This window comes from Drosophila willistoni (genome assembly GCF_018902025.1).
Source record: "Drosophila willistoni isolate 14030-0811.24 chromosome 2R unlocalized genomic scaffold, UCI_dwil_1.1 Seg167, whole genome shotgun sequence".
Taxonomy (NCBI): domain Eukaryota; kingdom Metazoa; phylum Arthropoda; class Insecta; order Diptera; family Drosophilidae; genus Drosophila; species Drosophila willistoni.
This window is the reverse complement of record NW_025814050.1, coordinates 18,869,544-18,996,117: the sequence shown is the minus strand read 5'-3', so window position 1 is coordinate 18,996,117 and position 126,574 is coordinate 18,869,544. Positions and strand designations below refer to the sequence as shown.

At 34.8% G+C, this 126,574-nt stretch overlaps 6 protein-coding genes and 1 long non-coding RNA gene across 14 annotated transcripts in view; 3 read left to right on the top strand and 4 right to left on the bottom strand.

The window, feature by feature from the left end:
- Nucleotides 1–5,153: 5,153 nt before the first annotated feature.
- On the bottom strand, nucleotides 5,154–8,642 carry LOC6641805. The gene is made up of 3 exons (XM_002065366.4): nucleotides 8,508–8,642; nucleotides 6,365–6,465; nucleotides 5,154–6,302 (listed from the first exon to the last, which is right to left on the bottom strand). The coding sequence occupies exon 3, from the start codon at nucleotides 6,259–6,261 to the stop codon at nucleotides 5,263–5,265; it is 999 nt and encodes a 332-aa protein (XP_002065402.1). The 5' UTR covers nucleotides 6,262–6,302; nucleotides 6,365–6,465; nucleotides 8,508–8,642; the 3' UTR covers nucleotides 5,154–5,262.
- A 7,771-nt stretch (nucleotides 8,643–16,413) lies between these two features.
- LOC6641804 (DNA ligase 1) lies at nucleotides 16,414–21,468 on the top strand. 2 transcript variants are annotated; one of them, XM_002065365.4, is made up of 3 exons: nucleotides 16,414–16,523; nucleotides 19,714–20,829; nucleotides 20,893–21,468. In XM_002065365.4, exons 2-3 carry the CDS (start codon nucleotides 19,728–19,730, stop codon nucleotides 21,288–21,290), a joined length of 1,500 nt encoding a protein of 499 aa, XP_002065401.1. In that variant the 5' UTR covers nucleotides 16,414–16,523; nucleotides 19,714–19,727; the 3' UTR covers nucleotides 21,291–21,468. The 2 variants fall into 2 exon arrangements, with proteins under 2 accessions (XP_002065401.1, XP_046866760.1); XM_047010804.1 differs by lacking the exon at nucleotides 16,414–16,523 and having other exon boundaries at nucleotides 19,638–20,829.
- A 6,541-nt stretch (nucleotides 21,469–28,009) lies between these two features.
- On the bottom strand, nucleotides 28,010–42,893 carry LOC26529300 (limbic system-associated membrane protein). Of its 5 annotated transcripts, XM_047010881.1 has the most exons (12): nucleotides 42,698–42,892; nucleotides 41,883–41,980; nucleotides 39,271–39,416; nucleotides 39,121–39,182; nucleotides 36,799–36,957; nucleotides 33,585–33,713; nucleotides 32,765–32,902; nucleotides 31,439–31,591; nucleotides 31,325–31,378; nucleotides 30,044–30,133; nucleotides 29,779–29,918; nucleotides 29,604–29,713 (listed from the first exon to the last, which is right to left on the bottom strand). In XM_047010881.1, exons 1-11 carry the CDS (start codon nucleotides 42,831–42,833, stop codon nucleotides 29,827–29,829), a joined length of 1,257 nt encoding a protein of 418 aa, XP_046866837.1. In that variant the 5' UTR covers nucleotides 42,834–42,892; the 3' UTR covers nucleotides 29,604–29,713; nucleotides 29,779–29,826. The 5 variants fall into 5 exon arrangements, with proteins under 5 accessions (XP_015033929.2, XP_046866836.1, XP_046866838.1 ...); XM_015178443.3 differs by lacking the exons at nucleotides 29,604–29,713; nucleotides 29,779–29,918 and adding an exon at nucleotides 28,010–28,709 and having other exon boundaries at nucleotides 42,698–42,893; XM_047010880.1 differs by lacking the exons at nucleotides 29,604–29,713; nucleotides 29,779–29,918; nucleotides 30,044–30,133 and adding an exon at nucleotides 28,010–28,709.
- Nucleotides 35,982–95,514, top strand: LOC124460328. Of its 2 annotated transcripts, none has more exons than XR_006954262.1 (3): nucleotides 35,982–36,481; nucleotides 56,511–56,643; nucleotides 61,628–61,683. It is a non-coding gene; the product is annotated as an uncharacterized LOC124460328 (long non-coding RNA). The 2 variants fall into 2 exon arrangements; XR_006954261.1 differs by lacking the exons at nucleotides 35,982–36,481; nucleotides 61,628–61,683 and adding exons at nucleotides 54,274–54,371; nucleotides 95,455–95,514.
- Nucleotides 61,140–94,826, bottom strand: LOC6641803 (cell adhesion molecule 2). Its single transcript, XM_023176015.2, has 12 exons — nucleotides 94,526–94,826; nucleotides 88,357–88,431; nucleotides 82,887–82,984; nucleotides 81,438–81,583; nucleotides 80,467–80,528; nucleotides 75,220–75,378; nucleotides 73,417–73,545; nucleotides 72,415–72,549; nucleotides 70,116–70,265; nucleotides 69,666–69,752; nucleotides 69,300–69,596; nucleotides 61,140–61,829 (listed from the first exon to the last, which is right to left on the bottom strand). Exons 1-12 carry the CDS (start codon nucleotides 94,818–94,820, stop codon nucleotides 61,630–61,632), a joined length of 1,833 nt encoding a protein of 610 aa, XP_023031783.1. The 5' UTR covers nucleotides 94,821–94,826; the 3' UTR covers nucleotides 61,140–61,629.
- An 8,820-nt stretch (nucleotides 95,515–104,334) lies between the features above and the next one.
- LOC6641802 (GTP-binding nuclear protein Ran) lies at nucleotides 104,335–105,483 on the bottom strand. The gene has a single exon (XM_002065363.3). The coding sequence runs from the start codon at nucleotides 105,385–105,387 to the stop codon at nucleotides 104,848–104,850; it is 540 nt and encodes a 179-aa protein (XP_002065399.1). The 5' UTR covers nucleotides 105,388–105,483; the 3' UTR covers nucleotides 104,335–104,847.
- Nucleotides 105,484–126,450: 20,967 nt separating this feature from the next.
- The window catches only part of LOC6641801 (60 kDa heat shock protein homolog 2, mitochondrial), a 2,366-nt gene continuing 2,242 nt past the window's right edge, over nucleotides 126,451–126,574 (top strand). For both annotated transcript variants that reach the window (XM_047010878.1, XM_047010879.1), the window contains exon 1: nucleotides 126,451–126,574. This exon is cut by the window's right edge and continues 3 nt beyond it. The gene's annotated coding sequence lies outside the window, so the exon portion shown is untranslated.

Below are 126,574 nucleotides of genomic sequence, written 5' to 3'. Positions count from 1 at the left end.
TGCCCTGTACGGCTTTAAATAAATTGAATAAGTATGCCAGGTCAGAGGGAAACAAGTTTGAAACATTTCTTAATTAGGTTTATGAGTTTTATTATGCCAAGCACCTGACAAAATTCCCACAGAAGCGGTCAGCCAGGTGTCCGGCCTAGGCCAAAAGCGAGAAAAACTTTTCTTTTTTGCGCCTGAGAAAATATTAAATATGCCCAAAAAAAAAAACCAAAAAAATCTCCAACACAAAAACTTTTTAGCTTTTGTTCAAGTTTTGTTGAATTTTTATGGTTCAATTGTAAGAGTGGAGTAGAAGTAGAAGAACAGCCAACTATCAATGACATTGACAACAATGGCCAATTTGTAGTTGAGATTGTTGAGGAGCATAAATTATACCTTGCCCTCTAATTGGATGATGGTGGAAAAGAAGACGATGACTACAACCAAGACGAGGTCGGATGGCGACACTTGAAATCAAAATTCATGAGGAAATGGGGAAGGTTTCTAAGGTAGAGAAATTACTTGGTGACATTCCTTCGGCGTAAATGCGAAGAGGCAGCAAGGCGTAACATGCGATAAAATTCAGTTGAAAACGTGTTTCAAATCTGAAATTAACTGACTGACGTATCACACTTATCCATTCCAATTTACAGCTAAAACTTCTAATTGCACTCAATTGGGTATTTTAGTTAATTTCAAAGTACAAAATGTATACAAATTTAAGAAGTTTTAATTCTACTCTACTATGAAATAATGTTATATAGACTACCTAAAGTTATATGAACAATAGGAGCCTGTTAATTGACTTAAGTAAGTTCCAGAGATTCTTTAATGAACGATTTGCAAGTGCCAAGTAGATTCCACAAACGTATCATGGGGTTCTTTTATACTCTTCAAGCCGAGCCAGTTTTATTATAAAAACATTTTTGCATATCAATCGTCATCGGTGTGAATGCTGCCAACTGCTTGGTCCCCAGACACAGTCCATTTTGGGTCGCTAAACCAAACCAAAAAAGAAGACAAGATAAATTGCAACGTGTTTAGTTCTAAAAACAATGAAAAGGCCTCTCTGCCATTTCAAAACAATACCGCCCGTTGGGTCCATAAATAATGCAATGGCAGAAAGGAAAAAAAAAGGAAAAATGAAGAAAACTCTCTCTCTTTTTGTAGAAGACAAAGGTGCATGCTAGGTCTGTATGGTAGTTGGGTTTGTTCTTGTTGTTGTTCACACAATGGGCCACATATTTATCACGGTGATGTCAGGTGATCAATAACTGACGGGCGGTAGGAGTCGTGTAAAGAGCAATGATGATGAGTGATGTGCGAACATTGAACAATTGCTGAAGAGGTGATTGAAAATAAACTAATGGATATGACACATAATACATAAGCCATCACATATATTGCCATCGAGATTTAAAAGAGGTTTCACTGAAATATCGGGCAATATACTGTTTTATATAACTATTTTTTCCAGGTAAACCCCATTCCTTTGCTTTGAATTTCTTAACTTTATTTTCGAGGTCAATCAGGCAACTGATATCAAACAAAATCATGTGCATGACTTAAATACAAATATTGATTTCAAGAAAAACTTCTAACAGAGAACTCCCATAAATAAAGCTTTAACTCTTGCACATCTTAAATCCTTTTTAAATATAAAATTAAATTACAGTGACTTCAAGTGGACATGGCCTTAGACATCATTGCAAAGAATCGAAAAACTCGACAAAAAGTGTAAAAATTTTAAACTTGGAACTTCCACAAATAAGAAATATAAAGCTTTATTATAAGATTTAGGATTTTTCAAAATTTACTCTGTCCTTTTTTTCAAATGGATACTTCTGGGTAACATACACGACACTATTTCCACTACAGTTTTTCGTAGAGTTACATATACAATTAAAACATAAGAAAGAGATATTTATAAGATGTAAATAACAAATTTAAACGACAAATTTGGTTGTGAAGCTCTAGTTTTGGAGAATTTTAAAGGTGTTCAATGTTTTAATGAAATAAGCCTAATATAATACGTACAAAGGGCATAATAAATACAACCTTAAATTCGATTTTAACTATTTTTTACATACGAATTCTTCACTCGATTTCTTGCCAAAAATATATTGTGGGATCAAACCACTGGATCCCTTTGTGAAAATGTCCGTTTATGTGGAAATGTCCATATAGTAGGCTGAGGAAGAGTTTATATGAAAACACAGTCGATATTGCATAGTCTACTCCCAACTTAAGAAAAACGTTTCTTTAATTCTATTCTATATCCTTTAAAATGTACGTATATGAACATAAAATTTGATATTAGAAAATTTGACGTTTAATATATTTCAAGCTTAGGGCTTAAGGGGAGACTGCAAAACATATTATAAACACTTTACTTAACAATACTTGTACTAACCAATGATTTATTTACTTTGGATATCCATTTACTTTATTGAAAATCGAACGATTGTATGACTTAAAGGTCTGAAGGATTTAATTTCCTTGTAGTGGATTGACACGCAATAATCTACATAGATTGTCCTACGAGGGTGAAGGGGAAACCAAAATTTAATGGAATATTCCCTGGTCAAATTCTGTGGACTTCTATTTCTAAGTTATCTCTGTCTTGCAAGCTGAAATGAACACTACAATAATATCAAAGCGAAAGTGCGTAAACAATGCAAACAACATGGATATTCAACTCTACCAATTTCAATTTGACTCTCCCCATGCTCCAATAGCAAATGCAACAGAAGCAACACAACACCAACAACAACAACAATAAATTCGGCAAGATGCAAACAAAGAACAACAAGTACAAGTTGCACTAACAAGAACAACACAAACTAGTTAGTGCAAACTACATTGATGACGAATAACATGCTTCAATACCTTCCAAATTTAATCCTGCCAATGCTCAAGCAACCAGTACTGACCGCTTTTCACCACCATCCTCATCATTTCAGTGTCTATCTAACCCACACACATGCGTTAACCCACACACATACACAGATATATGTACACTTGAGTAAACATTGACCTGGCTAATGCACAGTGGCCATAGATCATTGGAAACTAAACGCATTTTAAAGTTTGGTTAAGAAGTCAATCAATTGTTTCAACAATTATTTTCAACTGTAATTCATATTGAATTGAATTTGATCTTATGAAGACTGTAACAAAGTTTAATGAAATATATATAACTCATTCGTATAGTTGGAACAATAATTAATAATAAAGCTACCCGAAGAATTATATAAATATATATATTTTTTAAAAGGTAGTAGATATTAAAAGAACTATAAAAAGAAACACTTTGAGATTGAGTCTTAGCTTGACTAAAGATAGATAATAGTAAGTAAAGTAAAGTAAATTATTGTTCATCTTTTAACTTTAACTTTTTTAATCAGTGGAAAAGATTTGATTGTGTTATTTGAAAATGGTGGACTTACTTGTCATATCCTTAAAACTGTTTAAGCATACAGATAAGTCATATTATAAGAGACTCGACTTTTCGACTAAAGATTTCCTTTAGGAGTGTATCAACTTAATGTTTAGAATTACGAGACAGCAATGTCCTATCATCCCCTAAGATCCCCATTTTAAATTTAATATATTCATTATTTTAATATTATTACTCTGTATTTAGAAGACACATTTTAGAAATATAGAAATTTATATTGCTGTTCTGGTAATTGGGTTAGAGATTCAAATTATTCAAAATTTGTGATAAATTAAAAAATGTATAAATATTTTTAAAACATTTTACAATATAGCGGCTAAGGGTATGTTTTTTCGCTTCATTTAGTTGCAGTTCCCAACTAATTTTAGCGTTGAAGACATAGTATGGCAATTGCAATTCTGGAGTTCTTCAGCAAAGTCGGCTGATGATAGAACTTGGTGGTTCTTGAAATAGCTATACAGACAACCTGCTCACATTTTTGTGCTATCTTTGAAATAATCTTCTTTTGGAAGATTGACACCGAGCCAGCTAAATTTGATTTAAATTTTACAATATATGTAAAGTTTTTTGACCACAGTACACAGTGCAAACGGCATATGCAGAAGCTTTGTTTGTGCGTGTGTGTGTGTTTGTGTATGTGCGTGTGTGGGTGGTGTGTGGAGTATAGTAACCAGACCAACGTTGACCTCATCAAAAGGATGGCCAACGTCTTTTTGGTCTTTTTGTTTGCCCAGCTTTGCACGGCCTTTGACTTTGCCGAAGGGTCGGTGATGAGGCGAGGGCCAGAAGAGCAGTAAAATTGTGCAAATGAACTTTAGGCCTTTGGTTGAGTTTTGTTTGCATTTTGGTTTTTCCCTTTACCATGAAGCGTCCACCAACTACCACCTCCTCCTCCTCCTCCTCTCCACATGATGTTCACCTCATGATGTGCCTAAAAACATGTTTTATTTTATTTTGAACAATATAATTTTGTGACTTTACACACACAGTGCTGCAAAACTAATGAAAATGGGCTGAAGTTTTATTATCCCTCGTCCCCCCCTTTTTTCGGGTAAACCACCTTCCAACGCCCATGCACATATGTATATATAGCATGTCGAACAACAATTGAAATCCTATTGAATGTCCTGCCGTTTCCTGTCCAGTGCAGTCATCTCTTCGATTTTTGCTTAACATTGTTTTTATCGATAAAAACCTTTTCTCAATGAGGAATCACATGGCATGGAGTGGATGAGTGTATGGATATGGGGGATATCTTGGTTATCTTGTTGACATCGGGTATTGGTTTACAAAATTGGTTAAATTCTGTTGGCACACAATTGTATAAATTGACTTTTGCAAAATAATGTTTTGAGTGTTGTGCAAAAAGGGAAAAATATGTAAATATTTAAATCGAAAGACATTTACAGGCTAAAATGCAATCAAATGGAAAGTAATAAAAAGCACAAAATTTAAGAATTTAAGATTAACAAAAAAGTTGTACAATTTTTTAATTTATTATTGTCTATGTTTTACTCTACTGATTGATAACTTTGGCATATTACAATTGGAACATTATTAAGGTGAAATATAGTAGAATATCAGTACATTATTCTGTGATTAGCTTTACCTGATATTAACTACAACTAGACTTTAACTGGATCCAGTATTTGAAATTTGTTTTCAACTTATTTGAAAACATTTATTTAGAAAAAAACGCGTCTCCTTTTATCTTCAAACATATATTTTCGATACAATTTTTTTAGAATGGCCAAACAATTTCATACATAACAATTCTTAATGTATTCGATTAACGATCGCGTAGCTTATTTCTCCTAATATTTATGCGGACCCTGACGAATAATTGTACCCTGCCAATGCTGGGGATTGATATACAGTTGAGAGATAGTGCCACGTAGCGAGTCCATGCCTTGATTCATGGGCACTGGCTTGGGTTTGCTGGACACTTTGCTCATCCACTTTTCCCAGGCCATTTCTGCTTCTTTTCGACGACTCTGCTCATCTAAGGCCTTTAGCAATTCGGCTCGTTTTATAGCCTCACGTTGACGTTGTCTTTGCTCTTGTTTCTTTAGCCACCATCCTTGGACCACTTCCCGAATCTTATCGGGTGATATATCACGATTGGATTTTCCATTATCGGACTTAATGGCACAAGCCGCTTTGAATCGAGCGATCTGAAGATGACGATCCGAACGTTGATCTGATGCCTGACGGGCCTTATTCCTAAGCCATTCGTCGTAACAAGATTGGGCCAAGCGTTTACGTTCCTCTATCTTATTCTGCTCCTGATCACGTACAGCCTTGATGAGCAGTTGCTTCTTCTGTCGTTGCTGCTCCTTTGCGGAATACCAATTGTCAAATGCCGCATCTGGTTCACGTCCGACCTTCATGGATTGGATCTGAGCCCGATAGCTCATGGAGCTGGCCTTTGAGCCAAGGGCCAGAGATGGTACCATGCTTTGGCTGCCCGACTGCTTCAGTCCACCATACATTTCGGACCAACTGCACAGGGATTCGGCGGACATTGAATGATTCCCATTTACTGGCGGTGGTGTATACGAAGAAGAGTCGTCGCCACTGGCATTTTGTGTAACACTTTGATTGTCAGTTAGAATATATGTACGCGAACTGCCACCGCCTTCTATCACGGCTTTATTGTCAATGGCGTTTGATGCCTGTTCCGATGATTCTGAGACAGGAGATTCGAATTCACCCGATGAGGATCGTCCAAGATTTATACGTGTACGTCCAGTATAGACTTCGTCGCGTAGGACAATGTGTCCCGAGGGGCTAACATGACCACAGAATGCCATAATGATTATAGTTGTGTGTTGATAGGTTTTTTGTGTAACGACTTAGCGAAAAAAGAAAAAAGTTAATAAATGTTATATACTAATTATATAATTCTTTACTTACTTGCTTGATGTGCCTACCAACGACTGAGAAACTAATTCCAAGATTCTAACTTGCAGAAAATTGACTTACAGCTCAAAACTAACTATGATAAGTAAGCAGATCTATTGACAAAATAAAATAGGATATTAGTTAAGTTCAAAATTGTCACAACTAGCTTGGTTTTTAACAAGTTTTTATGTTTAAATCTGTTATAAACTTTAAATTGGATGTATCTGTAAAGGTTATTTCAAGATATTTTCCTGAATGCAACTAACTTTTTTTCATTAGAGGGGGAGTAATAAATAACTCTATCTCCGATCCTTTTGGAATAATGACTATCGCAGATGCACAATCAATCAGTGCTCTATTTTTTTCCCCCAATTCCTTGTTCGATTTTCTGGGTTCGCTGTCAATAGATATTAACCGCTTATCAATGCGGATGTATAAAATATTTGTCATCACACTCCTGTGCACACAATTAAACCCGCACTTTGACAATCGCCTCCTTCCCCTCTCTCTCTCTACCCATGACCAGAGCAAGGAACAATTTTAATTACAATGCAGCGAGGACAACAACAGCAACAGGAACAACAACAAAAAATCGGAGGAGAAAAAAATATAATAAAGAATACCTTGACGCTGATGTGTGTCCCATGTAAACCTCAGTTGCCGACACATCAGCAAATGGCGGCGGCTCATTGACATTTCCGCTGATTACTTTATGGCCACACACACACACACACACACACAAACACACGCACACTCGCTATACAGGTTCATATAACGCACCGACGCCTGTCGCGACATGACATGACATTTCAACAACCCATTCTTCCGCCGTGTTTACCCCTTTGGCTCATAAAGCGACCAGCTTGACCGTCCGGTCTCGCGCACATATTTTTGTAGGGTATAATTACTTTTTAATGCTGCTGGGCTTTAGCTGAACTGAAACAATTTACATACTACATATGGTATCCTTTAGATCGTATTAAATGGTATGCTTTAAATGTATATATTCTTAAGTTTAATATACTTTTGAAGCCTTTACAACAGCCCGAGCCACATTTTTCTTGGATTTTGAAAAGGAATAATAACTCATGAACACATTTTTCAAGTGTTTAATAGTAATCCCTCTCTCAATACCCTGTTTTTACTTTCATATTTTGTTCTGAAAGTGTGTTTTAAGCTAAGATTTCTTTTATATTAAGTGACAATTGACACAAGTTTATTTATATAAGTCTAAAACTGTATTAACAGATTATTTAAGCTACTTAAATCGACGTATCAAACACTGGATTATTTATTGAATAATTGATAGCTGAGCTTATTTAAATGGAATTAAAGACAGTAAGTAAGTGGCTTGAAAGTAATTATCTAAGGTAAGACAAGGCAATTTATATAGAGTACTTAAACTTTCTGTATATTCTTTTAGCAAATTGAGTCCCATTGTCTTTGGCAATATTCCTGTTCACAACAGTCTGCACTGACAGTAGTATAATTTTAAGCGCACCTACCGGGCACATAGTAGTCACACACACACACTCACACACACACATACAAGTTTGTGGAAACACCGAAAATCTCAAAATTTAATGACAGACTAATTATGCGTGCAAATGGTTTATAAATATTTTATAACGCCAGCGTTGACCGTGACTGCTGGAGCGGAGTCGAGCGAATGGGTAAGCGAGAGTTGTGGCCACAAATACTCCATCCATTCTTTACTTTTCCCCCCCTCCCCCAATTCTCTACTCTCTTCACAACACCCTCACACTCTGTAGTTCTATATGCTTTTCGGCTTTTCGACTGTATATACATATATATAAACGAATAAGTGAGTTTGTATATGATTGTGCTTGTGTTTTTGCGCATCGCTGATTGCATTGCGGTTTTACGACTTCATTATTGTTAATTATACGCCGTGTTGCCTGTCCCAGTATGACCTCAACTGCATTCACTCTCTCCTTTAAAACGTATAGCAAATTTTTGCATGCAACTGTCAAAAATGTTATTGCACATGCGAAAACAAATGATAGAGAGAGAGAGAAAAAATTACTAATTCATTGTGCATACGACAAGGACACACACTGTCACACATTCAGGAATTAATACTAGATATAAACAATCGATATTCAAATACATCAGAAAACATATAAATACTTACTTGATAATATTGAAATTTCACAACAAAAGCGTAAATGTCGTTTAATTGGACACAATAAAAAAAGTATCGAAACACTTTCCTCTCAAGGAATAACTTTTTCCAGAACAAGGAAAAAAAAATTTAAATTTTTCAATTCTTTTATATTTTTTTTTGTATATAATTTTAATATGTTTGTGTTTCAGCACTAGATGCTTTCTATTTGAAACTAAAATCAATGTATGTATATTTTCTTTGAATTTGTTACCCGAGCGAAAGAAATATATTTATTTAATTTGCTTTACTTTATTTTAGTTAATTAACTAACTGTAATGTAATTTCTATATTGTCAAATTGAACAAAAAGGCTTTCAATTAAATTTATTTGTATGAAATTAAAATGAAATGCAGTTGAAAATGTAAATTATAATTCTGTTTAAGGCAACGACTTTGGAATACCCAGTACAATAATGACCTTGTTACCAAATATATTAAGGTTTTGTCTGATGTTTATATAGAGAAGCCATCTCGATTTATTCACTAATCCAATGGTAGTTCTGATTCTGACTTCTTCGAATTGACTAAAAGAGAAAACACTCCATAAAGATTTTCCCTTTTACTCTTTTTTGTTGCATCCCCTGCATAAATATACCCATTTTTCAAGCGATTACCAGGTATATAAAGGACCTGTTGATTGATTTTGCATTGGCATTTCATGAATGAATTAAATTTGCGAATTGCAATCAGAAAGTTATTTTTTTCTTTCTTAAAATTCCACAATAGGAATAAATTTCACAATGCAATCCAGTGTGAATATCCAAACCATTCAGCATGGTGTCTGGTATTCCAGAGTACACATAAGAAGCCTTCAATGTCATCAGCTTGAAATGCTAATGCATAAATGTTAACAAATTTCGTATCAGAAGAGGCGTACTTAAGTTAAAATACTCGTACAATAGATTGCCTGGCCTGCTCCCACCCTCCCCCTTTTTGGGCAAATGTCTTGGGCAATTCCCCTTACAGATTTCACATGCATACCAAGAAGATAGACATTGGGGGCGTGCCCACCACACACTTTAGTCCTTTGAATTTGATTTGGAATTTGTAAATATGGTCACGTATGTTATTATAACAAATATCTTTCATGGTTATGTTTATATGTTTCTGCTCTCGCACATTTGCTGTGAATTCAGCCTGCTTACAACAAATTGACTTTTGTCTTACGCATTTGAAATTGTCGCCCACACACACACACACACACACAGACACATCCACACATAGTCGTTTCTATGACTATTGTAAAATTTGAATTTATATTGAATTTATGCCGTGCTTGGAGATTCTAATTAAATCATTTTACGCAATTTGCTTTGGTTAAAAGCTAATCGTAAAAGAGAAAGCTTATTTGGTATTTGGTTTATGATATTAAAGTCAATTTTTATATAATATTTATATAGAACGAGAAATTTATCTTCAGTGTTAAATGAGATTTATCTAACCTTTACTATATGTCTCTAGACTCTCAGATTTGAATCAATATGTAATTTTTTGCAAATTTTTTTTATTCTTTTAGTGTAAAGAATTAGTCTTATCAATATTTAAATTTTTAATGTTGTCTTCTACCTTGTATAAGGTATTCTTTGTGTTTAATGTAAACCACTTCAAGTTCTTTTAATCTCATTAAAAAGTTTGAAGTTTTTTATACCTTGACGTTTCTAGAATTCGTCATTTTGGAGTTATCACATGAAATATTTTAGCCATGTACCATTTGAGAATATAGTCGTATATGTTCCTGTTAGAAACCATTTTGTTCAAAACCAGAGGATGAAGATTAGCATATTGAGGGGTTCTTTTTGAACTGATTTAATACTTCAATTCATTACAAGACATGGTCCTCTTCTTCTTTCTAGAAGAAAAAAGGGGGTAAAATAGAAAAGAAAAAGAGATAACATTCAAAAATAAGTAATTTTTTGGTATGTTATAAGCAGTAAGTGTTGTTTTTTCACAGATTACATTTATGGCTTGAATCTAGACTCGCAAGGTATAACTGGCATATAAAAAAATGAATATGTAAAGTTTAATTTTAATCAAAACTTGTAATAAATTATGCTTGACTATACCATAACCAAGGATCTTTTGATGGGTAAACTAATTCTTAATTGGTATTGTAATATTTGAACAGTTGGCTAACAACTCTTCGTTCATAGGCAGTGAAAAATAAAGAGTACTTGTTTTAGTATAATGGTGGAATATAAAACTTGGCATTTGATTTAATTGAAGCTGTAGTTGGAGTAACAATCGGTTGTAAAACAATTCTTAACTAACTTAAACAGTCTGCAAATACAGTTCCATCACTTCTCTGCCCTCAATTGCACTTGAGCATGGCATACAAACAATTTCAGAGCACTTCACACTATCTTTCCTCTATGGCTCTAACTAAGCCTTGTTCAAGAAACTTTCTTTTCAACTTGCATAGAGTGAAAAAAAAATGAAGGGGCAAAACAAAAACTTAATTAAGCATAATAGAGCTCTCATTTCTCTCACGGCATTTCATTGCTAGGTTCATTTTTTTCGCCCTCTCTCTTCTCCTCGTTTAGTGCCTAAGTAGCTGTTGGTAATTTGCGCTTAGCCACACTTACAGACCAACGCCCCCCAAAGAGCAAAACTGAAGTAAGAAACGGAGATAAAAAAAGAAAGAAGGAAAGAGAGAGAGAGACAAAAAGTGTAAACGGGAGTCCGTTGCACATTTTAATTGCATTTCCGCTATTTTTGATGCCTTTTGCATTTATAATGCGATGGGAGACAGCGGTCGACTTATCTCTAGGGGGCACGTCCTGAGAAAAATAATTCAATTAATTACAAAGCGGACAGGTGCAAGGTAGAGCTATGCTTAATATTAATCATACGCCGTGTGAACATTGCGCGCTCAAAAAACAAGAAAAAAATCCAAAGCGTTCGAGAAAAAAATACGTGAAAAACATGAAGTCGAGTAGAAGGACCCTTGATGATACGCATTTGTATCTAATAAACATGTTTATTTCATTAGCCATGCCCATGCGGACATTTCTTCATTTCGACTACTTTCTCTCTGTGTTTTTTTTTAGGTCACTCCCCCAGGACATCATTTGCCATGCCACGATTTTCGACATGAAAAATGCGTTCGCGAAAAAGTCGTGCCACATTCGCTCTTTATGATTGGGATTTGCGGGCACTAATGTGCCGTTTCTGCGTGTTTTTTTCTGCTTTTTCGTTGGCCTAGTAACATTATTTTTTTTCCACTGAGTTCTGCTTCCGACATAAGGCTGTCGACATCATTACAAATAAATTGAGCGTGAAAGATACATTTCACCTACATCCATTGACATGACTCAATGGCAGATAGGCAGTATCTCTTCCTCTAACTTTTCTTATTCTCAAGAGGTTTTCAGGGCCAACATAGAAGCTGGCAAAATATGTGTGTGCTGGATGAAATGGTGCGTCGGTGTTTTATTTGACTTTCAATTTTTTAGTGTTGACTTGTGAGAAAGTTTTGCTGTCAGAGAATGTTAGAAACGGATATGGCAAAGACCTTGAAAATTAAATTCTTATGTGGAATCTACATCTTTATACTTAAGTTATATATAATTCATTGCAAAGTATTTTCATGTAAAGCATTTAAGGGGGAAGTTCTATTATTAAAATATAGATATAGTTAGCAGCGAAAATCATTTGAATTAGTCGTAGGAATATATCGAATATTAAGAATAATCAGAAAGTTGGTGGAAGAATAAGAAGCTTTCAAGTGAGAATCAGTAGCGTTCACAAGGACATTCTTTTAAAGTGAATACATTCGAATTGCATTAAATTGAATATGGGTATGGGCATTGTGGCAGCGTCGAAACTAATGAATAAAATGAATTGTGTTTAGTTTTATTTTATTTTAAGGTTAGTCACATACAGAAATCTTTTTACATTTTATTGTATTACTTATTCATCCCGATTTATTACACATGAAAAGATTTATTAGCTGGTAAAATTATAGCAAACTTTAATAAATATTATTCAAATTCAAATAATAGGCTAATATCAATGAACTTGGTTAATTTGTAAAATATAAAACCACAAAATTCTTATTTCATTAGCCATAATAGGAAACAGTTAAAATTTGTATTATAATTGAACTTATTCTATGCTTATCCCAAATGACAACCAGTCAATTAGATTAAGTTAATAAAACTAATCCATTAAAAAAATAAAATGTCGATTTCAAACCTTTCGCTGACTACGATAAACGTGTGTATATATCTAAATATTCAGTAACTGAAATGCTAATGAGGTTAATGTTTGCATTGAACTCAAAATGGCGGCCAAAAGCCATCCTCCATCATAAGCGCATCCGTGAGATGGTAAAAAGAAGTAGTAAAAAACATTTTGCCAGCAAACAAATAGCCAGTCAGTCATAGACAGAACAGGACAGACCTGAGACCTGAGAAGACCAACTAATCAAGGTAATGAAATCAGTTTTATTTCAGCTTATACTCGTATTTTTTCCCTCTGGACTTGCCATGGCCAATGCAAGTCCTGAATTCGCTGTTCAGGAAGGCGAAATGAGGGTTTGCAAATAGAAGGGCAGTTCAAAGTGTTTGCTAAGCAGTTGAAGGAGGGGGAGGGGTTTAGAGAAGGGTAACCTGGGTCTCACTTTTTTGAACTTGTACAGTTGTCGGAAATTTCTCTTTCTTTTTATTCTTATTTTTTTTGGCTTATGTGGCGAGTACTTACCGCGCTGACTGTCTGGTCTAATGTGTGGGTTTCGGTTTGCAGTTAAAGAGTTTTTTTTTTATTCTATTTTATAAACATGCAAAATTAAAAGTATTAAAATGGCCTCAACCGTGGAAAGTATACAAAAGATGAGATTAATGGCGAGGTTAAAAGATTAAAGGTAAAATCATTTGCCAAATTGCCAGTGGGAAAAGAAAAAATATATTTTGCTAATTAATATAATCAACAAATTATCTTAATTTGTGAAGCCGCAGGAAGTTTATTTTGACGCGGTGCTATGAAGTCATTTTGATTAGAATTAAAAGTTCTTGAGACATAAAATAGAGGAAGTTATATTTTCTTTGCTTTTAACTTGCTATTGAAATAATATTCATCTCTCTCGCAACAGTAAAAGGACTGCTTGAAAAACGTGTATATTATTTTATTTATTTAAAATCTTCCGGAGTGTTATGTGGAGTTAGCTTTAACAACTCTGTTGCACAGTGGTAAAAACGCCGAGAACTTTGGCAGAAATTTTTTGCAAACTTTATTTCGTGTTTATTAATTTAACGATCAGAAAGTTAGAAATTAAAGATTATGGTATGTAGTTTATAATAAATATCTTCATTCTTCGGTAGTCGGAGGATTTCAGCGTTGTGCATCTGAATTTTCATATCAGTCTTCTAAACGTGACTTTTAAAATGCAATTCTCGAACATTTCAATGGTAGTTTAAGCCATAAAAATTGACTTTGGAACCACTGCATTGTGTAGATAAATTAGAATGGTTCAACAAAGTTCAAACCACTAAAACTTTAAAGCGACACAAAACTAACTCAGTTGACAACTCAACTAACAACGACTAGACACAAAAACAGAGAAAGTTTAGTCAACCAGATAGCTAGTTAAATAAACTTATGTTGGCTGCATGTTGTCACATTTCCGCTTACGTGAAAATATTAATTACCAAAATTTCATTCGCCTATACAGGTTGGCATACACACGCAAACACACACACAAACACGCATACATAGATGTGTGTGCATGAAACAAATCTTGTCAGCAATTCAATTAGTGGGCGCTTGCATTTATCTTATTTAAATGCAGCATACTTTCAGGCTGGAGGGTGTGACTGCCTCTGTATGTCGTTATGGCAACGACAACAACCAAGGCAAGGACTTGAAACGAACTTGTGACTTATGCACTGACGCAACCAATTATGGCTTAAGGGCCAAACTGTAACTGCCAACCATCCAACCCCTAACTCACATCCTTCCCTTTTTGTAAGAAACCCATTGGGCTCTATGTGTGTGTGTGTGTGTGGTTAACTCTTCTGTCTGTGTCCTGTGCTGGTGTGTGCGTGTATATGTCTGCTCTGTGTCTGCAATCTAAGCTGATTCAAAACTATGTCAAATTAAATTTATGCCACTCCTCTTACCTCTCTTACCCTTTTACAACCAGGCCAAAATCCAAGGCAGTATCAAAAGCAAAGCAAAAAACCAAAATAAAAACGACAATGAAAATTCAAAAATTTGTTGGAGCTTCACTCATTGATAAGGCGCCAACAGCGTCGCGTTGTCGGCAATATTTCATGAGCAATTGTTGAAAAGTTTCTTAATTAAATATGACAAGTTACCTGCCAGTGGCTTGGACTAATTGAAGCTAAAAGTTATGTTCTGCTTCTGACACGGATATTGAGCTTAAAATCTGCGTAGAGCAGTTACTTACATCTCAGAAGAAAGGCGAGGACCACAGAGCCCCGTTGCTTTTGTGAACGAATGAGCTCAAGGACTTGTGTATCTCAATTAAGAAACATTCGTAATGCAATATTGAAGCCAAAGTGCTAATCCTAGGGTAAATATTGTTAATCGCAATAATATATTAATATTAGGTATATTTGATTGTACCTAAATAAGAAAGGCGTGGACCACAATACACAGTTGATATGCCTGCAAAATATATAAGTAATATTTTCTATATATCGAATAATCTGTACTTACAAATAAAAAACAACATATTGATAAATACATATCCTCTCCGTTTAAAAAGATTACAGAAACCTTTAATCCACATTAAATAAGAATAAATGAGTTCTTTTTTAAGCAATATAATTACAAGTATCTATCTAAAACAATTCGAAAAAATTAGACCCTAGATTTTCTAATGGCTTCATATAAATTATTTCCAAACATTTCCTTTAATAGATTTCATATTCATTTTTTTACTTTTGAAAGCATATAAGCAAAAGTAAAGATAATAATTACAGAAAAGATTTTAAAAAATTGTAATGCTTCTAAACATTTTATTTTTCTGATTTCATTCTTATATCTTTGCTGTCATGTTATTTATATTTTGTTGGAACCCAAAGCAACATAATTTATATCACTTCTATAAACTTTAAAAATGTATTTAAATTACTAGTACAATTACAAATAATACAACTGTTGATAATGTTATTTAGAAAGTTCCCAAAACCTTTTCTGTTTTTGGCTTGAGCATTGCAGGATTCTAAATTTATTCAAAAAAGTAAAAACACTATTATTAAACATTTATAAACATTTCTTTACTTAATAAGGTAATTTTATAATTACAAGTTAAGTTAAGCCATAAATTAAATGAAAAATTATTGATATTCTGTCGAGAACGAAGAATTTTAAAGTGATGAAAACCAAAGCTACATACATTGACCCCTAATTGTCAAATTCATTGCCCTTAAAAGCCAAATTTATAGCATCATTTCACAAATTAAAGCACAGCTAATTTAATAGACATTTATTCATTCATTGAAATGAAACTGTCGAAACTTTGTCGTCCTTTGGCTCATAAGTCAATTAGGTAAATTGATTTACTTACTTAGCCTTTCCCTCTGGCTAGAGGTTGTCGCGTTTTATATTATTTTTTTTTTTTTGTTTGCCGTATTTTCTTCCTTTAGGTTGGTTACTTTACTGATTTGTTTGTGGTCTGAAGACTGAAGTTGTTGAAGTTCTGTCTGGTTTGGCCAGGTCTTGAGGTGCGTGAGGTGTCAAATGTTTTCAATGAATTAATCTCTGAGATGGCCAAGAGAGATGGGGGAATGGATTTCATTTTGGTTTTGTATCTAAATGTAAATTCAATATAATAATTACTTAGTAGGTCTTCAATTTTCCATTAAAAACCTGTCAGATTAAACACGCTTTTACATTTACAGCAACAACAAATAAAACGTAAAAGTATATATATATTTTTTTTTGGGTTTTACCACGCATTTGGGCACTACTCCTTTGAAGGGACCAATCAGAGTGTTTTAGGAACGTTTTAGGATTAATGGTAAGTTCTTGTATAGACCGCCATTTACTCTGAAATCACGCCTTTTGCATAAATAATTAAAACGATTTAAATTAATCAGCTCAATTTACCGCTTCATTGAATAAAAACACAATTCAACTAGCCCCCCAATCGACTTTTTACCCATCCTTGCCTATGTATATATATGAGTTAATTAAATTCTGTGGATAATGAAAGTGAAATGTAATACAACACGAAAATGTTTCGAAATGTAAATAACACGCTAGATGCGTTGGCATTTCCCTTTTTTAAATATTTAAACAAAAAATTATTGGAATTGGTCAAACACATGGCGTATGAAATATGTGCCACATTGGCCACAGGTAAAATTGTCACGTTTTTAATTAAACGTGTTGCCCCGCTCCTGTTGCTGACGACCCACGAGAAACAAACGCATCATAATCAATGGGCATTGGTCATGCCGGGCAAATGCCAAAGTGAGAAATAAAAACAATGAAATTATAATTAAACAAAAAAGCCAACAAAAGCGAAAAAATGAAAAGTTATTTGAGTGCGTGCTGAAAATTTGTAATTGGCCCATATATATACACATAAATGTGTGTGTGTGTATGTGTGTGTGTGTGAGTGTGTATGTGTGGCAACCTGTTGGTTTTCCTTACTTTCAATTTTTAATTTTTCATAGTTTTTCTTTGCAATTTAATTGATTGTTTATGATTTTATTACTTTAGGCTATTCAACAGTTATGCAAATATTGACAAAAAAGCTTTTTCTATAAATAATTTTTAATTAAATTTGGCAAATATTTAAATGTAAATAAAAGTCTCACAAAAATATATAGCTTTAAGCCCAATTTCGGGTAATTGAACTGTATTTTTTCCTTTCTGAAATGAGTTTCCCCATCTCTATCTATGTCTGTAACTTGATGTAATCTGAATTATTAATACACTTTATACTCTTTTCAGTTTTAACAGTATTTGTGTCTAAAATAGAAATTGTTTTCTAAAGAGTATCAAAAACATCTGTAGGAGTTCACAGACTACACGGAGCTCCACCTTTAACCTTACATAGGACAATCTATACCAAACTATACCTACATATTATATTCTCTTTTACCTTTGTGAATTGTTTAATGGAAATTGAAATCAAAGAGGAAAGTAAATTTAACAATCATTCTTTGCTTAGAAATACGTAGAAAATATATAAAAAACTTAAATTCTTTGTTATAAAGTACATGATTTGCTTCTTGTTATATGAGATAAAACCTGATACACATTAATAAGAGTTATTATTGATTTCAATAGTCGCTGCTTTTTAATTTAGCTCAAGTGTGAGTACCAAAAAAATCTTTCCCTATAAGTTGGTTCAAAGTGATGTTAGGGGCAGTAATTTCATTGATTTAGTCCCCTTCTTAGGTTTCATTTAAATTTCAATATTTCAATTATATCAATTTTCCATGTTTAATGTCTACCTTTGTCTAAGCTTTTGATGGTTCTACTTTTTTCATTTTTAAGGCTAACCACTATGTGTTTTTATCAAATTCGACTGACCCAAATTCCCTCAAAAAAGAAAAAAAAACAGAACAAAGAAAGGAAGACATATAACATTTTAACTGACATCCAGAAATAGCTCACACACGCAAGCCCCCCCACACCTAGAGACACGCCCCCTTTTTGACAAGTCATTTGGCAGCTCGTAGAAAAGGCCACCAACATTAATTGTTTTTGTTTTAATTTAAAGGCTGTCCTTTCCAAGGCCTTTCCACCAGGCATCAAGATGTTGGCAGACGATACAACAATTAAGGAACATAAAAAATCATTTCATTATGTCTATCAAATGTTGTGTGTGAGTCTGAGAAAAACGATAAGTATTTTTTATTACACCTGAGCTCGTGTGGTTCTCATTAAAAATGAAAAGGGCCCGCTCATTACACACACCCTCACACACATACATATACACACTAGCACAAGGAAAGCGAAGAACAAACGATTTTTGAGTCGACAACTTTCCGCTTAAACACCCAAACGAAAAGATTGTCCTGAAGTTTACTCCTTGTGTGGGTGGTGTGTCTGTGTGTTGGTGTATAGTTTTAATTACCTTTTTTGCTGTTGTCCTCATCGTTGTCGTCCTTGTTGCCCATTTTCCACTCGTTGCTACACTGTGAGCCATTCGCCGTTTTCCGTTCACCGTTCGACTTGTTGTTTAAGTAATTGTTTGTCATTAGTTAAAATGTTTTCATTTTTACTTTGGCTAGTGGTGTAGGTGCATGTATGTATGTGTGTATGTGTTTATGTTGACGACATAGTAACTGCTAGGCGTTTTTACACTGCGAGAGATAGAAATCTCAAGTAATTGAAACTGATCGCTGACCAACTATTCTAAAGGTAATTGCAATTTAACAAGGCAAATTTTACTAGTGACTAAATGAGATTATTATTAGGTGAACGACTGGAAATATGTTAATACATATGCTTGGGCTATGTAGGTCATCAGATAACGAGTGTTAGACAATTGATAATGTATTGGTATTCACAAAAATCCAACTGGTTTTTAAATTCAACAGATTCTTCTTTACATGGTGCAAAAATTGGCAAGTCTACTAAAAAAATCTCTCCTCTGTTTCTTCTTTAGATACTTACAGATAGTTTCTTATTTTTTGCGTTCGTCTTTGCCGTTTTGTTTCTGTATGATCGCCTTCTCTATTTGATTACTATATTACTGTTAATTAAAAAAAAGCTTTCTCATCCTGCATCCTTTTGCTCTACATTTCTCTAAATTTTGCATCTCTTTCCTTTTGTTGCTATTTGGATGCAAACAAAAACGTTTTTCCTTGGACAAATGCAGCACTGAATCATTCCTATATAAATTGTTACAATATAAGCCATTGATTCTTCACTAGGGAACCATCCCCAAACACGGTCGCGATTCCTGACAAGCCCCAAATTCTTTTGATTAATTTTGGCTTCAGTTCACCTGGATTAATCCACAGTTTCAGCTAATGCCCTGGTCGTCAACACTGCGGTTAAATCGTCAAATTCCTTCAAAATTATCTCACGAGGGCAATACGATTTTAGTTTTCATAGTAGTAAGCTCTGCTTTGATTGTTTGAACTTTCCGTTAAGAGAAATTTAGAGAATATGTTAGTCTATACGAAACAGTCAACACAGAATAAACTATAGTATTATCATTCTCACATTTTCCAACTCTTCGGCAGAAATATCTAAGAAAATGGCTTTTGTAGCGCGCCGTTCTACTGGGGGCAAGTTAGTTGAGCGCCAGCAATTGTCCGGTCGTGGTTCGAGTACAATGAACAGACCCATGACAGATATAAGCGATGATGATGACACAGATACGATGATGGGTTACACTAATCGAACTTTCAATTCGCCACCCACTGTGCGTTATGTGGGAGAGGACACGAAAAATGACATCGACGACGACGATGATGATGATGTTGATGTTGATGATGTTGAGGAAGAAAAGGACATTTATGAGTTGGACGACGATCCAGACACTGATGCAGAAACAAGTTATACCTTTGCGCCCCAGAAGATGGGAAGTGTCAGCAGTCTAGACACCAATGTGGATACCATAATGGATTTTTGCAATGAGTTGGATGAATGCGAAAGGGAAGACGAGGAGCGAGAAAGAAAGCAAAATCTTAAAGATAGCATCGAATCAGAACTGGCTAACTTGGATGATGATGTTGATGATGAAGATGATTCGGAATGGCAAACCTACAAAAGTCCAACACCAAGAGCCGTGCCCGCTGAAGAGCATTCAATGCCAACTGATACAGAAACCGATACCATATGGAACAACAATCAGGACAATCAGAGTCTCAGTTCATTCGAGAGTCTTCAGGTACCGGAGACTCCAGCAATTCCAATTGATGCCCAGAGTGCCAAGACTTATTTTGTGGGAAAAGTGGAGAGCAACAATGACCCTCTGTTGACCAATCGCACTTATGACTTGAGCAGTGCTTCTTCTGTGCGCAAAACTGACGCTTCTTCGGTATCAGGTTCGAGCTGGACAGAAAATCGTAGTAATATGGTGCCTTCTCTAAGTCTTGGTAGCTGCAGTTCCGATGCCTCTACTTACTATAAAACCCTCGATGGGAAGAAGGAGCGTGTCTCTCAGTCGTCCTATGAGGATTGGATTGCCCGCAAGGAACGCCAGAAGCAAGAAAAGATACAAGCAGCCAAAATGGAGAAGGAGAAAAAAGAATCCGAAGCTGCACTACGTCAACGTCTCTCGAAAGAACGTTTCGAGCAATGGTGCAAGCGCAAGGAGGAACAAAAAAAATCTAAACCAACGAGTTTGGTTAATGGTAGGCACTAGAAATTTGCAGCATTTAATTGAACCATTCATTAATGTACAATTCCCCCCCTAGCTAAAGGTAGCGTCTCGTCCCGAGTGGGAATGGGTGGTGGTACCTCGTCTTTTGCTAGCACACAGTCTTTGAGAACTGTTAAGCCTCCACCGATCAGAGAAACACCCGAGATGATGAAGAAACGTCTCAAGGAGTGGGAACGTGTCAAGGTTGAAAAACAACAGCAAGAACGTGAGCGTCTACGTCAGCAGGAGGAGCGTAAGGAAAAGTTGGAGCAAGAGCGACTGCAAAAGACTAAAGGAGCTTGGAACAAGTGGATGAAAAAAGTGAGCAATCGTCCGAAGCCAGTGCCTCTTAATCAGGGCATTGATACATTGCGAGGCACAGTATCCAATATCTACATCAATCCCATTCCTTGGGTCTCCAATATCGAGCCTAAAGATTCCCGCGGACGTTAAGTTCTCAACCTTCACTCTCAATCCCTTTCCCTGTATAACCTTTAGATAGTTGTCCATCAAAAAAAAAAAAGAGGAAGTAAAGCGGTTTAATACAAATGAATATGCAGGATAATTGTTTGTTGACGATATATTTTGAGCTACGACTCACCCAATAAACATCAGAATGCATGAACATAAATAGATGTCGATTCCTTTGTGTTTTTTCCGCAGTGTATTTACCATTCACATGCTCAACATTGGCAATTATAATTGTTTTAATTACAAAGCATGGACAGTTCATATAAGTGGATGTGGAAGTGTATATATCCGGTTGACCGAAGCAAACCAAACCCACCCCACTCCGCCCACCAACATGGCATATTAATAAAGGTCTACACCAAGCCAATACGATAACCTTTAGCCTTGCTTTGTAATGACTTTTTGCCGCATTTCCCTGCCTCCCGTGTCTCCTGTGTCCATCTACAAACAGCGTTTTCAACTATCGTAGAACTAACTTCTTGCATTTCCTTGTTTACCAGTTTGTTGCCCCTTTTTATTTTTCTACATATGCAAACAGGAGGGGATTTCAAATATATAAAGGTTTGCAAAAAATGTATCATTACATTTTAAAATTTATAAATTTTCTAGATCATCTATTTATGTACCATAGTCCGGAACGTATTTAGAGGTTGATTTTGGTGAATAAATTTTATTCTTTCATATAGTCAAATTGTTCTTAAATCTTGTGCGCTTTACAAATTATTAGCATTATAATAGAAAATTGGAAAAGAAAGATCATAAAGAATATATTAATGTTATTCTCTCATTTTATCATGGCAAAAGTAGTTGGAAACACTTTTGTTATGTTATGTATTGAACATAAGAGTAATGCCTAAGAGTCTTTAGCTAAATTCATACATATTTCAGATTGGAAAACAGCTCAATTTGGATACTGATCATATAGTAGGTTAACCACACATAAAAATTTTCTCGATGTCAGCAAATAAAAGTCCTGAAAGTATTAGAAAGTTAAGCGAAATTGATTTCTTGTTTATTTCGAATCGTATCCTAAAAGTATTTACATACCTATTGCCAAATAGTTATTCTCTACATGTGGCCAATTTATGGCCCTTTTTGTCATATGTTCCTCAATTCACCCCTGCATACATACATATACATATCTATTGCCTTTATTTCTGTGTATGTGTGTCAATTTGTGTTTTTATTATTTATTTGCCGACTCCATGGGGAGCATGAGTTTGGGTGGAGGATTAATTAAGCCAGTTATTGCTGTTGTTGTTGCTGTTGTTGTCTCCATCATCCCAAAACATTAGAGTTTTATTTATGCAATTAACCAAAGCTGCGTGTAATAAAGTCCCGTTAGGTAAAATCTTTGATTAATTGTAGTTTTGTTTACACGATGAGAGCGAATGAGCGACACACACGAGTCCCCCTGACAGCCTGATTATTACACACACACACACAAAAACACACATGAAAGTGTGTGTGAATATTCTTTTTGATATCTCCTCTTTTTTTCAGGTGATTAGTGTCCCGGTCGTTGTCCTGGTGGTTCTTCGTGTTCTTGTTGTTGTTGACTAAGCTGTGGCAATTTGTTTATAGGCTTGTTGTACTGTTAATCGCTTTTTGGGTCTCATCATTATCATTATCGTTCTCTTAGTTAGGCTTGGGCTAATGATTTTTTGTCCTTTTTTGTTTGTTGTTTTCGTAAATGATTTGGGAAATAGTATTACAAATTAGTTCCTTATATAGCTCAGTAAAACTCTTGTTTTACTGAAATTGTTTAGCTTATTCAAATTTTGTTTTATGGCATCATTAGTATCCGACCATAATTAGATGTTTATCGCTAAGAATATCTTTATTTAAAAGGTGCAAATCTCTTTTGGGGTAATTGCTGCTCAAGTATCTTATATTGAAATCCTTAGTACTAAAGGCTAATAGAAACTTCTTTATCTTTCATAGCGGTGAAATTGGCAATATGTCTACCATAAGATTCATATAGTAAATAATTATAAATAAGGTTAAATTTCTACAATATTCAAATTTTTGTCTGATGATTTTATTCTTTTATATAAAAGACTTTGTTATTTAAGTTCTAAGATACTTCTGTAGAATTTCATAACACAATTCTATCTGGTACAGGGTACAACAACAAAGATGCTAGACAACTTAACATACCGTCTACTTTACTTAGTATTTCCTGTCTTTTTTTTGGTTTGTAAACTGCCTTTCCTAGGGTTATAAACTTTAATGTGAAATCGTAAAATGTAAGCACGAAGCCTAAATGGCCTTTTTTTGGCTTTGGACTTTCCTCATATGACGAAGAGGAAGATGATGATGATGATGATGGCATAATCACAGCAATGACAATGGCAAAATGTTAATGTGACTTCTGAGGCACTGTGATTTTATGGTTAGTCATAAATTAAATAACAATTTGACAAACGATTCAAGTGAAATGCCCCTCAGCCGTAGAACATTTAAAATAATTTTCAAGCATTTAAATAGCAATTAAGAACATACACACACACTCATAAAATGACTAAAATATGTATATTTGCAAGAAATTTATGCAGATTAGCACAAAAATTTGCAAGAAGAACTGCAAATAGTTATAATAAATAATTTGTTTTGGAACCAAAACGAATGCAAAAAAAAACACAAAACAAAACGTACAAGAACAAAAGAAATGGAAAAATGAAAAAGTGAAAGAAATAATGTGAAGAAAAATTAATAATAAATCTCAAAATGCTCATTAACTTAATTACTGTGTTTATTTTCATTGCCCTTCCGTTTCGTCGTTGTTCCTCTGATTGTGATTTCTCTGACTGGTTTCCTTCTGGCAGTTCTCCTTACCACCTCCATTTCTTTCATTTGTTTTGTTGTGTTGAAATGTGCTTTCTTTTGGGTGCGTCACGCAATTTTTATAGCTGCCCTTCATCCAAACTTCCACATCATCGAAGTCTCCCCCAAAACCTAAAAAAAAATAGCCCCAAAACATGAAAAAATTGCGCGTCTTTAACCTTAATGTGTATTTAAGTAATGTTAATTGTGTGTAGAGGCCGCCAGGTGGCGCCATTTGTGCCTGTTCTTTTTGTAATTATGTTAATATACACTACAAATACATATACATACATAGCCATACATATATATGTATAGAGGCAGGTATCTAAAGTTTTGTTATATAATTGTTGATTCGGTGTTAATTGAATTTCATTTGAATTTGCGACAAGGTAGCAATTAGATATGCTGCCCACAGGCGGCTCGGAAATTTCAAACAGCTGGACAAATAAAATTCAAACAAAAAATCTAGAAAAATAAACAAAAGAACCAGAGAGAGAGAGAAAGAACCTTGGAGTAAAATTCATTAAAAATTGGCCAAAGCGAAGTTAGAGTGCAGCATAAAAGTAGGCTATATAAAATTTAATAATTTCTACAAAATTTATTTGAATGTATAAGCATTTTAAAGGAGGAGCCTCTTGAATCTTTTTCCAAGTTTTATTCGGATTTTTATTGGACCTTTTTAGAAAGGTTTATTTGTTGTAAACCTATATATTTGGATTTCATTATCTTTGCCTAAAATAGTTGCAGAAGTCGCTTAAAACAGTCCCAGATAAATATGGTTTAAGACTTTAATACAAGAATCGAATGGAATATCTAAACCTACATGAAATCTTATATTAAGACGATTGCACAGACCCAGAAAAAAATTTATACATGTTGCAAATATTTATGTAAGGGTTGCATTCTCGGGCTAGGAAATAAGGAAAGTTTCCCCCACTAAAACAAAGATTTTGCCTATGAAATTTGACCCTTTAAAATGTCCGATTTAATTTTTAATTTCCTATATTTACCATCTTTCTGATTTCTACTTTCTGTTATACATATGTTGAACTTATCATACTCTGGTTGTTATTTTTAAGATTAAATAAAGAAATGTAAGTGGTTCCATTAATGACTCGAAGGGAAGTTAAATTGGCGTTGAAAATGAGCAGGCGATTTTTATCGACCATATACATATTTTGACATTAACTTTGAAGTTAAATATGCTATAACAATCTCTGTTATTCGCTCTTAATTGGACAGTAAAATGGGTTTTTCTTTTATTGAAATTTTATCTTTTCAATAGGTCTGCATTTTGATTCTGCACCATGCAACAATTTGGGGTAATCAGTTGAACAACAAAAGCCCGAAATGAATTAAAATGTTTCTTTTGAAGTTAATACGAGTTTTAAACTGCCTTTTCTGCACTGCAGAGCCTCTTAACTTTAGTATTTTAATGAAAATATGTGAAACATTAATCCTTCTCGACTTTGGGCAATATTTTTGTAGTACTGTGTAAGAGAACTTTCAACAGCATATTATAATGATCCTTTTGAATGATTTTCATTATGCGGTTCAGCTTGCCAGTGAACAACGAATGCATTTTAAGGCCTCAATATCTCTCATTAATATGTCCATCATGTAAGGAGTCAAACACTTTATTGGCATGAATGATGCATATTTACAACAACAGTTAACCTTGATATTAATGGGTAAAGTATGCAAAAAAAATATCCTTTTACGAGATGAAAAACGCATTGGTCAGTAAACTATATTTTCAACGAAAACAAACTTCAGGAAATTGCAGTGCGGAATAACGGAAAAAGAGCGGCAAGAAAATGGTACCAAAAAAAAAAAAAAAGAATAAAGGCAGCTCACGTAAACCAGGCTAAAAGTTGGTTTGTGGTTGCACCTGTTTTGGCATGTTTGAAAATTCCTGGAAACAAATGTAATAAAAACTACTCATACTGGTAATACATTCGCATACATACATACCGGCATACTCACACACACATACACAGGCACACTAGGGCAAAGTTGATGAGAGCTTTTTATTAGCCCCTGCCTTTTTGAAGAGTTCTATGTATTTTTCTGGTTTTGGTTTTTTGCGTGCTGGCCGGCACTTAAAGTACCCTTAATGAAAGAATTCTGTTTTTCTTCTTTCTTTTTCGTTTTTTTATTTTGTTTTGTTTTTTTTTTCTGTTGCTGTGTGTGTTCCCTTTTTTTATTTTTGTATTTTGTGTTTTGTTTTATTTTGGAATTTGTAGCTGGTTTTAATTTGATTTTTTTAGTGTTCAGTTGGGTATTAGTTGTAATTTATGCGATTTTTTTTTGGCTCGGCATTTTGATGGTTCAAATCATAGCAACTCATTTTGTCGTAATACACCCCACACGAGATATTACAGAGAAGGCATAAGAAATAATTTTGCTTAAAGGATTTATAGAGAAGTCTGAAGCGGATTTGTAGGTGTGTTGAAGTTTCCATTTCACTAATATTTGATATCTTGTTAGTTAATGCTTTAGATTGGAGTTTAAAAGACAAATATTCCATAAATATAATTTCATATTTCAAATTTTATCTTGGCATTGAATGTTTGTAGCTGGCAGTTTTAGTTTTTGTTTGTGATGAGTTTTAAAGTTCATTGCCAAGTCTAACAAGTTTAAGCAAAGTTTTTTTCCTAGGTAACTGAAAAATTGGGCTTAAATTTGAAAGAGTTAATCTCACAAAAAACATAGTTATGTACATAAAATACCTGACTTTGCAGCTTTTTTTATTTAACCAATTTTACCTTGTATTGCATTTCAATTGGAGTCCTTCTAAAATCTTTCATCTAAAACTTAAAAATCCAAAAACCATATATAATTTGAACTCGAAGGGTATAAAATCTTCGGTGAACTACACAAAGCTTCCCCAGCTATGAATATTGCTATGCTTTTGCTTTGAATGAAAAAAAAGAAAATGAAATAAGAAGTTTGTTTATTTCACTTAACGCTTTAATATTTATTTTATAAATATTCCTGTCGATTTTTGCCAAGTTGCTTACATTGCCATTTACAAGTGATGCTTATACGGTAGATATATATATATATATATATACGTATGCATATACATATAAATAGATATTTATAATTGTTTAATGGTTAATCAACTTATATATTTTTTTTGGTCTACATTTCATAGACCTTTTTGTCGTTTAAATAACAATGTAGTTTTTTATACACTCGTTTTTAAATATTAATTAATAATATATATGATTAATGCATATTCTTTAAGCTATTTAGCATGGATTTTCTTTTTTTTTTTGGTTTTGTTTTAGTTTAATTTTTATTTGATATAAGAATAGCTTTGTAAATAACATAACTTTACAATTCAATTTTTTGTTTTTTTCGATTGTTTATTAAACAAATTTATTTGCTTAATGTGTTTAGTAAATGATATGTATGATGGTTTTATTTTTTAACATCTCTTTCTATAATTTTTTAATTTCTGCAATTTCGAGTTCGATTAAAGTATTTTGGGAGAGCTCACGGGAAATGAATGATTTATTGGTATTTTCTTTCTTTTTTTAGCTTGTTATTTATGGTTTAGATTAATTTTTGTTTGGTTTTTGTACACAGCCAATTGCTGAGCATTTCATTATTTTTTTATTGCAATTTTTCGGCATTAATTTTGAGTTTTATATTCAGGGTTTTCACACTATTATTTTGAAAATTTGTTCTATAATCAATTTTCAATTTCCATGTCTAAAAACGGATCTTATATGTAGTCGTCAAATGGCATTAGCCTTAATTGTGTCTGGTTGATTTATTTTTTGCGTTTTTGTCCTCACTTCTCTCCCTTTTTTTCTTTTTTCATTAAATTTTTTAACTTATTGACTAGTTTTGGTTTTGTTTGAATTAATTTCAAATTAAACATTACTTTGCACACATACAGTCTCTTTAATATTATCCACATTCTGGTTTATACAATTCTATATAATACATAATCCTTCAACATTTTAACTACCAACGAATCATTTTCATCGTTTCTTAATTGCTTTTTTCTATAAATATAAAAAAAGGTTTTACTTTTTTCTGTTGTTGCTGTACTCGTATGTACATGTGCTGATGAGTTTTTTTGAAATATTAAAACTAAACTTAATACTAGAGAGTATTTAACAGCTCAACATGCACGCATTTTGGGGGGGATTAGGAAGCCTGGTTTGACTTATTAGCTACAAAGAATCGACTTGCATGATATATAGTGTCTGTATATTTTAACTAAACCATCGAAGCACATAAATCAGCACCAAGCAACGTTTGGCTTTGACAAACTCAATCATCATCATCATCATCGTCATCATCCAGAGCATCATCATCATCGCAATTCGAACTCCTTTAGCACCATCACGGCTTGGCGTCTATGTCAAACATGTGTCAGTGTTTGTGGCAACAATGTCAGCTGAATTTTTCGCATCATCCTCGTCAATGTTGTCAACAGCAACAGAAACAGTGGCATGAGGAGTGGCAGACAATTCTGTTTGGTTTGGGTCCCAGCTGCCGACCCCATGCCACCATACATGCTGTCAATACTTTCCGCACTGAGACTCAAATCAGCTGTGAAAGAGATAGATAGAGAGCCAAAGAGATGGATAGAGAGAGAGCGAGCAAAATCGTGGAGAAAGTGCACGAGAAATGTTAATAGCAATCTGCGGAAATTGGCTAAGCTTTTGGATGGGCAACTGATGTGATTAGCCAGCACTGGTGCAGTGATTTTTGGTTGCCCAAAAGGTTGAAGACTATCTCGATGCAAAGGCTCTCAAGCAAAGAACGTTCAACAATGTGAAGGATTTTGACTGGTAGCTGGGAAATGCCTAAAGGAACTTATCTAGTCAACAGCTTTCAAGTTTGCTTAAAATTTAGTTAAGTCACAAGTTGATCTGTTAATATTGTCCTTATGTCCTTATGCCTATGTTTTCTACTCTTATGTAGGTCATTCTATATTACATTCCGATTATTAGTTGGTTTTATCTTCAACTAAGTCAAATCATAACTTGTATCAATTATTAATATCAACATTGACAGTTTTTTATAGCGCTTTTACTTTGTCTTATATAATTGGAATTTTACGAAATATCCATATTTAAATAAACAAAGTAAAACATGATTTTTAATTTAAAACATTCAATTTTGAATACTGTGGTTAAGGAATTGAATTTGATTCAAAAAGTCTCAAACTATGAACACTTTTAAAGTCAATGGGAATGACTCAAACCAAAAATATCTATATAATATTTGTAAGTTCATTTAAAATTTCCCTAATTTGGCTTTTAAAATTCTAAATGATACCTCAATCGCCAATTCAAATAACTTTTCATTTTATACTACACAATTAAGCTATAAAAAAAAGGAAAACGAAACAAATTTTCAACAAAATTCTTCCCACCTTAAAAAAGAAAAACCTCAAACGATATCCCACACGAAATCAAATAAATTTCAACCACAAAAGAATTTATTTGATTGTAGCCAAGTATTTACAAATCATTAAATTGCCATAAAGCCAACCGGAGCGTGTTTATTGATATACAATTATGCGAAATGAACCAAAATGCCGACCCCAACTGCCAGGCACAAAAAAAAGAAGAGGAATGGTCACAAAGAAGTGGAAAAGAAACGAAACTTTTACCTCCACCTGCTTGGTTTGGTCGACCAACTTTTTCCTGAACCTGGCAAATTAGTGTGAAAATCTGTTAAACAACCGGGACAAACTCCGTGGACGCAATCCCATGATTCTTTTTATGGCTTTTGCATACCGTCTCAAGTGGCCTGTTAAGCCATCAACCACCCCACCAAAAAAGAAAAAAAAAGGGAAAAATAAACAGAAACCCCTCCCGTAAATGCTTGAAAAATGGCTCATAACCCTAATCGGTGTGCCGCACTCTTGGACTCACCTTTTCGTTTGCCCGGATTCTCCATATCCTCGCCGCTGTGCTCCTGCGCCCTGGCCGGATGATACATTTCGCTTTTCGTACGCTTTTTTCCTGTGTCCAACAAAGAAATGGAAAATTATTGAATTTGCGGTCGAGTAAATTGCTAAATGAATCTTTAAGTTACTTTTTTGTTTGCAAACGAACAAACCTAAGCCAAAGAGAGAGAGAGCCATAATGCATATTCATGTTGTTGTTTTTCAATTTCATTTCCATTCTCTGACCTCAACCACAAAACAGAGCTAAAGCACCTGGAACTCCTTCTACCGCAAAATCCACTTTCCCCTATGCTGCTAAAAACGAATTCTGTGCCATCATTCAACTGATTCGTGGCGTTGACGATTTGAAACGGATTTGCATGCCAAATGAATTATTTATGCGTTTTTCTCTGTCTCTTCCCCCTGACTCTTTTATCTGTCGCTTCTTTTTCAAATCTTGCAGCTTTTATGCCTGGTTTGGTAAACAAAAACAAAAATAAGTGAAATATTTGCCGCCTCTTTTTAAATTTATGCCAAGTGGCTATTAAATCTACAATTTTTGTCTTACGACTTCTCAACTGGGCTGCAATTTAACAAACAAGGGTCATACAATAGGTAAGGATAAGAAATATGAATTCTGTTTAACCGCAAAATTTGTCGCCTTCATGTTGAGTTATAGACACTTAGACTATTAAATTAAGAGTCTAAGTCAAGGCTAGACTGGTAAGTATTAAAAAATTAAGTAAATAAATAAGTAATTTCGCAAGTAAAAATGAATACGTAATAATAAATGTTGAAGCTTATCAATAATATTTATTAATTCATTCAGTTTGTCATCATATGTATGTATTCATTGTCAGTGGCAGATCGTTTTTGATAAAATTTTTTTATTTTAGGATGATAATTATCATCGTCTAAAACTGTGAAAAATATCGTTTAGAGGGAAATGTTTTCTCTGTTCTTCTTACGAGGATACGAAATTATTCATAGTAAAAGTTTTCTCTATAACTTTTGAACAGAAACGCCTAAAAGTATGCATCCAAAGTTCCCCTAATATTCACGCCGAGACTCCGAAATAGGCAATGAAAGACCTACAAGTTTTCTTTTAAACTTTAAAGTTAAAAGCGCTACAAAAACTGTCATGAAGTTTCGATATATAGATTCAAAATTATATAAATTTAGTCCCAAATTGAACTCATGGCTTTACTCAACAATTTTGAGATTCTTAATATGATCTTCAATAGTATAAAATTTAAGTTAAGCTTACCTTTATGTCTGGCTTCAAAGTTTTCCACATAATTTACTGCATTGGGTGGTATTCCTGATGGATTTTCCAAGTATTAATTGTGGCTATTATCGTTTCTCAATCTTATATACTTACTATACAGTTTAATGGTGCCATCTGTATCGCCCAATGAATTCTTGGCCACACAACGATAAGCCCCGAATTCCGCTTGAGATAATGGATTGATGTGAAGTTTCATTGAATTACGATAGCCTCCTATTTCGGTGACATTTGCTGCATACTTTCCGCCTGTTTGCGAATGTAATGTGTTTGTATTGGAGTTAATAATTGATTAAAATAATAAACTAATTAATATTTAATTGAAAATTTCACATTATTCAATAATGAAATGCATGTCATGTGCAAAAACTTTCTTCTTCACAAACCACAGAGAAAAAAAAGTAACTACACACAATGTCGCTGACAGGCATAAAATTTATGCCTGAACGCTTGACATTGCCTGCGGATAGATTGTTGCAATTGTCAACGAAAAGTTGTAAATGAAATTTATTTAGCTAGCCTGTTCTCGTTTGCGACTAATTATTGAAAGTAAATTGATTTTTCGAAATACAAATTTCAGGACTGACATGAATCAGAGAGCCATAAAATTGTGGCCAAAATAACAAACTATTCTTTCATTTTTATACAGTTCCTGAATGAATTGTTCTCCAGTTTGACACTAAAAATCCTAGCCTACATATATGAGTTTTATTTCTAATATGATTGAAAGCCTGTTTAAAAATATCAAAAACCCTAATTCAAAGAAGATTTTTAATTCATTTTCCTTACAGACGAAATATTTAATATTCGTTTTTCAGAATGCCATTAAATACTGGCTCCATTTCCGATTTATTTTTGTGACAACATGTTTGATTTACTTTCATATTCTGTGCCTGCAATTTTATGCAAATTTAATGATGAACCGAACAACTGAATAAGTGTATTCTAGACAGGCGAGAAACCACAGAACTGTGACAGACAACCGTCATTAGTTTTAGCCTGGTCTGGTTTATTCCACACTCTGTCTCAATCTCTTTAACAAAATCAGCTAATTAAAAACTTTTTTTCTCTCTCGTTTCGAGTTTGGCACTGAGCGGTCATCAGTTAGTTAGTTAGACAGTCAGTCGGGGCTAAAAAAGTTGTCAACTTGCATACTAATATATAGTCTAGCCCTCCCCCCCATTAGGGACTTACATACTACACTTGGCGTGTGAGTGTGTGTGTGTGTGTGTGTGTGGGTTGGCTAACTTGCTTGTCACTAGGCAATGAATTCATATTTGTATTTCTGCAAATTTCACTTTGAATTATTTTAATGCCATAAACAGTTTGACTAAATAAATTGACACAAAAAGTGACATTCACAATTAAATCTATTTACTTTACTAACAAAAAGAGTTTTGATTTTAATTATATTACTCTTACCCGGCGGCACAATCTCTCCACGTTCTCTGGTCCAATAGTTTATGGACTTGGGATAGGCCTCTGATTCGCATTCCAAAGTCACATCTTTACCCTCCACAGCGCCAATTAATTGATTCTGTACAGTTATCATAGGTGGAACTGAAATTTCAAACAAACAGAACCAATTAGATATAGAAAAACAAAAATAAATTGTTAAACCAGCCTCTTCTAATTAGTTAAATAGACAAACTTTTTGAATTATGGCAAAATGCAAATGTCTGTATATTTATTTGGTTTATAATGCAAAAATAAAAACAATAATTATGTCATTTAAGATTTCCCCTTTGATTTTATATTCAGTATTCAGATTACATTGAAATAATTTGCTTCCATAATCGGAAAATTTAAGTTTCTTCTGATCTTCGGAAAAAACTTGGTTCTTTATTTTCATAGCTTGACTCTGAATAGCTCTGTTCTTTAAATTGAACATTACAAGTGTCAAAAATTTTAACTAAACTTTAACTAAACAAAAAGATTATAATTTAATTGAATGTCTTGAAAAAAAATCTTGGGATTTTTTTTAGTCTATATGTAAGTACATAAACTTTTATAGAAGAGAATGAGGAAAAAGGACTAAGTGATTTAAAATCGTTTAGTCCACATAATATTCTACTTTTTTTTATTCTTTATTAACAAACTTTATATACATTGAGTAGTATATATTTCTCGATATGTTGCATTAGGTTGCCATTTTCTGAATTCCCCATAAATAATCTATTTCTAGTGAAAATTAAACTCTGTCAAAACATTTCAAACAAAGAGATTTTGATCCTATACTTACAGTGTACAATTAGTGTTATCCTTTTGCTAACTGATGGCGGGACTCCATTCGAGGCAATACATAGATAGGCGCCCATATGTTGACGCTTTACATTTGGTATTATCAAATCGGTGCCTTCGATATTTGGAACTGAAATGAAAAGGGGAATTTACAATTAGATGTAGCTTAATGGACAAATAAGAAAAAGTGTAAAACTTAATAACTCTTTTACAAAATTCTCTTTCTAAAGTAACGTAGCCGACATTACTCTCATTTGAAGTGAAATCTAGTCATGTAATAGCATCATAACTACAAATGCATTTACAAAATGTTTTGCAACCATGTAATAACTATCATTACAGTTGCCTAAGCCATTCGCCTCCATTCGCATTGTGTGAAGGGTTGTGTCGCCAACAAAAGCGCACAAAACTTTTACTAACCATGACTTTTTATGGCAGGATGATGATGCTGCTGCTGCTGCTGCTCCTGCAGTTGTTTGTTCCACCATAATTCGGACTGGGCCAGGATCAGGGCCGACTGTCCGCAAACATCCTGTTCAGATAGTCGAACAGGACTTTTTATAATATAAATTGCATAGTGGCTGAGTTAAGCCGGCAGCACCACAGACATATATGTATGTATATGTATATTGTAGCCCTTTCTATATTTGCAGCAGTGTGTGTTTGAGCGTGTGTTTGGGATTTTTTGGAGGCCAAAACGGAAGCGGAAGTTTGGTGCTAGTTTGCGCTTGATATTGTTAGGTATAATAAGCAGCTGATTTGCGTTTCGTTTATTGATTTGCCACGAGGCCCATGGGTTGTGCTTTAATATGGCCAGGGAGCTGACTGTCCGGTGAATTGGCTTATTAGCCGCCCTTTTGTTTTTTGGCATTAAATGTAATAGCCAAAATATCCAATGCAACGGCTATTGGAAGAAGCAAGAAGGCCTGTAATTTTATTTGCCAATGCAAAACTCACCAACCAACAAAATGCCATAAAAACTTTACCTTTGTTCTCTAATTGCATTACATTCCCAAGCCACAGCTAATAATCGAATTTCAAAGCGAAGGTAATTGGAATGGAATGTTTTTCGAGTTTGGTCAAATATTGAAAAGCAAATGTTGGTAAAGAAAAAGCCGCATGTACTTAATATTGTTGTGTGTTAAAGCCGAAATGTGTATACCCTTTAAAAACGTGATATGTATGTATGTATACATTTGGTATTTGTTATACAACAAAACCTAGTGAATTCTATTCCAAATTCGTTGGAAATAATTTGAAATGGCACTTTTAAAAATATTCACAAAGAATTTAACTTAAGTTCAATTTGAATAACTTATTATCTCATATCAAAGTTTAAGTTAGTTAAATAATCTAAAAAGTAGCTAAACAATGGCTGAAACTGTTTGAATATGAATGATATTTTTTCTGTGATAATGAATATTGAATACAGGTGTGAACCATTTGAATAAGAACAAGCCAAATTCATATACATATCTCTTAAATAAACACCTTTGCAATACCAATGCAGGGTATCTATACATCCTCCTAACTTACATTCTGATCCTTTTTATATTTATTAGTTGTTTCTTTTTCTTTTTTAAACATTTTAAATTTTACATACTAAAATGGCGGCGAGAGCACTCAATGGCCCAGTTGAACAGCAAGCAGACTGTTTGGAAATCATGGTGAAATGGTCGGCAGACATTTAAGCCAGTGCCGAAAAGGTCATATTGCCAACTTTTGTTCTATTTATGGCGAACTTTTTTTTTGTTGTTGTTGTTTTTACTGCTTGTTGGGCCTTTCTCATATTCATGGTGTTTTTTTTTTTGGTTTTTGTGTTGGGTAGCCCACCTTTGATTAAGCTTTTTTTCAACGGGTTTCGTGTGGGTTTCAAGGGAGTTTGTATTTTTGATGATCCGAATGAAGTACTTATAGCTCATGCGATGCATTAAGCGACACTGTAAGAATAATTGGTATTAAATATACCTTTAGAATATCCATAAAAGAAACGTTCAACAAAAAATGGCAATACAGCTGTTAATTAGTTGCAGCCCTGGACTATCGTATCGAATCGATGACCTAATAATTTTTATAAAATATTTGGATTATAGCGAAATCTTATATTAAGCTTTGTCGGTTCTCTGTCCCTGCTTTACGTTTGGTAAAGTCCAAAATCATTTTTTAACTTATTAAAATTTGAATAAGAAACGCTGCAGACATGATTCTTGGGGTTGCCATATCGTCAGTTATGGAACGATAACAACGCTTGCTATCGATATTCGCACGAAAAGTGCAATTCATGACGATAAGCTTTCTCCACTTGGCAGTCAATTGGTAAGTAGAATTAATTTTGTGAAAACCACAGCAGATTTGCTTTTAAATCAAATTTCTAAGCTAGTTGCCACTCATTGGCACTTCAACATCAATTAGTAAATCTCGCCTGATCCTCTGGCCATCCTCATTGCGTCTCTCCTTCTCTCTATCTCTCTCCATCGGATTGCTAATTCTGCCAGTGCAGACATCAAACGTCATCATCCAGCGGCGAAGCAACCCAAACACATCCGTATCGAGCAGGAACTAGAACAGGAGCAAAGGACGACGAATAAAAAAGGAAAAACGACTCGCATGCAGGTGCCATGACCACGTACATACATACAGTCAGTCAGTTAGTGTGAGTGAGAGCGTCGGTCCACCATTTGTGCATTTGTCTGCTGGGTCCTGGCCCAAAGGCTGGCTTTGGGTTCTACCACCGCCACACCATCAACATCACCACCAGCGGCAGCGGCAGCTCAGCTCAGCTACTACAGCTGCCTTTTTGTGTAAAAGTACTCCAAATTGTTGGCTGGAAAACCACCTTATGGAGGCAACCAGGGCGATACCAACAGCAAAAAGTACTTACGAATCGACACGGACAAGGTGAGTGATAAAGAGAGAAAGAGCTATGCTGTAAGCGAGACGAAAGACTTATGCACTGGCCAAAATGTGTGATTGCATAAAATATGAACAACGCAATGTCCTTTGGTTTTTATCATATTAGAATGAAATCAAAGAGAAATCAATCATCGTTAGTTAAGGCTTTCCCGTAAATTGTTAAATTCTATATTCGAAAAGCATAAGTATTCAATATTTGTCCGAGTATATTCAGTTGCTAGTGTACAACTTAAAATTTACAGTGAATTTTCGTATTCGAATCGCAGTTTTGCGTATAAATTCCTGTGAATGCATTGACTTACCCTCTTCGCCGTTGGCCAACTCGATTGGTACTCCACTTTCACGACGCCATGTAATTGTCGGCTCTGGTGAACCGGTAGCAGCGCATTTGAGCGTCACGTTACTGCCCTCGCGAACGACCATGTCCGTGCTTGTAGGATAATCTAGGATATCCGGCGGTACTGCAGCCAGCAGCGCGACCCCAGCAACAATGAGAGCAATTGAGGTTGCCAGACATTCGACAACGTTGTCAGATAATGTTTATGCCACATATATATTCATATTCCACATCGAAAAAAACACACAAGAGAAAGAGAGAAAAAAAAAAGTAAAACAATGAGTTGTATATCATATTAAATCATTTAAATTTTACTTAACAATTTTCATGCTATGGCTCTAATGGCTGATGGCACTGATTCGTATGCATGTACTGTATATTTACTATATATATATGTATATGTTGTATATATCTTTCTGTATATGTTGTGGTTTGTTTTCACATATGTGTTGTTGCATCCCCCAGCAGGTATGCATTCGGCTCTGTACCGACAAAACTCTCGAACCCCACCCAGAACCCAAGTGAATCGCATAAATGAGTGTCCTTGTTGGTTGCTTTTGTTTTAAAGGACAAACTTTTCATACGTCCTGACATGGGAGCCAGAAAATACAAATTATTACCCACGATGGCGGCGAATGTTTGCGCCCACAGCGGAAAACCTATGAACCATGAAAACGTAATAATGCTACCAGAACGAGCTAAAAGAAACGTTGGGGTTCAGGCCAGCGGGAATTGAGGGGCTTTCCTTCTTTTTTTTTGTTTTTTTGTATGCATATAATATGCCGCAATTATGTGGTTCGTAAATGACCAAAAAATTGTGTGCTGGTGTTGACAAACAGCTTGTTATACTCGGCAGGAGTCCACACGAGTGGGGGAGGCAGCGGTATGGACCGGGACTGACGACATGAATGAGTGACTGAATGACTCAGAGACAGAAGAGAAGTGGTTGCCAGGAGTACTGGCGGCTAGACCACTGAATGGTCATTAAGTGACCAAGGTTATAGAGGGAGAAAACAGTGCAAAAATTAAAATTATCCAAGGCGATATAAAGGTGACGCGTTGGAGAGAGTTATCCACCCGTTTTGAATATAAATTCTGTGCAAATATCTGAAATAGTCTCATATCTGAAATACTAGTGCATATAAATATCTCATCAGTTTAAATGCCGGGAATGTCTGGATAGTTTTCATACATATCCTGTATCTATATAGGTATATGAAAGATAGTTGAATTGCGTGGGGGATGGTAGAGGCTTTTGCCGTTTGTCGGTGACTATTTAACTGCACTTGGTCACGAAAATCATCAGGAATGGCCAGTTGTCCGAATGTCCAACTCGGCTCGAAACTCGAACGTTTCCCGTTTGCCGTTTTTCCGCTCACTGGCGTCACCTATGTACACACACAGAACAAGGACTATTTGTACAGTGGTTTAACTTTCAATTCAATAAGAAAGAATTCTTAGTTAAACCAGATAAATGTAAAGATAAAGAAATCTTTTCTAACTACACACATTTGAGGATATTGTCCACCTATTCTATACTAGTTCATTCAAGTAGTTTTAACTATTTTTGTACCACTGTAGCAGTGGTCGACCCGCTGATTATCCAGTGCAAATACCCACAGTTGATTATACTTTTTCGTGTTTGCCACTGAACGCTATGCCAACTGAAATGGTGGCTAAAATATTTAGCGCGTTGATTTAGATTTTTCGCCAGGCAAAAGGTATTTAGGCAGCTAAGAGAATGAAGAGTCGGGTGAATGGATGGTGGATATAGTGGAATGGGGTTTCTAGGTGGTGCAGACCACAAATGGACAAACCGAAATGCTGCACCGCGTCGACCACTTCGTAGGCCCGTTCACCTGGTCACCCGGTTTGTTCGTTGATTTCATTTCTTACGCTTTCTACCCGCCCATTTCGCGTCGTTTTAATTCAAAATCAACAATTTCTGCGGTTCAGTGGACGGTTAAACATGTTTAAGTAGTCACAATAGACCGGAGCTACCGTCCATGGGCCAGTGGAATTCTCATAAACCACAACTCTCCACTGGAGCTTGCTTCTGCTTGTTTCTACATCCCAACCGAAAAACGTTTTGTTCGAGTTTGTATTTTTGTTTAAAATTTTGTTTGTTTTTTTTTTGTTCTCTAGAATACAAATCGAACAATAGCTCGGGACCAGGCAAGTCCTGGCAACCAGGCGTATGATTGTTTGACAAACCAAATGGAAAAGGCAAAACGGGAGAACACAAAAGAACAAAAAAAAAAAAAAGAGTTTATTTCCGCCAACTTACCCACAACATCCAGGTAGCCCATTTGACTTTTCATTGGATCCGTGTTGATTTGGCACATGTACCTAATGTGACGAGTTGGAAGAGAAGACGGGGGAGTAGGGAATAATTCATAAACTCTTAAACAACTGTGGGAACTTCTGAAGGGCTTACCATCCTTTATCCGACTCCTTGATATCTCGTATACGCATTGTCCATGTCTTGTGCTCGGAATTGGCAATGCCAATGCGTTGATTTTTAGTTATTACATGATTTTGTATAGTCAATATAGTTTGTGTATCGACACGCAGCCACGCCACCTACGAGAAAACAAGAAAGAAGAAAAGTTTCGATTAGAACTAGGATTTAAGAACTCTTCTCAGCAGTTTGGTTAATGACCTCTGATCCACTGGACTGTATGAATTTTTCATTTAGAACTATCAAAAGCTCAAAAGGTTTCATAAAAACGCTTCAAGTCTAGTCGTGCCTAACTTAGAATACTTTTGAATACAATTTATCATACATTTTTTGTCGAAATGAATAATTGCATACGTCGCCATTCTCTCGACATTTTAATATGTTGTATTTTTCTTTTAGCTATTTTCAAACGACAACAAAAACTTGGAAATATGTGAGATTTTTAGAAATGATAAAAATGTAAATTGATAATTGAGTTTCCAGATTTTCAATGCCCTTTGATATAATTTATTTCCATTAGAGCAAAGGAATGACGGTTTGAAATAAGCTACAAAATGATTAAGTTAAGTCTACTAGTCCGGAAAATGTAAATCTTGGTATTTTTGTTTGTAATCATTGTTATGAAGTACTAAATATTTCAACTTGAAGTAAACATTTAATAAGACCGTTTGGTTTTAAAAAGTCGGAGCAAATGAAGTATGGACTACATGTTGATGATCATAATTGATATCCAATAAAAATAAATATCACCTTGGTTAACTAACAGTTGTGTAATCGTGTTGTCAGATCTGAATACTTTAAGTATTTGTATGTGTAGACCTAATGACTCTACCAAAACCTTTTTAAGAATATCATTCTTACGCGACCACGGCCATTTTAGTTATGTATTGCAAATGTATACGAAGTTTAGTAGGTCTATTCATGTTAAACGATAAAATAAAATTTTTAAACCAATTCTGGTTTGTAAACTTTTAAAAGTCAGTTGGGCAACAATTTGTCGTTATGATAAATCAGAGGTTTTAGTGTTTATGTTTTGATTCTGATTATTATAGAGCCAAGTCAAATGAATGTCAAAAATGCTTCTACGCTATCAGAGTTCATAGAAAAGTCTTGGTGCCCTTTTCCATTTTAGTGGTTTGAGATAAATAAATGTTAGTTAAACAGAATGCTAATAATTATTATTAAATTATATACCTATAGTAAATATATTGATATTCCACTTCATTGCTTAACTTTCTATCAGATTCAAGTGCAATTAAAGCATTCCGGGAGAGGAGGGAAAATGAATCATAAATTAAATTTATCATAACTAGCATGCAAAGGACTTCAATTATAAAAAATGGAAAAAACGAAACCAATTCCACGAACTGTTTAACTGAAAATTTCTTTTCACTCACACATATAAAAGTTCATATATGTATATGTATGTGTGGTAAGGTAATTGTACAATTACCTTAGTAAATTATTATGCGATAAAACACGCAGTTGAATTATTTTGTAAGCGTAATGGTCAAGGAACCTAAAGGGGAATCTAGCAAACCCTTTTTAAGCCATGCCTTTGCATGTGTAAATGTGACATTTGATGGCTATGGTAAGGGGGGGTGGAAGAGCACATGAAAGGATATATATCCAGTTTGACATGTCAACACGTAAATAATTTCATTTTATAAATAAATTTCAATGTTTCAACTAATTTATAAACATTTTCCCTCAGCTCGGGCTAATGAATTATTTTACGTTTAAATTGAATGTGATTTTTCAATATTTCACCAATGGAGAGAGACACAAAGAGAGAGATTTAAAAGGGGGGAATTCGGTTGATATGGAAAATCCCATTACAGGTGTCAGAATAAAATAAGTAATTATGCCCAAGTGCCTGCTCAATTATCTCATCGTACAGAAAATCGCTTAATTGTACAGGGTAGCTAGCTACTTTGTTGGGGGTGGCATTAGACTGTCCACCCCTCGTCGAATCAGACTAAATCTAAAGTCAGCATAAAGCTTTGCACTTCAATGGAGTTTGCTTTGCATGAAGTTGTTGTTTTATTCACAGTTAAAATGGCAGATGGTGGGAGTTGGGCGGGAGCTCATCTTCCTGGTAGACAACACCAAACAAATACTCATCTAAAGAGCAGACCAAAAGGACCCCCTGCCCTCCTAAATGCTTTTCCATTCTCTCGTCTCTCATCCGTGTTTAACACATTCTCTCTCTCATTCATATTTCAATTACTTTTTATGTGATTTTCACCATTGTTATCGCTGTCTGGCATATTCCTATTTATGTTTTTATTTTCACTTTCATTTCCATTCAATTTTTGTTGTCTACTTTTTGGGTGTCGAGATTTGCTCTTTGAGATTACCAACATTGGGCGAAGGTGGGTAAAAATACTAATGAATATTAATGCGACTGGTCTGATGGGTTGGGGCGTTAAAAGAGACAGTGGGGGGGTCTTTTGAGGGCAACGGTTTGAGGTTTTTGTGGCTGTTTATTGAGTGTGTAATTGAGCCAGGAGCTTGACTCTCCATCCTGATTTGTTGTATGCTGAAAGAGGGCGAATGCGGGAAGCGAAAGTGTGTTTTTGGCTCACCTTATACGGGCCCAAGTCCTGGACAACACATGTGAGAAAAGCATCACGTCCCACTGGGGCTGTCATATTTACAATTGGCGAACTAAATTTGGGATCAACTGGAATGAGAAAAAGTTATTTGGGGTTTTTATTTCATGTTGTGTAGAGTGTTGACATTAATAGTTTCGGTTATGGTTGATTGGCAAATAATTGGATATGGAAAAATAATAGCCCACTAAGGGTTGCGCGACTATTACTTATGTATTCAAGATAATCAAAGTGTTTAGGGTTAAATAAAACTATGTTAACATAAACTTTATCTTTAATAACAGAATTGGATAAATGGGTTTATGGTTTAAGCTTGTTTAATATTTTACAGAAATGTTTTATGAAACATTCGAATCAAAATATGAAAGAAAGTAATCTTATTGGAAGGCTTTACATAAAGAATTAGTTTGAGGGATTTTGAAAAGCATTTAGACCTGATCTAAGAAGCATTTAGTGAATTTTAAGATTCTCATTGGGAAGCAGTGATTGCACTTTAGAAAACTAATTCCTTTTATCAATTACATTATTCTAAATAAATAAATATTGGTGTGGTTTAGTTCTCCATCTATTTGCTCCAAAAACTAAATAACTTTCATAAATAAGAAATTTAAAATTTATTAATAAAAAACAAATGATTAAAAAAAAAAACTAAAATAGTCGAGGTTGATAACAAACAAATATCTCTTCGAGTCATTATAAAAATCCTGTTTAGTTAGTATATAAAAATTTCAATCAACCATTTTAGAAACTTCAAAAAGTAATTGATTTATTCATGTATTGTTACTTACCTATTGCTTCCGCTGGCACCTCGACTCTCTGTAGATGACATTTCTGGCACATTAATATGATAGCCAATGTGACTTTTATGGCATAACACAATGTATTAGCCAGATTATTGAATGTTGGCAAATATATCGCTGGCATGTTTTTATATTTAGACTTCACCTTCCTTTTGGTAATTAACAATTTTGGTCTTTTTAATTACATAATTGTCGCTATTTGATCGAATTGAAAAATATAATTGTTAAGCCTAAATCAACAAAACCGGATGAATGGAAATTACAAACTTGAACCTTCTATATAAATTTTCACACACAGTGCCAACACCACCAACACCACCAAAAGTGGAGGGCAACTCGATTCAGTGAGCAATGTTAACGTCTGCCTGGTAGGTAATTGGCAGTCATTAGCAGGTCTGAAAATGGCATAAAGTTACACTCATTCGCATGGTTGTTGCTTTTCCTGTTCCTGTTGCTGTTGCTGTTGTTGGTTATTTATTCGTTGAAAGTTCAACAGAAAGTACTTGAATAAGCGGAATCTCAAATAATGGCAAACAATGCCAACAACAACAACAGCAATAATAGTAATAATAATAATAATGCAAAATACACCAAATTAAAAAGTTTCAAGTTTAAAACGCGCCCACAGGATGCCTCTCGGCAAGTATTAAGTATTTTTGCGTGTTTGGCCAACGTAAATTAGCTAGAAGAGCTACGGCTTACGGAGCACGGATTACGGGAAAAATGGAGAGGCTAAGAACCCAACAACAACAACAACTGGCTGACCGAAACGAACGGGGAAACGGGCAAACGAGGTGTTGCATGTGTCTGCTCATTTCATTTCGAAAAAATAGAGTTTATGGAACGGAAATGAAATTCGTTTTCAGGTGTGTGGGCTCTCGTTGTCGTAAATAAGGCATAAAACTGTCCGGATGAGTTGCAGTTACTATTGCCTGCTTTTGGGCGTAGTACAAATGTCTAATGTGACATGCGGGGGAAATTGATAGTGGGCTATAACTGCAATGCAGTTGTAATCAGCATTTTCTAAACGTTGCTACTCAAAAGCAGAAAAGCTTAAATTTATTATATCTCTAACCTATCTCTAAGACAAATTAAAGCCACGTCTCTGACTTGTGTGCAAAAACTTAACTGACAGCAACAATTTTACAATGACATTTCATTAAAATTTCTTGCATTTACCTTTTCACTTTTTTTTTTTCATTTTTTTTGTATACTATTGTTGTATTGATTTTTACATAATTTAGTGCAATTGAAAGCAAAGTTACCAGTTTGTATGTCCTTTTTATTGTCAGACATTCAAATATCCCATTCCTCTCCATTTGCATTCACATTGCATGCCCTGAAAATTCAACTACAAAAGACAACCGACACAACACGTCGTGGCGATGGGAGGTCAGGCGCCAGGCAAATAGGCTCCGGAAAAAAAGTCTAGCAAATGGGTATGAGTAATATTATTAATAATTTAGAGCATGCGGGCCATGTCAGTAAACCCACAGACATGAGACACATAAGGAGAGAGACAGAAAGAGAGAGAGAGGGGGACAGGTAGATGGGAAGACAGAGGCTTCTGCATGGAAATCTTGTTTGGTTTGTAACTGAAGCCATATCGGTTTTTATTGTGTCAATGACGATTATTTAGTTAGCATAGCTAATTGACCAAAAAGAAAAACACACAACAATGATTCAGACGAATTTTTGATTAGTGAAATCCAGATTAACTTCCGTCTTAAATTTCATTTGAATTTTTAAAACGTTTAAATTGATTTTTTTTTTACCAAAAGTGAAGAATGTGGTTTTGGTTGATGCAATGCAAACAAGGAAGGAAGGAAGTATTTAGTTTAAGCTTAGAGAATCTGCATACACATTCAACTAAACTCAAAGCTTAGATAATGCTTTAAACTAACAATTTGCCAGCTATTTACGAAACCTAATAATCTACATATATATTAATATTTGTTGCCTGTTTGTCAAATCGATTTTTATTACTTTTTTGCTTTTTGTTACTTAAATTAAGAAATGGAACTTAAATTGCCTTAAAACATAGTGCCCAAGCTCTAGTCAACAACTGGCCATTGCAATTCTATGGGTTTTTAGGAAAGTCTCCTCATTATAGTAATTAATATGTAGTTCTTAAAAAGCTCTAAAAACTGCTAACTTCTCACCATTTTTATACCATACACCCATAGGGTGAAATGGTATATTAAAGTCGCCAAAATGTATGTAACAGGCAGAAGGAAGCATCTCCGACCCCACAAAGTATATATATTCTTGATCAGGATCAACAACCGAGTCGATCTAGCCATGTCCGTCTGTCCGTCCGTCCGTCTGTCCGTATGAACACCTAGATCTCGGAGACTGTAAGAGCTAGAGCCACCAAATTTGGTATGTAGACTCGTGTAGTATGTAGAGTGATCAAGTTTATTTCAAATTTTTGCCACGCCCCTTTCCGCCCCCGCAATTTAAAAAAAGCGTTTATCTCAAAAACTATTCCAGCTAGAGACACCATATTTGGTATGTATATTCGCTTAGTAAATGCACACATTTTGTATGCATAAAAATTTTGCCACGCCCTTTTCCGCCCCCGTAATTTGAAAAACTTGATTATCTCCCGTATTTTTTTTTCCTTATGCAATCACACTTGGCACACTTAAATTTAATACTAATATCTAGCAAAATACCAAATTTGATCAAAATCGGACAAAAAACAGTCGAGTTATGCATATAAACGTTTTTCCATAAGGCCGGAGTTGGCCGTTGGCTGGTGGGGGCGCTAGGGTGCTCGTATGATTGAGTGAGCGAGATACTAAGATATTTATATCTTATATATATATTTATATACTATAGCATTTGTTTAATAAAGTTGAAATATTTGCTTTACTGGTGTATGGTATACCTAAGTCGGCGAGACGACTTACTTACTTCATTTTTGAAATAATTGTCTTCTGAAGAGTCAATTTGAAACGGCTTAAGGACAAGGTTTGATTTAAATTTCAGAGAATTTATAATCTATCAACATTTCTCACTATTCCTTTAATAATACTTTGTAAGACTGTAGCTACAAAACATTCCAAAATTTTACGGGGTTCGATAATCATAAGGTTTGATATCAATCAAAAAGATCACGAAGTCAGACAAGATCCTCGAGATTTCCAATATATAATGCTTGTAGCACACTCAAGAGTCAACTCTAAGAAGCATTAGTTTGGACTATGTTTGGACATAATTATGACTTTTTTGTTTCCATAGACCCCAGACTAGATATATAGTTTTCGAAACTTAAATTTAGGTTGTCACAAACGAATTTAGAATGTTATGTGCTCCAAACTGACTAGAGATTGTTTATTACAGCTAAGGTATTAAGTCATGTTTCAAGTAAATCAGTAATAAAACTTGTGGAATGCAGCTGATTCGAATATTAGCTACAATTGCTATGGCATATCTTAAAGAGTTTGCCGCATAAAGTACTTCTTTCCCTATTTCAACCTTTAAAGCTGCTCACCTGTCTACTTAAGAGAGCAGCCGATCCCAAATTAAAAGTCCCAAGTATTCATAGCACACATAGACCCGCAATATTTGAGTATAAATAATATTTACGACATGTAATGAAACTCATGAAACTTTGTAAGTAGACCCAGACAAAACAAAACAAACCAAGGGGGGGAAAAAGAGATGGAAAATATATTTGTGAAAAAGAGTCCCTCTAAAAAATATATCGTATATTATTTTTATGGTTTCGGACATGCAAAGGTATGTGCTTTATGTTTCATACAATTTGTATAATCAGCTGTTAAATTATGTGCAAAATGAGGTCCTTAAAAAAACAAGTTAAGCCACAATTTCGCACAAGGTCAACTCCCTCTGCCGACGTCGAGTGCTTGTGTGTGGTGACCCCCAAAGCTGTGCAACAAAACTAAAAACGAGAGACATAGTCGAAACGAAAGGGAGAGAAAGTCACAATGTTTTCGCAAAGCAAATAAACAAATTTTTCTCCCATAATTTAGGTAAATTTTCAATTTTCAACACAAACGTTAATTAACACGTGATATATTTCACAGCTTATCTGTGATCTAACTTCGACATTTTTCAAAAATTATTCTTATATTATAACTCTCTCTCTCTCTCTGTTTTTCAGTGTTGTTGCTGTTGCAAATGTTTCCACTAAGTTGGCTAGAATTGCATAATATTAGCATAAATCAAAAGAATTTTCCAGTGCTGTGCCGGCACCTTGAAGTATGCAATGTTTTGCTTTTCTGTTTTCTCCCAGTTTTCCTTCCTATTCCTACCTATCCGCGTCCCTCTCTTGCATTCCTCCTCCCAGAACTACCCCAAGGCACGGAAGTTGATTATTATCGCTTGTTATTAACAACAACAGTAACAACAATAAGAGGAAGAAGGGCGACAGTGACGGGGGCGGCATATACAAGAGGCAGAAGAGTGTGTGGGAGTGGCAGCAACTGCACTCACATGTCGGCTATTATGTCACAGGAGTTTTCTGATTCACCCCGCCAGCCGCCACCCTCTCGTTCTGTTTTCATTCTTTTCTTCTTTTTGCTTTGTTGACTTTGCAACTTACGACTTTAGCCAGGAATTTTGCTTTTGTTTGTCTCCTTCATAGTAATTGGTCTTTGGCAATTTGCAATTGATATGCAATTGTGTGGGTAGCTTCATGTGGCTGTTTGTGTGTGTGTGTCAAGAACTGTGTACGGGTGTGTGTAAATGAAATTCATTGAACGAATTGAGTTTCGGTTGGAAGGACCATTGACTTTGGTTCAATAGTCTTAGGGCTAATGAGAATGTGGTCTGGAATTGAATTCTTTGGGGAGATAAAATGTAAGTCTTGCATTGCGAACAATGCAAATCGAATCTTCACATAGATATTTCCATTATGAAGGGAAATTTCTTTAAGTAAGTCAATGCTTTATTAACTTAATCTATATTCTGTTTTCTTTCGATATGAATAAATTAATTAACTATAATGGAATATAGTTAATTTAATGGTCCAGTTCATTTGTATTGTGTTAATTTTCAATTAGGTGCATCTGTTTTAATGCTAGTTCATTTATTTACAACTACACATATTTAATGCTTACTATGTAACAACTTTAAATCAAGCTTTAGTTAAAAACTAGTAATCGTAACTAATTTATCTAAAGCTTTGCAATCAAGGGAACTATGCCCTCTAAAATATGCAATAAACAGTCCTAGAATCCGCTTTTTGAAATGTCCTGTGAATGGAAAATAAATTGTCAAAGCAAATTGTGGTTATATATATATTTGAAAACTACAAAGAAGACAAAAAGTTATAACTTTGTTGAAAACAATGAATGTTGCATACTTTAAGGGTAATCATATGCAAAATTCTGAACTATATTGACTACAATAATCAATATTTCATCAAAAATAATGATATTCAGTTATAAAAATCCTTCGAGCTTGTCTAATACAATTGACTTAGCAATGCAAATGGAATATTCACATAGATATTTCGATTATGAAAGGAAATTTCTTAAAGTATTAAGTATTCTAGACTTGTAAACTGATGTAACTTGAAAATCTCTAAGGCACATTTTATCTAATGTATTGGAAATCGCCCTTTTAAATTGGTCAATAAGATTCTTCTAATACTAAATGAATTTAAATCACACAGGTAAACCTTTGGGTGTTTCTAAATGTTTGCCATTTCCATTTCCAAAATCGATGTTGATAACAGAACAACTCCACAGAAAAGTGTACATTGTTTTATGTAAAATGCAAATGACACAGAAATCGCATAAAGCGTAAACACATCTTCTTTCTGCTATTGTTTCTCTTTTACCCCGTAACTCCATTGCTCTATCACTCTATACCCTTGGGACGCTATTTAATCACATCGACACATTCGAAAAATTGCATGGCAACATATTTGCAACAAATAATAATCAGGCGATGGATTTACATATGTAACAGGGCAGGCATAGTCCCGGACCCGTTCCCAGTTCCAGTCCCTGTCCGGACTGGTCTGGTCTGTAGTGTCCATCTCATGTTGGGCGGCATTTCAGTTTGTTGCTGGTTATTATGCGGTTTATGGATATCAATGAACTTTAAATTGCAGCCAGCCCAAAAACCGCCATTTGCCATTCGCCATGAAACATGAAATATGCAATTGTTTGGCGCGCCTAAAACACTGCAATACACATGCTGGCACACATCTACATAATCATTTGGCGGGCAATAAACATCAGAGAGCCAGACACATTTGTAGGCAAATTTCAAAATATACATCAAAAACACGCGTCACGGCTTAAAAAGACGGCAAAACATCTGACGAGTGGTTCATTGAGGCTTTCCCAGTGTGGCATAAATACGTATATGGCACGGGAGGGGCAACACTCTGGCGGTAGATCGGTCTAAAGGTATAAATAACTTGGCTTTAGTTTTTCCCCTTATTTTAAATATAATTACACTAAACACGCAGTAGAGGCAAAAACAAAAAAGTCGCTAAAACTTGCCACTAAATTGCCAACAAGCGACAAAAAAATGCCCACAACAAAACACGCAAGCATTTTGAGATTTTTTTTTCTAACCATGTTGTTGTCGCATTTGTTGTTGTTGTTGCTGTTATTGTCGTTGTGGTAATGCATTTTTGCAGTTTGTTGTTAATTACTTATTAATGCTGAATGAGGAAACAATCAAAATATTTATATATAATATAATAGACCATAGAATTAGTGGAGGGTTTCTCTAGTTTGTAGCCTAATAGTATGCAGCAGATATTTTCATAAAAAAAGATTTTATTTAAAAAGTTACATTTCAGAATTACAAAAAATACATTCAATCGAGTTTTGCAAATTTGTAAAATAACTCTTGATAACTTTTAAATTTTGTATTCAATTCCTACCTAACTGAAACAAACAAGCCAAAACAAGCATCAAATTCCCAATAGATTACAATTCCAACAATGATAATAAAAATTAAATCTAAACAAACTTTTAAAAATTGAAATAAACTAATCGATTCTCTATCTTATTTCTCTATCTTATTATATATATTTAAATATAAGTTAGTATATTTCGATATTCCAAATAGATAGATACGTACAAATACATTTGTTTGAAGATATTTAAAGAAATTCTTAAGAAAAAGGTCTCAAATATTTTAAATTAGCAAATTATAAATTATACTTTTCCTGCCTAATCACTTTAAATTGAGTTTTTATTGAAAGGAAATAACATTTTTTATTTGAACTTTATTGGAAGTATTTTTATTTGAATTATTATTATTATTTGAACTTTATTAGTTGAATTAAGTTTTGATTTTATAAGGATTACTAAATACTATGTGAGAATGGAAAGACATTTCGTAAGAGGTTTCCAAGTACCAATTGAGAAGTCAATGATTACCAAAATACTTTGTAGATCAGTCAAAGATATATTTTTCGACTTATCAAAAAAAATTTATTTGTTTTATATTTTACCCATTTTATTAACTATTATAATTTATAGAGTAAACTATTTTGAATGTTGATTTTAGTTTGATTTCAATAGTTTTTTATAGTCTCTAAACATTTTGATGGTTTAGTCTTTGGAATCTTATATTTCAAGTAGCTTGGTTTATTTTTGGTTTATACTTTTGTGAAATATTTAAAACATTTTCGCATTGAATTGGGTTTTATTTTGAATCTCTATTTGATTAGTTTGCAAGTTTTGAATTATTCACTGAATGCACATGCAACACTTGGCGGCAAAATTGATCTCGAATGTGGCACGAAACACTTTTTGATTTTTCACAAGGATTTCCCGCTCGTTAGGAAAAACACAACCGCTCGGCCCGAAGGTTGTCGTTAGACTAAAAATCCAAACGCGACACCTGCAAAAGTGCGACACGAAGTGACATGGAGCCGAAGATGATGGCAAATCGTCGTCGGCTGGTGGTTGGGTGGTTTAACCTTGATGGGCAGAGAGAGACGTACTGTGTTATCTGTGTGAGTGTGTGTGTGTGTGTGTGTGTGCGGGGGGCTTTGCTGCCGGTGGCAGCTGCGTCGCGAACGAATCAGACAACTGTGATTTTTGTTGTACTTGTTGTTGGTGTTGTTGCTGGGCCACATTTTATTTTGCGTTTTGTTGTTCTTGTTCTTGTTGTTGGTGGGAAGCATTTCACTTCGTTTTTTTTTTCTAACTTTTGCTTTATTTGTGTGTGAGTGTGCGTGAGTATTGCCCAATGGGGGGTGTGCTCAGGAAACTCACCACAGTTGAAATGCTCTCAGCTGGATTGAAAGACAAACACAATTCCATTGAATGTGTGCCAGTCAATCGGGGGAAATTTTCTCTGCATACTTTTTGGCGCTGTTGTTGGTTGGGCTGGTAGGATTGGATTTATGAATGAATTTTTGTTTGTGTATCGTAAAAAGGGTTGAGGCGGGATTTGGTGCGTGTTAAGCAAAAATTGATTGTCATTGGTCATGGCATTGGGTCTTTTTTTTATTTTTTTTATACATACATATATTGTTTGTCGAGGTGTTTGCAATAAATACTACTTTGGTAAATGGCACACTGACGTGTTTTTCTCTTCTTCTTTTTTATATTTTTTTATTTTTATTATGCAAATTTGTTGTTTTTAAAAGGGGTCTTCAGGTATGGGAGGGGGGTTTAATGGTCGAAAATGTTAAAGTTGAACACAAGTTCAATTAATTAACTTTATGAATGGGAAAAAGCGGAAAGAATCGGATGGTTGTCAAAAGTTAACCAACTGTTTTGTTTGGTCAATAGTAAATTGAACACAGTAATAGTTGTAAGACAACAAAAAAAGTGTCCAATGAAAATGGAATAATGAAAAACACCTAATAAATCTTATTCAAACTGAAATGAATATTTAAACCTGTTGATGCTTTAACACAGATATTGGTACTTGGACTCATAAGTAGTGATACCAATATGGTTAGTCGAAAAAATCGAATGTTTTATATGTATCTATATGAGCCTTTAGTTCGCAGAGATACTCTATATATATTTTTTTGGCTTGTTTGTGTGTATCAAGAAACATACTTACATTCTCAGAGATGCTCTATAGTTCTATAGTTTTCATAGGCTTAATAATAAAGATATTGATCGAGAAAAGCTTCGTTTATGTTTTTTAAGCTGCTTAATCCTTAGTCATTTTCGTGAGGATAATATTAATCTTGTTTGAATTAAGTCAATATGGATCATTGGACTGATAATGGAAATATCTTTAGTACAAAACTGCAATACAAGAAAACAAGAACGATGTTTAAAGATTCTAGAAATTGGTTTATGGTTTCAAAGAGTCACCTTCTAGTTTTCCATTAATGAATGTAAAAAGAGAAATAAAAGTCAAGTATTATAGCTAAGTATTAATCAAAGGTTTTTCTAAATTTTATCTAATATTAACAGCTGAAGTAATAATACATTTGGTATGTGACTTTAATTTTTAACAGAGCAACTAATTCTTGATTAACTTTGAAGTTAAATTTAAATTTATTGTCTTTAAAGAAAAGGGTTGGAATCGAATTGTTTTCCCTCCACCTAATAAATTAAAATTGTTGTTGTTGTTTTCCCTTTCTTTAATAAATTCTTTTTATATTTAAAAATATTTATCATCCATGTGGTTGTAGTTGTCATATTTGTTTGTAGTTTTATTTACTTTCAATTGACAGTGTCAATGCAAATTGCCCTTAAAGCATTTGTTTGAAATTTTATATTCTTTAGAAATTGCCATCATCATATTTGCTTTTCAATTAATTCGATGAAGAAGCTCTGCGGTGATATCTATAAACTGTTAAGTGCATCAGACGAGACATGGAGACATCAGGTGACGCCCACTGACGTCGCATTACGTAGACTTTCCACCCAATATAAGTTAGTTTTCAATAATCGTGCCAGATTGTGTCAGGTACGCGATTGCCCCTGTCCCGTTGGCTGTTCCCTGGTCCCTGCTCGAATTCCCGCTGTGGCGTCAACTTAATTGCTCACATATATCAGTTTCAGTTCTCTATCCCCTGCCTTCGGGACTCTTCCAATTTAACTAATCTCCCTCCATGCCGCTGACATGGAGCCTATCATTTTCACACAACTCACGCACACACGGGTCATAAATAATAGAAGAAGACTCTTAACAACAACAGCAACAACAGTAATGGCAAAGTTCGGGCTAAAAAACAAAAACAAAAAAGAAAAGTAGGAGATTGTTGTTAGAGCGCAAAATGTTGAAAAGGATATCCGCGTCCTGACGCCGGGATTCACCTCATTCGCTTGCCTGCTACGTCTCTCGTTTGCATTGCGTGCCAATGCACTTGCGCCACAAATCAAACCAAACCAAAAAACAATAACAAAAAAAACTCTCCAACAACAACAACAACAACAACTACTAGTCTGCGAAAGGGTTAAGGGTCGCAACTTTATTTTTCAAGTTTCTTTTGCTTCCTTGGCAACTTTTCCTATACGTCTTTTTGTTATTTTGTTCGTCCTTTTTTTAGGTTGGGGCTGGGGGGATTCCCCTAATATAAATTTTGACACCTGATAATTGCTTTTCACTCGCTTCCGCGTTTTGTGTGCCACGATGCGACGACGACAGCTGCCGCCACCCCCTGACTAGGGCGAATCCTTTCCTCAATTACCTCCTGCCTCCTTCTTATTGTGTCAGAACATGCAAGTTTTGGGCTTCTAGTTCGAGGTGTCTTCAGGATAGATTTACCCACCGCCTCGTTTCATAGAAACTGCTATAAATTATGACTAAATTTTCGTCATTTTTTTATGGCTTTGTTTAATGCATAAAAGTTTCATATGGTGAGTTATGGGACACAACCTTGATGGCAGTTAGACGGGAAATTGGTAATTAAAACACCATAAAACTAGATAATTATAAGGGAGTGAGTACCATCTAGGTTGTATTTTCGTTTTTGCTTTTTAAATGTTAACTTTGAACACATAGCTGTGCAGCTAGAAAAGTCTAACACAGATTTTTCTATGACGATTTGAATCAGTAATAAATTATATAACAATTTTGGGAACGTTTTCAGAAGTTTGAGAAGTAAAATATTGTTCTAGAGAGGCTAGAATTCCCCTAGGTTTTTTATATTGCGACCTCACTTAAATCTTTTTCTCAGAAGAAACTAAATAAAAGGTTTCCTTTTTGATCTTTAACTCAGAGACAGCTTTGTAGCCTTACTCGGTATATTTATTTGATGGATGGATGGGTGGATGGAGATGGATTTATAAAAGGACAGTTTTGGGTAAATCCCATGAAAAGCACTACCCTAGTTGTTCGCCTTTTCCCTTTAAAATTTATCTCTTTAGTATTCTTAGTATTACATTTTGTTGTTATTTAAATAAACAAAGGTGAAGAAAAAACGTTAGGGTAATCATTAAAAGTGAGTAGGGTAATCATTAAAGATAAACTCAATAAATTGCTCATTTAAAAACTCTCTTAAAAGCTTTCTCACTCTTTCTTACTCTGTATCTCCTTCCAGTTCTCTCAATCTTTTGTTCTCGCTTATTATTTGTGGGCAGTTGAGCCGAGTTTGTCAGTCATGTTAGCGATCAGTTCCTATCCTCACCTCAGATTGTCAAGTTTGTTTCGCATAATTATTTTTATCATTAAGTGAAAGATTTATTTATTGAATTTGTGAAATGAAGTGTTTAAAAGATCATGAGATACAAGTTCATAGAAGGTAGGATAAAAGTTTATAAAGTTTGGTATTTTTAGGATGTATGCGTTGAGTTTAAAATATTGAACTACAAACTTTTAATTGTATTAAAAAAAATTGAAATTTATAAGAAATTTATAACAAATGATGAACTCTTTGAAAATTTTTGAATTGATTTTATTAATCAGCTTCTTTTGTTTTAGTGAAATCTTGATTTTTTCAAATATAAGTAAAACTCTTTAAATTAGCGTTTGACGTTATCAAACTAGTGAATATATTTTTGAATTTAATATTTAATTTATGTTTTTAAGAAAGTAACTTTTTATGCCATTTTTATTTTTATAAAATTAATTGACACTGTTATTGGTGACTCCTTTTTAACTGGCTAATCAAATTTTAATATTTTAATAGATGTCCTTAAATATTTAGAAAAAAAGAATTAATGTTTAAGTCAAATTTCTGGTAGACTTTGATACTTTACCCAATTGGTTTGTGGGAGTAAATTCGCTTGATTGATTAATATAGGACATTATTCCAGCTCGTTTCCCCATTTGATGAAACTAATCACAGAAATCAGGAAAATGTTGAGTCTATGTTGCCTGTCAGCTCCTTTTCAGCTACCTTTGCTCCTCTGTCTGTCCAACTTTCCGTTCGGTCAGTCGGTCGGTCTGTCTGTTCATTTTGTGGGCAGTTCTAGTCATAAATTTTATATGACACCTACAGGAGCCAACAAATTCGATGCCTGCGTTTCGTCCTCTCTCTCTCTCTCTCTCCCTCTCTCTATTTCGCCCTCTCTAAGTTGATCTCATACTCTACTCTACCCCCTTTTGTCACATTCATTATTCACACATATTTTGCTAATTAGCAAAATATTGTAAATGTTTGGATTTATGCTAGCAGCATACCAGTGGCATGAGATGTGTAGAAAGGTGTGTGTTGGGTGTGTTTGGGGAATGGGGGGGCGGTGAGCCGATGGAGCAGTGCATCAAAGCTGCACCACAATGGTTTCTGGTCAGCTCACATGGCTAGTCATTCGTGCGCTACCCTTCCTATGCAACTCCCTCACGCATGTCTCTCATTTCTGTTGATTTAATGCCCGTGGTGTCGGCTTTGGGACTGGGGTAGAGACGATGGGGTTGAGCATTGGGTGGACCAGGTTGGATACCTCAGACGCCTGGCAATGAGACTCAACCGTTGCTTTGCGGCTGCCATAAATTTTCGTTTTGGCTTTCAATCGACCGCCAAACTGGAGTCAATTTAATTGAATTTTCTGCTGACACTTCTCACTTGTCAACGAATTCACTGTGAGTGTTTATTCAATTTTGGCCTGTTTACAATTGTCGCGCCGCAACTCAAATCCTCTATACGAATCATTTGTATAGTTTATTCCTTCCTCCAATTTCAAGGGAGAATTATTGTCGATTAGCATTAAAAACAAATGACTTTTAGATTGCAACTTAATTATGCACAAGATGGTCAACACCCAACTCAATCAGAGCCTAGAAGTTGTATTTAATCATAATTTTTCCAATTGATACTTCATTTTTGTATAGTTTAATTTGAGAATTGTAGATAAAGAAACTAATATATTGGTTAAGAAATAATTAGGAAAACCATGCTTTAGTTTAAACTTGGCATCTCATTTCTATGAATGAAGGCTACGAACCCATTAATTAGAAACGCGTTTTTGGTCATTTCAAATATGTATACCATATCATTACATATTTTTTGATAATTTTCTCTTAAAATGAATTAGATGGTCATATAGAAAATTTGGTCCTACCTTCTTCTTGGCTTAAAAAAAACTTCAGCAATTTTAAAGTCAAAAATCGAGGGTCTGAAAATTAGCAATCGAAAGTAATTTAATTGTGATTAAAATCATACTCAAGTGATTAACATTGTTTTTTTTGTGGTGATAATAATAGCAACTTCAAGAATTTCGGTTTGAAAAAAAGGTCGGAATGTCGAATCTTTATAATTATTGTGTAACTTAGAAAATTGTTAAAATTCAAAGATTAAATTTTTAAAAAAGAACAAGGAAAGCATTCCTGATGCTCTAACGATAAAAAAAGGATATATTTTAAAGTTTGACTTTTTAATTTCTGTTAATATTTCTTTTTACTAGTTTTATCAAAAATATAATGCTTGATTATTGTTTTTCAGAATCCTTTGTGCTGGCATCCACAACTCCTGTTAGTTTACAGTTAAGGTTAATACTTTACTGTTAAATATCTTTAAAAGCTTTTCAGGTTTGTGAATTGGCAAAGAAAAGCTTCTGCACCGTTAACTTATACCGGTAAGTTCGTCCTGTAAGAAAACTTTTCGTGAGTTGTGCTTTCCTTAAAAGCTTTTACGTTAGATTTAAAATAGAAGTTTCTCGTTATTTTCAATTTTAACAATATATTTTTAAAACAAAAGTTTAAAATAAATTGGTAAGGACTAATTTTGTGTATTTTCAATTCTATTCGAAATAACCAAAAATGAATATTTTTCGTCAATCTAAATTGATTAAATTTCAGTTTAGTAGCATTTTAACCTTAATCTTTAAATGTGTTAATAGAAATTATAGAAACGGTTATTACATTAAGCTTGAAAAACTTGTTCTTCAGATTTAATTTTACATTATGACTTCAGCATAAAATCACATCCCATGCATCGATTGTTATAGAAAAGACGTTGTTCCGATTATGATTAATTTACAGATTCTTATGTTTTAAAAATATATTGTTAAAATAATGGCAAATGTTTGACTATAGAGTTGCTTTATATATAATAGAAAATGTATTTTATTTCGTAAAAATTAAAGTAATTTTATTATTTCGGCTTCGATTTAAGATGTATTATCTAACAACCTAAATATATTGGAGAGCTTCGAAATTTAACATTAGACTAGCAAAGTTGTTGAAAAAGAACACAAGTTGCTTTTTTTTGAGAATTTTACTTATAATTAGCTCAAACATTAAAATTGCTTTTGGTTCAATAAATTAATTATATGCCCTTGAAATTTCCATCATTATATCATTTTGCTTAACCCTAGTATATCGTAATTTTCGTATTTTCTCACCTTTTCCCTTGCAATAGAATTTGCAAAAGATTACTTCATATTTTACTTCTTACTTACGTGTTACTTATTAATTAGTAAAAGTAAATAAAGAAATCGCATTTTCATTTAAGTGCTAAGCAAATATAAAATATTTTACAAGCTAATATTTAGTCTACCTCATAAGCAGTGGCAATGTCGGTGGTGAAGCGAAAGTTCGCTCAATTATGGCGCCGCCGCAAGGACAACTGCAACAGGAACAAAAAGATGGTAGAATTTCAACAGAAAATGAAGGAGAGTAAAAAAGGAGCAAAATGCATTGCATACGCAAGTGGGTGAGCAAAAAGCATAGTATATCAAAGGGAGCAAATTCAAGAAAGAACACGTATAACGTAAAAAAAGAAACAAACTGTTTGTTAAAGCTTAAATTATCTGAATTCAGGCAAATGAAAAATCATTTTTAAGACACTTTATATTAATTATTAATATGGATATTAGTTTTTCCATTGTTGTGGTTTGAACTCATTAATCTGTTCAATATATCAGGCGCAGAAAAAATTGACAATTTGATGATGTTTGATTACAACGGACTTTGGCCATTGTCAATTACCTGATTAAATAATAAAAACTTGCCATGAAACCAAAATAAATAATGCATTAGTTGTTAAATGTTGCAACATGAGCTAAATTTCTGTGGCCTACTTTTAGGTGCCGGCATTGAACTCCATGTATTTTCGATAAATCGACACATGTATTGTATCCATTTTAGCCGCCATTGCGGTTTGTTCTCTGCTGTCTGCTTTTCTAGGATATTCACATTTTCCTTTTGGCAATTTCATTTTGGACATGCAGCACATGGTCGGTTGGCTTTATTAACTTGGCGGGTTGGTTAGCTGGTTGGTTGGTTACCTCGGTGTACAACAAAGTGCTTATATTCCAATTTTGATACCCTTCAATAAGGCAAAGTTGTGTCAACTTTGCAGCGATAGAAGGTATATAAATTTTAATCTTTTTGACCCATAATTGGATCCGTTCTTCGATTGTACTCCATTATATACTCTTGGCATTCTTTAGTTTTGTAAGAGTATACAAAATTCCAAACCATAAAATTCTTTCAATCTCTTCATGTTAGTTTTATTTTACATGTTTTCTGTGCAAAAATTCTCAGTCAAATGCACCAGAAAGCCATTTTTTTTTACTTTCATTGTACCGCTTAACTCTTCAATCCTTAGCAGATATAAAATAAAAACTAAAGAGGGCAAAAAAACGCGAACTAGCCATTTAATTGCCCACTCGCTGAAGTTTATGAGGGCAGCCGGCAGACATTTAATTCATTTTAATAATTATTTCATCTTTTTTTTTTTGGTTTTACTTTACTTTTAGTTTTTTAGTTAGTTTAGTTCGCTTTTTCTTGTTTTGCTTCTCTGCAGTTGCTCTGCGCATTTTTAAATTAAATTATAAAGTCGCTAACGATATATACATATATATGTATACCTATACATTTATGTGCAGGATATGTATGTGTATATGAACATCTACCCACTTTTTTAATGAAAAATGTTACCATGTGGGACGATGGCGTAAAATTGTTTGGCTGGCAAAGTAAACAATACGATGAGAGGTGGCTAAATTGCGGGGGAGCACCACCGACCAACCAACTTGGGTGTACATTTTGTGGCTCAGTAAATATTCGCTTCAGGCTGCTATTAAAAACCAGAAAAAACGAAAGAATAAAAGAGAAAAGGGGGGAAAAATGTGTCCGAGTCAGCTGCAAAAGCAAACAAATGAGAATTCAAAGAAAAGTTTATAAAATTCTTCAATATTCCCCGAAATAGCTATGGCTGCATCTAAATTATTAAAATCATTGCATATTTGCATATCAGCACCGAAAGAGGTGAAAGGAAGTCGTTATTTCTCAAGATGCATTCACCTTTTTTATACCCTTGCAGAGGGTATTATAAAATTGGTCAGATGTTTGTAACGCACAGAAGGAGACGTTTCCGACCCCATAAAGTATATATATTCTTGATCAGCATGAGAAGCTAAGTCGATATAGCCATGTCCGTCTGACCGTCTGTCCGTCGGTGCGTACGCGTTTTACTCAGCCATCTTAAGAGCTATCGGGATGAATTTTTTTTTGGGAGCTTTTTTTTACCCGGGTGAGATAAAGTATGAAAATCTTTGGGATCGGACCACTATATCATATAGCTCTAGAAGAAACATTTTTGCAAAAATTGGAGTATCTCCATGAAATTTACCAATATGATAGTAATAGATATAAAATCTCAGATCCCAAAATTTGAATCTGATCCGATAAATAGAACACAAGTTACAGTCAATATAAATCGGTTCAAACGCTGCCGGCAGCGCTGCTTGCTGCCTACTACTGCCATCATCAAATCAACAGAGCACACGCATACACACACAGACGCAACGCTACATGAACTGTATGTGTATGCGTGCCGTGCTTTGCTTAGAAAATGATGGAAGAAGAAAAACTTGTGGTAAAAAGAGAAATAATATTTTGTTTGTGTATTGATGAATTGAGTTGCAGGGAAAGAAATTTCAAAAAGGAAAAATATTATTGCCAAGTATACTGCAAGGGTATATAAACTTCGGCATAGCCGAAGTTAGCTTCTTTGATATTTTAAGAGTAAAACAGAAACTCGATTTCAAAGTTGAATTCAAATTTCAAAGGTAAAAGTAGTCAATCTTAGGTAGCTTGTTCCACAATAACTATTGAATTTCACTTACTTACTATTACTTCACTGAATCGATTTCATGACTGATTATTTCTTCCTATATTTTGAATTCAAAAAATCTCTTTAACTAGTAGTAGTTAATTAGAATCGGCTACAAAGATGAATACTTCTTAATCATGATATATACTTGGCAAGCCCATTCGATTGGTACATTAAAACATATGTCGGTTATCTAAATCGGCGCTTATAGAATTCCCCTGAAGGATTTTCCAGATTTAGATTTGTACAATTGGGAGAATGTTTCTCCATTGCGATTTGTATGTCTTGTGGGTACAAAAAAAGTTCTTTGTCATATTTCCGATCATTTATAGAGTTTAGCTATAGCTATAGATGCATCATAAGCGGATCTAGCGTTGTAAAATAAGGGAATTTTGCAATAAGTTAGAAAAGAACTGATTGTGTTTAACAAATTTTAAACCCTTCCTAGTGCTTGCAACTTAAAATTTCTCTATAAACAATTTTAGCCTCTTTGATTATTGCTTATTTCCACTATATATGGAAATTAGGTTACCTCTTTCATTGCTTTGACTGCTTATTGCATACTTTAATGGGCAAACTTATTCCATTTTGCAGCCTCAGATCCGCCCGAGAATATATTGTATTAATCTGTTTAAGATCATGAATTTTTATAGGTAATTGTGAACAACATTAAAAAATCTGAATCAAGTTAGATCACGTAAGTTCTGTATTTCATTAAATAAAGTACAAAATTAAATAGATAGAATCCAAGAAACCTAAATCAATTTTAATTAACAAAATTTTCTATTAACAAATTGGAATATAAGTATTCAACTTACCCTTTTATTATAGAAGACTTCATAGAATGTGCATTAGAATTCGACGGCATTTTATTTGTTATTTATTTGAATTCATTTAAACCAAAATTACAGTGTAAATACATGTATGCATATGTATAGGTATATACATAGATATAAATACATATGTATATATACATATGTATATACTATATCATAGTCATTTATAATCCAGTTTGCAGTGCATAGAAACTAAGCTTAAATGAATCTAAAACTAAAAGTGATGGCAACATTTTTGTGGTATTTTCGTTTTCGTCCTTACAAACTACATATGAGAAATCCTTTTTAATTTCCTTTGGTTTAGTTGATTTACAAACTTTTTGTTTTTTTGTTTTTGGTTTTATTTTTGCAATATTTAAATAATTATGCCTTATAGTTTACATGCTAATACTTTGTATTTCCGTTGTATCTGACAGAACTTTTCTCGCTTTCAATTTATCCTTGCTTCAACTTAGATTCTAGTATGGACTTAAACAACAACAAACTTTTTACATTAAGCAAGTCTTAGCTTCAAGCTTCACAAAATCAGAATAATGGAATCAATGCCTATATATATTATTATTAAGTTTTATTACCGATCAACTTGAGTTTCATTAAATTATTGCTTATTAATTAATCTTTGGGTTTGTACACTTATTGAGAAGTTATTTTTTTGGATTTTAGATTTATACATGCCACGCCTTCAAATGGAAAAGAAGGATAACTAACATTGAGAATGCAATGGGTTGCGACGAATTCTTTAGTTGATTTGATGAGCTCTTGAGGTCCTGCATGCGATCTAGCTCATCGGTTAGGGATCCAGCATCATGTTTAATCAAATGCGGACTTTTGCCATCAGCTCTGTATGCAGTACTGTGATCGAGATCTAGAATGGAGAAAGGGAAATGGAAAAGTTCAAATACAAATACAAACAGAAACAATGACGATTATATTGATTGATTGAGGTTTTGTTGTTGTTGTTGTTGTATGTATTGTTTTTATGCCAGCAAGTTAATCAAATGTCATATGACATGCCCTTTTCATAACAGCCAAGGACCCCCGAGGTCGTCAATTTTGGAATGTCCTTTTTCAATTATGCGCTTGCCACACACCAACGAGCATAAACAATAGACACAGGATGCGTTTATGGCCAACCATTTGTAGCAGGCGACAATGCGAAAGAGATAAAAACCAACGATAAGCGAGACACAAAGTGAGAGAGAAAGAGAGAGAGAGAGAGAATACGAGAGGCTAAGCAGAGTACGGGGAGGCTCTTATCTCTCTCACAGGATATAGAAAAACCAAACTCTGTTTCTCAGAAAGTATTGCATATAAAAAGGACACAAAGTACTAGTCCTGCCTCTGTGTCTCTGCCCCACTTATTTATAACATTCTCACTTATACAGTATTTCCCATTTGGCAAAATCGAAAGTATTTTACTACTCTGCCATACCTCTGCCCCCCCACCCCGCACAATCATTCCTTTTGCCACCAGTCGTCCTGGTCGTCCTGCTGGTATTTTGTTTCAATTTCAACTTGGCAGCATCGAAAATTGTTTCGATTTTTATTGCTTAAGTGCGTTAAACCCTTGCGCCGTAACACCATACCAGGCATTCCCCAGAAAACCTTCCAGCTAACCGAAAAAAAACAAAAAAAATTGTGGGGGAGTTGTTGTTCGGTTCTGCCATCAATTTATCCTGCAGTTCTTTTTTTTTTGTGTTTTTTGTTTTTTTGGTTGTTTGTTTGCCTGGCAATCTGTTTCATTGGACATTTGTTTGCGTGTTGGTCTGGGCTGGGTTTTTTTTCGGTCCTCTCGTTTTTTCTCTTGCTGAATATTTTTTTTTGGTTTTTTGTTTTTTAGTGAGGCACATTGGTCATTAGGTCGATTGCTAGCAAATTGTGTGGCGGAGAGATGTGGCAACAAAATTTCAAATAATTGTAGTTGAAATGAAGTTTATAGAAATTGATGAACATATGCAAATCAAGTGCAATCAAATCAATTTTTGTGTTCTTCAAAAATCATATTTATTAGCACAAGTCAAATAAAATGCGAAATACAAATTAAAGGGCTTTTCATTTTTGTATTAAGCAAATTTGTACACGATTGCCAATAAACTGGATCGATTTCTGTATAATTTTTATTAACTGAGATTGAAAAGTGTTTATAATGACCATTGACCCTTTGCCTATAATGTTTATAATCCACAATTATTATTCATTTTAATTTACATTTCACACCCTTTTCAGTCTTTGTTTTTGTTAAACCGAAGCATCGCCTAAGATAAAATTGAAATCTTTTCGAAAGATATAAACCACATAGATATAAAAAATGTGAATTTATTTAGCTTTGTCTTAAATTGAGAGACTAGTTTCCCCAATTTGCTTCATTTTATCTGGTAAAGCAGACTACCTTAGTTAAGCCTCTTTACATTTAAGTAATATTTCTTTGTTTGATTGGGCACTGTTTCTAAATAGTTTAGCTGGTAGTACCATCTTCCATTTCTGAGATTTATTCCAAGAAACTGGTAAAATTTCAATATCCAAGAATGATTTTCCCTACAAACTGCACTATTTCTCTCATCCTTCCACCCACAAAAGACCGATTTTCCCCACCTAACAAAACATTTGTTTTCGAAAGCAAAAACTAAAAGACTAAATGTTTGTACTAGATATAATAGAAATAGTTTTTGTTTCTGTTTAGACGAAAAAAGTGGGTAGATGAGCTTATTGGTAAATGCTTAACGTTTGAAATAAACCTTTTCAGACTAGTTTTCACTCTGATTTACTCCCTGATGTAGCATTTCTGTTCCTCGTACATGTTATGTGGTCATTGTCGAGTGATGCCATCTATCAGTCCCATGACAGAGTAAGCTCTTGGCATGTTGGAGTCACCTTTTTGTATTGATCATTAATTATATTATGGATTTGGAATTGACTGTAGTGTCTCTGATTAGAATGCAAACTCAACACTACGATTGGTATTCAGTTTACACACTAGTTTATATGGAAATGAAGATGATAATGTGACACTAAGGTATTTTGGCTCATTTATCATATTAAATTAAAACAATACGTGTATCATAAACATATGCAATTTATTTCTATTAACCTGATTAGGTCATAACTTCTCACTTGATTGTGCCCAGGGGCTTATGAGCAGAATTATGCAGAAATTACTTAAAGTTTTGTCTCAAGTAGAGTTTAGCCAAAGAGCCTATAAAACCAGTGTGTGTATATATATTGCCAGGAGCCGGGAGCTAAAACCGTTTACCCACAACAGTTTGTTTTTTGTGCCTGTGTGTGTGTGTGTGTGTGAGTGAGAGAGTTTTGCCCTCTTTTTTTTGCATTCCTTACGTTTAAGCGCTTTAAAGATACCATTGGGAGCTGCTTCCGCTACATCTTCCATACACTTCTCCCCTCCCCCCGTCAGACACGCATAAACACATGCTCAGACGTCAATAAAAATCAGCCAGACTATGCCACCCACACACACTCAGACATACACATATGGACAGAATACTGGCCCCTGTGAGATTGAATGTGTTGGTGTCGGCTTCTTCACACATTGGCAATGTTTGCAGACGCCAGCAAAACAAGCAAAAGCCAAAAGGAGTTGGCTAAAGCTGCTTATAGGAAAATACAAAAAAAAAAAAGAAACAAGCAAAAATATTATACAAGCCAAAAAGACACACACAAACACCAACGCCAACCAACACACACACACACAAACAAATATTCGAACCCGGTGCAAAGCAATTTGCGCATTTCCTGTTATAAAAATATAAAAAAAGGGTTCCTTCACTCGTTAAAAACAAAACGAACAAACGTACGAACAAAACGAAAAGTCCTTTGGGTAGGACCAAACAAAAAATAAAAATGAGAAGAAAAAAAAATGGAAATAAAATAAAGGACATTCGATGCCATATTTCACAGTTATGACAAAGTTCGTTCAATGCAATGAAGTTTGACTTGGGGTTTGGTTGCTTTTTTTTTTGTTTTACAATAACAACCAGTTTACGGTTCGCAATTGTTCTTGTTTGTCCTAGAGTCCTGCATATGTCAGGCATAAGAGAGGAGAGTAGGACGGAGAGAGAGAGATAGAGAGTTGGTCCAGAAAATTATAAAATGCAAGCCAACTATAATTCAATTCAAAAGTTTTAAAAGTTGCATTTCAGCTAATAACCAATTTTTCGTTTAATTCCTTTTAAGTGAAATTTAAGTAGAATGTGAACTAATATAAAATCGATATGGAAAATCATATGGAAAGAGCAAATGAATAAAGAACTATTTTTTGCTTATATTATTTAAGATTCAATTTGAATAAATTTGTGCAGAGCTTTTCAGAATCAGTGAGATGATCCATTTTGATCTAATGTTCAGACTTTTAAAACTTTCTCTTTGTTGGACTTCTTAACTGAAATATTAAATCAAAAGTATTGTAAATATTTAGTACCTACATTTCTGAAAATATGACGAGACTTTTTCAGTATCTCAAAAAATATGATGTCGCTCAATCAGTTTTCACTCAGATCAGAAAACATCATAAAATTGATAATTGTTTTAAAATTTGATTTTTGAGACAACGTCTAAGTAATTCGATTGCAGTTCTTAAAGTATAGTAGTCGATTGTTGTTACGACGAAATTAAAAGGAGCCTGATTGTTCATAATTATATGCATTATTAAAATTATAAATTTAATTAAGACAAACATCAAACCAGTTAGCAGAGGTAAAAACTCCTAAGTTTATGCCCGCACATAGGGCAAAAATAATCATACATTTTAATAATTTATAAAGTTCGGGTATGAATTTTCTAACAAAATGAAATTATTCTAAAAAATTCTAAAATTTGATTTCCTACATTGAAATTTAAATTTGCTTAGTTTGAAGTTTGCTCGAAGGAAGTCATCCAATCTATTTTTGACTGAGCATTATCTCGCTGGAACATATCTATAAATTCCCTTTCACGGTCAGCCGTTAATACTGATTTCTATTATTTGCGTGTGCTCGTATTCTCTGCTCTTCAAGCACGCTGATAGCTTGAGTTATTTAAGTAGATAATCGGTTGTGAATGAAAACCCTGCAACAATCCAGTACACAAATGAATACTCTTAAATCAACTTAAAATTTTTAGAAATTAAAGAAACGCAAATCTATTACTACAACTATGATTTTGTAGAATTTTGTTTCCCCATTTTAATTTGTATAGAAAAATATTGTAATTTTGCTTACTGCATTTAAAGAGTGTAGAGAATATTCTTTGACATTTCCTTGACATATGTTCAACACATTCGCACATCTCCTAAATTGTTCGGGTTGGTGCACTTAAAAAAGCACTAAAGGAAAACTACAGATTCGAAACTCAAAACTGGCAGAATTCAACACTTGAGACTCACTTTAGAGCGAACCCATACGTTTTATTTATTGTGCATTTTATTTCACTCTTTCATTCTGTTGGTTGTTGCTTTCCTTTTTCTTTTATTGTGGCTATGCATTTAACGCTCTGTGCCCAGGCGAAGTAACCAGAAATAAAAACAAGAAAAAGGTATAGCATACTTGGCGGCTGTAGAACTATGTATATAAAATACTGTTGCTGCCACTGTCTGTTGCATTTCATTTACTTTATCATTTTTCACTTTGCGCATTTGCCGCTGATGGTGCACCATTGTGTGGTGGTGGGTTAATAGTGTGGAGTGGTTGGGTGGTTAAGTGTGGAGTGGTGCGAGGCAGACAGCTTGTGCAAATTATAAGCAAATTATTGCCAGACACTGAATGCAAGTAATCATCATGGATGGGAGACTCTGTTCTACTCAGACTCAGAGTCCTAGAGACAGAGAGAGAGAGAGAGAGAGAGAAGTGTAATGATGGAGTCTCTTTCGCATGTGGTGACCAGCAACTGGCCTCCGCAATTTCTTTTTATGTCATTTCCTTGTAATTTGTGTCATATTGTTGCCCGTTGGCCGGGCAAATTAAAAAAAAAATGAAAGGAAAGCTGCAACAGCTTCACTCTGCGGTTGCCACTGGACAAAGTTGGCATGGCACAACACATTTTAATGACAGTTTATATACCCAAAAGTAAAGTTGCCAGTCCAGCATTTAATGACCAACATCAACCCACCAGTATAATATCATCTTCAAGCAAAATTCAATCAAAACGCAAAAACTTGATATGGGTTTTTAGGGGCTTTCGACCAACTTTAAAATTTACATTTTACAATTGTCGCATCTTGACGGTGACGGTCATTTGCATTCAACAAATTGCGAAAATCTTCAAACATAGAAGGGCGTGGTGAAAATTTGGCCAAAAACTATTGCAACGTTCATTTTCTGGTCATGAAAACTTTGCTTGTTTTGCTGCCTTAAAGTGTCAGCGGGCTGCAACAACAAAAACAGCCGCGACATATGCAAAACTCGGCAACGATAAGCCGAGCAACCACATGCCAACCACCCACCCCACCACCTAACATCCATAGCCACCCGCAAATTGTCTTGCCACCCCCAAGCCTCAGCCCTCAGCCCCCAACCCCCGTACGAAAAACGAATATCACTTTCCCCGCTTTTCGCTCTACTGGTGCGATATGTGCAACATCTAGCAGGTAATAAATCTAACTGTAAACGCTGCGCTTACGACATTGCATGCAACGCTTGAAACTTGTCGTCATTGTAGCACTCAAAGACCCCACGACTCCCCGTCCTCCCACCCAAACCCCTTTTTGCTTGCTGGCCATCTACTTCTCTCTTGCAGTTTTTGTTCTCTCTCCCTCGCTCTCTCTCTCTCTTACTGTCAGAAGGATGCAACATTTTTGCTTGCGTTTGCCAAAATTGCTATAGATGAAGCCGAAGTTGCCTTTGCTCATGATGTCCTGAGTGCAATTTGTCTGAAATTTTTATAGGATGTTGCCTTGCCCCCTCACTCCTTTTAACTTTCTGTCTCTCCGCCCACTCATATTCAATTTGTTCGATTTGATTTTTTGTCGCCCCGTTTTCGTTTTCGCCTTTTTTCTCTGCTTCTGGTTAAGTGCATTTTATTTTAGCCAAAACTCGCGTATGCAGAAATTTTTCCACTTCACAGCGAGGGCCTTGTAAAATTTTATGCGTTTGTCCTTTGGCAAGACAAGGAAGAGACAAGAAAAACGAGTTGCTAAGGATTATAAAATTTTATGTATATCGATTGACAAAACTTGGACTTGGATTTGCAGTTGTTCTCGTGTTTAATCTTTAACTTCTGGCCACTCCACATTCGTATTGGCACCTCGAGCTACTAGGAGTAGCCCTCCAAAAATGGGAAAAAAAGAGGGCAAATACCTCGCAAAGCTCGTTATTATTTATGATGATTGTACATTATGATGGGCCACATTAGCAGCACATTAAACCAGACACTCTGCCAAGTCAGCAAAAGGGGCGACCAAAGGGAAGAAAAACGCAAAACAAAAAAAAAAAAGCGATAACCCTTAGACAGACAATTGCATGCTAGAAACACATATTTTCATTGGCTGAGAGAGACAAAGCTGACAGACAGAAGAACTGAGCGACGAACAGACATACAGACGACTTGGCTGGAAGAGACTGTCATATGCTTTGGACAAATATTTATGTCTCCATACCCTGTAATAAAAGAAGTATCTATGATTAAGGTGTTTCAGGTTTTTAGGTTTGAAATTTTTATCCTAATCGGCGCTAGGATTTACCCGGAAAACGGAGCTATCGATGACAGTCTGTCATCATGCTACTCTGGTATTTATATCTCCCTCTAAGGAAATGATTTTAAATATAACGAATATAGAAACAATATTACCTGAAGCACAAACAGATCTTGTAATAATCTTAATTCAAATTCTATAAATAAGCTTAGCTCCATTTTATCCTATTTTGAGAATTTTTATCATCACATACGTGCTCAAATTATCCTTCACACGTGAGAAAATTAAAAATTGAACCAAGTTTCATGCTAACAGTTGAAGGTTAAGGAAACCCTTTCAAAAGGATTGCTACTTTAGGTAGAGGGAAACCCAATGTCGTTCCTACCCCATGCTAAAGAGTGGCCCCCTTTGTGATTTCTTTTGGGAAGCTCGGAAAGAAGACGGGGGCGAGAGGGCAAAAAAAACACAATATAAATATCTATATCTAACAAGTGTCGGCAACGGCATTGGCAGGCAGTCGAGCAGACTTGTCCCCCTTAAGCCGAAGGAGCTAAAGTCGTTATGATTTGTCATAAACATAAAATAAATGGCCAAATATTTATAGTCTCTGCTGTGTCATGGATAAGGGATAAGTTGGCATGCTGTTTCGATTTCAAGGTTGGAGTGGCTTACTAAACAGATTTCTCCCCCCATCCATATTAGGGGAATTGAACTTACTGTGATGTTGTTGGAGTTGGTGTTGTTGCTGTTGTTGTTGATGTTGCTGCTGCTGCTGCTGGTGATGTTGATGTTGATCTCTGCCTCTTGTTGATGTAGCTGAGGCATGATGATCTTGCGAATTCCATAAGCTCGATGTGGCACCCATATACATATTATTCATTGTACTATCCGATGACTGATGATCCATATTTTTGGTTTTAATACGTTGTGATTTTGTATTCTGTTGATGGTTGTTGTTGTTGTTGCCATAAGGATTATTGCTATTCTGATTTGCATTGCTGCTGTAGCGTTGATCTAAACGAAAGAACAACAACAAGGTGCTTGAATTTCACTTAATTTTATGCCAAGTGTGAGAAAACTAACCTTTATTGTACTTGACAAGAACCACAGGCACAGTGTTGATGGACACAGTGGGGGCCATGGTTGTAATTGTAGTTGTTTGTGGTATATCTAAAAAGGGGAGGTCAGAGAGCAAATATGAATTACCAACTTGTACTTGCCACACAGAAGTATTCAATTGCAAGTCTCTTAAATCAATCACTGATACTTTGACCTCTTGCCTAACCCTTGTGTAACCCTGCTACTAGGCAGGAATTTATTACGTACACACAGCCATTGGAAGGGCTGACCAGGCATTGTCTTAAATTAATTAAAAGCGACAGTTAGGCAAATAGTTTCAGGGCCTAATTGCCAATGGCTGTCTAACTTATGGCCATTGTTGCTTATGTATTTAAGTTTGATGCTTATTGTTATTGCAATTGCTATATATGTACATAGGTATAAGGAATGTTATGTATCTTAAGGAATACTTACGATACAATTTGATCGCACCATCTGTGTCGCCCAATGAGTTCTTGGCCACACAACGATATGCTCCAAAGTCTTGTATGTCAACATCGTAGATGGTCAAACGCATGGTTATTTTATAGCCCGATTCAAATGTCTCTGGCACGAAGCGTTCACCTGAGAAATGAAGACATTGAGAAAGTGAGAGAGCTGAAAACCACAATGAACTTTAACCCATTTCAGTTTCCTTTAGGGGCCAAAGTAATTCAACTCCAAGCAAAAAAAAAAAACTTTTGCATTTTGCCACAACTTGACTTGGCCGTTTGGCTTCTTCATGTCATCTTTTTGGGAAACTTTGTCTTGGTCTTGGTCTAGTTTAGTGTGCTCCTGTTTCTACTCTACCACCCGCCCTGTTCCCTCTTCTCAATCTTCGTCTGAAGTCAAATGGTTCATTTTAATTTATACAAAAACAAGTCTGTTTTGGTTACCACGCCTTCTGGACTCAAACCGGACTGGATGATTTTGTTTGTTTGTCTGTTTGTTATACAGGTTTTGATTTACGTTTGATGTTGGTTAGATTTAGTAGTTTACTTAATGCCTGGATATGGGTAACTACCTTACAATAGGTTAGATAGGTGGATATATATGGGGGTAGGAAGTAGCATGGGGTTTGGGTAATTGTTATGCATGCCAGGCAGACTGAGCGACTCTGATTAGTTTAGTAAAATGCTTTTTGTAATGGATGGATTGTGTGGTAGGGAGCAAAAGATTTAGACAAAGGCAATTGTTTGATTAGAGGTAATTGGGTTTCAGTAGAAAAGTCAATTTATTTGCAAACAACAATAACGGAAAAAAAAACAAAGAAATCTCCATAGAAGTTGTCAAAAAAAGGAACCCAAGCACAACGTAATGTCAGATTGACATACAAATAATAAGGGGTTACATATATGCGATTAGTTCTTAAAAGTCAAAGGAACATTTAGGGTTAAAACATGAAAACTCAATGTCCCTACAAGGATTAAGTTGAGTGAGGTCAGATAATCCAAGTAATGAAATGCTTAATTTAATCAGTATCCGGTTGATTTGTTAATGTTCATTTGGGATGAATCTAGCTATGTTAGATTATCTCATCAGTTTATCAATTCAATTTCTCATTAATAAGCATCTTATCGATACACTGAGAAGTTAAGACTTGCCGTTTATATATTTAGGAATTTATTTCAATTCATGGAATGAAAAGCAATGAAATATCGGCAAAATTTAAAGTTATTTTTAGTCGATGTGGAGCTCATTGCATCTAACAAATTTTGAAGATCACTATCATGACCTTTACCTTTAGCTTTATCATAAGCCACTGAAAAATCGTTAAGTTCATATGGGAACATTTTACAAGAATATTATATTTTCAACTACAGCGAAACGATTTGAGAATTCTTGACTCACTTAATAGAAAACAATTTGATTTTAAGATAGTTTAATTACACATCATGGCAATCTATCTACCGGACTCCAGGTGCCTTTATCTGGGGGAAGTTGGGGATATGGCCATTTCCCGATTACATTATTATTAGTTATTATTCTCTATTAGACTATGAACGAATCTTTTTTTGCGGTAGCTAGATTTGGTTTAGACTTCAGCTGAATCAGGGTAAAACTCTAGGTTAACACTTTGCCTGGACTACTTCGTGGTATAACCCTTTCTGCACTTAACAAAATCTAACCACTCACCGAAAAAAAGGACCAAAACAACAAAAACAAAAAGAAAAAAAATTGAAAACTCCATTAAAAAATCACGTGACAGCAGAACAGTTCTGCGCAGCAACTGCTTTTGACTTGAGGTCATTTTCAATCACTTTTTCCATTTTCTACGGAAAATAACTAGAAAAAAAGGACAACTGACTCTGTTTCTGTGTGTGTGTGTGTGTATATGAGTATGTATGGTGACTTTTTTCCGTGGAACTTTGTGTCAAGGCTTGCAATGATGGTGGGTTAGAAGTAATGGCATGGACCCCGTAAAGTGCCGACTGCGGTTTTGAGTGTTCAACTCGAGTGCCCTCTCCTACCCTACCTCCTTTTCTCAGTCTCTTATGCTCTATGCACTCTTTTTTCTCTCTGTGTTTTATCATCCGGCATAGTTCATTTGTCGTAAAAGATGAGTGGTTGCTTTTGAAGTGGTTGAATGGATAGATAGATAGGTCAGTCATTTCGAATTGAAATGGGTTTTAGAGAGCAAAGTTTTGAGATTTTTCTCAAGTGATGTGGGGGAGGGCATTTAAATTAATTAAAACACTTAATATTCATAATGGTCGACTAATTAACAACTTACCTGGCACAATAATCGTATCGTTTTTCATCCAATAGTTAATGGACTTGGGATATGCCTCCGATTGGCATTCCAATGTAATATTCTGGGTAATGGCAGCGCCAACTAATTGATTTTGGATCCAAATCATGGGTGGAACTGTAAAAACGACGACAAAAAGTGTACATAAAATGCGGAAAATGTGTCAAGAGTGTTTCAGGAAAAAATATATAAAGAAAAATTTAAAAAATTCCATTTGTCAGGAAATACTTTTTGTCCGTTATGTGGTTTGCACATTTATTGTTCCAGAACTAATTGCATTTTAATTACTAATTGTGAACCGCAAAACAAAAAAACAAAAAAAAACCTAAATTTAGTTGCAATTTTCTTGTGACCTTATAAAATATCTAACTTAAACTTGGCCATCAAGTTTTCTAGCAAATTGTTTGGTAACTTAAATTTTTATTTAATTAGCAAGTGCTCTAAAAATGTTAACTAGCTGATAGAAGCAAAGCAGCAAAGGTGTCCTGTGACAGTGGGCAACATGGAATGAGGAAAAGGGGGCATAAACACTTAATTATTTACTTTATGCATGGCATACTCTTCCTCTTTCTGTGCCTCTCCCCAAACTTGCCCTGCGAACTCTTCTTGCTCTGTAACTGAAATGAAAATGCATAGCATATTTTCTATGGTAAAGATTTTTTGGAGTGGCGCTTTGTACTATGTGTCGCACAGTTTGAAGTCTGGAGTCTGAGTCTGGGTATGTGTCTGTGTCTGTGTCTGGTCTGGCAACTCATTGCCCGTCCTTTATATAGACACATACACACACATATACACATTCAATGCTCAAGACAGGAAACCATGCGGTGCTCTAGCGTAAAACTATAAATATTTAAATATGGTAAAATTGATATGCCCCCTTTCACTTTATCATCTTTCTTCTATATCTGACTGTCTCTTTTATACTTATTTCTCTCTTTCTGTACTCTATCTCTTTCTTTTTATTTCCATTCTTGTTATACTTACAATGCACAATGAGCATCACACGCTTGCTAACTGTTGGCGGTATGCCATTTGAGGCAATGCAGAGATATGCCCCCATATTCAAACGATTCACTTTGGCAATGGTCAGAAAGGATCCATTGTAGGCGATTGCTAAAACAGGAAGAAATATAAATAAAAGATGATAAATCTTCTTAATACAAATTAAATGCCAAAAACGAGAGCAAGCAAATGGTATAAACATATATATATCTATTATATAGCCTTACATTTAAATGTATCCTTTTAGGCAAATTATTTTTTCCTGTCACAAGGGGGTCTGTCAAAACTTTTTAAAGCTTTTTGCAACTTAATAATTATTATAAATTCCTATAGTTTCTCAATAATTGTGTGACAATTCTATACAATTTAGTCTTAGCTTTACTTTTGTTTGAGTTTTAGGCTAATGCTTTAAAAGAAAAGCATCACGGAGTCTTTATCGATTCATACCTCTTTGTATAGTTTAAAGCAAAATTTATTTACCCTATTGATTTATATTTTAGTTTAAGTTCTTTTTTTAGTCTGGTCTATTTTTAAAACACTTTTATTTGAATAAAGAAAATTTGAACCCTTTTGATTTCATTGTGACCTTGATCCGAATTGCTAAGAAAAACTTTCTTTCAGTGTATCAAGTCTTGTATTTATCTTCTAGATAAAGTCTTGCAATAATTGTCGCATGTAAAACGCTGAAATGTAGGCAATGATATTTTTGCTCGCCATGTCACGGTGCAAGGGCATGCTGTAACTTATGCTCTTGTGTAAATTTAGTTGGTTAACTTAGCTTAGTTGGAATTGAGATATTTTTTGATATCATAAACAAAAATAAATAATGCTTAAGACCTATGTCTTAAGCTCCTATAGAGCTACTATAGGAATGTCAGATTGTTTATATTTTGAGACAATTTTGATTTAAAAACTATTGCGTTATTCTTTATAATATTTTCCTTTGATTTATGTGGCACGTTGCAAAGAACTTAATGTGCTAGATTCTCAAAAGACAAACATTTTTGTCGTTTAATATTTGTGGAGTTTTAGTTTGTAAATTCCAAAATTACTCTCACTTCCATTATTCAAATATTCACATGCATAGCTTCTGGCAAGACTGCTGCACCTAATCACCTAGCTCATTGCATATGCAGACCAGAAAGAATTTCAATTGGAAATGCTAAAGCAACTTCATCATCATCATCATCTTCAACATTATCATCATGGAGCTTGTGAAGTCTTGTTGGCAAATTTAAACTCCTCACTACCTCAAGCTTTGGCATTTTGCTCTTAGCATCATCCCATGAGAGTTACTTGGCTTCCTTTGCCTTTTTGCCAAAACTATTTTCGGAGTTTATATTCATCTCGTTTGCATGTCACAATTTGATGCCACTCAGCGAATTTTATCGATCCAATGTAGAGTTAAATATTTAAAATTAAAATTTGAATGTCATGAAATGGATTTAAAACACAAGTCGATTAAAATTGCCATCATGATTGTAGTTTGAAATTCAAGCTATTAGGAGTTTTATATTTAAAAACAAATCATACACTTTAGTGAAGAACTAAGGACAAATTATAGTGAAGAGGACCGATTATTATTATTATAACTCTGGCACCCTTCTGCAGGTTAATTACACAATGGGGAAAAAGTAACTTTAAAATGTTGTAATGAAATTTAATGCAGAGAAAACACGCAGCGCGAAGAGGCCACAAATAATTTGCATGCATAGAGTGTGGAATGTATATTCCCCAGCCCAGAGAGACCTTCGACCCCGCATCCCTCCTTCACCCACAACTTACTCTCTGCTCCATTTGGTAGTGGTATCAATTCGCCTCCCTCGCGTCGCCAGGTTATCGTTGGAGTTGGTGAACCGGTTGCAGCACATTTTAGAGTTACATTTGAACCCTCACGTATGACCATATCGGTGCTGGTTGGATAGTCCAGTATATCAGGGGGCACTGCAACAACAAATGCACACAAAGGCACACACAAGTTTTTTTTTTGTGGCAAGTGGTACAAGCGACATATTATTCATACGCCGCGTGGTCCAACGAGAGAATTGTCAGCGTGTGAATTGTTGGCCAGGTGTCAGAACAAGTTGGCAGCAGGTTACAATTGTTGTTGGTGTTGTTGTTGTTATAGTTGTGGATGTTGTTATTATTGTTGATAATGTTAGTTGGCATGTAAGAAAGAAAGAGATCGATGTAGCCAATGTAGTAAACGTAATTATTGTAGTGGCAATACTTTCATTAAACTATTTAAATATTTGTTCCTCAATGTGTTGTTGCATGATATTGAAATTTTAATTTCATTTCCCTCGAAATACAATTTTAAATATTTATGAATCATAGCAATTTTAAATTACAATTATGAAGCTTGGAATCAGTACCAATTATTTGTCATCTATCCTAGTTATTTAGTTAAGGATATTTCTCCCCCTCTTATTCCATTTTGGTACTTAATAGCTAAGACTAAGTGGATGTCGTTGAAAATATTATAAATGCGGTCAAATTTCCAAAAGCAACAAATAGCTTAGACATTTTGTATAGAATTAAACCAAAAATGTTGTATCAAGTGTTGCCATACATTTCCCCATGATGAATACAAATCTTGTTATGTTGTTTCAACCTCTTTTAGCTACTCCTGCTGTGACATATTCCCATTCATCCATTCAGAATATGTACTAAAAAGTTTACTTTTCACTCACTTCTACAACAAGGACATGTCAGTTTGGTGACCATTTTTCCGACTTTTATCATGCAAGAGATTTTTTATTTTTGGACATCTGTTGGATGTCTGCCATCTCTCACTCACTCTCTTTTTGGGTGCTGGATTGCAATTAATTATAATTTTACGCTTGACAAGTTTTCACCTGGCCAAAAAACAAGAAAAAAATAAAAGGACACCAGTAGGTTGAATGGAATAATTGGTGGAAGTGGAACATGATTTAATTACTAGAATGTCATAAAGCTCACAGCGTGATTTACAACACATATTTGAGTGTTTCGATTCAATATCGATGTAAGGCAATTTTTTACAAAAAATGTATCTGAAAAAAGCTTGCTCGCACCTGTAGAAAGAGTCCTTTGATTGCCAAAGGACTTTGCTAGGCAATTTTTTTCTTTTCTTATTGTTTATTCGCCACATGTTTTTACAAAAGCCAAAAGGCAAACGGGGGGGCCATAGGTTATAACGCACAATGTGAAACTTGAAAGTCTTCATGTCAACAATGATGTGCATGTTTTACAAAATGTACTTTCTTTGTAACCAAGCCTCCGGCTCTTCCCCTTCCCCGCTTTCACACTTAACAGCCACATTACGTATACGTATTGAGAGTGGTACAAATTGAAAGTAGGCGCTGTTGCTGGTCCTCCCCTCCTTACTCTTCCCATTCGATTTCTTTTTTAATGCCTCAACTCACGTCACACATGTTTCAATCAGCCAAAAAGCAAAGGCAATGAAATGGGCTGATCCGGGCGCGTGTGTGTGGGTGTGTCATTGAGAACAGCTGAAAACAGCAGTTGATAAGTTATTAAATGAAGTGAAATGATGTGTGATTAAATTTTTTTTTTGTGATACAGCAACGGCGAAAAGAAAAACACAAAAAACTGAATTATCAGTATCAACAGTTGAAAACGAAAGACATACGTAGGCGAATTTGGAAAATACTTGTTAAATTTTTAAATACAATCAATTTAACATTGATATGTGTAACCTTTAACCTGCGGGGTAGGATCAATAAGGCATACTGGCCCCCGGCAAACTATCTAAAATTCCACACAGTCATTTTGACACTTTTTTCTAGACCATTTCAATCCATCTCCTTTTTTGATCTGTCTGTCTTCTCTCTCTCTCTCTTCTCTCTTTCTCTGTGTGCCTCCCTCGCAATTTTCGCCCCATTGCCGTCCACTCACAATCAAGCAGAAGGCAATTGCTTCAACTGACATGCATCAAAAACTAGAAAACAAAACCAATGAAATTGTCAGAAAAGAGCAAGGATATCAAGCGCATCGAAATTTCTGTACTCTAGCATCTTCCCATTTCGATCGAACCAATCCTGGATTGCCTGATTGAAAAGGATTATCCAAAAGCCTCAAGAAAATATTTTATTATTATTTCAAAGTATGAAAACAAAATTACAATATAAACTTAAACCATACAAGTTTGTCTGGCATTTCAAATGAAATAAAAAGGACATAACATATTCCCCATTGAGATTAATTCCAAGTCAATATACCCATTTGCAAGAGTATTCGAAACTAGAATATATATCTGCCTCCCATAACAAATTGTGGACACATTTTCGCCTGGCATTTTGGGTTTGAAAAATGCCTTTTGCTATTTTTTCGCTGATGCAGTTCAATAGTTCTTTTTTTTTTTTTTGGGGTGATGATTGTTTTTTCGTTATGTGTGGTAGCCAGGCAACCATTGGGAATAATTTATATGAAACACTGTATTTTTCTATTGACGTTTTTGCTTACGGTTTAATGGCCAGAGATCCAAACCTAAAGCCGTGGGCTTGATGCCAACTAAAATCTAGTATAAACTTTTAGTTATGAATTTTATTTGATTTTTAGATGACCATAGTTTTGGTTATTTTTCCTTTTCTTGTTGCCATTCGATTCGTCATTTTGTTGCTTTATTTTGTTTTTTTGTGGGTTGTCATAATTCTTAATTCTGGGTTGGTAGCTTTTATAAAAACTATCGAACTACAAAAAAGGATGCGTTTTTTTTTGTGCTTTTAATATTTTTCGTTGTTTTCATACAAAGCAATAAAATATTTGTGCATAGGTATTATGAGAGGAATATTATATGGGGGTAAATGGAAATAGTTTCAGTTAAATTAAAAATCAAATATTTAATGTTTAAATCAAATCAAACAATTAAGTAAAACTTAAACATTTATTGGGTAAATATTGCAATGTAGCCTAAATGAATGCTTACTAGTCAAATTATAAATTCATAACAATTAGCACTCATTTTTTTTTTTAGATTTGAACAGTTTTAAAGTTATTTACAAGCGAATGGGAAGACTTTTGGAACTTTCAATAGTTTTGTTTAGTAAGTATTGCAGTATAATCATAATGATTATAATTATAAGGCGTTCTTTAAGTACTTCCAGGTACTGATATAATGACTTTTGAGTCTAGTGTAGACATTGACATTCTCTTACTTACTTTTATAACATTATTTTGATTTTCAGTTCTTAATGGGATAAAAAAATGCTTCTTTAAATAGCAATTCAATATTTTGTTCGAAACAGTCTTCTTTTTTGTGCGTATTTAATGATACAGAGACAATAATCATACTATTGCAATATGTAAATATTTCAAATTTGATTAAAGAACTTAACTACCTACCCCACCTAGCTAACTCTGTCAGATCAATGTTGTGTCTTTTGTCGCTTTTGCTTGTCTTATCATCGATTTAATTCCTTTTGTCAGAAAGCAAACGCTAGAGATTGCGATTGATGGGGGAGCCCTCCACACGGGGCAAACTGATTACAACTGCAACTTAACCTCAACTCAATTTCCCTGTACCTTTATCAATGTCTCCTCTTTTCACTTTCTCTTTTACACCCTCACACAGTTCTTGACTGGTTTAGCGCGCTTTCCACGAGCTCTCCTATACTTATTTGCTTATTTTGTGGCAACAACAATAGTTGTTGTTGGCCTGGCTAAGAGAGAAAGGAAGAGAGAGGTTGGTTGGTTGGCGGTTGGCGAACTGACTACGAAGGGCTACGTCGAGTAACTAAGTATACACCACAAAATCGCGCACTTTGTCAGCGCCAGGAAAAGCCTTGCTGATTTAAAGCGGCTTGCCACTTTGCTTATGGAGCTTAGTTCATTTGAGTGAAAGGCATGAGAGAAATGCCTTTCTGTCCCGCTGCCCCTTCAACTCGCTCTCCCCTTGCTGTCACTGAGCGAAATGAAATGTGAATGCAAATCAGTGAAATCAACAGGCAAATTAACGAATTTTGCTGAGTGTAGCGGGTCGGACGAGACGGGTCTTTAATGAATTTCGACATCAATGAAAACACAATCAACCAAAGTGGTTACTTACGACCGAGAGACAGGAAGCAGAAACCCGAAACCTCAAAACCGTAACCAATGCTGTGACGTGGGTGATCAGGAGCATGGGGAGCAGGAGCATGGAATAGCACTAGCACACTATGATGAGGAGAAGAGGGTAGCGGAATATTCATTTAAAATTTTGCCTGAGGTCTACGCTGTCTGAATAATTAACGCCAGGACATGGTATAACGTGGACAGGGAGCAAACAATCGAGAACGAAATGTAGCACGTAGCAGATAAATTGTTTCATTACCTTCAGACACACACATACACACACCCACACATACAGACGGCCAGACACACACTAGGTAATGTGTATAAAATTGAATAGAATGGTAGATTTTTAAACTCAAGTCTTAGTATTGTATAATACGAATCAAATGATGAGTACACTTTGTGATTGAAGTTGAGTTCTATAGAAAATTAGCAAAGTTATCTTGACTAACTTAAACACATGCGATTAACGGCAAATCGAGGCCACTAACTCTCAACTCTTTGCCACGCAATTAGGTTGAATAGAGCTTAAAACTATTTCTAAACAGAAACACACCGCCCACAATTCCCAATTAGATTCCAATAGAGGGTAGTTAGAAGTTGGCCACAACTTTACCATAGAACTGGTTCACGCAACTCCATAACCCACTTTAAGCAATCGCCACTTGACTGAGCAATTAGTGCAATTTGAAAAACTATCAACAGCATGAACTGAAATGCGATTGCGAGCATCTACACAACTTCCAACTCCTTGTTATATTCCATCTACTCCAATTTCAATTCAAACTCCATCGTGGCTATTGTTGAGTGTAGGGCGAATGCATTTGCCGCGCCACCTCAGCACTCAAGACAAATTACAATTAATTTCGAAGCAAAAGTTACGTGCAACTCAGACATCAATTGGACGATTTGCGTTGGGAAATATTTTTCCTTCTTCCTCCTACATTGTGTGTATTTACTTCATAGAGATAGACTCACCCACAACATCGAGGTAACCAACTTGACTTTTCATCGGATCCGTGTTGATTTGGCACATATACCTGAGAAATGAAATTGATGAGATTTACTCTTTTGTTTTTATGCAGCTAACGTTTAATGCTATAAAATATAAAAGTGTTTCGAATAAAAATTTATGTCTTTAAAACGTGCCAAGCTATAAACATTCTAGAAGTCAAGGTGGATATAAAGAGACATTCAGAGTTCATATGTCTAGCTAATAAATAATATGACATCTTTTTTTATATACCAGAATAAGAAATTTTTTAACATAATGCAATTGTGTGGCCTTAAAATTCAACTGTTTTTTTTTTTATATTTTTTGGAATTGCAAAAAGCAAACTCTTTGAGTTTCAGTTAGAATTGTCTCTTATAAGATTTTACAATTCTGCACACAAAAGCTGCCAACTGTTTTGTTTAAAGTGAGTCTCACTTTTAATTGTCGAAATCGTTGACAAAACATTACTTTCCATATTAAACTTAACTAGCGAAATCCAGGCTTAGAATTTTTTTGCCGCCAGTTAAATTTGATTTCCAATACATTAAGAGAATTTTAAACTAATTGGACAAACATGGCTAAGATAAAGTAAAAGGTCTATATTTCGTACTAGTCTACGATCAGTATTAGACAGCTTCATAAAATTTTTCTAGATACCAAAGTCAAACTCAAATATTGACTATGAAAGAAATTAAGATTTATAATTCACTTTCCAATTAATAATTTACCTACATATGATAAGTAGCTAAAGCTGAAAGTAACCTATTTAAATGTCTCTTTATAGCTTTCCATTATGCTTCTTTTTACAGTGCATTTAGTAAGATTATCTATCAAAATATTGACATGCAAAACTAATCTTATTGTTCGAATTATTATATAGTTTTTTATTTTTATATGTGTATGTGTGTGTGTGCATGCTATATTTATAGATATTTGGTTTTTCAAAAGCATTTACCATCCTTTGTCGGATTCCTTTACATCACGTATACGCAATATCCAGGCACGTTTCTCGGCATGAGTTATGCTCATGCGATGATTTTTGGTTATGACGTGATTTTGTATCGTTAAAATGGTCTGTGTATCGACACGTAGCCACGCAATCTGCCCAAAAAGAAGAACCGAAAGTAATGTCAAATGAGAAATGAGAACTTTTATGTAGTTTAAAATGTTCAGCGATTTTCTGGCCACTAGGCTAATAGTTGAGTGGCGTGGCCTAGGCTCATTTATAACCAAAAACAGAAAAGTGGAAAATGAAAATGTCACCAAGGCAAAAAAGGAAAGACGGCGAAAAATGTGGGAAAATGTGCAAAAACAGTTTAGTGAAAAAGTGACTTAAGTTTTGTTCTATATTCTTAGTACTCGGGTTGATAAAGACAAAATGTTTACCAATCGCCTTTGTCATCGGGGGTATTATGAAATATAGCTCAAAAGTTCAACATAATAATTAAGAATTAACTTTGAATTGGAAACGATATTGAAATGAATTTATGCTAAATTCTGAGTATTCCTGATTGCATAGTGTGTATTTGATACTACTATACGGTCGGGGAAACTTTTAACATGGCCCAAATGATAAATGACAGTGACAATGAAAAAGAAAATACCAAAACAGAAATTGTGTGAAACTTGAGTTTGAGTTTACATTGATCACTGGTTAGTGAGGTTCAAAGTCAGACCCAACTTCGTTATCTGGCGATCAAATAAACCTGGCTTACAAAAGCTATAATTGCTGAAATGGATACACGTTTTCTATTTAATAAGGACCCTCAAGTTATAAGGTAGAGAAAATGTTGTCTTTATATTTGTAACAATTGTTAAGACATCACTTTCACTAGCTTTCAATTTGTCTGCTCCACATGCAACAACATATAATACAATCAAACAAAATGATAAACATCATAATGCCCACTACATTAAATAGAGAAGATATCATCATCGTCATCATCATCATCATCATCAACGACAACAACAACAACCGAACAGAAGGGTCAATTTGTTACAGTTTCGTCCATTTACCTTTCAGCCTAAAAGCTGACTAACACAAAATTGTTGTATGCCTTGCTATTTCGGTTTCGGCAATTCATTGTGAACCATTTTTTGTTTTTTTTTGGTTTCCATCTACTTTTTTTTCACTCCCTTTCATATGGGTCACGAAAATCAAAATAGAGCCATGGGGTTCGAAACGTGCCGAAGACAAAAGGGTCAAAAAAGGTTGTGTGAGCCACGCATTATGCGTTTAACGAACGACACGCAAAGGTACGAAACTGAATAAAAAGTTTATTTTTCCTTCCTTCCTTTCCCCCTGTATGCCCCACCGCCTAGTATTTCATTGTGTTTCCTCTGATGAAGTGTAAACTGTTTGCCCTGGGTTGTTAGCTTAATTGTTGGGTTGATTATGTTTTACCTTATAGGTTTGCAAGTTATCCACCACACATTGAAGTACAGCCTCTCGACTTACTGGCACTGTGACATTTTGCAGTAATTCACCAAATTTGGGTAAATCTGCAAGCAAATTGAAAAAGATAATATGAAATCATTATTAATCATAGTTAATTGAGTTAATTGAATTCTAATTCTAGTCTAAAACAAGGTACATATCAGGTTGTTTCGTATATTTGAAGCCTGAAACATCTGTATCTACCTTTGTTTCGAATAGGACTAAAGAGTTTTCTTTAAGCCCAACACATTTGTTGTCTGTGTCAGTTGAACAAGGTCAAACTTGTCTTAGAATAGGGGAGCTTAACTTATATTGTTTTGCTTAAAGTTAAGAGCCTCAATTCTAAGATAATGCGACTATCACCGCAGCAGTTCAGATAAACTTAGCTTTAACATCAAGACAAGTTTGACTGGGAAAATGCTATTTGCTTAGCCCATAGAGAAATGGTTTAACTTATTGTTACTAACTTAATTTGTCAATTTTAATACTTTCTTTAAAAACTATCGAAAAACAAAGAGTCTAATGCCAAACAAATTCTTGATATTACATAAAATTCTGTCAGTTCATTCTAAAGTTTTGCAAGAAACAGTAAAAAACAAAACTTTTGAAAAAATCCAAAATTTTTGATTTTACGAAAAAGATTTTTAAATATGTTTGCAATTTTAGACTATTTGAAAAATAGCTGGCAAACGGTTAAGGAAACCGCCACCAATACAAATGGATTGGGCTCTCAAATCCGTATACTCGAGGATCGTGAACGTAAACATACACTCTTAGGATTGAGACGATATTTTCCCGAAGGCGTTAATGAAGTAATCTATAGAAAATTCCTTATGGATTTCTGTGCTAGGGAAAATATAACCATCGAAGAGGGTGTGCCCAAGGCCTACGAATTGTGGAAGAGCTTGGCAGAGGCGGAATTAAGAAAACAAAATAAATATTACGAAGATAATTACTTTAAAAAGGATAAAGCTTTAAGAGCCAAAAATCAGCTAAAATCTCGCATAAAAAAGAAAGCTGTACCGAAAAGTAAGAAACGAAAAAGTGCTGCAAGAAAACCCAAAAGAACGGCGGCTAACAAATACAAGTATTCTTCGCGGTCTCAAGAAGAACTAAAGAGACAATCTACAAAAGGAAAACCTCACTTAAGGCAAGGAGAACTGATCAAGTCCACGAAACAACAACAAAACAAGAGGGTAAAACGTCCTCGGGCTCGGAATCCTGTGAACCCTACGACTAGTTTCACACCATTCGATTTGGGATCTAATTTGCACACTGGGGCAAATGAAGCCTATCTTTCAGACATGGCAGCTGCAAATAGATGTCAAATGCAACTTTCTGGTTACGAAGTTTTTCAACTATTAAATAAAATCAAGGAGATTGAATTAAATTTGGAAAAGCTAAATAAGACCGGTAATGATACAGCAAATAAGCGTGGCAATCAGAATCTAGAGCAAATTTGTGGGTCATCGACTTCGATCCATTCAGTTAAAATTAAACAAGAAAAGATTTCCTCGACCGAGTTACGTGAAGTTCCAGTTAAAATTTTTAATAAAAAATATGGACCAGGAAAACCTTTAAACAGAATCAAATCAAATGTAGGTGATGAACCGAACCAGCCAGTAATAAGGGAGAATCAAATTGATCTTACTAAAAATTCACAAATTCGTGAGCAAAAACAAAAAGTTCTAAAGAAATCAAAATTATCCAAAGTTGTGCAAAAACGTCCAAAGGGGAGAGAAGCAAAGAAGATCGAACCTAAAAAGCCAAAGCCCAGGAAAACAATTAGTGTTAAGGACACTTAAGGAAGTTTTCCCAACAATTCGCCTGGCTTATCCCCCCGAAGCACTCTTAATATCATATTTATGTTCTCAAAATATGTATATCATAAACATTATGTCACAAGGATATTGCAATAAATCCACTTGAGAAGGCACAAAACATATGCACATTAAATCCTAATTTCATATGCCCATAAATCCACTAAACAATCACACTTTCAATCCCCTTACAAAAGAAGGGACAGAGAACGCACACCGATGACGATGTGTAACAAATTTTCACATATTTACACACGAACGCGCCAAAAAGTATGCCATAAAAACACGCAAATTCGCACACACACACACACAGAGAGAGATACATTCAAACTGTATTGGGGGTATATCAATAAACGAAGCCAAATCAAATGAGTTGGCAAAAGCAGCAGACGATGACGAAACACAATTGCGGCTAAGACAGCAATTTTTTGGTTATACAGGGGGGTGGGGGAGGAGCGGAAGACGAAAGACAACCGCACTGTGTTTTTCGGTTTTAGGTCGAAGTGTTTTTTATGAAAGCTTGAAGGGCTGCGTAATCGAGCTTATTAGCCAAAGAAAATGATGCCTAAGCCGCCGCCGCCATTATCATTATCTAGTGAAGCATACTTTGGGGCGCAATAGGCAGAATAAGTATATAAAATATCAATGAAGCTAACTTAAGCTAAACCGAAGCTTGTATACTCTTACAATATTTAAGCATTAAATATTATTTCGTTATCATCTCTATCATAGCCGGATAAGTAAGAGCCAAATGATAATTTAGTTAATTTTCTTTAATTTGTAATTTAATTTTCATTTCTGATTTTCATAAAGTCTATTCACTTATGGACGCTCGACGATTTGCATAACTTATAGTGGTATGATCAGTTTCACTTAAACAAATTTGATATATAAATGATAAAAAGCTTAATTAGAACAAACGAATTAAATAATTGAAAAAATTGATAAGTATTAAGTTAAGTTAAAGGTCAAGCATTCTTACTTTCTTCTCGCATGAAACATTTTAAAATGAAGTAAAAAAAATTAAAACCTAAGATAATTAATTTTAGTCTTTTTCAGCTTTTTAAAAAGTGTAACTAGAAAGTTTAATTAGTATTAGCGTGTTAGACTACTAAAATATTTTATTGTGCTTAGTAGCAAGCATGTAGTTGATAAATTTAGAATATAAAAGTAACTGCAAAACGCGATGTTCAATCAAAGATTAGGCCACAAAAGGAAAAAATAAAACAAATGCCAAAAACACACAAGGCAATGTTGTCGCCATTGTTGCCATTTTAAGGCAATGTTCACTTACCCTTTACAATTGCAATTTACGGTCACATCAATAAACATCAAAAAACACATACCGCCCACGCCGACATGCCCCCTTTTGTTGGCCTTTTCTTATCGCCTTGTTTACGCATTTTAAGTACAAGATGGTTATGTGTTGATTTGCTTCAACTGATGCGTGCCCCGCATATGAGAGAAAATGTTGAGATTTCTCATCGCTTTTTTTATTTTTGTTGTTGTAATGCTTATTATATTATACTGAGGCGTATGCGTAATACAAACTTTGTTGGGGCCTCTTTGGCATGTCAAGCCCGAAAACAGAGCATAAACACAAACACAAGAAGCAAAAAAAAAAACAGCGGCAGACTGTTGCTAGACAAAGAGGGGTAGAGTTTGATGTGGCAGGCGCGACAGACGGCAAAAGTTTTAAAGCCTTTGCTCCTTGGATAAAAACCACAAATCTGTTGCATACTTGCGGGTGCGCGCAAGTTTTAAAGTCAGCGAACGACGAACACTGACACTCAAATGTCGAATGGGGTAGTAACATGTTTCGAAATCTCTACAGATGTAACTATTTAATTATTAATAACTGAAATACCAAATGACTAACTAAAGTTCAACTGAAATAGTAAAAGCTTTAAAATTTATCTCAACTACCAGATAATTAAACATCACTTGAAATAGTATAAGCCTTAAAATGAATCTCTTTTATCTACCCGATAATTAAACATTAGAACCTCTAAATGGATTTTAATTCGACTTTCCTCATGTGCAAATGAAGTGAAGGAATGAAAGTAGAGTTCATGATTAAATTCTAAATTAAGCTATAACTTGCATTGACATTAATATCTTCATCCTCTTTAATTAAATATTTGAGTGTGTTTTCTAAATTGTCTCGGATATTTTTGCGAAATTTCAAAACTCAAATATTCATTTAGCAAGTTTTTCCTAGATCATATTTGAGTTCAACCCACTGTGCTAATAGGGGTAGAAGGGGGACTACTCTGCCTATGTTTCAGCCAGTGTTTTTTTATTTTGGCTTTTCTCCTTCTTTGATTGACTGGTTGAGAACTGGTTGACAAGGCTAAAGCCAGCGTTGGCTATGCGGTTGATGTGGGTTAGACTAGAAATGAATTCATTGAAAAACAGTTTATTTAACTTGCGTTTTTGCATAGACTTCAATGCAAACAAAAGCTCCATTTCTTAAAGTTGTGCCAACAAAATAGTTTTTCAAGTTTTGCGTTTTTCTACATAATTTAAGTGACCCAAGTAGCTTATACAGCTAAGTGCTTTAGCTTCCACTTAAGTCACTCAGTAGGCACAATTTCCATTTTTGCCACTTTAAGCTCACTTCTATTAAGTTGACTTAACTTGACTTGACTGGCGTTTCAACTTAATAAGCAACAACAAGCAAATGGCGCTATTTAAATGCTAAACAACTCTATTAAGTTGCACGACACACACACACAGACACACACACACACAGACACACACATGCTGACGCACACGCATGCAACATATACATTTCTTTTCCCCATATCCATGCCAAGGGCACACGAGAGAGCTTAGCATTTGAAGAAGAAAAACTGAACCTCAGCACGTTTCAAATACAATTTACAATAAATAAAATTTAAAAGCAAAAAAAAAAGAAGAAGAAGAAGGAGATATATATGTACATACAAATACAAAATACTGCGACAAGAGGAACAGGGAAAAGCAACTGGAACGGAGCACAGAGACACGAGTGACTTAATGGCGCCAGGCTTGGATGGGAGCAGACTCTGGGCAAATCTGACTGAAATGAGCACGTGACACGGCTGGGGATAAGTGAAACGATGATATGATGAAAGCAGGTAAAAGAAATAATGTAAACGACAGGGAGAAGGAGAGACTCCGAAAGCAAAGGTGAAAATTATATACTCTGACTGTTGTAATTATGAAATAATTCACTTGAATTATAAAAAAGTACAAGAGGAAAAGGCAAAGCTAAATCAGCATTTTAATTACTGATCTTAAAGTCAAGCTTATTAAATAAAAGCTGTTAAGATATGGCCACTTTGAAAAGAATATAAAACTCAAACAATTTAGCAAATGAAAACAAATAGTCCTAGTAAGAAGATGAACAAATTTCACCTAAGAAAAAAAGTTAGCCCAAGTCAATCATATAGTTGCAAAGATGATTAGAATCCTGTATATACCCAATTTTCTAGTGATTACAAATTTTACTGCATACATACAATTATTTGGTATACATTTTCCACTACCTTCGCCATACTCTCTCTTTCAATTTCGTTGACTAACACGCATATTTAAATTGAAATAAGTTACTAGGGATATATATCACTTACCTTTTTCTGGTATTGCATTGACGGCCGTGTCCTCGCGTATATCTTCTAGTAGTTCATCCTTATTTTGCATTTCCGCTAGTTTTGCAAAGTCAAGTTTCAAAACAAAGTTGCCGTGCCATGAAAAGAGTTGATAAAGAAAGACATATATATATAAAGAGAGTGAAAATTTACTTTTAGCAGCTACCTTAAAGAAATTTCATTTTGACGGCTAAAAGTAGATTAAACGTAAAAGGGCCACACACACACCCACACCTCCCATAACATTTTGCTTTGTCTTTATCTTTGTGCATTTTACCAATATTTTCTCACACTTGTGTAAAAGCGGGTGGCAGTCAGGAATGGGTTTGGGGGTGTGAGGAGTGGAAGGAGAAAATTGTGGCAAATTCAATTCCCCCAGCAGGTAAATGCAGTGTAATGCATGGGCTCATAAAATATTTAGTAAATGCAAGCAAAATGGTTGAATAGATTTACGTTTATGAGTTTACATTCGGAATGTGGTTAAATTAAGTGGTTAAAGTGGTTAGAGAGTGGGTTACTTTATGGCCTAAAAGCACTTATTATCGACTGTAATTAATAGTCGTCTATTCAATTTGTTATTGACATACTAAAATCCAGAATTGCTATTTCATCTTCAAGACGTTGGAAAATCCTCAATCCGAAAAATATGCAACACTTTTTTTCATCTGTTTTGTTGCTTTTTGCTTGTTCCCATTTCACGGTCACGTCTTCTTGCCTGCAAATCACGTCACAGTAAGTAGGGGGAAAAATATTGGTTAAAAAAAGTTCTCGTCTTTTTCTTTTTTTTTTTTTTTTGTTTGTTAAACTTTCACATTTCTTTTGCCAGCAAGTCGGTCTAGGAGTTGAGGCACGTAACATTTTGTTGGCCCTTTGAATGCATTTTCTATGTCTGCACATGAGCCAAAAGCCACAAGAAGGTGGTGGAGTACAATTTTTTGGAAAGCAATGAAAGAAGAAGCTATGACAGGAACTGCAACAAAATATTACAAACCCAACCAGGAGCTGCCAAGTCGAGTACAAAAGTTGCTGCCTTTCAGTTTGGTTTTGGATGGTTTTGATGTTTGGTTGGCTGCATTTTCCTCCACCCCACCCCAACCCATCACCCCTTGAAAAGAAATCGAATTTATTGCATACTTTTGTGCGTTCTGCAACCACAAAATGTATTTGCATTGCCCAGACATCTGTGACAAGTCGAAGTTTTGAGCCCTTTCTCGCCAGTTAGCATGTGCTCGGCGTTTATTAAAATACAGAGAAATTGAATGGGTGGGGGAAAAGGGTACGAGCGAACATGAAAATTAATTGAAAATTTGTTTCGGTTAGTTTCTTTTTCAGTTTCTTCTCTGAACCTCTCTTGTTTATTTGCTGTTTCTAGTTCCTTTTGCAAGGCTTCCTTCCAGTTGTTCATTTGTTTGTCACAAATTTTTGGGCTTCAACTGGAATTGCCATCCATTTGGTTTATTGATGTATCTGTCTGCACGCACAGAGAACACCAGGCCAGAGACCAAGGTCTTTGGCCACATAAATTACATGACTTTATGTCTATACAAGTCGAAGAGCTAACTTAAGTTAAGAGCTGAGACAAAATATGTGTGCCAAGGTGGCAAAAAGAAAATGGCAAATAAAAATCAATAAGAGATAGACAAAGTGATGGAGTTGCTTTGGTAAATTAATAAAATTCTTTTGCAGAATTCTTTTAGGTTTTGTGTCTAACAAGTTGTGAGACTTATGTATCTCGGTTTTATTGTATAAAATATTTTTCCTTAGAATAAATATTTTCTCTCTAACATTTTTCATTTCTATGAGTATTTTTTCAAAAGGCTTTACTATTGTTTGTCTTAAGCTTAACCGAGTAACAACATTTAAGAACTGTGAGTCAACTTAAGGTAGGCAAGAGGTGGAATAGAATAAGAATGTATTTCCGACTCCTTGCACTGAAAATCAAGAAGGACCATGGGCTAACATAGTAAACTTTAAACATATTATATATTCAATTAAAAAAATGCAACGCACTGTTAAAGTTTCGGTAATAACTTTATTTAGTAACCACATTTTGTATATATATACGACGTAAATGGTTATCACATTTCCCATCTGTATATATGTCCTTCCATTTTGCTACATCACGAGAACAACATTATCTAATTTCTTCTCGTCCTGTTGCTTTTTGTACATGTTGTAATACTATCATTTCCTTGTCCCGTCATTGCCATTGTCATATTAAATTTTCCTCTATGATTTCGTTTAACTGTTTTTCTAGCTGTTGTCTGTTGTGTGAAATTCCATGCCACGCCTGTTTTTGTTTCGTTACGCCCTTGCTTCCGCTTTGCCCGCTGCCACTGTTACTGCCATGGCAATTGTTTGACAATTTTTCAACAATTTCCCAACTGAGTGCAGAAATTTTTTGTTGCTTTTCTCTGTTGTCTCCTCTTGTTCTTTTATTTGTCTACTTTTCCCCCATGTGTGTGTGTGGTTGTGTGTGCATCTTTCACACGCTTTCGCGTTGCAGCTAAAAGTATGCAACACTTTTTTTTGTTCTTTGTTGTAGTTGGCTTTTTGTTTAGCACGCTGGCAACGTGGCGGATGAGCAACAAGATGAAGGCAGAGTTGGGCGTATGTGGAGTTGGAGGGGAACCAACAATCACGATTGCTTTTGGCCTTTGAGGCTTCGCTTTATTTTTTTCCCCCTCGCTTTTTTTTTTATTTTTGTAATTTGTGTTTTATTTTGTATTTTGCAGCACATTTCGCTGTTGCCTCTTGGCAAATGTTTGTTTTAACATCATTTCACGATGGCTTCTGCTGTTTTTGTTGTCCCGTTTGAAGTTACCTTTGTACATTCTCCCATCCCCGCACAGAAAATTCTGACACGAAAGTAAAATAAAAAAATGATGAAACAAATATGTTGACCTCCGATTCAGACTTGTCTCCTCTAGGGGATATATGCGTAATAAAAAGAAAAACTTGCCATCAAGTCAATTAGTAAAAACTTTAGCATAAATGCCAAAGTTAGAGAAATACTGCTTTAGAAAAATATATGTACCTGGACACCTGATATCCATAGTTTTGCATACAATTTAAAACAGTAAATTTTGCCTGCTGCTAATTCTCAAAAGTTCTTCTCAGTCTCTTTGCTTTCTCACTCTTCCATTGAGGAGAAATGCATAAAAGCAGCAACATAGTATGCGTTGGACTAAGGAATGACTCAGTTATTTAACTATCTACCCACCCTGCCCTCTTACTCCAACAACCATTTCTAGTTCGCCGTCTTAGTCTATCACGTACGCAGCATCGAAAAGTTTTATAATCATTTGGACCAAAGTTGCCTTCTCGAGCCAACTTCGTTGAAAAGGCAATGGCAAAAATAAGTCTTGACAAGGCGGAATGGAAAGTGTTACTGATATTTAGGTTAGATTGATGGATAGGATTTAAAGCGAATTCTGGTTGGCAAATTACACTTACCAATGAAATTTAAAAAAAAAATTAAATTAGATGTCTATTCACAGAATTAAGAATTTATTGGCATAATTCTTGGAAATGATTTTTATTTTTAACGATTGTTATCATTACTCAGAATTGAATGCAAATAACTTGTGTAAACTCTTTGAACTAATTGAAATCATTAGCTAAGGACACACACAATCACACACACACACACACACACTAACACGCACTAAAGATGCATAGACAAATTTGAACAAATTTAAGACAAGTTTGTTGACACCTCGAGGCTTAAGGAGGCTTCCAGGATGTTGGATGATTCACCCCTCAAGCTGTGTCTACAAATATTCAGCTAATAAATCATCGAGAACTCTCCCAGCCAGATCTGACACGAAAATTGGCTTAAATGCGTTAAGCAGAAGAAGAAAAGGAGCGAAAAAAGAATAGAATAAAATAGAAGAGCATAAAGAGAGAACAGCGTAAAACCAAGCAAAGAGGCAGAGTGCCTCAAAGGGACTGCCAAATGTCTATAGCAGCAGGTGCGTAAATTCTCAAGGCTAAAAGCGAGTTCGCCGCAAGAAGCGTAAATTAAAATTCGCATGAAGGGTCTGGTCTGGCTTGGTCTGGCCTGGCCCTGTCCAAAAACGACGGTACCGGGCGCCCAGGGCAAGTGTTTGAGTTGGCGTTTTTTCGTTCGCTTTTGTTTTTGCTAGTATTTTTTTTTTGTTTCAATGTTTTTGTTGCATAATTCTCGGCGTACAAACAAACAAACAGACAAAAACAAAAAATCTATTTTCATTTGCCTGTCTGTACTGGTGGATACGCCTTCGTGTTGGGCTCATGTTCATGTTGCTATTCCTGTTCCTTTTCCTGTTCTTGTCTCATTGTCTGAGACAAAATTTAAAGCATATTTCTTGGCGCTGTGCCGCAAGAAAAATGGCATAATAAATAAATCTACTTTGAATTAGCGCCATTTACTTTACATTTATTTTTGCCGCCGTGCAATTTATGGCCGCTCAACGCTTTGAAGATGATTTTTTTTTTTGTACTTTTCTTGGCCTTCGCTCTCGTTCTTGTTCTTGGACCGATTCCCTGTCGTTTGTTGTTTTTGTCGTTTCACAATATTTTTTTCCTTTTCGTTGTTTTTACTCTCTTTTGTCGGCGCGTGCTTTTTGGCTAATGAAGTTTTGAGGTTAGACAGCAATAGCAACCAGAAAGTGTAGGCCGTCAAAACCTACCTACTATCTTATATCCCTAAAGGTGTTCTGTGTGCTCACCTAAGTGAGTTCAAAGTGTCTGTGGGTGTGTGTGTGTGTGTGTGTGTGTGTGTGGCGGGGGGAGGCCGCCGATTTTGTCTAGCAGATTGGCAGAAGCTTTCCTTTCATTTTAGACTCTCAGAGATTATTCACAATAAGCAAGTGGGAAGCCGAGGCATGCAGTGCAAATGGCATCTCAATTTATCTTCAAAAATTTTCATAAAATTTGTCTAAATAGGGGGATAAATATATAAACGTTAAGCCAAATAATGAGGTTAATATTTCAAAATTATTTTTAGTAAGAATGACATTATTTGACCCATTATTGACTTTAATTTTATGACCTCTTAGCCCTAAAGACCAACCAACCAACCATTTAATAAATTACCAACTAAGACTAGTAGTTAATCGTATCTTCCAAAGTAAAAGTCACTTTAAAACTTTGTATTTTAAAATTGAAAACTGATGTCATTCCATTTCCTTGCAAGTCGACTTGCAGTTTAAAAAAATCACTTACCATCGAACCACATTTCAACTCGAATAAAAATTCATTTGAAATTTTTTTTGGTGGGAAGAGCTATGGAAAAAGTTGGTCATCTCATGTCAAAGTCATAAAAACGAGAAACTGACGACCCCAAAGCGCCATCAATCACAATGTCAATCTCTTTTTGTCATAAGTAGATGCTCACACAAGCACACACACACACACACACATATATATGTATGTACATACATTGAGAAAGGTTCAACATTGTGTGTAATGTCAACGTTTGTCCACTTGTTGAGCAGACTGTGGAAGAAGCAGCAGGAGTACAACCTGGGCAAATAAAAGGGAGAAGGAAGTCATAGACAAAGAAAACTTAAGTGGTCACTTGCCAGGGACCATGTGTGTGTGTGTGGGTGTGTGTGCACGCGGTGTATGCTCTTGTCTGTGGTCTGTATGTGTGTGGGTGAACAAGGGTGAGGCCGAGTATATGTCAGGTCAGCAGGCAACCACAATACGCATACGCCATGTGGGCGCCTTAATTATGCCGAGGGAGAACGGCTTAAGGTCCTGGAAACACAATGACAACTTAAACAGCCACTAAAGCTAACCAAGCACGTGCTCCACAAAACTCTACCGTCTGTCGTCTGTGCGTTGGTATGTGCAATGAGCCACAATGTTATTTCTATTTTTTTTTTTTTGAGGACTGCCAGACTGCCAAGCACATAATTCAGTTGAAGTGACATCCAGATAACTGGCAGAGAGTGCGGATGGAGGGTTACCACTCAAAAGTTTGTTGGCACTTGGCAAGCTAAGCGAGTTGACCTTGTGACCAGAGACGGCAGGCCAAAAGCAAATAGAGCGTAAAGAAAATCTATCCCAAACACTTGTGTCGATTTTATGATGGCTAAACAACAAAAGGGCCAAAATAAAAGCAGCTTAAAGTCCTTTCTTTAATTTTTTGGTAGTTACTTACCCAAATGATGTGCTATATGATCTCGTTCTTCGGATTCGCCAATGATAAACTCTTGGTGCTGATGATGCAGATCCATGTGATGCATTTCGCTCTCATCGTGATTATCCTGGCCAGTCACCAGGGAAATGGGAGACATGGACATGAACAAGGACAGGGTAAAAGTGGCAACAATTAGCCATGAGGATATTTCCGGCATTTTATGCTTCCGTTGTTGCTGCTGCTGTGTCATTACGCGGCGTGGCTTCTGCTTCTCCAACATGGCTTCCGTTGTCAACGGAAATATTTTAATTTTCATTTTTTAATGCCGTCTCTGTTTATTGTTTTTTTTTGTCTTTTCTGTTTTTTTTATTTTATTGTATTATTTATTTGCTTATGCGTTTGTTTGACTGTCAACTTGCTGTAGTTCTTGTTGCTTTTGATATTATGTATTTTTATTTATATCTCTTTGTTTCGTTTTCTGTTACTTTTCATTCGTTACTGGCACTTGCATTACATCGGATTCTTTCACTTTCGATGCTCGTCGACGACTTTTAAATATTTATTTGCAGCAAATTGTTCAGCTCCGGTTTCTGGCACATCCATGATGGCAGCAGCTTCCCTAAGGACACTCGCAGCTGGAAATAGTGAAACGAAAGATATATAAAAGACATGAGCTGCAAAATTTTTGCAAGTGTTTTAATACATTTTTTTGCATATTTATATTATATATTAATAATATTTTTTCATCATCATCATCATCATTGGGCGTTATTAAATACAATTTCATTATTTATGCATTTGACATAAAAGTTAAAATAGTTCGTTTACTCATATCCCCGTCACGGGTTCATAAATTATGCATATTACATTGTGTATTAAAATGTCGGCCGTTACGTGTTTTATGGTCAATGCGGCTAACTATTTAACTTTCCTTAATATTTTATTTCCAGCTCAAATTATTTGCTGTTCGTTAATTATATTGCGTTTATTCTTTGTTAGAAATAACAACACTTTATGTAAGTACATAAAAAATATATATTATTAAAAACCCAAGTGCACAAGTCACAGTATTTTGTTGAAGATGTCCTGAATGAGTTGTGCGATTTGCAATTTATCTATGATTTGGTGTATTTCTTCTTCAGCCTTTACAAAATGATCATCAAATTATGAAATTAACGAGGGTATAAATCAAATACAAATGAGTTAGTCTACTTGATTTCTTATTCTGATAGAGAATAAATACATATCCATATATACATTTTAAAAAGGAAAGCATCTTTCTCTCTGGGTAACAAAGATCTCACAAACTTTATAAAAGCCTCTACAAAGGTATTCAAATAAGACTACCAACTTAAGCCTATGTTGCATTATTATTATTATTACTCAGGAAACAGTTATCCAGTCCTCATTTATCAAGGTAAGTTAAGGTAAGGGAAACAAATTTTAATAGGTGCTTATAAGCCAAAATAGTTCTTAAAACCGTGATGCAAAAAACCTCACAGCTTTTAAGCCATAACGAATTTTTATGTTTTAAATATAAATGTTGAAGTTAAAATCTTAAAACTTGAGAAATTTACTCAAACACATACCAAATTTACTATTGATTACATTTTTAAGTCGCGACAGACAATATTTTATTATAAAAATACATAAATATGTAAGGAATTTCACTGATTTGCTTAAAGCAATCCACTTCAAAGGCAAAAATAATTAATTTAAAAAATTTGCACATATTTGGAACTGAACCTTTTATTGCTGTAAAATTCTTGCAGTTGCTTTTAGTTCATTTATGTGATGTACATACATGCATATGTACATATATATGCACCTATATATAGATGCATGTGGTCTATATATGTACGTATACATATGAAGTCAACTCTCCTTTTGCCTTTTTCGATTGCCAACATAAACTATTTACATATGGGCACTTGAATAAATCTACAGCCAAGGCCACATCCAACGAGGCGAATGAGTAACTTGACATGCTTCATTTGTCGCATTGGCAAGCCCTAGAAAATAATATTACTTTACCATAGCACAAGCAGTTCTCCTAGATAAAATTCCAACTACAGGGTATACTAATGCAAGAAATTTACTTAGAAGAAGCCAAACTAAAACTAACTTAAGCAGTAACAAAAGAGAGTAAGAGAAAAGGCAGTTACCCAGGGCAAACTAGTGAAGCGTTTAGAAATTTAATTAGAAATTAGTCGCATATTTTTTAACTTGTTACAGGGTAACTCACACTTGTCATCTAGACTTAAATTGTTTGGCCTTTTTCTGCATTCATTTAGCATACATTTTGTAAGGATGTACATGTAAGGGAGACAAAAAAAAAAATAGCAACGGATGCTTAGTTTAATTGCTGGGAGCTAGCAAATTAGAAAACTCAGACTGGAAGCTTGAGCACAATACACCCAGTAAGAGAGAGAGAGAGAGAGAGAGGGAGAGAGATAGAACGAGATTGAAAGGAGTTGTAGAACGAATAACGAGAACTTGGTCAATGGGGAATGGAAAACTTGGAAAACAAAAGTCAAGTTGGTAAACGCAACGGAAAGCGGCAGAAAGGCATTTAAACTTTTCGACAAGTTTAATTTCCCGTTGAGGGGCCAACCAGACTAGAGAAGGACAGCATGAGGGCAGCAAAAAAAAAAAAGAGAAAGGGATATATACCGAACGACAAAGATGGAGATAGAGCGCTTATGAAATTGAAAGCACTCTCAATCTATGATGGAGTCGAAGGAGTCCGGCAATCAACTAATTGCGTTCAGAGTGAACCACATTGTCGCCTTTCTCAGCTCTGGGACAATCAGTGCAAAAGGTCAAAAAGGTTCATTCCATTTCTTATATTATTATTATCTTTGCTTATTATTACTTTTGGCTTCTCGTTGTCATATTTTTCGTGTCGGTCTTGTTATTTTTTTTTTCTCTCGTTTCTTTCATATTTTTAGCTTTTTATCAGTTGACCAGGTGAAATTAATGAAGAATAATGTTCAGCCTGTCCTTTATTTTGACCAGGCTTTTGTGGCCTTTTATGGGTTGCCTTTCTTTTTTGTTTTCTGGACACTGGAAATGTCATAAAGATAAGGAACAAAAAGCCATAGGGAAACACCATGGACAGCGGGAGAGAGAAAGAGATTGGGGGGGGTGGGGTTTTTTTGGTGAAAACTTGAACGAAATGTGACAAATGGTTTTTTATTTAATAAATTGGCTTAACCGGTTGGCGTGTAACAGGACAACTGAATGTGCCATGAACTATGACCCCGGCGGGGAATTCTGACATTTATGGGCGTAATTGAGTAAAAAAAAAACTGAAATGATTACAGGGCGTGGTTTAAAACTGTGACAGCTTGTTTGAAGTTTTTCATCTCATTCTCTCAGTTCTTTCATTTTGTTTTGTTCACTTTCTTCCATTGTGTTGCCGTTTATCGCTTGCCATGGATGGTGTGAAAAAGATAAGAATTTTTAAAGTGAAACTACAGTTCGGTGTTAAATCAGGACTTCTTTTTTAAAAACGAAAGAGATGACATGAAGAAAATTATAGTTAATGTAAGAAAAGTAAAACATAAATTGATACATAATAAGATCTTATATTTTAAAAGTGAGAGTGTTTTTCAAAAGAGTTTATAACGAGTTATTCGATCGATCATAGTTTTTTGCGATTTAAAATTTTCGGTTCGTAAACTTTATTATATCATAATTATATACCTCAAGCTGATGACTTTATGTTATATGTCAATATGTGAAAAGATTATTTTGAAGTCAAAAATATTTTTAAGAAACAGTTATCTTAGCACTCAGTAAATTTATGTGAACTAATAATCCTTTTTGATTCATAAATAAAAATTCCAAACGCTTTAAATAAATTTCACCTTTTCCTTATTCAAAATTAATTCCAATTGACATTGAGCGAAAAATCAACATTGCTAAAATTCCTTAGATAATGGGTATTTGCCCCCAACACTTGCCCATAAAATGATTGAGCACGCAAGAACAAAATTGCAAAAAGAAAAAAGCAAATACAAGTTCCATTTGGACAAATTGTACTATTGGCCTCATTCAACATTGAAGACAAAAATGCCATGAAAATTCCAAACAAACTCGAAGATTGTTAGGTCAAATGCTTACAGGCAACTTGCTTCAATCGGGTTAAGTTAATGCGCTTTTCTGCATATTACCAGTGACAGCTTCTAACATTTTTATTTAGATTTGCCTCTGCTTCAGCTCCAGTTCCAGCTTTTGGTATCTATTCCAGCTCAACTTGGTCTTGTTTCTCCAACAGCAGGTGACATAAACAAGCCTTTTATTTGGCATTCCACTGCAGTTTCTGACACGCCAAAGGCGCAAAATGTTAACATAAAAATGGTAAAAGGAATGCGGATAAAGCCAAAAACAAAATATCGCGTGAGAAAATATGAAAGCAACAGCAACGACGGGAAAGGGAAAGTTAGTGCAGAAAGAGGAGGAAGGTGTGGTTATGGGTGGGTGGAGGCGAGGGGTCACAGCATTGGGAGTATCATTTGTTATTTCATTTCCGCAAAGGAAGCCAAAGAATGCACGAATCGGGGGATTAGCGACGACTGTCAATGACAGTTGAAATCATAGAGACGCCAATTTTTTTGTTGTTTTGGTTTGGGAATACCTGCTACCGCGCTGGCAACTTTGGTTCCTTGGTCCCTTCCCTCAATCTCTTGGCCACATTTCATTGTTTGTCATTTAACGATTGACAGTTGGCGATAAACAAAACGAAATGAAACTGAAAATGAAAATGGAAAAAATGCTCGAAAGCAAACACACCTCGCCAGCGTTTTGGGAATGGAAAATGGGAATCTTAATGATGACGCTGCAAGACAGCTCCGTCCCGTTCTCTTAATAGAAGGTGTCAACTGTTTTGGCCAAGATTACTTAGTGAGCCAGCCCGTTTATATGGCTGGGTCTTTTCATTTTGTTGTCTCTCCGTCTGGCTATTTATCATTATGACATTGTTTGGTTTGCTTTCTCCCTTGGCTTCGCATTTCATTTGCCCGAAGCAAGCGAAACAGATGCTGGCAATGTTCCATTCGTAGTCCTCCGTCGTCTGTTAGCGCTGTTAATCAAAGATAACACCAAGTACCGAGGACACCCCAAAAAGGACACGAGACTTGAGCAAATATCTGTTTAAGCGTATTCAAAGCAAGACAATCACTCAGATTTTGACCTATAAATCAGTATAATTGATGTAAAATATTTACTTTATACTAATTTGCTTAGATTATGACAAGAGTTTACAGAATTTTCAATAATTATGATGAATATTTTTAATTCTTTTCATTATCTGTCAATATTGCCAGCAAATTGATAACTTTTCAAAGATTTATGAATTGGAAAAAATACAAGAGTTTAAATATCGATACGGCTTCAATCTAGAGCTACTTGGACAAATTCTTTTGTTTCTCTTGAATAGATATCATCAGTTTTCAAGAATTTTCAGACTAAATTGGTTTAGATATGGCTTAATGCAAATACATATATAAAGATGACTTCAATATATTTTATATTTACTTATATGGTTTTCTGATTAGACTAATGTCATAAGAATTTAAAACTACAAATATTTGATATATGACTAGATTGGAATTATAGGAGTTGTTTATTTAATTATTCAGTAGAAATGTCTAATTTTTTGCCTAAATAGTTGCTAGTCTACTGAATTGTATACGTTTTTTACTATTTACTATTTTTACTATTTATTTATTTTTACCTATTTAAAGAAAATCAATTGGGAACTTCGCCATAAACCAAATAAAAACATAAGTTTTATTCCTTTTAGTATGAATTTTTGGCTGTTTTTTCCACAAAGCTTCTAAAAACTTACATGTTTTCTTTCACTAATTAAATATATGTATGACTGAATCGAAAATAAAACTGAATTAGTATAAATCTAAAGAATTTTTGATATATTCAATAAATACCTACTTAAATTAACCTAATAAGAGTGTAAAAATATGAAAATTCTAAGTGGTAGACATAACCGTCGTTCAAGACGGAAAAAGTTCCAAATATAAATTTTTAGATTGGCCTTTCAGTTAAATCTTTTAGAACATATTTTCCAAAAAAATCTGATCAAGTAAAAAACAAAAACATCGGATGAAATTCACTTAATTACCAATTTACCAAACAAATTTTAAAATTTCAGGACCTAACTTTCTTTTAAGTAAATTATCCCTTTCTAAAAATTTGGAGTTTAAATAGAAAATCCATAATATTTGTGAAATCCGTTCTCAGTTATTCATAATTGTGCCATTAGAACATTGTTTATTTTTGATGCAATTTGTAACCGACATGAACTGGCTTGAAGTATAAATTTAATTTTGCATTCGCTTCGTCATGTAAAATAAAAATCAAATCACAGCCCGTCCATCTTAACTGTCAGTTGCCTTCATGCATTCTTGTGCTGATGTTTTGCTGGTGTTGCTGGTGGTACTATTTCTGCTCCAGCTGGTTGTCTTTTCTCGGCGGGAAAAAATGTTTTTTAATATATAAAAATGGCCCGTTCCATTGGCCTGACTAACTAGCTCCTCACATCTCTCCCGTTTTTGTTGTTGCTGCTCTTTCAGTGTTTCTTCTTGGGAGGGCTTTTATTTTCCCTTTTTTCTTTTTTGTATGTTGTTCGTTCGTTCGTCTTGCATTTGATTAACCTAGAAAAGGCGTTTGGGCGTGGTGGCTGTTGTTGCAGTTTCTGCATTTTCTTAACGGGCAACTTTAATACAAAATGCGGGTGGCAAGGAAACGAACAAAGAATGAAAATGCATAAATGCATAAAAAATTGGCCAGCTTACAAGCAGCTTTACATATGTAGGGGTTCGAGTTGAAGGAGAGGTCTGCCAGTTTGCGGGAAGAGTGCGACGTTTTTGGTGTTTACATTGTTGGAGTAAAGATTTTTCCGACACGTGTGTTTGCTTTCCCTGTACACACTTCCGTGTCTCCTCACTTGAATTTACCTCAGTGACTGACTTCTTGTGTGGTCAGAAAAGAGAGTGAGAGAAACCAAAAGAGGTTATCAAAGTGAATCTTGAAGCTGGCGTAAATTATGTTTTTTGAAATATAATATTTAAAGGTTTCCCAAAAATCATTTGCCCATCAAAATCAATCCATCCAATTTAGATTTCGAATTTTTAGTTTTTAAGATGAAAAATTCACCCAAATGTCGAAATTAGTTGCTGCCACTGCACCAAAAAGTATGCTATGAAAATTGTTCATTGCATATGCGTGGCTCTGCGCATGTGGTATGCATTGCATTTCCTAGTTTTTTTTTATATTTTCCATTTTTTTTTTGTGGCTTGGTCATGCATTTCCGGTTTTAATGATTATAACACAATCAAGTGCATATTGCCTAATTAGCGGACCTCGTGGAACAGCAAAATGCCAGTCAGGCCGCATAAAGTGCATAAAATATTTGCCGCGTATCCTGCGGGTGTGTGTTTGTGTGTATGTGTGTGTGTGTGTGTGTGTGCAGATGTGCGCGAGTACTTTATGTCGCTTATTGAAAGGCATGCCACAAGCGAGGGTCGTTCAATAGATGTAGCAACAAATTTCATGTTGGTTTTATGGCTGCTATTTGTGTGTTGGTGTGTGAGGTAAAGCGCGTTTGTACATATGTGTGTATGCTTCTACATATACATACGTACATATGTATGTATGTATGTAGGTTGGGTGTGAGTGTATAATGATGACCATTTTCGGTTGTTAGCTATTTCAAACACTCAACAGCTATTCATTAGCACGAAATACACTTATTAACATAATTTTGAAATCAATAAACACGGTCTTTCAAAAATTAAAAAGAAAATGGAATGAGGTATTTTTGTTGTTGGCTTATTATTTCTATGTTTATGACTGAATTTTCTATTCCAAAGATATTCTAGGTTAGCTTTATTTCTCTTTATAAAGGTCCCGGACAGGATGAATATCGGAACGGTACAACGGTGGGATTTCTTATTAAGAGAACCAAGCAAACGCACGCTATTAAAATTGGAGCCTAAGAATTAATTACTGTTAGACCCTTAAATCTGGTGATAAATTTGATGGACTCACATTTCTAAAGAATAGAGAAGGAGCTAAAATTTATGTTATATTTATACCCTTGCAAAAAGGGTATATTAATTTTGGTCAAAAGTGTGCAACGCATAGAAGGAAGCATTTCCGACCATATAAAGTATATATATTCTTGATCAGCACGACGAGACGGGTTCAAATCGCCATGTCCGTCCGTCCGTCCGTCCGTCCGTCCGTCCGTCCGTCCGTCCGTCCGTCCGTCCGTCTGGATCAACGCAAACTCCTCCTAGACCGAAAGAGCTACAGAGCTGAAATTTTGCATGTAGGCTTGTATATACTGCAGGCGTTGTATATCTCGGATTCAGCCGGATCGGATCGCTATATCATATAGCTCCCATACAAATGGCAAAGTCACGAACAGTGACTTTTCTTAATAACTTCGTTATTTTCTGAGCTATTGTCATGAAATTTAATATTGGTGAGTTAATTATACATATAGACGATTGTGCCAAATTTGGTCAAGATCGGGTGACTATATCATATAGCTCCCATAGGAACGATCTTTCGAAAACAGTGACTTTTGTCAATAACTTCGTTACTTTTGACGCGATTGCTTTCAAATTAAACATTTGTTAGTTTATTATATCTGTTAATGACTGTGCCGAATTTGATAAAGATCGGGTTACTATATCATATAGCTCCATAGGAACGATCGGTGGAAAACCGTGACTTTGATCAATATCTTAGTTTTTTCCTATGCTAAGATTGTAGGCCGTTCTTTCGCAAACATTAGCCTTTTTAGCTTGAACGTTTTTCCACTTTGATGGCTAAAGGTAAGGAAAGAGTTACCATAAAAGTTGCAAGGGTATACAAACTTTGACGCGGTCGAAGTTAGCCCCGGCCCTCTGGTTTTCTATACTTCTTATCAGAAATTTGTTACTAAGCCGACTTTAAAAAGATTTTTCTATATTTCTACTGAGATATTTCGCAATAAAGCGGTTCATTTCGATCGGACTTGAAGTATAGAACCCTCTTCCGGGGAACCCCAAAAGTTTTTCTTGTCTACAATATTATTCACAGTGCATACTGTCGACAATCTAAGCGTTTCGAATAAATGCTGCTAATATTTTTTTCAGTACTATAAACAGAAGTTTATTTTAGGACTGGATGTATTTATTAATTATGGGCTTAAACATATTAAACAGACTTTTATATAAAGACTGAACTGCTTGAGAACTTCAAACTTAATTTAACTTTGATTTAATGTATGTTAGATGATTTACCTGGATATACCCCAGATTCATATCCAGCCAAACATATGAATATCTTGCAAAATTTAAGATCCGTTGATTTCGGAGGACCTTCTTAATAAGTAACTATGCTGTTTACGATTTATTTTCGTTATTGTAATTTACCTTTACAATCTATATTGATTTTATAACTATTATTCTACTCGTCAACAATAACGAATCTCTTTCGTACAATAAAAAAAAAGAAATGTTGACAAAAACTGGCCAATCGTTTGATATCCAAATTTATTTGGTTTTCATTATATGCACACAAATTATATAAAAATAAAAACTCCTCAGCCAAAACGTGGCTACTACCCAAATATTAGCATGACGCATTGACATGGTTGAATTTATTTGATGGAAAATAAAATATTAAGTGTCTAACACAATGTGCAACAAATTAAAAGCGTAATAAATCGATTTAATGGAAAACATTTGGATATTGTTTTAAATGTCGATTTTTTTTAGCTAGATCAAAACATTCAAAGTTTTACGAGCAATGCATTTATTTTATAACCTTTACATATTGGCCATGTGCTGCGTTGAGAGATTCAATGAAACTCTGCCGAAAGATTTGGATCCAAAAGTATTATGTCAACCGAATAATCGGATTTACCAGTGGAATTGTACGAGCGCCATTAACCGATGCAAATGTGATGGATATGAACAATCAAATCTGAATTGAGAAATGCATGAGGATGCGAGCAGTTGGCGTAATAAAAGTTTTAATTTTTTGCTGTTGGTTGACCAGTTTAGTTTTAATTATATTTTGGCTTAGTCTACACACAGTAACTGGGACATTTACTAAAGGACAACGCTATCTCTGTACCCGGGAGAAAGATGACTTTAAATGTGTTGGAAATCGCTGCATATGTAGGAGAAAACTTTAAACTTTTGTAAGCCTTTCCAAACATTTGAATTATACAAGAATTTATAAAAGAATATATAAACGAAAAGCTTTCATGAATCACAAACAAAGGAACTTGTGCATTGACATCACAATTGGTATCATCATCTTTACTGAGGACTGAAGTTGACTGGTTGCTTGACAAAACGCAATTTCGGGTTGTCAGTTACACGGCGAGCTAACCATAAGAACGGCTTGTCATAATTATAGCCAGTCTTCACTGACATTGGATAATAGGGAAGGTTATGAAGATGAAATGTCGACTCGATCGACAACGGCAACATAAAATCGGCCTTATTGCCGCACAGAACAATCGGTATATCTGGACATATGCGAATCAATTCGCGACGCCATTCCGTCACATTGAGAAATGTCTTGGGTCGAGTTACATCAAACATTATAATGGCACAACGAGCTTGCATGTAATATATGTCACGTAGACCACGTAATTCCTCCTGTCCGGCCGTATCCCAGACTTTAAAACTGATTGTCCCTTGATTTGTATGAAACTTCAAGGTAGACAAGTCCACATTATCAGTTGGTAGATAATCCCGTTGATATTGTCCTGTTAACTGGCGCTTAATAAATGTCGATTTGCCTGTCTTACCGTCTCCCAAAAGGACACACTTCATGTCCAAATAATCGGACATTTTCAATATATAATATGTTAAATTCAGTAAAGCTTCTCTCTCCTCTTCCTCTCCTTGATAATAATTTTTATATTATCGTTTTTACAAAATAAAATATTTATCGTTAGCTGGTTTTGAATTTGAGTTGAAGCGCCTTCTCTGACCAACAAATTCGAACGAATCGAACATGTAAGGCTAAGTTAATGTTTTATTAAGCAAAATATATTTAGTTAAAATAGGTCTATTTTGAATTTCATGCATCTTAAAGTAAACAAACTTGGACTCTTGTCTATTTGAACCATTTTTTAAATCCTAATTCTAGCTTGCTATAAATCCAAAATAGTTTGACATGAAAAGGCAATATTAAAAAACAATGTAATCTCAAAGTTTTCTTAGAAAAAATTTTGAAAAATTCGTTAAGGACTCTTAAAATTTCCCTTTTTGCATTTAACAGATACTTTTGTTTACTAATTGCACATTAAATAATATTTGAAATAAGTAGTTCCTGCATTAAGGGTTTAATTAAAAGTTAAAATCAATTTAAATATGTTAGGTAGATAGAGCAGTTGCTCTAAAACCAAATCCATCGATGTAAATGATAAAAACTAACCACAGTAAAATGAATTTATGGCACAAAAAGAATGTTTTCATGTTTTTGTTTTTCGAATTTCAATTCCAAATTTTTAATGCGCTATTTGTTGTGGCTTTAGCACAAATTCTTGTTTTGCAGATTTGTTTTTATTGTTTTGGCTAGCGGTCTAATCCCAGTTTATTTTTATTATGGCCACTTTTAATTGCCATAATTAAATGTTAAAAGAAAAAAAAGCCTGTGGTTTAATTAAATCAATTACCCTAAAATCTGATCATAGCACGAAATGTTAAATCGATTCAAACAATGCATCGTCAATTGCATAACTTGCCCAATAACATTAAAGTTTTCTTTTAAAATAACAAAAAAAAAAAGAAAGAAGAATCTGTCCCTAAGGTGTAGTGCTTTATGGTTTATGGCCACGCTCGAATGCACCAATGACCAGAAATGCAATCAGCCCAGGCGGAACTTAAGTTGCAGTTGGCTAAAGTAAACAGCAGGGAAGCCAAATTTCCGGCAGCAAGGGACAACAAGGACTGTTGTCCTGCGTACGAGCCAAAAAGAAGACTAGTAAATAATTCGCGTTAAACGTTGTATGAGAAATGAGGTACGAAATTCAAGTTGACACTGTGTCCTTTGTGCTGAAAGAGTTTCTTTTTCTATGCATTTTGGTTTTCTTTTCGTTTCTTATATTTTATTTTTAACTTTGGTCTTTGCAAGCTTACGTACAATGCAAGATATTTCGTTGCATACTTTCAGGATGCCTTCGCAATGTTTATTTCACTTTCTTGCACTCTCTCTCTCTCTATCTCTTTGTATTTCCCGCTCTCAGGACACTATGGATTGACACTTTTTGGTTTTTTCGATTTTTTTGTTTTTGAAAGAATTGCAAATCACGAACGCGAGTGTTGTCGTGTTGTTGTTAACTTGGTATTTTTGGTATTTCAGCTTTAGCCGCGTAACGTGTCCGTCAGCATGGCACACTAAAATCATACTAAACTAATTTACTTAGCAGCACGCACTGATTACACAAAGTCTTCAGCCAACGAGGCTCAACGATGTTTGCCAGGACACGAATCCTTGCATCGGCACTGCCACTCAAAAGCCGAGAGAGCAAAACTGTTAAACGAAGTTGTTGTGTGAAGTTCGTCGAATAGGCAAACGAAGTTGCCGACTCAAGGACGAAGTTGTCAATGCCACCGCCATCGGCGTCCTGGCAAAGAGAACATTCAACAGTTTAAGAGCATAACAGCTGTTCGACCATGTGAAGCTTAACATTGCAATGTTATTGTGGGTAAATAAAGGGATAAATGTTAACAATTCAACTAAATAAACAAACAACACTTATAGAGTTTCAAAGCAACAAATTAAATGTTGATTGCGAGGTCTCCAGAGTAAAGACATTAAATATATATGTATACATATTTGGCCAATAAGTGATAACCTACTATTTCATTTTGTTTTGCAATTTTAGCACATATCAATTTTCGTTTTAAACATGTTTATTGCCAATTTATTCAGTTTTAAACGTCTCTCCAATGAACAGGAAATTGTAAAACTGATCTGTTCTAAAAGTCAAAAGAAAATTCAAACAAATTTTTCTACCCTAATTTGTTTAAAGGCTTTTAAATTTAAAACGCTTTTGGAGACAAAGCGATTGCCTATTTATTTTGTATTTACATGGATATAACAACTTGAAAACTAGTAAAATTTTAGCTTACTTTTTGTTAAAACACAAATAATCAAAAGACATAAGATTTTATCATATGAATATTAAGTTTCTTAAATAAATATTTTGTTTCTTCGCACATTTACTTTACTTAGTCTACTGAACTTAAGTAACGCATAAGTGCATTGAATATTATACTTTTTAGTTTTAACAAAACACCTGTTAATGCGAAAGAATTCCTCGGGGAATTAGAAAGTATTGGTTAATACCGAGGTTCAAAATGTTTCTACAATTTAAATTTTGCAATCTTTAAGAATGTAAATTTAAAAATGATTGCCCAAAAATATTCTCTTCTTATCGATTTTCAATACAAAATGCTAGTTGCTTTCAAGATTGAAATTGATACATTAATTTATCGATTTATATGCAAAATTATACTCTTAAAATTTATGTCATTTCATCACCAAACGACAAGGTCCTCACTAAGTAAGCTATTCTCCCCATATCTGGTCAAAGCCTTCAATCATTTAAAATGCCAAACACACACACACACAAAAACACACACACACGCACAGAGTCACCAATGCAAGAATCAAACATTATTTATGCAAATTACAAACCATTATTATTAGAACTAACAACGACAACGGCAACACAATAACAACAAAATCGGGCAACAAACTCCCGACCACCCTAAACCGCCAACTGCCCACGGCCAGCAGCAAAACCTAAAAAAAAAACTAGGAAGAATCCAACCATATCCGTCATAGTCATAAGGGCGCTCTTGCCCAATGCATTGGGGAACCAATTTGGCAGCCGGCATAAATAAATTTCCACTTAATGTAGGTCAGTAATATGTGTGCTGAAGTATTTTACAGAAACAGAGAGCGACAAAGAGAATTGTGTATGTGTGTGTGTGAGTTTGTGTTTTAAAGAGAACGTAATACGCTCTCAGTTTTTGAGACACTTATATTTACTCTTTTAAAAATGGCTCTCTTAAATTGAGATGCTAGAATAAAATTCCTTTACTAAAAACGAAGTAATTGACTTGCATAATAAACGACTTTCATCTAAAATGCTCTCAATTTTTTATAGCATACTTTCCAGAGCACAATTACATGCAAAGGAGTTTAGCTTAAAACTGTATAATTATTTTAGTAATTGAAATTAATGCAGTTCTAGGACTTATGAAAACTTTCCTGCAATATGGTTTGTTGTTGAATCATACGACAAATATTTGGTCGGCGAGAAAGTTGAGAAACCATTTCAAAGGCTGTAAATTTCTCAAGTACAAATTGAATAATTCGAAATCAATAGTCAATTTAAATTTAACGATATTCCTGATGATACACCTCCATACAGTTCTATTCAAAATAAATGAACCATCAAATGATTTTCGTCATCCATTACAATTTGTTAATAATAATATATGAATCAATTCTAGAATATTTGAACTTCTTATTTGGCCATTTATATCCTATTCAGTATCCGTCCATGTTTAGCCAACTATATGCAAGAGAAGTTAGTATTTAAGTGAGAGGCTCTGTATATAGGAAATAAGTTTTGTAGCTAAAGTTTGAGAACTTGATTTCTTCTTGCAATTAAATACCTATTAAAACATCGTTTCCTTTTAATTGGAATATAAATCATAGGCCTAAAGACTTGGTAAGTTTACAATAATGATGAAACAACAATCATTTATGAAGTAGATTGAAGTAAGTAAAATGACTTATATTAAGTTCAGCTTCTCTTTTACAGCGTACATAAGGTAGCAGAGAATGAATCTCCAATTTAACTGGTTTGCTTGAGAATAGACAACAAAATGATAAGAAATGAAATCCTGATCAGTGGGAAGAAAATCTTCGTTTCGTATGTATAACCAGCCGGACTCTGTTGCATTTGCCTGTGGCTACATAAATAAAAACAAGGACCAAAAACTGAAAACGAAACTGTGTGTAAACCAACGAAATATTCATCCTTTCATACTCTTACATTGTACTTTCATAGATTTTTGCGTAGTTGTCTTCCCTCCGCTCTAGAATCCCTCCATTTCACACACACCACTCTTGGTAACGCATACTATTGCAACTCAAGTTGGTAAAATTTATGTACAAACTCACTTAGGCAAGAATGTTTATGCGTTTTGTACGTGTTGGGTTGCTGTCGCTCATATGAAAAGTGAAGAGGAGTGCAGTGAGTGGAAAGAGAGAGAAAGAGAGAGAGTGAAAGGGAAAAAGTGGAGAATCCCCATCCCTCCCATCACTGCCGCTGCTAGCCTTCTATCACCATCTCCCCCATACATTTATTTTGTCATTTTGTGAACGTTTTTTGGCAACATTTTTGAATGCCGTTTGCACGCACAGCAGGCTGACTAGCTGCTTGGCTCCTTGGTTGGTTGGCTGGATGGTTGGCTCGCTCTCAGGCAAATGTGTAATGAAATTTTCTTGTTTTTGCTAATGACTTAAATGCAAAGGAATTTATGTAGCCATGTATACCAGTTAAGCTAATTGCAAGTGACATTTGATTAAAATTGAAATACTTAGGTGTTGTACAACAAATTATGCTTGAAAAAGTGGACAAATGTCCTCAGTAAGTTATCTTTAAAATATAATTTATACTATTTTTTCAATTAATATACAAAATTAGTTATATTATGTTAATAAATTCTTTCTTTGTGATTGGAAGAATCAATCTTCACCAGAAGCTTCTCAGCTTTCGTAACAATTTCTTTAAAAAGATGAATGACTTCTTAAAAATACTTGTAGAAAATATCATGAAAAACTTATGACTAGAAAATCTTTGAATTAAGGAACTTTGAACTTTTTCTATATCTGATGTTTCTGATGGTTTTTTTTTGCACAAAAAGACAAGCAAATCTTTTTATTGAAACTTGGGGGCTCGAGATCAATCTTATTAGTTCGATTACTAAAAAAGAATATTTTACACACAATATTCAATACAATATGTGTAAAATTAGTTTGTTGTCTCTATCATATGGATATTATTTTGACAGATCCCTTACAAGGTATAGAAGAAATTGAATTATTTTACTCATTTATCTAGTATGTCTTGGTAATATTATGACCTTACCGAAACTTAGACATAAAATCAAGAGAAACCACAAAAGTTCAAAATAAAAAGTCTGCAAAAAATTAAAAAATTTAGCTTACTTCAGCTGCCTATTATATATTTCATTTAAAACTATTTAAGTGAGTATCTTTTTATCTACAGAAATTCATTGCACTTTTCTTAGCTGGATTTACTTACATCTTTTCGTCGTGCCTTCAAGATGAGGGCCAATTAACTGTCACCTTAAGCAGCTATTCCGTTAGATCTATTTACATATAATTAGCTGTCAACTACGAGAGGCGTCTGCGGCCATTAGAGGCAAAGGGAACTTGCAGTTTTTATGCATTTTTCTTGCAGAGTTTTCCACAGTTTCCACTTGCTCTGGCTCTCACGCCTCGTCCAACTTTGACAATGAAGTTGCAAGGATGACGAACACAAAAAAGCAAAAAATAAATGCAAAAAAAAGAATAAAAATTTATATCTATGTAGCAAAAGAGAATATCATTGGCATGCAGAAAAGTTTTCTGCCTGTTATAGAGGAAGCTGTGGCAGGTCTCAGTATGCCATTGAGGCGCCAACTTAATAAGGCCACCAGCCTTTTGAGAGAAAAGCTAATAGAGAAGTAGAAGAGAAAGTGCTGTCGATGGCTTTAAGAATCTAAATTGCATTTTGATATAAAAAAAAAAGTGAATAATAAATATTGTTATAAATTCTCTTTCGAAATGCACTGAAAAGTGAGAGCTGCACTTTAAGGTTTTTAATCCCTTGACTTTGGTCAGGATGTAGAACTAGTTGAACCCTAATTAGGCAGTCAGCTTGGCCTGCATTTTCATTAACTCGGCACAAACCGTGTCTGCCATCATCAGCGAGAAACTGAAAATCAATGCACATTTTGTTTAGGCATCTCCGCGCTGTGCTACCGTCGATGAGTTTCAGTTACCGTTAACGCTAGCTTTTTTTTTGTTGGCTAATGCAGTCAATGTAATTATCTGTTGGCGTTGCTGGATTGGCAAAAGTGCAGATAGGGCATGTAACTATGCCCTTACCAAATTATGGCCAAATGCAAAGTGGGAAACGAACGCGATGAAAAGGAAATAAATTTGAGATAATCATTGAACCATGGCAGCATTTCATTGATTCATCATTTTAATTTTCCCTAAACTAGTATCTGTTGGTATAGTTTGGAATCTGCAGAATACTTTCACAAGATATAAGCTTAAGAGCATAAAGATAACCCTATAAATGTGCTACACAATTGCTACAAATGTTCGAATAATTTGATTAAAAACTTATAATAAATGAAGTAAGTAAGTCGTCTCGCCGACTTAGGTATACCATACACCAGTAAAGCAAATATTTCAACTTTATTAAACAAATGCATTTTCACATGCTTTTTACTAGCATATCTTAGTATCTCGCTCACTCAGTCATACGAGCACAATAGCGCCCCCACCAGCCAACGGCCAACTACGGCCTTATGGAAAAACGTTTATATGCATAACTCGACTGTTTTTTGTCCGATTTTGATCAAATTTGGTATTTTGCTAGATATTAGTATTAAATTTAAGTGTGCCAAATTTGATTGCATAAGGTAAAAAAATACGGGAGATAATCAAGTTTTTCAAATTACGAGGGCGGAAAAGGGCGTGGCAAAATTTTTATACATACAAAATGTGTGCATTTACTAAGCGAATATACATACCAAATATGGTGTCTCTAGCTGGAATAGTTTTTGAGATAAACGCTTTTATTAAATTGCGGGGGCGGAAAGGGGCGTGGCAAAAATTTGAAATAAACTTGATCACTCTACATACTACACGAGTCTACATACCAAATTTGGTGGCTCTAGCTCTTACAGTCTCCGAGATCTAGGTGTTCATACGGACAGACGGACGGACGGACAGACGGACATGGCTAGATCGACTCGGTTGTTGATCCTGATCAAGAATATATATACTTTGTGGGGTCGGAGATGCTTCCTTCTGCCTGTTACATACATTTTGGCGACTTTAATATACCATTTCACCCTATGGGTGTATGGTATAAAAACTTATAGTAATTAAAAACTTATGGTAAACCAAATATTTGTAAATGCATTTTACTAACTGACAGTAACTATTTTCTCCACAGCTTCAGCAGTGAGAAATAAAAAAATTAATTTGTTTAAAAATTAATTAATTAGTGAGTATCCGAAGGACATGCAGATGATTTACCACATATGCATGTCCTGTCCACACAGATGAACTGATCCTTTTTAGTGCAGAGATATCGTGTTTCAGGTGGATGGATATTACGTATTCGTGTTGGTCTGTTTCCATCCTGTTGGCGAGCTCTATCCTGGCCATAGACAGCGCAGAGACTAAGAGCCAAAAATAAAACTACAGACAATGGACATCTCATTATAGAAATGTTCAAAAACTTACTAAAACTTAAATGAATTTAATTACAATATATGTTGGCAAAAAGAAATGCATTTTTTATGGTTATAATCAGGGATTGAAAATGCTATGCTACGTCGGAGTTTTTTTTTTTGCTCCCGCTACTGCTCTGATTTCGAACGGCTACGTAGCATAGCAGAGAGCACAAACGGAAAACGATTGCTCATCTGCTCTGCTCCGTAGCATACATCGTCGGAGCACAGAGCAATAGCAAGAGCAAAAAATTTTCGATACGCTATTTGTAGTTGTAGCAATAGCACAAGCATTAAAAGCGAGATGAGAGCGGAGCAAACAAAATAAATTTTTGTGCTACTGCTACGGAGCATTTCCTTTTCTGTTGCTCTCGTAGCAATTTCGTAGTCGCTCTCGTAGCAACTTCGTAGTCGCTCTCATAGTAGATCTGTGCTAGAGGTGGGCATGGGCCGAATTGTTACATCCAACCCGACCCATGGGCTAAAAATTTCACCCGCACCCGAAAGCTAAAAAAAATTTGGACATTCAGAGGAATCTGTAATGCCACAAACTGGGAGCACAACAGAGATAAATCCAACATCCAAGTTAAGATGGACAAGAGGGTATAGCGGATGCATCTACAATATTAGCAGTGGCCACGATCGCTGGGTAACATGAGTCAGCCAATGCTTGTGATTCTTGGATTTGGCGCCTACATTCACAGTTGCTTGGCGATAGGCATCAATGTATTTCGCAAGGTGAAAGTCCAAGGATCAACTCTGGAGTGATGCCACTGTTGTGCTCCTAGTTTGTGGAATTACAGTTTCTTCTGAATGTCCAAATTTTTTTTAGCTTTCGGGTGCGGGTGAAATTTTTAGCCCATGGGTCGGGTTGGATGTAACAATTCGGCCCATGCCCACCTCTAGCACAGATCTACTATGAGAGCGACTACGAAGTTGCTACGAGAGCGACTACGAAATTGCTACGAGAGCAACAGAAAAGGAAATGCTCCGTAGCAGTAGCACAAAAATTTATTTTGTTTGCTCCGCTCTCATCTCGCTTTTAATGCTTGTGCTATTGCTACAACTACAAATAGCGTATCGAAAATTTTTTGCTCTTGCTATTGCTCTGTGCTCCGACGATGTATGCTACGGAGCAGAGCAGATGAGCAATCGTTTTCCGTTTGTGCTCTCTGCTATGCTACGTAGCCGTTCGAAATCAGAGCAGTAGCGGGAGCAGAGGAATATTTTTATTGAAATTGCTGCTATGTAGCAGCAAATGCAAACACTGGTTATAATAACATTACTAATTAATAAATTGCAAGAAAGTGACTTGCAGACACTCTGCCTCTAAAGCTGAATACACATTTTTAGATTCTTGTGAACTTAAACGACGGAGAAGCCCAAGTGTTAAATTCTACGGTATTGGAAGTAGATTATGATTAATCTTAAGATTGGTAAAGTCATATCACAAAGTCGACAAATTTATGATTATTTGGCAACAACCAAATCAAAAGGTAAGGAAAACTTTTCGTATAAGCTTTTGTCCTGAGCTGGTTTCTGGCAACAGGATAACTCTGTTAATGGCAAATCATTAAATTAAATCAGCAAAAGAAAGTGGTGATGCCTTTAAAAACCATCAAAAAGTCAGGACAAACCACTTTAATACAAAATATTTCATATGATCTTTATGTTTATTTCACAATTCCAAATGCAAAAAGAAACAAAACCCTCAAGCTGCAGATCCAATCAAGAGGGCGGTTAATAAAATTCACAATTTCATGCAACACTGCTTACGAATTGTATGCAAACCAAATGCATTAAATGGTTTTGTTCCAACCTGCAAACAGTTTTGTTTGTGTTAGTTTTTAAGCAATGTTGAAAAAAAAAAAAAGAATAAATCAAATGCAAATATTTGTTAAATGACATTTTATGCCTTCTCTATTTACTATCAATGTGCACAACTCTATTCAGTGTATTTGTTTATATTTATTTATGTACATATTTACCGCTTTATTCACGATATACTGTTTATTGTTTATGTTTTCAGCGAGTGCCATTAAGTGCAATAATCCGTAAAGCGAAATATTATAAGCTTTCATGCAACGAGGCACTTAAGAGGGAGAGAGAGAGAAATGCATTAAGAGTCAATTTATAGGCTAATTAAACGAATGCAGTTAGTTAAGTAAGAGCAAACATTAGTAGCCCTTTGATTCTAGGATATCTAGTGGTCGCATTCCAACAGTCACTTCTTTTAGAGGTTTACCAATTTATTTCAGTGACAATGAAAATATGTGTTTTCTTCGGATTTTGTTAGTCTGCCCTTGCCATTTGCCATGTGTCTGCCTTTTGCCATGCCAAGCAACTGTCGTTAAGTAAATATGTTTTTGTTTTTCTTCGTTTTATTTTTATTTATTTTACGATTAAGCCTGCTCAGATTTGTTGTCGTACACCTTCTGCCAGTTGTGCTCCCTCTTGCGTCTTGGAAAGACACAAACACCACACACACACACACACACACTCAGACATATTTTGGGGCAATTTGCTGGGCGTTAAATGAAAATTAATTGTAATTACATCTGTAAGACTTCTTCGTTTATTGCGGGTCTGTCGTAAACAGCGCAACACAAAAACACTTCAAAAGCGAACAATTTTCAACATAAGAAATAACTTTACTTCACTTTAGACTCCAATCAATCCATCGTCAATATATTGACTGCATTTTCAATGGCCATGCTAAAAGAATTAAATTCAGGTGAAATCAATCAATAGCCAAACGATTTCTCTCTCTCAATATATAACACTTCAATTAAATGCAGCTGTGTAATTTTGGTAAAAAGACCAAAAAAAGAGAAAAGTAAAAACTAAATGCTTTTTCCTGTCAAAATAAAAGCCAAACAATTGCTATAAAATTCCTGCACAAAATAATTTTTTTAAATGAAACCAATTAAATTTGCCACAGAATAATTTCTTTTTTTTTTCTTTTGCTTTCTCTTGTTGATGGAATTTTCTTCTATTTTTTTGGTTTTTTGTTTGATTCTGTTGAAGAGAAAAACTATTTAAAGTTAAATGCTTTTTATTATAACATTTTCTAGGCACTGCATGGGAGGGGACAGCAGATTGAAGAAACGTGTGCAAAATGCCTGTCTACAAGCAAAACGTGCTGTCAATAAAAGATTTGCATCGACAGATGCCAGAAGGGAAAGGAAATAAGTTAAAAAAATAAAATAAAAATTTTGTTGTAGCATTTTGCAAGCATTTACCGAACGTGATTTGAGTTACTTATCGAGCATAAATCTTGTACTCAGGTACAAAGCAGAAAAAAGAGAATGAGTAAAAGAAGAAGAAGTATCCCTATGCGTAGTCCTTGCCAACTGGCAACTTGTTTGCTGAGCCGAGCTAAACTCTTCTTCATTTTTTTCTAGCAATAAGCACAATTGAGAGATACAAAGAGTTGGAGTGTGAGAATAAGTTACATGACTAAAAATGTCATTTAAATATTCTTAACTTTAAATTGTATGATCTACATGCTATAAGATACATAAATACCACAATATTTGGCAAAAAAAAACTAATTAAAGTCGTATTTTTTTCTATCAAGCTTAAGTACATCAGGAGGAATTTATTCTACTTAATTAAAAGTATTAGTAACTTTGGATATTTTCGAATTGGGTCCACTCTAGATAGTATTTTAACAGCGATTAGGGATAAAGCCTTGAAGTGCGTTTCAAATGCGGTTCAGTTGTATGTCGAATTCGGTTTTTATACCTTATCAGAGGAATGCACAAGCTCGGAAGTAGCAATGATATGTATTAGTTACCAACGACCTGATCTTTATCTGTCCTTACAATGGATTTCAAAGAACAACAATTTCTTTGAAACAATTAATGTGAAGGGGAAAAAGAGAATCCAAATATAAAAAGTTCTTAAAAGTTCATGATCCAATCAATTCCCTCAGCAATTGTAAATATTCCAACTTCACATGATTCGGTTTATATATTTGAATATATTTTGTAAAGGAACACAAAAATATATGCTACACTGCAAGAAACTTATCTTTACCTGATAAGGTCAGAGTCAATTGCCGCCTGCAGATATATGACCAAACTGACAGTAGGCATTTGGAAACAAAATGTGAATGAGGTGGGCTGAGAAAAGACTTCCAAGTACCTACGCAGATGACCAAAAATCTTTAGGATGTTGGCTGGAGCCACGAAGATTAATATCAACAGTTCAATCCGTTTCACCGTTCTTTGCAGATGTGTAGTTTGTCTATCGGAATATCATTTATCGTATTTTTCTCATTTTCTCATAGTCTAGATGAAAAGATATATTCCCTATTTTTGCTTGTTAACAATTTAAAGTTGCTGTGACTTTAGTTCCAATTTCAATTGAAAAAATTGGTTGAATGATATTTGAAACTCAATTATTGTTAAATATATAACTTGCTTTTTATAACAAGAACAAAGGCAGACATAAATTTCGATTCCATTTAATATATATTTCCAATTTTTTTGTTGAAATATAAAACCTATTAGTAAAAAAATTAAGCAAGCTAAAGTAAAAAGCAATTGAGAAAAAAATGCCTGTTGAACAAATGGTGTACATAATTTTTTCATTAGAAATTTGAGATACCAATTAACACTAAGTGTAATACTATAATGTATGACTAGTAATTTATGTACATACATAGGTCGAAGGTATATATGTATGAATGAATGTATTTGATCCATTTAGCAATATTGATGACTGAGCAGTTTCTTGTTCATTTAACTCAACTCAACTCTGCAATTTTATGGCTTGACACATTGATTGAAGTTGCCGTCGTCATTTGCAATTGCAAAGCATTTTTTTTATTTACTTTTCAGCCACGCCCACACCCACGCCTCTGCTCAGTGCTGCCCTGCTGTACTTTTCTCCCATCAATGTTAATTGCTCGGGCATTGTGGAAAGTGTATGTGTGTGTGTATGGTATTCGTGTGTGATTTTAAATTGTCCTCGAAAATGTTTGTGCCCCAAAATCAGCAAAATGCAAAAATTTACTTCAATTGAATCAACACCCACAGAGCATTTTATGTACACACATTTTTCACTATTCATACCCCGTACCAAATTAGAAAACGAGAATGTTAAAGTAGCCCAATTCCATGTAATCCAGAGAAAAAAAGAATTATAAAAAATTGTATATTCATTTAATGGGAGAATCTTAATATTGCTTAAATGCATTTATACATCCGTTCAATATTTGTTGCAGGGTATTCGAGTATTTCATATCCACACCACTAGCAATGATTGTTTTAAGCTTAATGGCAGCCAAAAGTCAAATTGAATTTCATGCATTTTTTCCCCCCATTTTTTATTATTATTATTTTTTGCCTTTTTTGTTTTGGGTTTTTTTTTTTACATTTTTTGGCATCATATAACCTAACGCAGTTTCCCATCTATCAATTCAAACTGACCAACTGTTTCTGAAATGGCCAGAGACTTCAATTAGCTGGCATAAAGTTCAAGTTTCATATTCGATTTATGCATTTTCATATTGCCAGAACCGGCTCAGTCAACACAAAAAAAAATCCAGCAAATTATTCATAATCGTTGGAATGGCTTCCGAATAGCCAACTGTTTGGCTTTCAGCCAATGGGTTATTGAATATGAAATGCTGGTTGGCAAGAGAGCCACCAGTAAAGCAGATGAAAAGGAAAATGCCCAGCTGATGGGTTAAAACCAAAAAAACTTGTTGCCAGATTTTAATTCATAACAAGAAACAAATAATATCATAAAATGCAGAGAAAAAAGAAAATATCGAAGAAGATGAAATAACTGTGTCAATTTCCTACTGACAGTTTTTTCAATAGATTGCTATAAGACTCTTACTCTTAAACTTAACTGCTAATTGATTTTATATTTGTTTTTTTTTTTAAATCAATTTTTTCTTTTTCTCTATGCTTATCATAATAAAATGTTTGAAAATGAAAAACTTTAAATTTAAAAGACAAAATTAATACCCGTTTGCTCCTTTGTCAAAACACTTCAATATTTTTCTATTCTTACGCAGTTTACCTAATCCATGACAATAATTATTGTTATAATTATTGCAGTTTTAAGAAGACGAATTTGTTTTACAATTCCACTTATTGCAGAAGATTGGAGTACAAATGCAAAGTCACAGAACATAGTGCTAAAGCAGCATAAAAATTAAGATTATATCTTAATATATCTCTGATATGAAATTTCCTTAGTTGAATTAAAATAAATTAAAGTGTCAAGTTTTATCTAGAATTAATTATTTGAAAAAATAAAGAACCTCACTTTTGGATTCCCACTTAGAATTTTTCTATATACTAAGGCAGAATAAATAAAGTGTTTATTTTCTTCTTATGTTCTTAACCATTTAATACTTTTTAATACTGTCATCCTTGCATTTTCGCTCGCTTGGTTTTTCTTATTCTCAAGAATTACTATGTCATTCAACTAAGTGCGTTAGTTGCTGTATTAGCCATACTTATCATGTTATTTGCTCTACCTTTATTTGTGTTTAATGTGCCACCCGCTAAGACCTATGTAAGCTTTTCACTTGCAATTCCGTTCTGCGAAAAGTTGTGCAAATCCTTGAACATTTCTTTTACATTTCTTACACATTCTTTGCTTCGTTCCACCAAAAATCGCAATTTGTTTGTGTTGAGTGCATGGCTCGAATAACAACATAATTCATTTTGTCACTTGTATCTGCTCGTTATTAAATTGTTTTGTTGCCCTATCTCTTAGGCACCCTTTTACCACCAAGACAAACCATTCCACAACTTACTCCAGCATATCCGAGAACTGTCATCTTGTCCCTTCAGCCTCACAGTTCTATGGCTTCAGCTACGACTCTGAGAGAGAAATTTATGCAAATTATAATACGCAAATGTACAAGTTATACTCGGGTAGACAATAAACAAGAAATGTGTATAAGTGTGTGTGTGTGTGTCAGAGAACAAAAGAAAAGACAATATTAACTTGGCTTGGTGTGTGGTTGTTTGGCTTTGGCTTTGGGTATGTGCCATCCGTGTCCTTGCCATAATTGCTATAGTTGCATGTGTCTCCGTCTGTCTCCACTGGCAACAGGCATATGCAATCCACAGTATGTGCACACATCCATAAAGTCGAGAAGTTGAGCCCCCCTCCACATAATTGAAACAATTGCAATTCTTATTGTCTTTCTTGCTTTCTCCATTTCTGTTGGCTTTAAGGCAACAATTTCTTGTCCCTTTTTGCTTCGAGCTACATTCGGAGATATATGTATATGCACATATATGCACCAGTTGCCAGTGCAAGATAATAATTATTATGTTTTTATTAAAAGGGCGAAACAACACGCGAAGTGTACTTAAGTCACTTCTCCATTTTACCATTAACAATTTACAAAGGCCAATTACTTGTGTATTTCAATAAAATGAGCATATCGGTAGCATCAATCTACAAAGCTCACATCAATTGGTACCAACAATATAAATATTATATACGAGTATATAGTACATAAAGTGGTATATTGTAAATAAAACGAAATTTTTTAACGTTGCTATTAGATTAGCATTCAAATGCCTAAAGTTAATTATTTCTTTAAAAAGGCATTCCAAAGCAGTAAACATTTGAACCATTAATATATTATTTCAACGCTTAAAAGGAAGCATTTCCGACCACATAAACTATATATATTCTCGATTAGCAAGAGGTGAATAATTTATATAGCTATGTCCGTCCATCTAGATAGCTTAAAATTTGCGACTAGTCCAAATTGAATTAAAATATAATAAAGATAAAAACAACGCAATATGCATTTAGATGACAATAAAGAAATAAAAATAAATATTATTTTCTATACTATACTTATAGTATAATATACTTCTTATTATCGCCCGCTATCCTTAAGCATAATATTAATAACAATATATTAAATTAATAATAATAAGTAAAGAAAAGAATTCAACAATTTTCGCTTAGGCACTGTGATAAATGCGTATATTCGCATAACGTATACGCCCCTTTGGCAGATTGCAAAGAGGTCATATCGATGATGTTTTCATTCTGTTAACCGCAAAATTGAAAAGAGAACAATTTCGCCTCTGAGCACTTGAAGAGCGAATGACAAGTTGTTGTGATTTAATGTGTATATCAGTTTATAAGTACCTAAATACATATAGATATATATTTTGGGTAAGCTTTTATATTGCTTTTTCCCTTCCGTTTTGCCCTTTTCCTGGTTGCCGCTTGTCGGATATATTAAAGCTTATGCCACTCAAGTATGTGTGTGGGAGTGTGTGTGTGAGTGTGTCAGAGTGTGTTTGGTTGAGCAAAGCATCCATCCAGTTGACAATTTGTTAGACGCTACAATGAACATTGTTGATGCGATTGATTGAAAGTCACCAGGCAAAGAGATTAAATGCCATTGGTTTATGCTCTTGTTATCGGGATAAAGAATTTTCTTTTTTTTCCCTACGTCCATCCTTCTGTCATGTCAACAAGTTGAGAACAAACAATTTAAATTACAAAGCAAACTCAATAAAAATGTAAAGAAAAAAATATACATACTTGCCTTTACGTATGTTCAAACTTTTTTTTTTTTGGCATTTAGTTTGTTGCATAATTTATGGGAAACAGGAAGCAAAAGTTTGATAAGAAAAACAAAATCGAGTTAGGGCCACTTCCCATCTTATTTATAAGCCTGTAAACAGATTTAACGAGCCAAGGACAAACAATGGATGGGCAACCAAGTTTTGACCTCTTATCGATTTAGTCGCCAACCAAAAGCAGTCGAATAAAATGAGCAGAAAGATTTTCGTTACTTTTCAATTTATTAAAATGACCGTCAAAAATCGCTTTCAGTCTGTATTGTGTGTGAAGCGAAAAAACAAAGAAAAAAATAAGAGAAAGAGAAAAGTTTTGTGAGCTTAACCTAAAACACTTTTAGACACTTGAGTGGGTTAGAGAAAATAAAAAGTTTTCCTCCTCTCTCCACAGGGCAGAAAGGCAGTCGGAAAAAGTTTTCAATGTATACATGTTGAGTTAAGTTTATGATTGCCTCTCTCGGACGACAACACTGAATCTTAAAGTTTTGTTATTCGTTTCGTTCGTTGTGAAAGTTACACTTGATAACCAGTCTGTTCATTTCTTATGCCAAAAATCCTTTACACATGCCATGAATACTGTTTCACTTTTTATTTCCGATCAACCTTTTCCACTTGACAACTCACAAAGCGAAAGTGGGAAGGCAAATTCAGCCAACTATAAATACAAAACACGGCCAAGTCTCGCTCACAACACGCCCAACCCAAATACCGGAAATGCCCTTTATAATGCGCTTCCGGCTCATGCGAGTCCTGCCCACACAGGGGTGAATACCGTGTGTATGTGAATAAATGTGTGCGCGAGTGCAGAACTTGGTGGTAAATGTTAAAAACCATACCCGAACCGAAACGTGTGTATAGGAAGCCCTTGGCTAATCAAAATGTGCAACCAGCTGCAAAGAGCCACGGGCTTAGGTCGACTGAAGGGTTAAACCGAAATGGGAGGTGGGAGGCAATTGTTTGGCCGCTGCGGCTGGTTGAATATGGCGGTGTCTGACCGCAGCAAAGAACCATAAAGAGGCAGCCAGAGGCAGAGCTTCCAATTCGGCGTGTTTTCGAGCAATTCGCACAACAAAAGAGTAATCACACACACAGAAAATAAGCAGCTAATTTTGTTGGGCTTAAATGCCGTACTGCATTATAATTATTTCTCCTAAGCATTTTAAATACCAACAGAATCTTCATAAAATAACTTCATAAATAAAGCCATGCCAATTATAAAGCAAATAATTTAAATTTTAATGTTTTTTGAGGCAATTGCTCTTTATTCTATCAACAGAAATCGAGAAATGCCCTGAGAAGGACAAAGTTTATAGGTATTTTGAAGTTAAAAAATGAGATTTGTGTTTTTTAACTGTATCTACATAGTTATGATTGCCTACTAGTTTAAGGATTCCATTATAAAATGGTTAGCGAGAATTTAATTCACTAAATGGCCCTACAAAAACCAGCTCAATTCTTTTTTGTGTTTCCAAACCGTGCTCGAATTCAAAAGCCACATTGAATATGCTGATGGAAAAGGTTTCAACATTTTACATTGTCAACTTGTTCCAATTGGTATAGAAAATATATTAGATACCCTCACAAATTTGTTTAAAAGTACCAAAAATCAAATGCCAAACAAATAATTCATGGATGAAGCAATGAAATCTTAAACATTTCTTTTCTATCATTAAGGTTAAAGATTTTTGCCATTAATAAATATATATTAACCTTATTTTGGCTTATAGAAATAAGCATTAAAACTTAAAAATATATAAATGATTATATATAGATACAAAGTTACCAAATTTCTTTGTTTCTTGTGTCTTGCATTATCCACCTTTATAAATCTTTACCCATTCTTAGTGCTTTGTTCGAAGCTATTCACTGAAAATCCGCTTAAAATTTTTTCTTTTAACTTTTTCCAAGATTTCGACTCTCACTTTCAAACTAATGGCAGAATGCGGCAAACCTACCGCGAATTTTTAATTAAACTTTATGCCTTCCCATTAAACCTTTTTAGCGCTTAGCAGCTGTCTGTCGGTGTGTCTGGGACCCAAAAGCCATTGTGTGCCAAGTTTTTGTGGTTAATTATCGATGAGAGAGAATAGAGGAATCTGCTTCTGCTTTAGCTGAAGATATTTGGTTCGAGGGCTTCAATCTCTAGGCAGCCGCCAAGTTTAATGAAGTGCAAAATGTTTGAATAAAGGCAAAGGCATCAATGGGTTAATTAGAATTTGTTTTGCCATATTGTTATCTCTTTATTATTAAAGTACCAAAGGCATTGTCTAGGCCACCTGCTTGATTTATATGCCAAAAGGAAAATACTAATGATGGCCACTTTCTTAATTTATTGGATTTCTAACATGCAAACAGCTGCCCAAAGGTCAGCTTTCTCTTTGCTGGCTTTCCCATTTTCGGCTGGTCGTATTTTTTTTTCGTCTACTTGGCCTGGGGTCATTTATTAATTGCGCCTTGTATGCGTGTTAATCTCTTCATTATGCGATTTCATAATGGATTACATTCAAATAAATGTGGCTCATTTGCCATAGTCTTGCTCACACTTCACAAAAGTCTCCCCTTTTGGGTCAGCTGGTAATTTCTTTAATTTCGATGCCATTTTCCTAATGATGCGTGGGCTGTTTGGCTAATTTTTTTTGTGTCCTATACTTCGCGCCTGTCTTGTTCTTTTGGCCTAAACGCAGAAATGATAGGTATGGGGTTTCGTGTTGTAATATTAATGTCTCAGCTAATATTTTTGGGAGATGGACATTGTAATTGAATCAGATGCATTAGGTTAGTGCGCAAATTAAGCTTGTTTCATTGGTTAAATCTAGAATCGATGAAACGAAAAAGAAAAACTTAAGTTTTTCCTACCTGATGCCACAAGTTTTGTACTTATTTTCTTTCGTTTTTTTTGGGTGTTTCTTAGATTGTCTGATAGATCATTAGAAGTTGTGAGTTGAAGTTATTAGCACAGAATTTGTGTTACAAACGCCAAAATTTGTTTTAGTTAATACAAGTTGAGATCCTGTACTTAAGGAAAGAGAAGAGCTTAGATTGTGTTTGGAATGAAGATGATCCCAACTTCCAAATGGATTGGATAATATTAAAGAGGATAAAATTCGTCACTTCGTTCTGTAGTTTGTTCCCACTCAAAACCTAAATTCTTGGAAGATTTGCTCCAAGTGTATGTGTATTTCAAATGAAATAAATTATGTAGGACAAGGATATTTCATTTCACAAAACGTAATAACTATAAAGGGCAAGTCACAACGATTAGATCACATTTCAGAAACACCGTCCAAACTGTATCTTCGAGAAGCCAGTGCCTTAAGCCACCTGTAATCTTAAATCTCCATCCGAGAAACTACAACTCTACGTCCCACACTCAGACAACTTTTCCGGACTGGATGACACATTCAATTGTCTTCCCCAACCACCATTATTATCAGTCGCATCCCTTTTACCTGGGCTACAATTTGTAACAGAAAAGTGAAAACCATTTAAATAGTCGTAAAAATGTGCGACGACAAGCGACCGAAATACAATAAAAGCCAAAATGGCCTGCCCAGGACTCCTTTACTCCTCTTGCATCTTTACTCTATCTTCTTCACCTTCGCCTTCGTTTTAGTCGCTGTCAGCTGCGTTTACAAGCAGAACGGGCCAAATTGAAAACTGTTAAGAAAGCGCTCAGCAAAGGAGTTGGAATGAGGACTTTTAGGGAGTTCAGACATTCGGAACGAAGACAAGGACAACGATGTTGAGGACGAAGGACAACGACGACAGCGACAAATGGCGGTGCTTGTTCATGAAAATTTAAATTGCAAAATGGGCTCAATGGTTGGGCGTTAACAATGAGCCCCACCACAGTCCCCCTAGCCCACTCTACCATTTTGCTAATATTTGTGTTTTAATTACCTGCAAAGTGTCAGACAGTTTGAGTGGAGTGCAAATTTGTGCGCCAGCCTGACGACGACAGATGACGCCTCCCAATAATTTCACGACATTGTCATTGCATTAACACAGAAAGGGAAAAGTTCCGCAATCCTAAAAAAAAATACAAATATGTATTTGATGTAAGAAATAAGATATTACTTATTAACTGGTGTGAGAAAGTTCTCAATTTGAAAAAGTTTCAAAGAATTAACATACAATACCTGAACAGTTCACATCTTGGCCTAAAAAAACAAGACTTAAGAAGAAAAATGGCTTACAATCAACTAAGCAATGCCTTTTCAATGACATTTAAAAAAATCGCTTGATTTATGGAAGATTTTTATCGCACATATTCGATTAATAAAATGATTTAACAATCGATTAATAATTTTTTGTATGTCGTCACTATTCTTATCTTTCGTCGATAACATTTGCATTTATGAAATGCCTTGTATTTCAAAATTTATAAAATGCCTTTTATTCTTAATTAGAGATGCATATTCTAGATTTTCTATCAAACAAATGTCCTGTATATGTCATTTAAGAATGGAATAATCAATTGGAAAGCCTGACAATAAGATTGTGGAAGCTTCACAATATGTTTTTGGTCTGTTCTCTCGCCCTGTAGCCTCTCAACTAACAACCTTTTACATTATAGTCTTTATCAATCTTGTTGAACTCCTAATTAATTGAAAGTTTTCATAGAGGAACAAAAGTATCATAGTAATCGATTATTTATCGACTCTTAGTATTTATCGAAAATTATTAACAAGTAGGCCATGACCATTTGAGAAAATTCCACAAAAACCATACTAGTCCCTTTTCATCTAGTAAATTTTTATTTCGTTCTGAATGTTAGCGAGTAAACAGCTTTGAATAACGAGCTCTAGTAAACTTTACAAAAATTTGTTTTATTTAAAAAAAAAACAAAAATAAAAACCTCAAATTCATAAAGTATATTTTAC

Excerpts from the sequence above, each read along its gene's own strand:
- LOC6641803 (XM_023176015.2), bottom strand. The coding sequence starts at position 94,820 with ATGAAAATTAAAATATTTCCGTTGACAACGGAAGCCATGTTGGAGAAG. Across the intron at positions 80,529-81,437 it reads AAGGAATCCGACAAAGGATG|GTATATGTGCCAAATCAACA; the intron begins GTAAATGCTTTT and ends TTCATTTCTCAG. Across the intron at positions 61,830-69,299 it reads CCAACTCCAACAACATCACA|ATCTCGATCACAGTACTGCA; the intron begins GTAAGTTCAATT and ends TCTCCATTCTAG.
- LOC6641802 (XM_002065363.3), bottom strand. The coding sequence starts at position 105,387 with ATGTCCGATTATTTGGACATGAAGTGTGTCCTTTTGGGAGACGGTAAG.
- LOC6641804 (XM_002065365.4), top strand. The coding sequence starts at position 19,728 with ATGGCTTTTGTAGCGCGCCGTTCTACTGGGGGCAAGTTAGTTGAGCGC. Across the intron at positions 20,830-20,892 it reads ACCAACGAGTTTGGTTAATG|CTAAAGGTAGCGTCTCGTCC; the intron begins GTAGGCACTAGA and ends TTCCCCCCCTAG.
- LOC26529300 (XM_015178443.3), bottom strand. The coding sequence starts at position 42,833 with ATGCCAGCGATATATTTGCCAACATTCAATAATCTGGCTAATACATTG. Across the intron at positions 30,134-31,324 it reads CTTTGAAGCCAGACATAAAG|GAAAAAAGCGTACGAAAAGC; the intron begins GTAAGCTTAACT and ends TGTTGGACACAG. Across the intron at positions 28,710-30,043 it reads GAATCCGGGCAAACGAAAAG|CTGATTTGAGTCTCAGTGCG; the intron begins GTGAGTCCAAGA and ends TCTCTTTCACAG.
- LOC6641805 (XM_002065366.4), bottom strand. The coding sequence starts at position 6,261 with ATGGCATTCTGTGGTCATGTTAGCCCCTCGGGACACATTGTCCTACGC.